Consider the following 144,179-nt stretch of genomic DNA (forward strand, 5'->3'; position numbering starts at 1 on the left):
AAATAAAGGCTTGAAATATCTCACTTTGCATGTAATGAGTCTATTAGTTTCACCGTTTAAGTTGAATTACTGAAATAAATGAACTTTTGCACCATATTCAAATTTTTCGAGTTTCACCTGTAAGCTCTACATTTGTTTTATAGCTGTATGTGTGCAGCCATATATATTTACTTGATGTCAAATGACTCTTTTGGCTATTTCTCTTGAGGATGTCACACCAAGAACGATAACTATAAAGACAACAATAACTATATTAGGGTCTGCCGTTCTGTTTATTATAAGCAGTTTTGTCGTCTGCCACTTTAAATGCTCAAGTTCGTTAAAGCAGGATGGATTCTGATTGGCTTTCGATGTTTTAATCAGTTCATAAGCTGGAAAAATGGTTCTGAAAAAGATTCCAAAGATATTGTTTCTCTGTGCTGTGGTGTGAACGATGCTATTCTTTTACTTCAGAGCGATTTTTAGAATTATATATTTATATATCGTTATAGGTACAGTTATTATGTGTGAACGGGCCTTAAATTGATCCACTACTTTATTTCTCGATATAATACAAAGTTTCCCAACATTTCAAAATAAAGTACTACATTTTACCTTATTTTAGTTGACTGTAGAAAGAAAGGAACAATTAAAAGCTAAAATTAAACAAGAAAAGATATTTATCCCCTATAGTTTGACAGAAAAGGAAACATAACATAAGCCTCACAGAACAGGAATCCTGACTGAAATCACTGTATATATGGTCTTTAATAACAGCACATCCAAAGACCAGTGCACCATTTCCATCTCAACCCACACAAAAGCAGGCACTGCGCTAATTTCTCTCTTCAACTCTCTCTCTTTCTCTCCGTACCTTTCTGACTCACTCATACAGTAGGTCTGCTGGGACTGAGGTCATATAGTGTTTAGGAGGAGCATGCAAGGTGGGAGTCCATCTGAAGACAATGAGAGAGAGAGAGAGAAAAGTGATAGAACAGACTCCAGCTCGGGAGAGAAAAGCACCAGCCAACGTTACATAAAGCATTGGAAGTGTTCTGCCAGGAACACGACATGGGCAAACAGGCACATGCCGTCAGGAGCAGTGGGATGTGTCTCAGCTCCATACACTAACTGCAGTTCGATGACAAATCACATGTGAGCATTTATTAATGAAAGCTTTCCTTCTCGTTCTCCGGCTCCCACACATTTATATGTCCTTCCCTCTCTATAATTTAACGAATCGCTCTCACTTTATTCTCTCGTTTCCTTTTCATGTCCTCTTCCTCCTCCTCCTCCTCCTCACGGACAGCATCACACGTCTGAAGCGCCACAGCAGGGTCAGAAATTAACCAGGGCTCCAGGCCAAAATGACAGTGAAATTGACAAAAATGCCCCAGATATTTAATGTGTGTGTGTGAGAGCGTCTTTGGGTATGAACTGTTCTTGTGCCTTGTTGCTGTCAAATGTTTCTGAAGTAAGTGCTATAGTAATACAATACTCCCAATTACTCCAAAACTTAAAGGGATAGTTCACCCAAAAATCATTAATTACTCTCCCTCGTGTCGTTCCAAACCCGTAAGACTTTCGTTCATCTTCAGAACACAAATGAAGATCTTTTTGATGAAATCTGAGAGTTTCTGTCCCTCCATTGACAGCTACGCAACTACCACTTTGACACTAAAAAATAATTCATATGAATTGAGCGGTTTAGTCCAAATTTTCTGAAGAGACTCGATCGCTTTATATGATGAACAGATTGAATTTAGGCTTTTATTCACATACATTTTATTCACGCAGTTGTGGTAAACAGAAGCTCAAGCATGTTCGCTTGACGTGTGAGAACCAATGAGGTTCGTTCTCGTGCTTAAAGCAGGTTCGGTTAAGCATCTGATTATGTTCGCTGATCAATGTTTATTTGTGAATACAATCTAAATTAAATCTGTTCGTCGTATAAAGCGATCGAGTCTTCAGAAAATTTTGGAGTAAATCGCTCAATTCATATGGATTAGTTTTACGATCTCTTTATAAACGTTTTGAAGCGTCAAAGTGGTAGTTGCTTAGCTGTCAATGGAGGGACAGAAAGCTTTCAGATTTCATCAAAAACATCTTCATTTGTGTTCTGAAGATGAACGAAAATCTACGGGTTTGGAAATAGGCCTACATGAGGTTGAGAAATTAATGACAGTATTTTCATTTTTGGCTGAACTATCCCTTTAAAACAGCGAGCCATTAAAATGTACAGTACAAGTAGGCAGTACACAGCACTTTTGCAGCTACTTTATTATTTGATGTTCATTTGAACCATCAGAAGTGTTCAGACTGAGAATTTATTTCATTTGTTTGATTCAACGGAACTAAATTAAGTGTTTGTATATGGTTAGACTAAGAATCAATGTCCAGATAAAAATTAAAGGGGGGAAATATATACATAGTTAATTTCTGACACTGCAGCACCACATTGAGCACGAGCTGCAGTTTCAAACTCCGTTCACACGAGACGCGTTCTTGGGTTCCGCTGCGCTATTGTTCAATTATTGTATACACACACACGCTTAGATGGACCTCTTTGACAGTTTAGTGGCGTCTTGCTGGGTTTTTCTTTTTTCTTTTCAGTGAGTCAGGTAAAAAGAAGTTGAACTTTTAAAAAACGCGTCTCCGTTGCGTTGCCTCCAGTTTTTTTGAACGCGTCCATGCGCGCGCAAAAAAAAAAAAAACGCGTAACGTTAGTGAGGCAAGAGAGGGAATGCAAATACACGATGCTCCTATTAGAAACAGGCAGGAATTTGATTTCAAAATACGAGCTCGGATGAGAGAGAAAGTGAGAGCGGAAGATTAGACAAAAGAACAAAGAAGTGCTGAATCCATGAATATCGCTGGGAACGGAACACTCCCATAGGAGAACCACCGAATAACGCTATAAACTTCGCGCGCGCTCACACCACATATCCCAGCTTCTGGTGTCGTGACGGAATGAATTGGCTTACCTTTGTGGTCACTATGCAGAGGCAGTCCATGGCAGAGAGAAGAAGACAGGTGGAGATGTATCCAAACCCCCGTTCCCCCCTCTCCCCTCTCTCCCTCCAGCTTCTCTCCTTCTCTCGTTCTCTCTCTCAGCGCCCGCCGTTCGCCCCGCTTTTCTTCAGCGTATCTCTTTTGACTGACTTCAGCATTGAGGAAAATAGAGTATGGAGGGAGGGGGGGAACGTAAAGAGGAAGGGGGTGGGACGGAGAGAGAGAGAAAGAGAGAGAGGCTTCAGGATTTAGCAAACGAGGAAAGGACGCGCGTTCGTATCGATGAGGGGTGAGAGACAAAAAAAAGACTAGATGGAAGAGAGGATACGAGCTGATGAAAGGAGGTGGGCAGGGGAGGATGAGTACAGATACGAGAGGTGACGAAGAGGGGGAGAAAAGAAAGAGGGAACGGAGTCGGACTGAAGCGGCAGAAGATGAAGATGTAGAGAGAGAGAGGGAGCGCGCGCGCACGGAGGGAGGGGACGTAAAAAGATGGAAGGGGAGGCGAAGATGTGTGTGTAGAGAGAAAGTAAGAGAGTTAGGGAAAACGAGAAAAGCAGCAAATGTAATTTAGTTCAGCTAAAAGATAACGAGGGTACTACCCTGGTTGTCATGGCGTTGCCTTGGCAACGCTGCAGAGTGGTTGCTGTGTAAATAGCCGGGTTGTTGTCACGTGGCCATTGCTTTTTAAGCGCAGTGAAATCAGTGAGCGTTCCAATGGAATACAAGCGTACTGCGTTCTTAAAAAGGTAGTATGCGAAACAGTATGCAACCGTAAACGTATACTGTGCACGCATGGAATCCGCATACACTGCAGATGCAACTTGATGTACTAAAATAATTCAAACTAAAATAAAAATTATTACATTTATATATATATATATATATGCATTTTTTAAGACAAAAAAACGGTAGGCCTAATATTAAAAACAAATACATGCATAATAAAAAGGGTGAAAATCCAAATATTAATATAAAAACTAGTATCTCAAAGGTACTAAAATAATATTGCTTAAAATTCAATGACTGGAACTTCCATTTCTAGTGTGATGACAATCGAAACTATCATTGAACAATATTTAACATTATTAGAAATTTGTTATGCAGAATTAAAATAAAAAGTTATTTTCATGTTTATAACAAATTTGCCTATTTTTTTATAAAAAAGTATATGCATATTTTAAAAACACAACATAATTACTTAAACTAACTTTTTAATTCAAATTAATTGAATAAACAGAAACTATAATAGCATCAGAAATATTTTTGTTTTATGAGGAATTGGAATAAATGTTAAGCAGGTATTTTCGTGTTCACACAACAAATTGGCCTATTTTCTTTTTACTGTATATAAAAACTATATGCAAATTTTAAAAACACAACAAAATTACTAAAAAATTAACTGACTAACTTTTTAACTAAGTAAGGAAAACAGAAAATATAAAAATAAAACTACTGTAAATCAAAATAAAAACTATAATAGTATCAAAATGATATTAGAACAAAAAGTTATTAAGCACGTATGCATGTTCACACAACAAATTGGCCTATTTTTTAACTATAACATCAGTATGCATTTTCCCGTCATGCATTAGCTTTCTTTTTCTTTTGTTAAATCCTCTTGGTTGGGGTTGATTAGTCAGTTTGTTTATTTTGAATAAATGAACTGTTTGCTGGTTTGCATCTTTTTCTCAGCTACAGTAAGCTTTCTGTCAATGAGCAGCATTATGTATTATCAATGGGCAGTTAATAGTTAAAAAGAACAGTGAAACTATCATATGATAACGCATTCTATATTAAAGAACATTTCTAAAGAAAGAATAGGAATTAAAGAAGAAGAAAAAGTTCATTGTTTTGCAGCTCATCAGCGCCCCCTGCTGATGTGGGTCAATGGGCAAAGACTCACATACTTCCCTACTATACTGGCGAAAAACAGTATGTGACTAGAGTAGTATATGTCCAAATTCACAGTACTCATAAAAAGAGACTAAAAGTACCTGGATGACCTACTACTCCCTGCATACGATGGACACTTTACTTTCCCATGATGCCACGGGAGAGGATTTGTGAATGACAGTGAACTGACTTCGGTATAGGTCACATGATAATGACAACTTGGCGAATGTAGTACATCGCCAAGTTGTCTGGCGATGAAGAATACTGTACATTCGTACTACATACACAGACTCATAGAACATGTAATTAGCTACTCATTCAAAATAAGTACCTACTCAAGAGAGTGTGCGATTTCGGATGCAGCCGTTTGCTTAATTAACCATGTAATGTGACTGTTCGTGTGACAAAAAGTCCATTGATTTATACATACTTTTTAAAAAACACTATTTAGGCTGCACTATGTGTGCTTTGGTTATATACAGCAAAGGAGTTTGGCAGTTTTGGCACTGCAGAAATGGATTAATATGACAGTGTGCTTTTCCTGAAAATACCCGATATGAATGGGAGACTGCGTGAAAGAGACAATGCATTTTTTTATTTTCTCTCAGAAATAAAAGACAGGAGAAAACCGAGAGAGAGGAGAGAATATGAGGCTATTTTTAGTGACACTGTCATCTTATTTGCTTGTTTATATGCCTTTGTGTTAACACTTCCGTCTTTTCTCTGTATAAATGCCAGTGCTGAACAGCAAAGGGGAAGAAGAGACCGATAATGTCCATTTTATCAAAAAGCACAGTGAGTGGGTTTTATGTGCACAATTTTGAAAGAAAAAAAAAGACATTTTAATGTATCACTTTACCTTTAAGACCATGGACTGTACCATTAAAGTGAGTGAACGGGCATGTCAGGCCGAGGGTTAATGGTGTCGCAATGAAGCTGTTGTCGATGATGCACACATTTACAACTATACAGATAACAACATTTGACAAAGAGAATCATTGTGTGAAGTGTTTGAACAGTGTGTAAACCAAACCATCTGTCTCTGCCAGGCATGCAGCACATGCCACTTGAGTTACAGAAGTGGAATAGTGTGTGTGCAGAGCTGCCATGCATGTTGCAGGAGCGCACACTGTAAAATGTGTGTATGGAAGAGAATACTGTAGAAAACTGGCACTGTGCAAGGAGAGAGAGTGTGCATGCTTTCATTGGATGTTGTTAAAACAGTAATAATTGCTTTTAATAAAACATGCTTTTATTGGTTGGTCTTTGAATGGATTGACCTGTTTACATCTTCACACCTTCACTGTTGCATAAGTGCATGTATGTGTCTGTTGAAATGCGTGGACGACGTGCACAGACGCTTTTGCTTTATTGTGCATTATGTGTGGTTGTAACTGCATGCATTGGTGTGTGTGTGTGTGTGTGAGAGAGAGAGAGAGAGAGAGAGAGAGAGAGAGAGAGAGAGAGAGAGAGAGAGAGAGAGAGAGAGAGAGAGAGAGAGAGAGAGAGAGAGAGAGAGAGAGAGAGAGAGAGAGAGAGAGAGAGAGAGAGAGAGAGAGAGAGAGAGAGAGAGGAACAGTGACATTAATTCTAAAATGAGTTTTAATATATTAGGTTTTCCATAAAAGGACAGTTGCCCATAGCAAGCTTGTCATCACAAAATTACATTCTCATACATACAAGCTCAAACACGTGTTGGGGGCATTAATATTTAGCACATAACATATCTGCAGTCAGAAATGTGTTCACACATTGCTGTAGACAAAAAGCTGATCAACAGATTCACACAAAAGCATTTTACTATAGGCTAAATGCATGCATCTTAAGCAATATGTTCAAATTGCTTACATTTGCAATTTAAATTTTAGACATTAATGTTACAATCATGAATGTGATACAATATTTGATATGTAAAATAGCCAGATAAAGGCATTTCCTCATCATCTTACACAAACACCTCGTTTTTTGTCAAAGTGCTCCCTCTTGTGGTCGTTTCAGTGGAACAGATTTGTAATTTGACTATTTTCAGCAATATTACGTACAGCAGCCGCAGCGCACACTATTGTGAAATGTCACTGCTCCGTATGCAATGCTTGAGTCATCGGGCAGCAAATTAAACTTTTACCTATGACACATATTCAAGAAAGTTCAAGATATTCTCCATCGAGCCGCATTCAGGACATTTTTGTCATTGCAGTGCACATTTGTATAATTTTTTATTAATCCTTTATTTTTTAATTCTAATGACTCGGATCTGATATACAAATGGTATCCTCCAAAGAATCTTTACAAAATGAATTGAAGAAAAATAAACCGCATCTCGTAATAATAAACGACTGTTGGTTCTGGTTGCTGAGCGCTGAGAAAAGTAGCAGGAACCACGTGACAAATCCATCGCTGCAGTGCTTCAACTGCCGATCATTTAATTACACCTGAATAATGACATTGATATGCTTTAATGAACATTGAATAACAAAAATACTACACAATAAACACTTCAAATTATTTTTGAGATAATAGAAGTTGGCCAATTACAGATAACATCAGGCCCACTAGTCGAAGTAGAGTCGTCTTCCACAAGTATATGTAGTTATTGGCATAATGCGCCATTTTATCTCGCACAATTTTGAACTTTTGAATTTTAAACGCAAATTTACAGAATAATCAACTAGGAAAACATGTTTAAGTCTTGAATACATAAAAAAAACACAGCCCAGCATTAATACATGTTATTTTGTAGTTTATTTTTCAATTTCGTCGAGTCCTTTGTATTAAAAGGACCCTTCTCAGAGATACACCAACTTTACATTTGCACATCAAAATACAAATGTGGGAGACAAATGTGTTCTCTCGTTTTAGTGCAAACTTTTAAATATGAATAAAACCAACAACAACAACAAGGTTACCTCAGTGGTGACAAGAACTCTGGACAAACAATTTACAAAATGTACATCAGTTTGTTAAACTTTTAACAGTTGGAGAATCAGAACAGAACTTTTTATTAGAGACATTGGATCAGTAAACACTTTGTCATAGCAAATCAGCTAACCTGCAGCTTCAAAACTTTCAAGGACTAAATATGATCCTGTTATAAAATTGAGCTATTGGCTTTTGTTACTAGAAGTGGCGGCCATGTCTGTCTGTAAAGCGGCTGATGGGAGACAGATGTCAAAAGCTTCCTATGATAATAACCATGTTTTGTGCAAAACTAAAAGAAAATATTAAGTACATGACAGCAACAACAAAAGAGAAAAATCTGAAAACTGAAAATTTGTAACATGCTTCTTTCCTTTTGAGAAAAAAAAAAAGCAAACTTAACCACCAAACATTTTAATTTTGCCAGTTGTGTGTAGACAAGAGTTGCTCAAGAATTTACACTTTCGGGAATTTCATTTCAAAAGAAAAACAAATGGTGTTTAACAGGATTTACTTGGGATTTGATTTAATTTAATTTAACTTTGTGCTTCTTCGCATTCATCGTCCTTTATGAGATATCATCTTGTTTGAATAGGGAAAAACTGATATGTGGCTAAAATTCAACAGTAGAGTCCCTGGATGGGGGGAAATGTGAGATTTAAGGAGAAAATAAAATCTTATTCAGCACCAATGAGTTCAAAATATTGAAAGTCTCATCTCAATTTCAAAAGAAAATGCTTAAAGTTCCATTGATTTCAAATGCTGGTTGTTTTCATAATCTTCAAATTTGTGGATTTCAAAGTTGGCGGTCAAACTGGTGGTGTCACTTTTGAGGCGAGGGTCCTTTGTGAAAAAGGTAGATTGGTCTCTGAAAGCCTAAGGGAAAGAAAATAAATAAATATTAGCATATACTGCACAATATCATAGGTAGGAATTGGTCACCACATTTCAAAGCTCTGACCTCTAGAGTAATTTTGTGGAGTTCCGATGAGCTCATAGCTGGAGAATCCCACATCAGCGGTCAGGAAGGAGGAGAAGTGGTCCGGTTTTAACCGGATGCCATGGTAATTCTTACAGATGTCCTCCTGAGAAAAATCGAACAACAATTTGACTAAACAACAACAACATGTGCCCAACTTTAAGATGTCTGACCATTTCAGCTTTAAATTCCATAAGTCATGTTCAGAACATGTCAGTTGAATTGTGTATTATTTTGCAACTTTCCTTACAAACCATTAACCTGCAATCAACAACACTGACTGAACACTGGTGTCTTATATTGCTGTTGCATTTGTTTCAGAAAAACAATGTTTTGTGGTAAATTTACTTCGCAACCATAATAATTTCCTGCTCAAGTGTGTCTTGGTGTGATATATTTGACTCAGCTGTAAAATTTGATAAATTCTGTGGGCATGGTTTTAGTTTAGCCGTGTCCCTGTCTGACCTGGAAAACCTATATTTGTCATTTAAAGATATGGAGACTGTTTTACACGCCTCATTTCCCAAACTGATTATTGCAACTCATTAAAGTTAATTGGAGATCATGGTCTACATTTAGTTGTTAATGTTGCTACAGGGCTTTTAAAGGAATAGTTCACACAAAAATGTACATTTTGTCATTATTTACACGTTGTGCCAAACCTGTATGAGTTTCTTTCTTCTGTTGAACTCATAAAAAGAAACTCATACAGGTTTGGAACAACTTGACAGTGAGTAATGACAAAATTTTCATTTTTGGGTGAACTATCCCTTTAAGAGTTTAGATGACTTTCCATATCCGATCTTCTCTCGGCCTCTCAGTTCATCAAATACTATTTTTATCTGTTCCAAGGTCAAGTTTAAAATGTTTTGGTCCATAAAAATACCTCAAAATTCAAGATAAAACGGCAAAAAAGTGCCTCTGTATGAATTACTTTTTTTTTTACATACATTATAGTTTAGCAATATCATCAAAGCAAGAGAGACGTTTCTCCTGAATATCGGCACGATTGCAAATATGATACTGATTTCATACATCAGATCAATAAACAAGTTAATACTATACAGAGTATATTGCCAGTTGTTGCTCAATTCACAATGAAATCAGTTCAGAGAACTCTCTCAGTGGGGTGTTGATAATGAATAAATAAGGCATTTTTAAATGAATCAGGCAAGTGAATGATTCAATGACCAATTCATAAATAAATCGATTAGCCGTTTTGAACGAATCTGTTGAGTGAATGATTTAGTGACTCATTAGGACACCAACTGGAAGTTTTATTATTATTATTTTTTCCTATTGTTTTATATTTCTTTATCCAAAACATCATATTTTAAAATGTTAATCTCATAACATTATTTATGCAACTGTAAATGCATCAGAGATCTGATCACACAAGTGGTCGTGGGACACACATTCGAGAACACCAGGTTAGAAAAACTGACGTTTTGACAAAAAAGCGGTCTTACAGTGAGCTTCTTTCTCTTGCTGTAGGAGCTCCAGGGTTGAGGCTCCAAAATGAAGAGTCCTCCTGGCCGCAAGTGATTGTATATCCTGTGGAAGAGCCGCTTGAGTCCAGCGTCACCCCAGTTCAAGTGGACCCATTTTGTCACACTCAAACATAGAATCACGTCATACTCTTCCTTTTGTATCTTCACCAACATATCACTTTCCAGCACATAGTTCCCCTGTGTAGGTTAGACGGACATAGACAGTATTATTTAACAGGATTTTAATACAAACATACATATTTTAAAAGTTACTGTGCCACACCTATTGAAAATTATTTTGGTCAGTAAGTTGTTCTGAGGGATTTTCACCTCCAAATCTCTATGATACTCTCTCATCTCTAGATGTGGCTCGGGTCACTCCATCATTGTAAGTCTACAAGGTTATTTTTTTTAACAAGGTAAAGGCTTAATGCACTTGGGATGAGTATGCATAAGCAAATACACACAGCCAAGCAGAACCTGGCGACAGACCAAAGACCTAGATCATAAGATGCCAGTTTATCTTTAGCTATGCTACACAACTAGTTCACGTGTGTCTACAGCACTTGAGCTTGAACCATTAAAATAAATTCTTGACACAATTGTGTGCTTTAAACAGGAGGCTTTGTAAAAATCAGGTAAACGGCTAAAACTAGTATGAATGACTAGTGAAATACACTGCATAACATTGCACTTTCACTACTCTACCATTTGTGTTTAAATGCGTTCTAGGTGAAGAGTGCATGTATAATGCATCAACAATTTTAAGTAATCAAATTTATTTATATGGAACTTTATACTGTAAAGATTGTTTCAAAGCAGCTTGATAGTGATAAACTGGGAAATAACACTGTTAATGTTGCAAAATCCCTCAATTATGAGGACAATAGTGTCGTTATTCAGCTCAATTTTACACTGTGTATATTGAAGGAGACATCAAACATACTCGATACAGCTTTAGAGCAAAACTTACCAGTCAAGTAAATATGAATTCTAACTAAAATGAAAATCAGCAAAAACAGAAATTGAGTTTTTCAGTCTTACCTTGACAAAGGTCACATTAGCAGGGAAATCTCCAGGAGGGAGACTGTTTGTGTTTGTCTCAGGCAAAGGGGGGCCAGCTATGGGTCCTCTTGAGATCCGGAGCGAGACAGGGAATGAATGCTTCGCATCAGGGAGACTTACCAATGCTCCATCTTCCATTTTCCCACTCTTTCCTCGCTGATCAGCCTCTGTGGATCGGCCTTTCTCTTCTCGACCAACTTCCATTCCTTCCCCGACCATGCATTTGTTCACTTTATCCGCATGCTTTGTTTTTTCCCCATCCTCATCCTCTTTCACAACAAAACTCTCTTTGTCTGTCTCCTTCCCCTGACTCTTTTCTTCCATCCTCTCCCTCCCTTCCCCTCGATCCCCCTCCCCATTTTCCCCAGAACGTCGGGCCTGCTGCGTGTGGACCTCAGAGAGATAGTGCCGTATATTCTGCCGAGCAGCGTGTATCAATGCTCCATCAATATCCAGGCCCACAATCCGTGCCGGACGCCAATTTTTGGCGATGGACAGCGTCAGGTGACCGGTGTTGCAGCCCAGATCCAACACAGCCTTCCCTCGGAACCACTCGGGATTAAAAACACGCATACGAGGATCCTCGCTCAGACCTGGGTTCCGATAACCATAGTATTTATTATAGTTGCCGAACTGGAACTTCTTTTTCGGCTGGTTGTTGCTGTTGTTGTACTGTGGCCTCCAATGGTTCGGATTTTGCTGTGGTCTTTCTGCTGCTCCGGTACGAGAGCCCGTTCCTGGCGTGTGAAAAGCCTGAGAAGGCCTTCCAGATCTCTGAGTCTGACCCCAACTTTTCACCTCATTTGCACTGTCTGGGTTCTCCAATCTGCCGCCGGCACGCCTGCGTTTGCGCTGCCTGTTTGATGGAGCATTGGTGGGGTTTGTAGATGGAGGTGCAGTTGAGGTGTCAATGGCTTTCTCCTTCACCTCACCGCCATTTGTGGTTAAACTGGGCTTATCTGAACACTGAGCCTCAAGAGTCGAGTCCGATAACGTCTGGTCCTCAGGAACAAGGGTGTTCACCACACTTGAACACGTTTGTTGAACCCCCGAGTGCAAATGTGTCAAGGGGAGCGTTGGTTTTCCATCATCTTGTACTGTTGCACAGCCGTTAGGCTCGAGTAAATCGATCTGTGCGACTCCTTCACCAAAACCTTTCCCACATCCTCCAGTGCTTGCTCCATGGTGCTTGTTTCGATGTCTTCGCCTGCCTCCGCTACCTTTTAAGGGAGACGTCAACTGACTTCTATGTCCTGCACTAAGGCAATTGAGATTGAGGGGGTCTGTGATATCTCTGGGTATCAGAATCTCTACAGGGTCTCTGTTTTTGGCAGGCAATGGCGAGGACTTGGGTGTCTCTGCATTAAGAGCCCGGTTCACCTCTTCATCCAGAAGGCTGTTAAGGTTGAGTGGGTCAAAAATGTTCCCGCCCATTAGGAAATTCGTTGGCAGGACTGACTCACTGTCTGAGTTGGCACGGCGTCGTCGTTTACCATAACCAGGGTGTTTGAATCCAGAACTCATAGTGTTGCGCCGCTTATTGACTTTCTGCTGTTGAGGTTTGGGCTGCTGGGTGCCATTTTGGGTTTGTGTAGACGATTCGATCCCAACATCCCCACTGTCACTCGCAGCGTTGTTATCTGTGGCATTGGTTTTCTCTCTGTGCTCCACTAATGCATCACTTCCTGCCTTTTCACCACCCTCTTTGCTGAGGTTTATAACTGTGGTCTTGTCAGATGGATGGAGATCGTCAATGCTGGAAACATTTCTAGTAAGTTCTGAGTGCTGTTGGGAAGTGGGGTCTGTTTGGCCCTCACAGGATAAAACAGTTCCTTTGTCAAATGACATCTCTATCATTTTTCAGGTTGAAGCTGGAGAAGACATGGATCTGAAATGAAAGCACAAAGCAATCATCCACAAGTCCATGTGAACATGCAATAACTACTAATAACTACCATACATACTCAAAAGAATTTCAATATTTGGCTATCCAATCCTAAAGGATTCTAATAAGTGACAGTCTAATAATTCAGTCAGACGATGTATACCAGTAGTACTGGTTTTTGCGATTTTGTGCAATTGGCAGATTTATTGAAATGATTCTGTCTAGTTCAGGTCCAATTTATTTAAAGGGATAGTTCACCCAAAAATGAAAATTCAGTCATTAATTACTCACCCTCGTTCCAAACCCCTAAGACTTTCGTTTATCAATCTGAGAGCTTTCTCTTCCTCCATTGACAGCTACGCAACTACCAAAAAGTTCATAAAAAGATCATAAAACTAATCAATATGAATTGAGCAGTTTAGTCCAAATTTTCTCGCAAATAAACATGGATCAGCTAAAATAAACAGAAGCTCACACGTCCTGTGTAATCAAGTTAACATGCTTGAGCTTCTGTTTACCACAACTGATGTGTGAGTTGATAAATGTTTATATCATAATAAAAGCCTAAATTCAATCTGTTCATCATACAGTATAAAGCAATCGTGTCTCTTCAGAAAATTTGGACTAAACCGCTCAATTCATATGGATTAGTTTTACGACCTCTTTATGAACGCTTTGAACCGTCAAAGTGGTAGTTGCATAGCTGTCAATGGAGGGCCAGAAAGCCCTTAGATTTCATAAAATATATCTTCATTTGTTTTCCGAAAATTAACTAAAGTCTTACGGGTTTGGAACGACATGAGGGTGAGTAATTAATGACAGAATTTTCGTTTTTGGGTGAACTAACCCTTTAATGATTTTGGTTTGTTGATGTTGGGCAAATTAAGCAGTTATCCAAATTCAGCATTTTTGTTTATCTATTTGCTATCATGTAATTTTACTTTTATATCAAAAGCAAATATAGAAAAAACAATAGGTCAACCACTAATCCTAATAAAAAGTATCTTTCAGGATTCCAAAAGAACTAAAAATATATATATTTTAAGAGTTTCTGACTATGATTCCCAATAAGATTTAAAAAAAAATCTGGATTTATTTCAAAACTCCCAAAGCTTTCTTTTAACTAACGTTACTCAGTAGCAACGTTATTTCAACACAAGTAAAGTTCTGATAAGGATGACAACAAAACCTTAAGAACGGGCTGATGGGTTATTAACAGAAGTTAAATAGAAGAATCCTTAATACACTCATACAACTTAAAATTATAAAACCTAAAAACTAATTATTATTTTTTTTTTTTGCATAAAATACGCATAAAGCTTAACGTTACCTGACGAAACACCTGTTAAACTGGTGTCAGCTCCTGACAACATCTGCCAAGTGTGCATAAAGAAAGTAAATGTTCAAGTTAGGTCGACGTTGGCAAAACGTCCACCCACCTTCAGTGTCAGCGAGTTCTCCTCCTCTCGTCTCGACACTGCTGTTATTACTGATACTGTGTCTAAACTCCGCCTCCAAGCGTCATTTATGAATAATACATAGCACAGTAAAAATCAACACGAAAAAACAGAAGAGAAAAAAGGAAAAGATACCTAAACAGGATCAGTACTGTGTTCAGCACACAGCCCCGGGGCTCTAACTCTCTCCGCCCTCTCTTAAAGGTACACAGCCCAATGCCTGCCTCCCTCTCCAGCGGACGAAAGAAAAACCCACAACAGCTTGGTCAGTGTTAGCGACAGCTGTCCTTGCACATCCCGCACTGAAAACACCAGTGCATTAATACACACAGCTGTCCGCTGACGTCAGATTCAGATTCAAAACAATACGTTCAGAGGACACACCCCTTAAAAATAAAGCTTATATACGAACGAACCCCATTTTAGAATATCAGCAAAGCTGTGTGGAGGTACTGATCACAATGATAGTTTTCTAAACCCTAACTGTTCGGCTAAATCACTCGGATGAACTAACTAATGAGCTGCAGAATCACACTGAGAGGACCGGGGCTTTCGGTGCTTTATATATTTCGAACGCCTGATGACGTCGCGAATAGGCAGCTAAAGCAGCCAATAGCACACCGGTTTTCCGGAAACCTTCGTTTCACTGTCCAATCATTGAATGTAGAGGGGCGGGATTAGCCTAGATTATTCTTTATAGGTGCCCTAGGTATGTGCCTGCGCATAAAAGTCAACTTTATTAAACGGACATCATGAATTGTGCAGCGACCTCGTTAAACTTCCCGTATATGACGCATGTTTCACTTTATTCCATTACAATGAGACGGCGGTTTTGTTCGTATGTGTTTTTGGCTGTTGTTTACACGTTTACACTCTGCACACTTCCTCACAGGCAAGCAACAAGACGCCCCATAGCTTTTCTATCCAGCATGCAAGTAAACGACATTTTGACAGACAGTATCCTAAAATGCACATTCTGCAACTGATGACTGATTATTTCTATAGCATTTACTTCCGTGTTTGCTTGCTTTTTTAAGATACAAACAGAAGCATTTGATTCCCGCCCCCGCGAGTGGTTGCTGTGCAGGGCATACCCGATCGAGCCACTGGGATTTGTAGTCCTCAGGATTTGTAGTCACAGCACATTTGCGTATTATTCAAAGGCACAGATATAAGTACAATACATATAGATTAAAAATACACTCCTATAACTGTTTTAACAACTCACGTCATAGTTCACAGACAGTTTGCCCTGTTAAAGTAAAAGCTGTGAGGGGGAAATGAACTTGGACATATGACGGTCAAGAATGGATTTCCAGAAATGCCATAAAGTCAGGGCCATTGGCAGGGTTTTATAATCACAGAGGTCCCAAATTTGAAGTGGGATCAGGGTCTCCCATGGAAAAGTTTTATTTCTCTGATATAGCCTACAGGCCTATGCATTTAAAGACGTTTGAAGGCCGAAAAATTGGTTAACAAAGCTTAAATGTGTGATTGGAACAAAATACTGAGGAGGACTTTTACTTTCTGAACCTGGACTTTACACCTCTGAAATTATGTTATAGGGAAGTCATCATTTCATATTCATTTCCCTTTTTATGCATCAGATGAGGTCGCGATTCTCGTGAAGCGGCAATTTTTTTCAAACCAGCTGTCCCAACCTTACAATACTGTTTGAAGCTTCAAAGCGAAAAGATATCGTCGTCTGAGACAGCAGAGAGTAGCCAGTTAAAGGTGCATTGTGTAATATTTAGGAGGATCTGTTGACAGAAATCCAATATCATATAGGCTAGGCCTCCATAACGATGTTTTCAGTGGTGTATAAAGACCTTAATGAACCGTTATGTTTTTATTACCAATGAGCCATTTCTATCTACACACACCACGGATCCCCTTACATGTTTCTACAGGAGCCCTAAACGGACAAACGTGTTTCGTCACTATGTTGTTCTTTGTGCAAAGAAGTTAGCTAAAGTCAGCGAATAAAACACTGACACAATGATGAACAAGTCACAATAATATTCACAATAAACACATCGTTTTACTGAATAATTGAGTAAATCTAATTTCTTAATTTATCTTTGTAAAGAAACCTCACTGCTTAACTGGCTACTCTCTGCTATCTCAGACGACGCCACTTTCCCTGTCGGCCACCGTAACTTCAAAATAACTAGTTTGATTTTTAACATTATTCTCTTAACAGACATTTACATCGATAGTCTGGCGTTACAATTTATTTGCTTTTGGTGAACTGTGGAGTGGGTAAAACTGTCTTTAATGGCAGGCTAGCAGTTACCGTTGACTCGCGCTAGCCTAGCACCGGCGAACTATGCAACTGGAAGGACTGGATGAATTTTTTTGAAAACTGTCTCCACTGATAAATAACACTAAGGCTAACTTGGAAATGAGGCCCGATGTCCAAAATTCTGAACCACCCCTTTAATTAGGGCCCGAGCACCGATAGTGTGAGGACCCTCTTGGATTTCTCTGTTTATTATTATTATTAAGAAATTGTGTTTACTCAATTATTCAGTAAAACGATATTGGGAATATTATTGTTACTTGTTGATCATTGTGTCAGTGTTTTATTCGCTGACTTTAGCTAGCTTATTTGCACGAAGAACCACATAGTGACGAAATGCATTTGTCCGTTTAGGGCTCCTGTAACATGTCGATGTAAGGGGATCCGTGCTGTGTGTAGATAGAAATGGCTCATTCTGAGGTATATAATAAAAACATAACGGTCCATTATGTAAGATCTTTATACACCACTGAAAACAATATGTTTATGATATGGCATTTCTGTCAACAGATCCTCCTAAATATTAGACAATGCACCTTTAAACTACAGTGCCATGCTCACTCCAAAGTCCACACTAGGGCTCTGTCCTTCGAAGGGAGTAGGGAATATCACTTCCGTTTGGAATTTGCCATTTATCTCCAAGCTACGAACATGCATAAGTAATACATCACGTGAGGCGTAAAACAAATCTAGTATGGTGTAATAATGTTACAATTGTTGCAGCATTTTTCGTTTTTCGGGGGTTAGATGTTAGACCAGAGGTCAAGGTCCCGGTTTTTGGAGTCCTGTCCCGAAATGTCCGCATTTTACAGCACCTTCAAACCAAACCGCAAAATACAGTGCAGAAAGCCAGACTTACATCAGACTGCTGGTTGTCAGAACAGTCGTGTAGTAATGATCATTTTTCACCAACAGAGGGGATGTGCGAGCTACAATGAAGTAGGCCTACGCGGGTTCAATTATAGTCAATAATTTGATCCCTTAAAACTCATCTTTGATCACCAAAATGAGATATTTCAACGTTTTTTTCCTGTGAAAAAAAATATTCATGCCTTAAAGCTCGAATGTAACTCTATCCTTGCTTCATATAGTATACACAGAATATTCAATGAATATTCAAATGAGCCCCGCCTCCACTCACTCATCGTACCAGAATGGTAATGCATTTTATGTATCGCTCTCTACAACGTCGGACACATAACGGTAATTAATATGATTAGCCTTTTGCTTGACTATTTTATCAAACAGCTAATAATGTTATTAATTGTAGGAGCCAAATGTAATTTGTTCAACCACTAGATGGCGGTGTGCACCAGTGGCGCAGGTGAAAGCCACACATGTTCAATCCGGTTCAATCTCAATTTATAAACGGGGTTGAATCAGGAAGGGAATATATGGTTCTTAGCATAGAACCAATGCCTTTTAAACTCTGTAACATACATCTCATTAAATGGACAACAAACTGTTCAAACGGATACCGCTGTGTGGACATTGTTTATGCGTTAAGAACACCGTACCACCTTTCCTGGGCTTATAGGAAAGCTGCTACATAAATGTTACACAAACCATGTCAGCTAAATGTAGGCTACCTGATTTTTTATATCAACTAAAAATACACCAGGATAACCTGACTTTCTCTTTACTCCACTGCTTCAGAGCGGTCGTATAGTTAATGATATAGTTAATGAAAGCCTGCCTGTCCGTTGACGTGATTGGTTACAAGGTAGTTGTACCAACGCAACGTAAACACCAGCGATGACGAACTTTCGACGAGACTTGAGCAAGCACTGTTATAATCAAATATCAAAGAGACAAATATAGTTTTCAATGTAATATTGTTTGCATGCACTATATAACAGGGCCTGGACAGGGTGTGGGATTGTTTTGCACAAAACAAAACAAAAAAAACTCAACCAATTAGACATTTGCAATTAGACTTAATTACATTTGCAAAAAACACATGCTTAGTGCTCAAAATGTGCCTAAGATGCAAAAGAAGCCTATTAGGGATGGTGGAGGTCCATTTACAAAAAGCACAAACATAAAATAACATTTGAAAAAAAAAAGGTGTAATTACTATAGGTCATATTTACAGTATATTCATAGAATATTCAGTTTGTGAAAATATTAAATCCAATTAGAAAATGTTTTTAAAATATATATTAAATACAGTATTATGTTCTCATATTTATTTTTACATTGTGTTTTTGCAAAGTTATAATTTTAGCTGTTTCAATATGTTTTCATAGTGATATTTGGTGAAACCAGTTGGACCAGCAAACATCATCATAAATATTACAATAACAGTAGCCTATATGGAACCCATAACATACAAATTAAAAGTCCCTGTTTTTAATTCATAGATAATAAATGATATTTCACTGAAAATGACCCCCAGAAATCAGGTCACCACATAAATGGGAACAGTGTTTTTGACCAGCAGATGGCAATTTGTCTTGGTTTATAAATTTATTGCTGACATTATGACCCAAGAAAAAAAAAATATTTTTTTGTAAATAGATAGTGTGTGTATAAAGAGTGTGTGTATAAAGAGGAGTCATACAAATTAACAAAATTATATAGATTTAATAAGTGAAAAAAGCACAATTAATTTATACAATGTACAATAGGGACAAAATAAATATATTTACACAATTTGTACACAATAAAGAATTTTAGATAGGAAAACAGTATGCAGAATAAAGGAATGTGACAGTGGGAATGCAGAAGCACATACATGAACACAGCCGAGATCATCACAGAGCTGTTTCTCACCTTCACCTTTCCATGTGCATTCCTGATGTCTTTTCCATGTGAAGCCCAGGGAACTCTGATGGGAAGATGTTGCTCACTGCTGAGCTTTAAGTCTCTAAGTATTTTGAGTTCTGCTCACCAGGGTCTCCACAGAGAGTGTGTCTGGTTGTGGAACAGAGCTCGTCTCAGAGTCCGGGGTTGGCTGGAGGGAACGGAGCCAGTGGGTCGCACTGGAGTTGGGGATCCCACAGAGACCTGGAGATGAGGACCTGGGACTACAGGGGTTGGGAGACTGAAAGAGGATGATGATGATGAAGAGTCGCTGGAGAGTGGTGAGATGGTGGGAGGGAAAGGGAAATGGCAGGGTATTGAGACGTATGTGGGAGAGCTGGAGAAAGGAGGAGAGCTGCTTGAATAACAAGGAGAAGGTGGAGGAGAGATGGAGTATGGAGGGGAAAGGTAGGGATGTGTTATGGGCTGTCCTGTGGGATGAGGGTGGTGGAGCATAAAAGATGTGGGATACAAACTATTGGTGTAGGAAAAGGGCTCAGTGTTGGCTCTCATTGGGACGTCTGATCTGCACGTCAACTCTGCATTGGGGATCCATGGATGATGATGATGATGATGATGATGGGAAGCTTGGCTGCTGGAAACTCTGCTTTGGGGAAGAGCGTTGCTGTAGGAGTCGAGGTGGTGACACAGGCCTTGAACGAAACCGTCCCGTTGTGAAGGATCCACACAGTCGATGAAGCTGGCCAGGCGGGAGACGCACTCCTTAAAGCCTGCTTTGTAGATTGGATTGGAAGGCATCGGTGTCTGGGCATTGATGGGCTCGGGGACTGAAGCGAAACGCACACGGGGTCTCGACGAGAGAGTCGGAGCGCTCCCATCGTGTGGGTCTGGGTCTTTGTTAGAGTCGCCTGAGGTGGGACGTGGAGTTAAAGGTGTACAAAAGAGGAGAAGAAAGGCAAGAAGCAAGAAGAGGAAGGGGTTAATAGAGTGTTTAGGTGAGATAGAATAAAATTAGATTTTGATTTATGGTCGTAATTGAAGGTTCATTCAAAAGGAACGTTTGAGAAATCGAGAATTTAAAGCAAAGTTAAAGGAACATTTAGGAGTAAGAAAAGGGTTTTGGTTTATTGATTCCCAGAATGGAAAGCCAGAGTGTGAGGTAAGTTATTTTGGGGTTAGATGATTGAGAAAGAGAAGATAAATAGGGAGGGGGAGGAGACAGAGACATACAATCTATTAGAATCATCACACAAATATAAAATCAGCACTTAAAGGAAAAGTTCACCCAAAAATGAAAATTCTGTCGTCATTTACTCACCCTAAAGTTGTTCCAAACTTGTGTGAATTTCTTTCTTCTGCTGAACACAGAAGATATTCTGAATAATGTTGGTGTAACAGTTGACTAGCCATTGACTTCCATAGTATTTTTTGTTCCTACTATGGGAGTCAATGCAGTCAACTGTTTGATTACCAACATTCTTCAAAATATCTTCTTTTGTGTTCAACACAAGAAAGAAATCCATACAGGTTTGGAACAACTTGAGGGTGCGTAAATGACGACAGAATTTTCATTTTTGGGTGAACTATCCCTTTAATCTAGAGCTAGCCTACACACAAATAAGGTCAATAATATCATTTTAAGATATAAAATATGGGTAAACGTTTACTCTTCAATTAATAAAGTATAGACAGAAATCTTACCTCGACTAATTCTCGCAGCTTTTGTCCTAATGTATTCAACGGTTAATTCCAGAATTTCAGCCTTCTCCAGTTTGGGGTTTTGAAGTCGCTGTAAAAGTGAATGTAAACGCATTATGTTGTTGAAACATTCTAGTGCTCATGTTAATATTAAAAACTGGATTTCCTTTCTTACCGTGTCGAGAGTGTTATCCAGGAGAAGCGTTCGCAGCTCATCTAAACGCTGGTTAATCCGGTCTCTCCGTTTCTTCTCGATAACCGGTTTCAAGATCTAGACGGAGCACAAAATATATATTTAATTTAGCCATATATTTAAAGCGTAAAACCATTTTTTTTTTTAAAAAGAAAGATAAACTTCCGAAATTCTAACACTCCTTTATGACATAAGAAAGAAATAGGCTACTCACTCTTTTGGTTGGTCGTCGACTTGCCATTTTTGGAGTAACCATGCTCTGTTGAAGATTATGAAATAAACCGGCAATCGTATATATTTCCGTTTTTCTGTGTTGCTTGAGAAAATTCTTCTACTGTGAAAAAAGTCCTCGCGAACCTTGGCCTTTATTGGGGATGCTGGCTTGTCATTGGTGGTGACGAGGTGTCAATGACGCGTGACCGTATGGTCGTGCCCCCCTTATGGCTTTCTCCTGTTATCAATTACCCTTTTAATATATTCCAAGATAAGAAACTATAAATCGATTAGGTTAAATCAAAGAACAATTGTAACAGTGGATATTAAGCGAGAAAAACTGAAGTTTCCCATCACTTGCACAGCTTTAGTTTTACGAATAGCCTATCTATCTGAATATAATAATATAATTTGAATATTAAACGCATGGTAATGAAAACTGCACATATCTTAAATGCCATTAGAAGTTTGCTTAGAAAAACCAATCATAATAGAACGCTTATGCTTTTATGGACTCGTTTGTAAATTTTATTGCGCCAATAAGTCAATACAGAGCCAAATGCAGTGCATTATTTTGAACACAATCTTCTTGACACTCAATTTACCAACACGCTCCTCCCGTTAAAGTTCACGACCTCTGACCAACCAAAACCAAACTTAGTTTTTTCCCCACCAAACAATTTAATGTTTAGCCTAATGTTCTAAAACAAAATTGTAGCCTATTTTATTATGAAAACTCGCGTAGGCCTATATGCTATTAATATAATTCACGATAAGCGGTCTATTTTCTAACTTCAAATGATATAATACAAATATTTTGTTCAGTATTGATAGCTAATGTTGGTCTTCGATTAATTTCTCACTAAAATGTTTTGTTTTCAAGCAGATTTTCGTAAAACCAAAGCCGTGTAAGTGCGATGGGAGACTTCAGTTTTTCTCGTGGGAACAGAATATTATGGCACTACACATGTGTAAAAACGAACACACTCACACTAACAGCGCCAGACTAGAATACTCAACGTTTCAGAGGCGATGCTCAACATCTCCGTGCATTAATGGCCTTCGCACCTGAAGCGGGTCAACTTTCGGCTCTGTCGGTCTGCAGAAACCAGTAAACACCAAATATAGGAAACATATTGTTGAGCTGAACTTGTAATGTGCGATTTAATATGCATAAAATAGAAATAGATGTTCGAGCACAACTTTTAAAGCTCACGCTAATAGGCCTACGTGAGTTTCTGCTTTTCCAGAGTGCGTGTCATTTAAAACAAAGAAACAATTCATAATTCGAAAGTCTACACAACGGTGCTGGCAAATAGGAGATTAGATGTTGCAAAACGCCACTTGGTTTTCATGCACATGCGCACCAATGAGGCTAACGTCAAAGGGATATTTGCTCTTCCTAAATTGACAATACTAAAATTATTTAACTGGCCATATGTGTTGCTTCACTTTTTGACCCCATGCAAGTCTAACCTTATGGAAAATCCCGTGGGAAAGTTTACTGTTTGGTCAAGTAAAGTGGTGGCATCATACACACCTCGCTCATAATTCCATTAGCATTATGATTCTTTTAACACGTCTTTTTAACAGTGAATATGGCGTGAGGTCTGTGGACAAACGGTCGCGCGCTTTTCATTGCAATCTAATCATAAAGATAAACTAACACCAATCGATAATTTAAGAGTTACAAAACTCATAATTGACCAAATAAATGTCTAAACTACAGGATTTCCACAAGTTATGAATGCCTAGGGTCCAAGATGAGGAAATCCTATGTGAAACTTTCTCAGGTCGCCTCGATTGTTCTTTTTACGGAAATCGGACGTTGAAGTTGCTTTGTATGCAGAAGATGCAAAGTGTTTGAGGAATCTTGTTCAGTGCAAAACCATTGGGATTCAACTGTTGGTTACTGATATGCATCCCTGCTGTCTGATGACGAACCGTCGAGCAATTAGTCAAATGTAGAAGTTCGCACCTGCTGGAGGACAGCAGGACAGGGCAGATGGGCACGTGGAAACATTCGCCACTTGAGCGCCTGTTGCACTGAGGTGTGATTTAGACACGCTTTCCAGCATGTGTGAGCACGCGCCCTCTGAATACACAGCAACGCGACTGAAAGGTCTGGAAAAAAAAAATATATATATATATATATCTTAACCGCCATATTTAGACTACATGTGTTGACCTTGGTCGAAATTTCGCCAGCATGCAAGAGTTGAGAAATTGGGTTCACCAAAATGCCCTAAACATGAAAATTAAACATTTCTGGATTTTATTAAATAAATGATTATGGCAATTGTTTATTGATACTAAACCTACCCTTGCGTATCATATGCACGTAAAAACTCATTTTCGCGTATAAATTGCACGATAAACACAATGCGTGCTATAGAGACGCATTTAGTGTGATCGGGTTGGCAGAAGTAGGCTTACAATTAAGGTATGTAAAGTAGGCTAGTCTAAATTCAGGATGTTTCCTATCATTTTAAATCTTCAGAATGCATCTATGACAAATTATTCTAAAAAAGGGGTTTCCTGTGGGTCAATTTGCCCCAGGTTATAGGGGTAAGTTGAGTCAGTGGGTAAGTTGCACCATCTAGTAAATTAATCTGATTCAAACCCATGTGAATTTTTAAAGATAATTTACCTCTTTTAAAAACTAATTTAATAAGTAAACTAATTTAATAATCAAATTTCCTTTTACAAATATGCATTTTTTTTCTTAAAGCTATAACAAATATAAAACTAACTAAATGAAGTTTAAATTTAAATATATTTCATTTATGCATTTCTAAAACAATATGTTGACCACCAAAGTTGCAACCTTTCCAAAAATAGACTAACAGCGAGTTTGTTAAAATAACATTAAAAATGTAGTTAGAATGAATATTTAAATGTTAATACACATTTTAGTCAAAAGATTCTTGGCATGGTTGCTTTTTGGCAATGTCGAACATGTTTGGCCATTAGGACAGGTGGAAAGATATATATGATTATGGTGAAAAGCATCTTCTGGTTCTCATCAGAGAAGGATTTGTACTTGTACACAGTCCCTATCAAATAAACTAGAAACAACAACAAACAAACAATCAATAAACTAAACCAGTTGCATAACATTGAAATTATACCAGCGTATACTTCAGAGATTTACTTTAACTTCAGTGCCTAATGGTGGGGTAAGTAAAAAAGATGGCTCAATTTACCCCACATCATTTGGTTCACTTTGCCCCATAGCTGCCAAGACCACCAATTCAGGCTAATGTTTAGCTAAATGATTTGCATGGTTTTATATGTTGCTTAATATTTTAGACCTGGATAAATTTGCTTTGATGTAACAGGCATTTCATCTGTTAGCTCACATTTGACTTTTTCATGTTTTTAAAGTAAATGAGTGCCTTCCACTCCTCCCATGTGCTTCTCCTGTTCACAGTCTGGCAGAAATGATGGGTGGGTTCAAAATACAAGGACACATGACAATACAAGTATACAGTTGCCGAGATACTTACCACTGGCTCATCTTACCCCACTCTCCACAAATGTGATTACACGTGATGTGGATGCTGTTAGTTACAACTTGACCTATGGTTGTGCTCACCAGGCTACGGCTGGACACCGAGCGGATGCACACACACCATCAGAGGGACTTTAGGCCTATCAGAAGAGATATTTCATGCATTTAGATCATCTGGCCAAGTGTGCTGCAAGATGTCTTCAGTGGTTTGTGCTAGCTAGGCGTCTTAATACACTTGCAAATAAGTAAAAGGTAAAAGCAAATTATATGTTGCTTTCTGAGTTCTTTCTAAATAACTTAAAACCTCTATAGCAGTTCTTGCTTTTTTATTTAGGCTATAAGTTACAGTACACACAAAGTAAAAAAGGCCTGGTTTCACAGACAGGGCTTAGATTAAGCAAGGTTTATGAGGTTTAAGTAGCTTTTATAAACGTACCTTAGAAAAAAAAAACATTACGTGCATCTTGAGACAAAACAATGGAACTGACATATTTTAAGATGTATCAGTGCAAGTTGCTTTAAAAAAAAAAAGCTCAAACATGCATTTTAGTCACTGAAACCTCTATGAAACCGGGGGGAATGAGGGGAAATATAGGCCTATTTTACTCGTAATGCCTGGGAATTGATCCTGCACTTTTCTTATTATGTTGAATGCAGTATGTAGTCTTTCACTTTTCCACCTATAGAGTCCGAGCCTGCTTAAAAATCATTTCAAATATAGTATAATAAAAAATTAAATAAAATGGTTTATAGTTTTTTTTAATAAAAATGGTTTGAAAAAGTTCCAGGTTAGGGTTCTATGGATTGTAATCACAGCAGAAACCTTTTTAATGATTTGAAAGTTTTAATAGTGCTTTAAAGAACATTATTACCGGAAAATAAGTAATAGCTGAATATTAATCTGATTAAATACGACCCCATTTCCAGAAAAGTTGGAACATATTATAGAATGCAATTTAATCAAGAATCTGTCATTTGTTAATTCTCTTTAACCTTTATTTAACTGACAAAAAACAAACTTTTGTGTAAAAGTACAAGTAGTTTTGTACTGACCAATTTAATTGCATTTTGTAAATATAAGAATATTTATATCACTATATCACTCCAAAAGAGTTGGGAAAGAGGCATGTTTCCCACTGTGTCACGTCACCTTTCCTTTTAATTACATTGTTTAATCGTTTAGGAGTTGAGGATATAATTGTTGCAGTTTTGCAAAGAGGAATTTTTGCTCAATCTTGTCTGATACACGACAGCTGCTCAACAGTCTGTGGTCGTCACCTTTTCATGATTGGCCATTCATTTTCAGTAAGAGACAGATCTAGACTGCAGTCAGGCACATCCACTGAACGGTGTACGAAACCAGTGCAGAATGCGGTCTGGTTAGTCCTCTTTTAGCTATTATACCAGCCGCACATCAGATGTGCTATCACATTCAAATCCAGACTCAAAACACTGTTTAGCTGTGCATTTACTGAATGAGTACTGTGCCATTGTGCGTCCCACTGATTACACTCTATTTTATTTCTGTATTCTTCCTTTTGATTCTTAACTAAACTCAAATGGCACTGATTGATATGATGAACCGGTGTTTTACACTAAATCCTGTGGTGGAGTTTGAGAGGGATTGACTCATGATGGTCAAGGGAACACTGTGGTGACTAGTGCAGATTACTAGTCTGGTACGGATTATCAAGAGAACACTGTGCTGACTAGTACAGATTACTAATCTGGTATGGATTATCAAGAGAACACTGTGGTGACTAGTACAGATTACTAGTCTGGTACAGATTATCAAGAGAACACTGTGGTGACTAGTACAGATTACTAATCTGGTACGGATTATCAAGGGAACACTGTGGTGGACTAGTGCAGATTACTAGTCTGGTACAGATTATCAAGAGAACACTGTGGTGACTAGTACAGATTACTAGTCTGGTACAGATTATCAAGAGAACACTGTGGTGACTAGTACAGATTACTAATCTGGTACGGATTATCAAGGGAACACTGTGGTGACTAGTACAGATTACTAATCTGGTATGGATTATCAAGAGAACACTGTGGTGACTAGTACAGATTACTAGTCTGGTACAGATTATCAAGAGAACACTGTGGTGACTAGTACAGATTACTAGTCTGGTACAGATTATCAAGAGAACACTGTGGTGACTAGTACAGATTACTAATCTGGTACGGATTATCAAGGGAACACTGTGGTGGACTAGTGCAGATTACTAGTCTGGTACAGATTATCAAGAGAACACTGTGGTGACTAGTACAGATTACTAGTCTGGTACAGATTATCAAGAGAACACTGTGGTGACTAGTGCAGATTACTAATCTGGTACGGATTATCAAGGGAACACTGTGGTGGACTAGTACAGATTACTAATCTGGTATGGATTATCAAGAGAACACTGTGGTGACTAGTACAGATTACTAATCTGGTACGGATTATCAAGGGAACACTGTGGTGGACTAGTGCAGATTACTAATCTGGTACGGATTATCAAGAGATTATCAAGAGAACACTGTGCTGACTAGTACAGATTACTAATCTGGTATGGATTATCAAGAGAACACTGTGGTGACTAGTACAGATTACTAGTCTGGTACAGATTATCAAGAGAACACTGTGGTGACTAGTACAGATTACTAGTCTGGTACAGATTATCAAGAGAACACTGTGGTGACTAGTACAGATTATTAATCTGGTACGGATTATCAAGGGAACACTGTGGTGGACTAGTGCAGATTACTAGTCTGGTACAGATTATCAAGAGAACACTGTGGTGACTAGTACAGATTACTAGTCTGGTACAGATTATCAAGAGAACACTGTGGTGACTAGTACAGATTACTAATCAGACCAACATTTCCACAGTGGGTCGTCTGAGATGAGCTCGGGCTCAGAGAACTGAACTGAACTGATGTAGTTTCTCCTTGAGTAACAGAGATTCGAGAAGCATTTCTCCATGCAGTGTTCAGTGTTTTCCAAAGTTCTCGTGTCTGTATTTAATACAGTAGCATGATGGTTTCTCATGCAGTGCCGTCTGAGGGGTCAAAGGTCACGCACATTCAACAGAGGTTTCCTGCCTTGCCTGAGATTTCCCTGGATTCCCTGAATCTTTACACAGTATTATGATAGATGTTGACAGACCTAAATACTTGGAGAGATGTGACAATTCTCTCATGATATTTGGCACAGAGTGAGCCATGATGACCTTTCCTTGCAAAGACTGAGAATGTCCTTTTACACATGATGCTCTCTCCTATTACCAGTTCACCTGCTTTGAACTGTTAAAAAAACATGTTAACTTGGATATTCTATAGTCTTTTCACTTTTATTTTGCCTCTGTCCCAACTCTTTTGGAGTGTGTTGCAGCCATCAAAATCAAAATGTGTTTATATTTACAAAATACAATGAAATTGGTCAGTGAAAATATTGGAAATCTTTTCTTTATGCGTTTGTCAGTTAATTCAAGAGAATTAACAAATTACAGATTCTTGATTTTATTTCATTTTACAAAATGTCCCAACCTTTCTGGCGATGGGGTTGTACTATGATATAGTCTATTATTATGAGTGTAATTTGATGTAATTGATTGGCAGTTTCTCTCTGCATGTGTAAAAGAACTTATGTTCACAAAAGATGCCATTTTAAATGGACAGTATATGAGCCCTTCACAATGTTAAAAGCAAAATGTGATATGAAGTCATGGGACATCATGTTTTGTGACTGGGCATGTAAGTAATATTTGAAAACTATGGATCAAATTGAATATCTCTTCTTGCTTAGTGGAGAAGAGGACAGAAATATCCTTAACTGGTCTCACTTTACGTGTTGAAAAAATTAAAAGGAAATGGGTAATAAGGGACCAGTTACCAGTTTAAAGGTTTATATTCAGCATATATTAAGATATATGAAAATTTTCATTTTTTTTGACAATTACAGATTAAAAACAACAAAAAAAGCTATAAATAACCCTAACTCAAACACACATACGCAAAAAAGCTGTGACTGTGTTTATTAACAGATCAAAGTATTTGAAAACCCCACCAGTTTGGTTCATATGTTTTATCTGAATAGTCTTGATGGAAAGGCACAAGAAACACTGATAGCAATTAAGCCTTCTTTATAATGTGTGTAGGCTATGTGTAAAGATACTTTTAAAAAAATAAAAAAATGATTTCGGCTACTAATGATGAATGGTTATTTACTTTCCCCCCTTCTATGTAATAATTTCAGGGCCGGTTTTACTGAGTGCTATGCAGCCGTTCCCGTGGGAAACTGTATAAACACAGGGCACATGTCCTTCTCTGCGTGCTTCTATTCTTATGGGTCCATTGACACATTTTGTTAACACCAAACGTGTGTCAATGAACCTGTTTTGGACAAACGACCCGTTGCCTTCGCCCCCTGCTGGCATAGAATTATACATATTTATAGATTTATAAATTGCTCCACCGATCTGTTTAGTATGGAAGCCCATTTAATTAAAAAAATATAATAATGCTTTGGAAAGTCGAAATTATGTCTTTTTATGGAGTTTTATTATAGAATTTTCTTCTCATAAGTATGAGCTTTTTATCTAATAGACATTATAGACATCTAATAGACATTATGTCGTCATTTCTAATTTTCTTCTCATAATTATTATTTACCAGAGCATGTTTTTTTGTTTGTTTTTTATGACGGAAATGGGCTTCCATAGAACTTTTGTACAGTGCAAACTTGCCATGCTTGCCTTGACTGTGATGAAGTGCACGGGCGAACCTGCTCCGGTGTGTTGTCAAACTTGTTGGTTTGATTTAATCTGGTTTGGTTTAATGAGTTTCATAAAATTATAAATGTGATTTTTTGGAATTTGGAACAACAACATAGGTTAACGCTATAATTTTTGTTGTAAAAGACAACATCAAGCTTTTCTTTTCATGGGATAGCCATATCACACAACGGTATTTTAAAAAAGTTTTATTTTGCGCGCTTGTGTAAACATGTAAATCTCGACAATACCCTACAGTCAGAGAATAGGAAGAGTGTTATGATGGGAACCAGCTATTAAGCACTCTCTCCGAGTAACACACTGCTTACACACCTCAGCTTTTTTTTATTACCTGTCAGAATTTGTACATTATTAGCCGAGCGCAGAGACGTTCCCACGCTTCTCTCCAATAAACACGAGAACACACAGCAGTCTGCGTTCACATACACTCTTCACTTTCTTCACCTTGGCAATGTTTGTGATCAGCCGTTTATAGTTTAAGTTAATATGATCTTGTCTAGCCTACAGAAGTTATTGGGATGATATTATTTTTTAAAGACTGTCTAGGGTTACTGTCGAGACTTTTTTTTTTTTTAAATGATCCTGTCTGCCTTTATTCTTATTTTACTTAACGACACCCATTCGACATTTGCACTCAAAAGGCCGAGATTAAAGCAACTGGCACGCGCAGGGCCATTAAAGCGCGCGAGGGTTGATGTGTTTGTGCGCATAAGAATGAGAAGAACCAGACGGTCTCTCTGGGGATATTAGCATACTATTGGTCAATACGCATGCCTACCTATATTATTTTAATAGATATTGAGCAAAAATAATAGAACGGTAAACAACAGTGCGAAATGATTCATTTTCACTCTGTAATAAAGGCAGAAAAGCCTATTACAGATACAGATTTCGTCATTTCGGGTCGGTTTGCTTGCGTCAATAGTGGCCACTCTTGAACCCCAACTTGTACAGTGAGATCATTATTTTCCAAAGGCCTACCAAAAACAGAAACTCACAATATGCAGGATGCAGTGCTGTGTCGCCTAAATTGAGAATAATAAACTTGCACAAAGGGCACAAATTGTGTAAATATTTAAAATTCGCCAACAGGCAATCGTTTGAGGAGTGTTATGATGGGAACGCGTTTTAGCCACGCTCTCGCAGTAACACGAACAACTTACACCTCACCTAGGAACACGGATCACACCTCAGTCCTGTTTTATTACCGGTCGGGATTTTAGCTATCACTGAACAGAGACGTTCCCACGCTACTCTTCGATAAACATTATAACACAGCCTGCGTTCACATATAGTCTCCATTTTTATCACTTCCATGCGTGTTTTGGCATTCACAATATGAACTGCGGTGCATCAGGTCAGGAACTTTCTGCTACCTTGATAGAAGGCGTGGAGACAAAGCACTCGTGTAGAAATGATCACATTGTCAAATTCCTCTCCATCTTTCCTTTACCTGGCTTTAGGCATATTTTAGCGACGCGTATCCAGTGAACAGACAGTCGTATTTCCACACGTGCTGTCCTCGTATTACAGATATATCATCTTTAAAGCTTTGATTACTTTTTGCGCTAAGAAAGGATGTATGCTATCTTCAGAACATTAATGAGCAAGAGAGTCTATTAACATAGTGATTTCAGTGAAATGAATAATGCACACGCACGCTTTCATATGCACACGTGGATGACTGCAGTCCACGCGCGCGCATTGTTCACAGGCGTGAAGTTGGCACGCGGCACGAGCCCTACAGAATTATAAAGAGGTGTGAACAACACACGTCACCTTGCTCCCCCCTGAAGATTTCTACATATTTGATTGTACCCAGATGTTTAGGCTACTGCACTTTGTGCCTTTTTTGAGCAAAACAAATCCACAAAGCGTGGATTGGCACGCGCTCATTTATTATTAGGCTACGCATTGCAGTCCTCCTGTTTCTTTAAGCTATTCTTGCTAAATTTAAGTTGTTTATTTTTTATAAAATGGATAATTGCGACTTTAAATTTAAACAAGGCGCGTTTGAAGCACATTACCAATAAACGCAATCCTCCCGAGTGTATAGGAACTAACATAACTGGACTGGACTCAGCCTCGGCAGCCGTATTATGATCATTCTGATAATGCATTTCATATTTAAGAATAGTTTATAATGTAGTTGTTTCTGCTGTTTTATGCAACTTTGGGGTCGCTTGTTCATAACATCACTGCAACAACGGATGCAGGCTTAAAGATTGTAGTTGTATTTTTTTGTTTTGGCTGCATTAATTCTAGCCTGTATGTGGTACAATTATGCGAAAACGTTCAAAATATGCAAAATTCCAACAGTGGAACTAAGACTCTTGACATTAAAAGAGAGCTCTTTTCCTTTTATTATTATAATGGCGTCTGTGTCACCAGCGGCGCGTGCTGGGCGATTGATATGCATATTTACTGAGGGTGTTTTCTCATGCGCGCACGTGCCCACGGAAGTCGAGGTGTCAGTGAGCGTGTGCCATCAGCGCTTTTCATCTAAAATCGGCCTGAATGTCTTCAACCAATTCAGTGGAGATTATATGTTAGCTAACTACAGTAATAGGTACAAAATAAGTAGCTATTTGTAATAAATATGTAAGACAACACACTGTACCCAGAACGCGATACAACACTTCAGCAATGTCCGTGGTCAATAAACGGCTACAGCATATAGGTATGATCTTCAACATTACAATAACTTTTAATATTGTAGCCTATCTACTTTCAGTGTTTTTAGCTGGGAACAAACTGCACGAGAGCATTGCGCGTTCAGGTTCAGCCTGTGACAGATAGTGGGCGTGGTTTGTGGCCACGCGCCTGGAAGCCTATAAATACCTGAGCTCAGTTTCAAACCTGCATCTCACTGTCTGCGCGCTCGAGAAGTGATCTTTACCCAGCACACCTCACAGAAGAAGACTACTCGGATCTTTACTGGATCATCACTGATATAAACCATTGTTTGGAGCATTCGTGCAATGAAAATCCTTGAAGAGACTGAGACCGTTAAAATGGACAGAAAGGTAAATATTTATTTCTGTGCATGAATCTCAAACTCTAACATTGCAGCCTGGCAAAAGCTTGTAAACCCCGACCTGTCCACTGACACTAGTCGTAATGTTTTCTGCAGCTGTTGAAGCCTGAGGTAGAAAGGCGGAGAAGAGAAAGAATGAATCGGAGTCTGGAGAACCTGAGAACTCTTCTTCTGCAAGGCCCTGAGCACAATGTAAGAACAGCATGCTTTTTCACTTCTCAAAATAATAAGCTTATATGCTCTTAATAATAAAGCTTCCAAAAAGGAGTTTTCACCGCAATGCTATATAGAAGAACCATTTGCAGTAAACAGTTCTTAAAATATAAAGAACCTTTTGTGCAATGCAAAGACTCCATGAATGTTAAAGGTTCTTTATGGAACCATCAATTACCCCTTTTCCACCAAAAAAGAACTGGTTCGGAACTAGTGCTGGTTCAAAGTTGGTTCGGAGTTGGTTCAACTTGCGAACCTTCTCAGAACCTGTTTGTTTTTCCACTGACTAGAGCGCCCAGCGAACGACGTTGTTACGTCACTGTGTACGTCGCCAAGCCATACGTCAAACGCTTGCAAGTACAACATTACTTTGGGATTATCTCTAACTCGTGTACCAAGAAGGCTTTAAAAACAATTGAAATATGTAAGTCTTTTAATCTTTTCCTTTGATATGTAATCTTTTATGATATGTTATGTACCCATGTCTTGTCTTTTTTTTTCTTTCCATTTATTTGTTCTATATTGTGACTGTTTTTTTCTTTGCTTACATAATGTTTTCAATAAAAAAAAAACTAAAAAAAAAACTAGAAACGCTTGCGCCAACTTCAAGCATAACAATTACAATGGCGGACTACATCGTGTTTCTGCAAATGTTTCTCCTGGCTTTGCGATCCTATATTATGGTCAGAAAAGATGTTTAGAACACATCTAAACCCGCGCCCAGCCCCCGACGTAAGCATGACGTGGTAAAAGAACGGTTCTAGTCCAGCAAAGAGTTGGTGCCGCTTGGGAACCAGTTTTCCTGGCCGAGAACCGGTTCTTTGGCTGTCGAAACACAAAGAACTGGTTCGCGCGCAGGCACCGGCTCCGAACCGGCTCTCAAAATGCTTCGGTGGAAAAGGGGCTTGAGTCAATATAAGAGTTCTCTATCAAGTCTGTGTTTGCTTGGTCTAAATCCTCCTCTTTCATTTTCAGAGTCCTTCTCAAAGAAGACTAGAGAAAGCAGAGATCCTGGAATACACCGTCCTGTTTCTGCAAAACTCTGTCGCTCAGGCCAAGAAAGCAAAGGATGTGGAAGGAGGAGAGAAACATCAGTTCGTGGACGGCTTTTCTTCATGTCTTCAGAAAGCGGCCCGTTTCCTGTCAGATGAAGGCGATTCCCATGGACTGGAAGCTTCTGTCTCCGAGACGATGTGTCACCGTCTGACTCGACCCTGCATGTCATCCAGCATCAGACTGCCGGTCAGAGTCCAGAACTCTGTTCCAGATTCACACGCACAGCAGGAGAACTCTGTTTGCAAACAAGGACTTCCATCCGCTTGCAGGAACATTGTGCCAGACTCTAACAGGTTTCCATCCAGAAACACAGACTCAAACACACAGCATTCGACGGCCCGGCCCGACTCTCAGCAACAAGCAGTGGTCAGTCAGACGGTCTGGAGACCCTGGCCTTGAGAGAGATCAAGGCTGAGACATGGACTCAAAAACAGCGGGCTTGTGTAATAATCAGACATGGTTCATCTCTTCTGAAATAGGCTGCAGAGAGACATGTTTATTTCCAAAAAATAAAATGTTGTGTAATGATTTTATCATCAAGACATCTCATTGGAAATGTGTAAATAGTGTATGATAAACATGGCAATATATTTTTTACACAGATTTTTCTTTTTTTTTTCTTTGCATGATCTGTACTGGGTGTATGATCATTTGTAATACATAACTGATGTATGTATTTATCTATTTTGCACATTTATTTATTCATGATGACATTCCATTTTATGCTCAGATTTATAGGTGTGTATTTTGGAGACTGAAGCAAATACATTCCATCATTAAAATTTTAAAATGAATCGGTTGTTTTTTCTTCTAAATAATATTAATTGTTGATGTCGTGAGCAACTTTAGTGATCGCTTTCTGCACGCGCCGGACATTTAAAGTCCGCTTTGATCATAGAAGCCTTTGAAATGCGCGCGACCAATGTGTCGCGCGAGTGTGTGAATGTTTGGGGCGAATATCTGGCACACTTCCACAAGACTTCTGTTCACACACCTCTGCTTCCTCTGCTCGTTTGTCTGCTCAGATAATGAAGAAACGGTGCGAAAGGGCGCCACGTGCCTTGGCACCTTGACGGAGACATCCGCATAAACAAAGATGTGCTATATAGCCTATTGACTTGCCGTATATAAATAGTGTGTGTGTGTGTGTGTGCACAGTCTGGCACACGACTTTGGATCATTTTTTACTCTAGTTATGGGCTATAGTTTGTCTCAAATCACACATGTATCAAATTGACTATTGTTGCCGCGCGCGTTTTAAAAAATATGCACGAACATAGTCTGAGAAGAACGAGCATGCGAAGAGGAATTGAGGATTAAAACTATTCTTTTCCGCTCTTGTGCTAGTTTATTCTACTAAACTGGTGTTTAAAAGCTGGGAAAGACTCCTAGACATCTGAGAGATGCTAATGACTGGACAAAAGGCTGAAGTGAACCATGGTTTAACACGTCTTGGGCTCTGGATTTTGTCTCGCAAGTGTGAAGCCCAGACGACTCAACGACTGGCACGCGCATTTCCATCCGTTTGAACCACAGTAGCGTGAATTTTTTTACACAATAAAATTTATTGTGGCCAGGGAATGAAGGTCAGATGTGTTTCCCACGCTTCACGTTTTTAGCTTATTAGGTTTTTTTTATTTCCCTCCAGTCATTAAACAGTTCAAACGGTTGTTTCGCAATAAATAAATAAATAACTGCTTGTTTCCCAAAAATAAATATATAAAAACCCCTCTGTTTTAATGTGCCCTTAATCTGCGATTAATTTAGAAAATGTTACAGTAAAGTTTAAAAGTTTGGAGTAGGCTAATAATTTTTTTTGTGTGTGAAAGAAGTCTCTTCTGCTCACCAATGATTAAAAATACAGTAACACAGTAATGTTTTGATTATAAATTAAAGAAGTATTTGAATGTAAAATTAAATGTAATCTAATTTTCAGCCTCATTAGTGTCTTCAGTGTCACATGATCCTTCAGAAATCATTCTATGATGATTTGAAACATTTATTATTATTATCAATGTTGAAATAGTTTGATGAATAGAAAGTTCAAAAGAACAGCATTTAATATAAATCTTTTGTAACATTTTTAATGTTTTTAGTGTCAATTTTGATCAATTTAATGCATCCTCATTTGCTGAATAAAAGTATTTTTTTTAATCTTACTACCCCAAACCTTTGAATGGTATTCTGGTTTTCACAAAAACATGAAGCAGGACAACTGTTTTCAACATTGATAATAATCAGAAATGTTTCTTGAGCGGCAAATAAGCATGTTAGAATTATTCAGCTTTACATAACAGCAATAAATTAGTTTTTTTTTAGTTTATTTGATCAAAAATAGAGTAAAAACTGAAAAAATGAGATATATTATTATAATTTAAAATCACAGTTTCCATTTGAATATGAATATATATATAGGCCTATATATATATAGTTGCAATCGAAATTATTCAACCCCCATTGCTAATCAGGTTTATTGGCAAAATTTACAGACTTTCAGCTGTTTGCAATGAACAAATCAAACAAAAGTAATTGAAATAGCTTAACACAACATGTTTCAAGTGGTTTTCCCAAATTCAACTGAAAATGCATCTTTTAATGACTTCTGCAGTCTCAAAATTATTCAACCCCTTCATGGCAAGCATCTTTAGTACTTAGTTGAACACCCTTTTGCTGTTATGACCGGCTGAAAATGAGATATATAATCAGACACCAGCTCCTGGCAGCGTTTCTGAGAAATCTTAGCTCATTCCTCATGAGCAATGGTCCAGTTCAGTAATATTCTTGGGTTTGCGTGCTGCAACCACCTTGGGGTTCAAGTCAGGTGACGATGATGCAACTGTAAAATCTTCCAGGACTTCTTCTCCAAGCCTTGGTGGGATTTGAGGTATGCTTGGGATCATTGTTCTGTTGGAAGGTCCATTGATGCCCAAGCTTCAGCTTCCTCACTGACGGCATGACATTTTCTCCTAGGATTTGCTGATATACAAAAATTAATCCATCTTGCCTTCCACACGCTGCAGGTTTCCAGTGTCAGAGGATTCAAGCCATGCTGAACTGTAGACAGTGTTCTTCACACCATATGCTTCATTCTTCTTTCTCCAGACAGAACGCTGATCCATAGGGCCGAAAAGTTCCAGTTTTGTTTCATCGCTCCACAGAACAGAATCCCAAACCTTTAGTGGTTTATTAATATGATCTTGACCACTTTTCTTGTGCTTTTGGGTCAGTAGTGGTGTACGTCATGGAGTAATAACATGGAAACCACATGCGTTTAGTACGGGCCTTACTGTGCAGCTGAAACCTCAGTGCCTCTTACCAAGTCTTGCTGCAGGTCTTTTGCAGTCACTCGAGTGTTTTTCTGAACCCGCCATCTCAGAAATCTGGTTGCAGCCGTAGATAGCATTCAATTTCTGCCCCGTCCAGTAGTGACCACTGTTCATTTAACTTTGAACTTGCGAACTATGCCTCCAACGGTGTCTCTCTAGGAACATTTAGTGCCTTTTTGTATCCTGACCCTTGTTTGTGACGGGCGATGAAATCTTCTCTTAACTTTTTGGACCATTCTTTTGACTTAGTGTTACGTCCCTTAGATTTTTTTTATGTTTGGCTACTAGGGGTTAATATGAAGGTCAGGGCAATAAAAGAAAAAGGATCAAATCAAAACTCTGATCAAAAGTGTTTATTGTACAGTGCCAAAAGTGAAAAGAGGAAGAGAAAATAATATTTACCCAAAAAAACACAAATAACAATAGCAAAAACAAGGTGGGAAGGCGAGCTCGAGAGATGCCAAATAAAATAAATAAATTCAACAAAACAAAGCTAACTGGGTTAATTCAGCTAAACTAACTTTAAAATAGACGGTTCTTTAAAGGTTCTTTACACGTAATAACCGTAATTAGTACCGTATCGTCCTGATGAACCCTTTATTGCAACCCTTGAATTATAGGCCTATATCTAAACTCCCTTTCATGGCAAAGATTCTAGAGAAAGTGGTAGCAGAGCAGCTTACTACCTTCTTAGAGATAAATTATATTTTTGACAAATATCAGTCAGGTTTTCGTAAAAGACATTCTACGGAAACTGCACTGGTGAAAGTTTCAAGTGATATTTTGATGTCAGCTGATTCTGGGAAGCAAACAGTGTTAGTTAGTTTTGTTGGACCTTACATCTCCCTTTGACACTATTGATCACAATATTATGCTTAATAAACTTCAGGATCTATTAGGGATATCTGGATCAGCTCTGAAATGGTTCTCATCTTACCTTACTGGTAGAAGCTTCAGTGTTTTATAAATCAGAACATGTCAGATACTGCAGGTTTATCGAGTGGTGTTCCTCAGGGTTCAGTCCTGGGACCGATTCTTTTTCTTCTGTATATACTCCCTCTAGGACAGATAATAAGCCAGTTTCAGGATGTCTCTTATCACTTGTATGCAGATGACATTCAGTTATACTGTTCTTTTAAGCCTACTGAGTTATATAAACTGTCATCTTTAATCAACTGTCTGAGCCGGATCAAGCAGTGGCTAAATGACAACTTTTTAATGCTGAACTCAGCCAAGACTGAAACTTTAATCATTGCCCCTGAGCAGAGCATCCCTCAGATAAAACAACATATCGGTGCCTTAGGTTCGTCTGTTCAGCCGAGTCTCAGGAGCTTAGGTGTTGTTTTTGATGCGGCCATGTCTCTGGAGAAACACTCGAAACAACTTATTAAAAACGGTTTCTTTCAATTAAGGAACATTTTCTAAGATAAGAGCCTCGGTCTCAAAAGCCGAGTTGGAGATGATCATTCACGCTTTTATCTCGTCTCGTTTAGACTATTGTAACAGTCTTTTTATTTGCCTTAATAAGAAAGATCTTTGTCGTCTCCAGACTGTCCAAAATTCTGCTGCTATAGGCTTTTAACCCACATGAGTAAAAGGGCACATATTACTCCAGTTTTAGCTTCACTTCATTGGTTACCAGTGAAATTTAGAATGCATCTCTGTATCTCTGACCTGATACAGCTGCGTACGTCCTCACGTAGTCTGAGATCAACAGGCCAGAGACTATTAGTTGCCCCTCTTACACATTTTAAAACTAGGGGGGACCGTTCATTTCAAGGTGTGGCACCCAGATTGTGGAACGCTTTGCCTCCTTCCATACGCTGCTTGGATTGTGTGGAAATTTTTAAAAACCCAGTTGAAAACTCTGTTTTTTAAAGAGGCTTTTAACTAGACTGTAGGGTGGTTATAATGTGTACGTGCAGTGTTTAATTTGATTATGTGCTGTAATGTATTTATAAGAGTTGTGATTTCTTTCTTTTGTTGTGAAGCACTTTGTGATTTTTATCTGAGAAATGTGCTATACAAATAAATTTTACTTACTTACTTATGTGCTGAAATGGTTCTTTGTGTTTGAGTTTAGGGTTCTCTGTTCCCGCCTTTATGTTTTTCAAATCTGTAACTGCCAAAGCCTCTACTGATTTTCTGGAGCTCAGCTACAACTACTGCAGGCTGTCAGGTGTCAACATACTCGCAACAGGTAAATAGTTTCTTTCTTAAAATGTCTATAAATTATTAATTAAATAATTAAACTTTAAAAATGGTAGTAATCATGTATTTTTCTTTTTTTAGTTTAACAGAACATGTAGGCTAAGTGTGAGCAGCTCTGTTCAGTTAAGGATACCCATCTTCTCTTCTCCACACAGTAACACAGATATGGAATTTAATTTATGATCCATATTGTTTTGATTTTTTTTTTAATTATGACATTAAAGCTATACCATGACTTTATATCACTTTTTCCTTTTAACATCGTAAAGGGCTCATTCTGTCTATTTTTGATAATTTTGGCCTTCATGAACATAATTGTTTTTACATAATCAAATGGAAGAGACACAATGTAACTCTAAACTCAATTGTGTATTTCAGATGCTGTCACGTATCATAACCTCATCGTCTGCAGAGAGAAACTGCCACTCAGAATACACACATAATGAAGGACGTAAAGACATCGGGGATTGTGAAGATATTCACTAACTCGGTCTTCATTACATCTATATCGTGTTCAATGTCAATTGTTATTTATTAATGTATTCAGCTATCAACTGTTGTTAGAGCGCTGTGATTTTTGCTACAATCTGCCATGTCAATAAAAAATAAAAGTACCTAATTGACACAACATGCTGTAAAAAAACAAACCGGGTGAACCGGGACGTCATCATCCTTCATGAAGACTGACAGGCTGTGGATCCAATGAACACACACACACACACACACACACACACAACAAAAGACTACCGACATATATCCATATGCAACACACTTAATACGTACAGCGTACGTAACACTTTGCCATATTTATTTCTAACATGCAGTCAAACGTGACGCTCAACAAACCTAGCCAGGTATTTTCATGTGTTCTAGCTCAAGCACACCTGGTGCAACTAATGAAGCCCTTGATTAGTTGCATCAGGTGTGCTTGAGACAACACTTTTTTTGCAGATTTGGGCTGTTGTGAGGGATCCTATTCAGGGGGTTGAATACTTTTGAAACTGCAGAAGCCATTAAAAGTTGTATTTTCAGTTAAATATGGGGAAACCATTTGACAGATTTGTTCTGTTCAGCTATTTAAATGACTTTTTTTTTTATTTGTTCATTGCAACCAGCTGAAAATTTTGCCAATAAACCTGATTTGCAATGGGGGTCACAACTATATATATATATTTATTATTTTTTTAAATAAAAAACAATCCACATGGAAACAGTGATTTTAAATTGTAATAATATTTGACATCATTTCTGTTTTTACTCTATTTTTGATCAAATAAATTTAGACTTTAAAAAAACTTATGGTCACACATATTTATGTTATTCCTGGTCAGTTAGATCATTTAGATGTGAAACAGTTAATGGCTATTGGCTAATAAGAAACAACAGATGTAAAACCACAGGTGAAAACTGTGCCTCCTAGTGGAATTACAAGAAAAACGACAATGTCTACATAGAATAGATATTCACAAATATCACCATCCTATCACCTTTTTTAATTTTGCATGGTCTGTATTAGGTGTATGGTCATTTGTAATATCTGATGAACATATTTATCCTTTTTGCACATTTATTCATGACATTCACTTGTGCTTATGCTCAGATTTAGTTGTAGGTATATTTTGGAGATTTAAATACATCCCATCATTAAAATTTTCAAATGAATTAGTATTGTATTTTTCTCTTCATTCCATCACAACAGAAATGCAACCGCTGCATGTCTTATCTATTAAATTGAACAAAGAACCCATCAGAAATGTAGGCCTACATCATTAATGCTTTTTGGCTAAGTAAGCACTCTTGGGATATTGGATCTTTTGGTCTCAGCGTAATATAAATCAGTTTAAATATATGGGACATCCTCATAGCTTTTGTAAACCTGGGACATTTTCCAAGTAGACGATAACAAAAGTTGTAATATGTAAATTGTTAAGGATTAAGGTTTAACTTAAGGCTTGAATATGAGTAGACAGAAAGTTTACAGTAGCCTTTTTTAGTCTTTATTAAAGATCCACAATTACTGAAATATAAATTAAACCATGCATGTAGAAAAATGGTGTACACTAACATAGACAAGAAACATGTGTTGTGAACCAAGATCATTGCAACAATTTTTTTTTACTCTTCATTCACTGTTATGGGGGCACAAATGTGCAATACAAAACTAATATCTACATTAGAAGAAAAAAAAAATAGTAAAAAGTTAGATTTAGTTGTTTCTGCTGCTTGTCTAAAAGATTAATTCCCAAGCACCAAAATAACTAATGATGTTGACAAACCATTGTAAACTTGCCCACAACTGAAGGTCCTGCACTATACATTCTTGATCTAATCACAATACCACAGCTATTAAAGAAAACGTGGAATGTTGAGAGATTTTAAAAGCATTTATGATTTTTTCATATTACTTTGAAATTTAATAAAGAATTAACTTAATTGCAACTACACAATACATGAAATCCCTCAAACTCTAAAGTGCAAGTTACTGCACAAATTGTGTTCATACCACGGAATACAAATATTAGCAACAGAGCCTAAAGGGATGTTCACCCAAGAATGGTCATTTCACACATGGCCTAAACCTGTATGAGTTTCTTCTGTTGAACACATGATATTTTGAAGGTTGGTAATCAAACAGTTGACTAGCCATTTTTTTCCCCTAATATGGAAGTCAATGGCTACAGTCAACCGTCTGGTTACCAACATTCTTCAAAATATCTTGTGTTCAACAGAAGAAAGAAACTCATACAGGTTTGGAACCACTTCAGAGCAAATAAAAATGATCATTTTAGGTGAACCATCCCTTTAACTGCAAATAAATGGACATATCCGGTCACTGAAAATGAATGAATCCCAATACACATTACGCAGTTGTACAAAACTAGTTTATTGAAAATATTAGTTATCAAATACAGAAAACAGGGCTGTTTGGTCTCACTGCAAATATAAACATAGCAGAAATGAGGTTTGTGCGCTAACAGACTTCAGAACTACTAACGTTAATTGAAATGTACTATAAAGACAATTTTCAACGTCTAAATACAGCAGATGCCATTTATCAAACCGTAGATATACTAAAGCGCAACTAATCTAATGCCTGTGGAAACCAAACACAAACCAAAGATTCTTGAGTAAGTTAACAGTTAGCTTCACTTCAAGCAGATCCGAGACTGGCACCACGAGGAGAAGCACAAGCCTGTGAAGAGTAAGAACTTACAATTAGAAGTTAAAGGACAATGTATATTCTAAAGATTAACATTTTGAATGTTAGCATTAAAGCAAAAGCGTGTTCCAGTGATTGAGGATAGAACCAGCCGATGGGAAACATGCTGGTACCGAAGACATTGCACTGGGTCTAGTCTCCCTCCATACATACACACAAGAGTATTACAAACGCGAGCATGCCAAGAATGGAGGTTTGTCATTCAAAATAACCGTCATAAACTTTAATCTCAGATACTACGCGTCAGGAAAACATTAAAAATAATCAATACGACATAAGAACTCGTTTCATGACTTCACATACCATTGGAACCGTTTCCCGAGAGCTGCTGCAGACAGAGAGAAAGAAACATGGCGACTCGTGTCGTTTTATACCAGCTGTGTGTGACGTCATCTCAGCGTTGAACGGAAACATCCAATCATCTGACGCCTCGAGTGGGAAACGGAGAAACGTCACAAGCTAATAACGCCTATGAACGCCGTCGTCGCATGACGTTTGCACTCAAATTTGTATGTCTCAAATTAAGTTACATTTAAAATAATAATAATATTTCAGTTATTCTCGCCACACAATTGTTTTCTTTGGACTAACTGTAATAATTATTCATAAGAGGAAATCCTTGTTTCTTGAAAACTGGTTCAGTAATGGAGTAATGTTAGTGAATGCAGATGTTTGACAATGATGGTAATTTATTTATCTATGATTTTATTTAAAGATAACAATTTCCAGTATCTAGGAAAGAATTTAATCTAGTTTTCAAGGCCATCTCTTTGGAAATTTGTATGCTTTTCAGAAACAATAATAGCGGCTCAATGATTTCTGTTTGTCCCCCTATAGACCAGAATCCACTGTGATATATTTGTTTCTGTTGTTACAAAATGAGGTCTTTATTTTTGTGTTCTGTGATTTTTCCTTATCTTAAAGACACATTCTTTTGGGGTTTTATATTAATGACAAGACTCTAAACAGAGTAGGTTTTTGTATTAACCTCCTTTTATTTATAGGAAAGTTTTATATCCATAAATGTAAATATACAAAGAGTAAACCCCGCTTTGACATCTTCAAACAAGAATTGAAGTTGTACTTAAATATAATTTCCACGTCTGTAAATAAGAAAGCTATAAAACATCTAGAATTTGTACCATGTTTAATATTCTTTCATAATATGTTTTTTTTGTGCTAATTAATATCTATCTTAAATAATAATAATTAATATCTAATTTTCAATAGATAAATCAGGCTTCTTTATATTATTTTTCTTGTTAACTATTGAACTATGACTTGTTTATTGTCTGAAAGTTTGTCTGTTTTTTGTATCTTTCATTTGTTAAAATTTGTAATTAAACAAATAGCCTACAAAAAGAAATTAAATATTTTTTATAATATTTTTTAAATGTCCTCATTTTTTAATGCTATTCGTTTATATTATTATTATTATTATTATTTATACTACTACTACTGCTGTTATTATTTCATTATGTCCTGTTTTTTTATTATGCACTATTATTATGAAATTATATATTTGTGAGGGAGACCCGATTTCACGACACTGTATCCTTGTTGTACTGCAAACATACAAGGGTATTTTATATACAAAAGGTATAATGTTTAAATGTACTATTAGAATCAAAACAAATATTAGTGATATACAAATGGAAATGATATTCAACCATCTAATACGATTAAATAAAAATGAACCACATGTAACCACAAACGGCTGTCAACCCTGAGCAGCGTAGAGAGAAAAAAGCAGAAAAATGTAACATGTATCACGCGACACAACGCAGGCGCAGTGTGTCTAAATAACCTTTGTTTGATTTCGGCCTGTAAGTTATCATTTCTTTCTATTCCTTGATCAAATAAAGTTTTTCAATGTTTTATTTTTTAAGTTTTAATATTATTCAGACAACTCTGACGAAATGTTGAAGCCATACCTATCTATAGATCTATACCGCCAAAATAATCTTGTATTGCGGTTGCACACTGTGTAAATTAGGGTAAAATAAAAAATCGTGATTGGTGCAGTCAAAATCCGAATGAACACAATCTTGCTGATAAAGTCCACGTGCACGACACAATTCAAACTGACTGGACGGACGCGCGCGGAGGGCAAAGTTCACACGGAGGCAAGATGGCGGCTTCCTGTGACAGGTATTGTATTGCTCTGGCCGGATAATAGGATTATGTGTATATAAAATCAAAGACGCAGCTATTTGAAATGCTCCTTTTACCTTTCGATTGATTTGAATACTTAAATCGCTTTACAGTCTTTGTGAGTTATTCCTCACTATGTCTAAAATCTTTCCTTACAAAAGACTAACGTTACTGTTGTGGTACCATGGTACAGCGATGAATCATCGTTTTATCTACAGTAAAGGGTTTGTCTGATTTTAATATAATATAAAAGCGTTAGCAACCGTGTCCGCACAGGTTACTGTTTTTTTATCCTTTGTGAACTCATGGTATTGTCTTTCAGTTTGTTGCTGATTCTGCTGTTGTGTCTGAGCGCTCAGGCTGTGGATCGCAGCAACTTTAAAACATGCGACCAGAGCACCTTCTGCAAGTGAGTATGACGAGTGAACTAAATATAAACTGAATATGCGGTATGAATAACATGAAACAGGATATCTGAAAAGATTTGTGCCGTGTTCTCATGTGATGCGTGTTACTTTTCTAAGCGCTGCTCAGGATAGACCAATCACAGCGGTTTGTCTGTGACGACAAAATCGTCTAGGACCTTTTCATTTGCTATCATATTTGTTTCCAATCTTTGAAATTAATACACGTGGATAGTTGTACTTCTTAGTTTGCACATCTCTCAAATTTTAAGAGAAATCAACGTCAGAGTAGTATGAAGCTGCAGACTCGGAGACCTGCATCTACAGTCCCCCTGCACCCAGAGTCCCGCATTCTCAGACCCCTCGTTTTTCGAGACAGCGCCTCCTATCAAATTGTATCGGATAAACATGTGAAGAACATGTGAAGAACTTAAGCCAAAACGTGAGTAGGCTATCTTCAATTTTATTTAGCGAATCGTAGTAGCCTACTCGTTTGATTTATTTTTTAATAAAACTAATTTAGCTCATTGATACAACATATGAATAGTCCATTTAATATTTGTAAAGATAGTTTGTAACAAGATTTGAGCCGTTAATGTATGTTTTTTCGCCCTCTTCCCCCCGAAAATATTTTGATAGCTAACGTTAGCCTTTAACCTTGGACTTTTTGTAGATATGTCATAAATGCTGCAGTGATTTTCACTGCCCATTTTGTGCCCCCATATATTTCAAACCCACAAAGTTGTCCAAAGTTCAAAAACATCTCAAGGGACACTTCAACAGAGCAGTGCAACATGAAGGTAACATTTGCAAACATCTTTTTTCTTTTTTTTTTCTTTCTTTCTTTTTGAAACATCATAAGACATGTGCTATCGGGCCTATAGGGATCTCCCAGTCACGTGACCCCTAGCCGCTTGTCAGCCATTTTGACGGAATACATCCGTCGGCTACTCATAGATCCATTGCCGTGGGTAATATATATTATTAGTATATTATACTAATAATATAATTATTAGTATATTAATATACTAATAATATAATTATTAGTATAATTAGCCTAAATATTGAAATACTTTGCGCTACAGTATTGATATAATTGAATGCGCAAAATCATGGTACAAAATATCTCGATACTGAACAGAATCGATTTTTTCCCCCACCACGTCATGTCATCACACTTATTATTAGCATCACAAAAATAAATATACAAGAGGAAGATAAAGGAATTAGGAATCATATATCCATATGAAGCACCACAAGTTCTTTTTACAGGCATTAAATGTGTAGAAAAACTTCCTGACATTGAGTTCGGTGACATTACAGCTACCTTGTTCACTTCCCATCACGCTACACCGGAGCTTCATTAAAAGAAAATTATTTTTCAATCATCACCGCAAAGGTTCGTCAATGTATTTTTTTCATCAAATTATAGTACCTACAATTTTTAAACTGCGTTTACAGGGGAAAACACAAAACAAAATCACCAACAAGATTAAGTGCATATTTTGATTACCAAAAAACAGGACACTCGGCCCGGCAAACAGATAGGCTACTCAAATGACACTCGAAATTTACTCAAAGATGCCTTATTAATTAATACATTTAAAGTAGCCTCCTCTGTATGGATAGAAAATTGTTATATTACAAGACACAAATTAAGATAGGCTTCTCAGAGGTTACTCAACATGTTTTATTATGACAGGTTTAAAAAATAATCAATGAAATAATGATAGAAATAATGTCTCTTCTGTATTAGAAAAATAAATATATAAATAACTAAAAGAAATACCTCCAAATTGAACAAAAATAGCTCTCACAAACTTACAAAAACGAACTAACAAAATGTATTTATATCTTTAGTTTTCTTCCTCTTTATCCTGTTTTTCTTCCTCGTCCTTGTTTGCCCATCTATATTTTGCTGTAGAGCTGATCTTTCCAAGCAATTTTTTAAAAACCAGGACATTTTCATCACTTTATAAAAAACAGCCAGGACAGGACGTAAAAACAGGACATGTCCTGGGAAAACAGGACTGTTGGTCACCCTAATTAAGTGTATCTTTAATGAATTTGTTTAATCTAGTTTGATCCAAGAAAAACGAAATAGCCTATATATAGGCTACTTTTTTATACAATCACTGACTGTCACTGTAGTATGATAAACTGTCATTGAGACTGTCTCAACCTGTGTTTCTAACGATTTATAAGAAGTGTCAAATAAAATACAAGATCAGCTTTTGGTATTTGAAAACGAAAGAATGTAATGTGATAATAGGCCTAACGAATTAACTGATCTAGGAATGTATGTATGCGTTTTGCCTGTTAATTGCCGCCAACCACTTTTCTCCGTTTTGTTTCTTTTGGGATACGGTATAAAGATATTCCTTTTGTATGATCACGTATCTGATCGCATCCAAATGCACAGCATCGCTCGGGCATGATAGGAATATTTCGCGACGAGCTGTATTATCACTGGCGGTTTAGCATTTTCTATACCGTCAAGATGGCTGCTCCAAATGGCGTGACGTCACGCGGGACGTCCCTATACTGTTGTAGGCTATTCCAGGGTACACCATACATCGATGGAGTCGCCCCTGCCGAACCCAGCAACATATCATTTTATGATTATGCAAAGCGACTTATAAATTAGTTTTTTAATGCAATTGAACACGAAAAGTAAAGTCACGAACACAGTTTTTTCTTCCTTTTTTCTTTACAGCAAGATGATGTTTAGGTGATCATTAAATAAAGTACAGAATTGTTTATTATTGGTGTTTTGTCTATTCTGATTTGTTTTGCTTTGCATAAAAAAAAAAAAAACAGATTTTGTAATGTTAGCATGGTAATGTTAATTAGACTATTATAGGTTGAACTGAAAGAAAAATTGGAATTTCAATAAAAATATATAAAAAAACATTGTAGCAATATAATATCACATACTATTTTTCAGAAGATAGTTCAATCTGTAATTGTATCCCTTCCATCGCAATGAGTTTTTTTTTGGCACATGCATTAAGCAGGGAACGCAAGTATTTATTGGATCATTTATTTGGAGACCGTAATATTGCAGGGAACACAAGTATTTATTGGATCATTTATTTGGAGACCGTAATATTGCAGGGAACGCAAATATTTATTGGATCATTTATTTGGAGACCGTAATATTGCATCCTATTGTTTTTAATTGCATTTGGATAAGCGTGCGCTGTACTCTGTGTGCGGGTGTTATACGGTCTTTCGAACAGCAGGAGGCGCTGTGATCGAAAAACGAGGGGTCTGAGAATGCGGGACTCTCGGTGGGGGACTGTAGATGCAGGCTCCGAGTCTGCAGCTTCATAATATTGCAACGTCACACAATAGAAGATTTCACTCACTGAGCCAGCATGCGCCCCCTGTAGGAAGACTGATTAATGAAACTTGACAACATTGCTTCCACACTATTATGAATTTTGATACAAATGAGTTCTATAATATCTGGTGTAAGCTATCCTTTATTCAATAGGGGTTCAAAAGTATGGAAGCTTGTTACCGCCACAGAATAAAACTTTTTGAAAGATAATTGCGACTTTTTGTCTCACAATTGCGAGTTTACATCTCGCAATTCTGACTTTATTGATCAGAATTGCGTGATATAAAGTCAGAAATAAACTCGCAATTCTGACTTTTTCTCGCAATTGTGAGTTTATATCTCGCAATTCTGACTTTATATCACGCAATTCTGAGAAATAAAGTCATAATTGGAAGATGTAAACTCGCAATTGTGAGACAAAAAGTCACCATTATCTTTTAAAATGTTTTCTCAGAATTGTGAGATATGAACTCGCAATTGCGAGTTATAAAGTCCAATTCTAAGGGAAAAAAATGCTAGTTTATATCTCACAATTCTGACTTTATAACTTGCAATTTCGACTTTATATCCGAGATGTAAACTCGCAGTTGTGAGAAAGTCAGAATTGTGAGATATAAAGTTGCAATTACCTTTTTGTGAGTCGTAGAGACTTGAAACTTTGAGGGATGGTAGTACCCTCACCGTCTACAACATCACCAAGGCTCACCCGAATCGGCCTGAAGGTGGCGCTACAGCGATCAAAAGTATGAAATCGCTCATAACTCCTAAACCTTTTGTCGCATGACGAACCAAACCAGTGCAGAAAGATTCTCTAGAGTCTGAATGTTAATAGTTATAGGTAAAGGTCTCAATTTCCATTCTTGTTTGCGACACCAAAGTGGGCGAGGCTACTTTTACTTAAACTGCTATAACTCTTGAACGTAATGAGATAATTTCACACAGCTTGGTACACCTATGTTGGCCTCTATCTGTGGTCACATGGAAAAGGACGCTGTGACTGGCCTCTTGGTGGCGCTATAAAAAAAAAAAAAAAATGGCTACGGCTATAGCTATGCTACAGTCGGCCCGATCGACTTAAAAAATGGCATAGTGTCTTTGCCAGAGGTGCCATGATTGGCTCTTAGGACATTCGCCTATCTCGAAAAACCCGGCAGCCGTCGGCTAATGAAGTTAGCTATGATAGATAGCTGAAAATGGCTTCCTTTTTTTTGCATAGAAATTTGATTTACGTAGAACTTAACGAAATTAGGTGAGCACATGCGACATGATTCTAAAGAAGCACGCAAACTTTTATGGAGATCAGGACATAGGTGGGGGTATAATTATTAAAAAGCTTTAAAAAAAAATCATATATTTCAATTTTCAATGGTAGTTGCTTGGTGCGGGACTCGCATGAAAGAGCATAATATAAAGCAGTCGATGCGGAGTCAGACCCTGAGGAAGAAATGGCATGTCTATAGCCCCTTTCACACAGCGCGTTGATACCGGAAATTGCCAGAATGCCTTCTGTGTGAACGCAAACACGACCCGGGATTGATGCCGGGGTCGATGCCGGGTTGGGGGCCTAGTAACATTGCCGTGTTCAGTCCCGGAACGCGCGCTGTGTGTGAACAAAAGCCGTAAACAATTCCGTTTCGTAATGATGACGCTGAAGCCGGGATCGTTCGCCAGTGTTTATGATCGAATCAGAGAACAAAATGCACAAGCGTGGTTTCGAAAAGCGCCACAAGCGCGGAGAAATCGCAGCTCATAAGCAAACTTAAGACGCTGCTGAGACATTACATGTCACATCGATGTCAGGTGTCTTTACAGGATTTTTACGGGTTGTGTGTGAACGCACTCTCTGATTCCGGAAAATCACTGGCAGTGTGAATGAACCAAAATCAAACGAACCCGGGTCAAATCCCGGGTCACTTTATCCGTGTATTTTCCGGAATCTCTGTGTGAAAGGGGCTTATTTGATTCTAACATGAAAATATTACTGCCAAAGCCTTTTCATCAGATACAATGTTTTGCCATTGCCTCATTTTGAATGTGGACACAATGTGGATCAGACATGTTTTTTCTGTGTGTGTGTTTGTAGGCGTCAGAGGGAGCTGAAGCCTGGTCAGTCTCCGTACAGAGCTCTGCTGGACACACTGGAGCTGAGCGACTCCAGAATCACCCTGCAGCTCATCAATGACAACAACAAGGTCACACAATATACCAAAGCAGAGTTGTTAACCGATAACTTCATCTCAAAGTTGGTTGTTTGGGTTAAAGTCTCAATTGACCATTTTTATTTTTTGATAAAATATTGCAGTTTGAATTCTTTATTCATGTACAAATCATTTATTTTTTTAAATGGTTTGTAATCTTTAATAAACTACATCGAAGTCTCCTGCCCGTTGCAGTGACTTGCGAGGGCGGGACAATAATCCCTCCAACAGCCTGTCACTCACATGAGATTGCAGAAATAAAAAATGACAATGCTCCAATAATTTTATGACGGACAAAATCCTGCCCTACATGTTTTTCCCGTTTGAGAAGCCATTTCACAGATATCGTTACGATATGGAAGAAAATGCCATTTGTAAGATGTATAACTTGGGGTGGGAAATTTTAGGCACTTCACTTCATCTTTTTAAGGATTCCCCTAAATTAAAAGGTAGCTACTCTGTGGAGTTTAATTGTGAACTAACAAGTTTACATGTTTACATTCATTCTCATGGTCTTAAAAATATGTGGAAAGCATTTCCTTCCCCATTAATGATAAATTAATATCATGATAGATATCGATATCGTATGAAATGGAAAAAAGTATTGTGATTAATATTTTGGGTTTTTGGCCATATCGCCCAGCCCTGTGTTGTGCTCCATTAGCCTGGGAAAACCCAGACAACTTCCGGCAAATTTAGATTTGCTCTGAAAGTTAGTCTGGCAAAGAGCTCATTCAAGCCCATTTCCAATCCGCCGAAATCGAGGCACCAATCAGAAACGTTGGGGCGGGCTTTACACGATGATGACAGCGCTGGGATTTTGAAGCAGATTTTGTAGCCTACATTACAAAGATGGATGCCGCCGTCGAACATCACTCGTTCCAATCAGCTATCGCGTCTGTTTTAAGCCATTTGAACGTTTCCTTTTTGTTAAAAACCGAGCAAAGAACAACACTCGGAGATGTTTCTCCGCCGCTCTGCATACGTCATCTCCTTCATCGCTCTGATTGGGTTTAGGTCTATCCGCGACGTCCGTTGGTGACGCCCCTCTGGAAATGATTTGTCTATGACGCTTTGCCACACCATAACTCAGTTACAACTGAGAATGGTCTGGTTTTAACCAGGCTAGTGCTCCATACTAAGTGTGAGAGAATTGAGACCGTTGTTTGTCTGTAGGTTCGCTTGTTGCTTGAGCTGTACAGACTGCAGGGCAACATGACTCGGGTGAAGATTAATGAACTCAAACCACTTAAGCCCCGTTACGAGGTTCCAGATGTGCTCATCTCTGATCCTCTTACTGAACCGTAAGTCAAATCTACTCACACCATCAGAACGGCTTTTACTGTATATACATTAGTGTTTCTCAATGGAGGCGCTCGGGGGACCTTGGGAGCTGTTGAAAGAGATCATTTTGAAAGGGGGGGGTGTTTATTTAAGGCAAGTTTACGTCAAAGATTTACAGGCTGAATCTTGTGACTTCTTGCAAAAGAAAATGGTATGCTTGATTTTTAGAATTTTTTTAAATCATATTTTAATGTGAAAATTCTTGTATAATATTAAATGCTGTATTTTTTCTGTTTACTTGGTATTTATTTTTATTATACTTATGCTGAATTACAAAAATACAAGAGATACATAATTACTCCAGTCTTCAGTGTCACGTGATCCTTCAGAAATCATTCTAATATGCTGATTTGCTGCTCATGAAACATTTATGATTATTATCAATGTTGAAAACCGTTGTGCTGCTTCAGATTTTTGTGGAACCTGTGATATATTCGATGAATAGAAAGTTCAAAAGAACGGCATTGAAAATGGAAATCTTTTATAAATGTCTTAACTGTCACTTGAAACAATTGAAAGCATCCTTGTTGAATAAAAATATGAATTTATTATTATACTATTTTTTATTTTTTTTATTATAAAGATCTTGCACATTTGACAGTTTACATTGGAGACATTTATCTGCGAAAGACACGCTTGCATAATGACTCAAAAACAGAAATAAAATGTGAATTATGCTTATTAATTATGCACTTTTCCAAACATAACATTTGGTCCGAGAACAGAAGAAGATTAGTAGTATTGCCTCACATACATGTCGATCTTTTTGTAGACAAAAACACAGAAATTAATATTTTTATCCACATGTATATAGTTTTTTCTTTTCCCTTTTTATTTATTATTTAAAAAAAAAAACGCTGAAAGTCAAACCCGTTTTTTTTTTTTTTTTTTTTTGATGGACAAAAGTTTCCGAGGCAGTGTGCAAGAGTGATTGACATAAAGTGAGGTTATTTTGACATAACGTATTTTATTTTTTAATAAATGAATTTCAGACTCCGTGTGCAAGGGCCTTAACACCACTAAAAGCTTCTTGTGTTTCCTGGTGTTTTATTATCTGACTAGAGAAGGATCCATTTTTGCGTATAATAATTTGTCAGTTTTCCCCCTTGTCGCCATTAAATGAATTCTCCTCATTGAGCTGTGTTGTTCTAGTCAGGATTAACAGCTGAGTGTCTGGTGTCTGTCTTCAGGCTGTCAGTGGTGTCTCAGGATGAGAATAGTCTGGTGTTGTGTCTGGGTGGGAAAGAGCGGCGGCTCATCGTAAGTGCTCAGCCGTTTCGCCTGGACATCGTTGAGGGTCCTCAAGTGCTCATGTCACTCAACTCCCGGGGCCTGCTGGCCTTCGAGCACCTACGAGCACGCAAGGACACGTGAGTACAGCAACACCAATCAGACAGAAAGGCCATCTCATTCAAGAAGTTTATTACAGATATTTATTAAAATAGACAATGCTGAACCAATAATACTTCATACTAAAAATATTTCACACTGCTTTCTTGGGCTGTATTTCTGATTAATTATATAATTTTTCGCTTTCTTTCTTCCCTTTGTATTGATAAGTCCTTACACTCATAAGGTGCACGGTTTTCACTTCAAGGCCCGTTCACACCAAGAAATATAACTGTAATGAAAACTATATTAGCATCCACACCAACGCACAATATTGTTTCACCTAAATCACCTGAATCAAAACTTCAATCAAATTCAAAACTTTCCCGAGTGGATTTAACACTGGCCCCGGGCCATCGGACAGTCATAATTATAGTTCTAGTTGTCTTCCTTGGTGTCAACGGGCATTTAACAGAGCAATACGGCACAGCATTAACAGTTTTTACATGAATTAAATATAAATATGACAAATTAGTATAAGGGTAATCTCATAAAAACTTGTCATTAAATGTATTGGTCATATTTCACCCCAAAATCAGGGAAAAACTAAGATTGTATTTACGCAATGTAAAAAAAAAATCTTAATTTTCTTTGTGACAATTTTCATGACAATTAGGATTTTTAAAACCGAGTCATTACAGAGAGTAATGATGTTTTTTAATTTATTTTTGAGAATATGGGGAGAATAATGAGCTTAATTTATCATCCATTAATACTTATTGTAAAATAAAAACATTATTTTCCTGGGGTGCACCAGGGGCTGGTTGCAACAATTTTCTTAATTACCACTTAAGGCTGGAATACAAATGCGAAGATTTGCCTCAATTTGCAGTCTGGACGAATCACAGTGTATGATGGGCGTGGAAGCGTTTTTTGTGTGTGTTTTTTTTAGCTTCAAACTGATTCCATTCAGTCAGAGGATATTAAAGTGCCCCTATTATGCTTTTTCTGATATTATCTTTCATGTAGTCTGTAATATCGCTGTTTGTGAATTTAAAAGGTCTGCAAAGTTCAGATAAATGGAGTTATTGTCTCCTAAAAGAAAGACTTGATTCTGAACCGCCTGAAACGAGTCGTTAGTAATTCTAGACAGTCTTACTTCCTGCATGAACGTAGGTTTGTAACAAATTTGCATAATGCCAGTCTATGCTCTTTATTGGTTGCCTGCAAATGTCGTCTTTGACCCTCAAACACTGTAGTTGTTGCAGAGACTGGAAGAGTTCTGTTCGCGATGTCAAGAAGACTCTGTTTTCTGTGCTAGCAGCACTGAGACTCGCACTGGGATTGATATGATATACAAGTGCTAAGGAAGATCTGCTGAATATTTTTAAGATATGGAAATGGACATTCAGTTTCTAACGAGCGCTGTAAGCAATCGACCAATCACAAGAGACTTGGCAGTCTGACCAATCAAAGCAGAACAGGCTCTCGGAAAGGCGGGGTTTAGAGACCAAATCCTTAATCGAACCATTTCAGACACTGTGAGAAAAGTAGTGATGCTCTAATGTATATTATGAGAAAATTAAAGTTTTTTTTTTTTACTTTCGACGCATATAAACCTATTGTAGGAGCCTTCCGAAACAAAATTAGGAGCCTTTAAAATAGCATAATAGGGGCACTTTAAACATGTTTGTTATTTTGATCTGATTTTAGAACACTGTTTTTATTTGTCCTGCATCTCCTAGTGTGTTTCTGTGTGAGGTTTTGTGTTCAGAATGACTCTGGTAGTGTGTGATCCTGAGTGATTTAGTGTGATGCCCAGTTTTTCTAAGTGTATGATGTTCATATTTTAAAAGTCATGTAGTGTATTCCAGCCTTTAGTTACAAGGATTTTCTTAATGAATAGGGAAAATTCTGTCATTTACTCACCCTCATATCCATACAGCCTCCTATGGCTTATTTCTTAAGAAATATTTTTTTTTAAACGTTTTCTTTATTTTGAAAATTATCTTTGTTTTTTGTCCTTCTTCCGCAGAACACAATGTTTCAACAGTTTTTGTCCATACAAAGTAAGTCAGACACTTTTATTGTATGGGCAAAAACTGTTGAAATCTTGTTTTCTGCGTAAGAAAGAAATCCTTCGGGCCTGGAACGACATGAGGTTGAGTAAATGTTTTTTGGGTGAACTATCCTTGTAAGGGGTTTCCTGCTGCTGGCATGCAATGAAAATAATATTTCTCTAGCTTCTTCTGTGTTCACTGTTTCACTGTTTTTAAGATCCGAGGGTTAAGATCTCTCACAACTTCTCCACACGCTCTACTTTGATTCTTGCTGTTGCTTCTCGTTTCATTTCTGTCTTTCTCTCGCCGCACTAACTCTTGTTGAAGCAGGACTGCTGTTATCTAAGCCCAATAGAGCACCACAATGATTGTCCACTTTTTCAGTGACCATTCATTTTCTTCATGGGAATTTGCAAAAAAATCTTCAGTACAGAGTTCAATAAAGTATTGAGCCAAATCAAATTCTGTGATCAACAACCATTGATGTGAATTAAACGACAATGACAATAAGGTGTGAAATTGCTAAATAGAAGCCGTCATTGATTTATAATTATAAAGAATACAGTATATATGCACGGGAAGTCGGGAACATTTTGAAATGGCTGCATAAATATATTCCAACAACCTTGGATCCATGGTAGGTTTGTCTTGAAAGATTTATACATTATTAAAAGTCATTATGGAATTTTTTTAACCATACTGTTGCAGTCCATACGGTCACTATTTGGCTTGGTATTGTACTGTGGTGTGTTATGATCGTGATCTTATTTAATTTTTTTCACAGCGAAATTGACATCAGTTTAAAATTACACATTCATTTTAAAAATGATGTTCTGGGATTGGTGTCTTTTAGATAAAAACTGCTCATTTAAATGTGTCAGATATTTCTTTCAGAAATACGTTTGTAAATGTTTTTACTGAAATTCTCATCACATTCTATTTTCCTTCCCCTCTTTTTCTCAACTTTCCTCTCTTCTGTCACGCTCAGCAGTATCTCTCATAAAATAAGTAGCACAGTTGGTAGCATGTGGGACTCGCTCAAGAGCATTTTCTCTAGGTAACATCCATTTGTCCAGTTCTTGACTGTAAAAAATCTTAGATTTACTTCATAGTTTCTTTTACTTCATTAAACGTATTGTTTGATTACCATCTATCAATGTTTTTTATTTTTATTTTTTTAGGAATGTACCGATATGAAAATTTTGGCCGATAATGATAACCGATAATTCTTTATATTTGAACGCCGATTACCGATATATTTTGAGAGCCTGATTACAAAAACGCTCACCATTAAAAGCAATGTCCCAAGCACACAATTATAATGTTCTAATTATATTTTTATATAGCCTATAACTGTATTTTCCTTTTTGAAGCGATTTCAATCATATTTCAAGCAATTCAAAACCATCATGGTGAACAGTGCGCATCTGAAGTGTTTCGGCTGAAGGAAATAATCCAATATTTATCGGCTTTAATATATCAGCCTGATTTTCTTATCGGGCCGATAACAATAACATTTTAAATTATCATATATTGGCCGATACCGATATGGTGGCCGATATATCATGCATCCCTTTTTTTTTTTTAAATCAACAGTAGTGTAAATTTCTGTAGTTCTCTAAATTAATCATGCCTGTACAATTTAATCAAATAGTACGGTATTTGCTTTTGATTTAGTATTAAAAAAGATGTTCTATATTGAAATCGTAATTGTGCTACCTAAAATAGTGTTATCTTTAGTGTACCAGTCATCAATGGTTCCATTGATTTTGGTTTTATGGGCATTCATTTTGTATACTTTTCATCTACAAGCATAAACTGCTGGGTTCAAAATGTACTTTTTGTCACACCTGTCAGTTGTTTGTGGATCATGAAAATGTACCTTAAACATTGACTGACCATGGAAATGTATTTGGTTAAACAAAAAAAGTTGAATGTCTTTTGCATTTTAAATGTTTTATTTATTTGCCAAAGTAAATTTTTATTTGCTTCTGACAAATGTTAATCTCAAACCTTATATATAACATGTTATTTATGTTTCTCACTTAAGCACCACTACATGCATCTCAACAAAAACATGTCCTCCTTTGTTATAATGGATGAAAGAAATGTTTTGTGAAGAAATTAGTTATCAATTTCTTTATTAAGATTTAAAGATGCACTATATAATGCCAAAATATAATCTTTTTAATTAGGCAGTGTCTGTTTACATTGTGCAAATTAGCCAACCCACTAGCCTCTTTCACACAGTAATCCCAGTAAATTACCAGAATGGCTTTACCGTTAAATACACAAATACGCTGGTCACACAAGCAACGGTGTTTCTGGCTTTTTACAATTAAGATTCTATTCACACATCAGCACCAAAATACAGCTAAATCGGAAATTAACTTCTCGTGCTGGTAATTTGCCAAAACCAATTTGGTCCCGTTCACACATGATCTCTTAACGGTAAAGGTACCGGTAATTTACCAGTAAAGACTGTATAGCCCCTTTCACACAGCGCGTTGATCCTGGGAAATTGACATAAAATTGCTAGAGTGCCTTCTGTGTGAGCGCAAACACGTCCTGGGATTGATGTGGACCTAGGAACATTTCCGGGATCAGTCCCGGTGTTGTGCCGAATTTCGACCCCTGCCAAATTATTACCCCCCCTAGCATTGGTAGGTTTCGGATTAGTTGTGGGGGAGGGGTTGGGATTAGGCAATCAGGTACTGACTTCAACGAGGGGGGTAATAATTTGGCAGGTGGTCAAAATTAGGCACAACACTGGAACGCGCCCTGTGTGAACAAAAGCAAGGACCAATGTCGTATGGGGTGTGTCGTAGTGATGACGCACGGGCCTTTCTACAACCTATGCTACAGCATATGGGGAACGAGCCAGTGGCGCTACTGGGGAGTATGGACTCGTCTTCGTGTAGAAATGGCGAAGAGTTATCAGCAGAACTGACATCTGACAGGAGTTATCACATCCTGACGTCACGTGTCTTACGGGATGTGTGTGAACGCACTCACAGATCCCGGAAAATCACCGGCGGTGTGAATGAGCCAGAATCAAACGACCCCGGGACACATTATCCGTGTATTTTCTGTCTGAAAGGGGCTACTAACTCCTCCCACCATTGCTCAGATAGTTTATTACAACCATTGTTACATAGTGTCGTCACCTACACAATTACATTTTTCCGATTGAACCAGATTATTATTTGACACATGCTCTGTTTAACATGCATTTTAAGGGTTGGTTCAACCAAAAATGAATATTCTGTCATAAATTACTCGCCCTCATGTCGTTCCAAACTTCTGGGAGATTTCTGTCCTTCCATTGACTGCTACGCAACTTCCACTTTGATGCTTCAGGAAGTTCATAAAGAGATTGTAAAACTAATCCATATGAATTGAGCAGTTTAGTCAAATTTTCTGAAGAGAGACGATCACTTTATATGATGAACAGATTAAATTTAGGCTTTTATTCACACACAAACATTGACCAGTGAACATGAACAGAAGCTCAACCGAACCTGCTTGAGGCGCGATAACAAACCTCTCGCTGAAGCTCAAACGTGCTGCATAACAATTGAATGAAGCTCTTTGGTTCTCGCTTGTGTGAGCTGTTGAATGTTTATATATAAAGGTGAGTAATTAATGACATTTCCATTTTTGAGAGAACTCCCTTTAAAAGCAATGGCCAGTCAAAGAAAAATCAACAAATGCTTGTTTTGTTGTAGAATCACCATATATTTGTGCTTAAAAAAATCAAAATGCACAGGTACTGCACTGGTCTGATTATCAATTAGTCGTATTGATGCGTCTCTTATTCAAGAACTTATTAAAGTTCACCCTCCTTTATAAGATTTACGTTTGTATAGTTGTACTAAGTATTTCTATTAAGAGAATCTTTGTCTACTTTCCAGTAAAAGTGAGTCGGAGGAAATGACAGGACAGGAGAGTGTGGAGAAGCAATCTGACGAGGTGTGTGTTTTCAATAACTGAACTGTTTAACATGCAGATTTATTGGACATAGATAATTTAAAGTGTTAATTTTTGAGTGTTGAGAGTGAGACCTGATTAGTTCACTTCAGAATTAAAATTTCCTGATAATTTACTCACCCTCATTGTCATCCAAGATGTTCACGTCTTTCTTTCTTCAGTCGAAAAGAAAATAAGGATTTTGAGGAAAACAATCCAGGATGTTTAGTGACTTCAATGGGGTCCAACGGGTTGAAGGTCCAAATTGCAGCTTCAGTCACGACACGATCCCAGCCGAGGAATAAGGGGATTATCTAGACAAACCATCGCTCATTTTCTAGAAAGAAATAAGCATTTATATACTATGCTTCGTTTATCGCAAATGCTCACCTTGCACTAGCTGTGATGCGCCTCACGTTGAAAAGATCACGCGTGTTCTGGTTAAAAAAAGGTAGGGTAGGGTAAAGCTCCATCTTATTTTCTCCTCCAACTTCAAAATCGTCCGACATCGTTTTACCTGTTGTTGTTTTTTCGTAAATAATGTTTCACTAGTCTTTGCACGTTCGCTTTGTAAACACATGGTCGGTTCTTCCGCCTACGTCACGCTTGACCTTTCAACGTGATTACGTAATGTGTGGCGCATCGCAGAGCTAGTGCAAGCCAATTATTTGTGATTTTAAAAAGTATATATTATTTTTTTTATAAAATGAGCGACTGTCTAGATAATCCCCTTATTCCTCGGCTGGGATCGTGTCGAGACTTTGAAGCTGCACTGAAACTGACATTTGGACCTTCAACCTGTTGGACCCCATTGAAGTCACTATATGGAGAAACATCCTGGAATGTTTTCCTCAAAAACCTTATTTTCTTTTCGACTGAAGAAAGGAAGACATGAACATCTTGGATGACGTGAGGGTGAGTAAATTATCTGGAAATTTTAATTCTGGAGTGAACAAATCCTTAAAGAGACTCCTTATATTAGTGTTAAAATATAATATAAACCTAGCAGTTTTAGTTTTAACTCTTGTTTATTTTCTTTTATTCATTTAGGATGGACCGATCAAAGAAGAAGAGGATAAACCGGGCATGTGGGAGGAAACATTTAAATCTCATAGTGATTCAAAGCCCAATGGTACATTGAAATCTGGTTAAATCTTTCCCATTTTATTCTATAACATGATCAGTAGAATATCGATAAGATAAACTCAGTCAAGTTTGTTAACCTTTTTTATTTGTGTTTTTTTTAATCTCCATTTGAATTCAGGTCCATCATCTATTAGTTTAGATTTCTCTCTGCCTGGTGTGGAACACGTCTATGGCATTCCCGAACACGCCGACACGCTCAAACTGAAAAACACAGAGTGAGTTCTGATATGCAGGACACACAAGCAGCTTAACCAGCAAAGGAGGGTTTTTAATGTGAATTCATACATAGGATGAATTTTGTTGCATGTCCGGGGTGATTATTACTTGTTTTGCGCATAGCCATGCTGTTCACCAGCCAAATCTAGCAAGCTGGTGAGGCTGACTGATAAAAGAAGTTATGCTGGTTAAGCTTGTAAAGAAACCTGATCTGAACAATACTAGTCTAGTTGAACAAAGTTGGTTTAAAACCAGATAAATCCAGCCTGGACGTTTAATTCACTTCTCATCAGAGAGTCGGAACAATTCCCTTCTCTGCTGAAAATAATGGTATCGTCATGAAAATATCATCGCTGCGTCCGGTCTGTATGAATACATTTTGATTTAAATTAACTTTGCGGCTGTTAAAACAGTATGCGCTATATAGTATGAATATGGGTAGTATGAATGAAATTCGAAATTACTACATCCGCCATGTTACTGTCACGTGACCTACCAGCGGCAGTTGTGTATATTCATAAATCCTCTCCCGTGACTTCATGGGATAGTAAAGTAGTAAAATCTCACCGGAAGTAGTAGGTCATCCGAGGACTTTTCTTCTACTGTTTTTCGAATACTATATACTAGGGAATTATTCGATTTTGGATGCAGTGCATGAATTTTAACTAAATTTCCAAGGCAGGACGAAACGCTGCTGATGCCATGAATATATATATAAAATATCTGACTATATTAATGCAAGTGAATCAACTGAATTTATTCATTTATATAGATTCTCAATTTTAAAAGATTTAAAGTCTCCATGTAGTCAATCATTTTATCCCTTAAAACTCGCCTTTGATTACCAAAATTACATATTTAAACATCTTTTGCTTTGTGGTTTGCCTGTTTGTCTAAGCATATTAAAAACACATAGACAAATAAACAACATTAAAACCTTGATTTTCACCACAGGGGGACTTTAAAAGTTCATTTAAAAGTGGAATATTGGCAAACTATAATTGCTTATGTGTAAAGCATTACCAATATAATGTATATAATTCACATACAACTATATAATAAATAATAAGCAGTAAAATCTGGATAATCTATGCTTGCTTTTATTGAGAACTAATTTATTTTGGAGCAAGAGATACAGGGTAAGTAACTTGATAAATGTCTAATGTCAGCTAATTGGTCCAGTTTTGGCTTACCCAGAATAAAACCTGCTCTGGAGTCGGTTAGTGTTGTATGTGTAAACCAATCTATTTTCTTGAACCCGACTTTGCTCAAACTAAACTCAAGCTAACATCCTTCAAGAAATGGGCCACAGCATAACACATTCTGACCAACCATTCTTATACTTAATTTAGGAACAAGACAAACTAGCCTGAATATTGAACATTTGTTAAATAAAGAACCATTTGAAACATGTATCATTCATTTTCAGCACTAAACCAGTGACAATGTTTCATTGGTTGTGGTGTTTTTTTCCTTTTCTTAGTGGGTCAGACCCGTATCGGCTGTACAACTTGGATGTTTTTCAGTATGAGCTACACAACCCAATGGCCCTTTACGGGGCAGTTCCCGTCCTCATATCTCATAGTACTGAGCGCACCATGGGCATCTTCTGGCTCAATGCAGCAGAGACATGGGTGGACATCAGCTCAAACACTGCAGGAAAGGTGAGTGTGAGAAACTGCTATTTGCTAATGCTTTTGGTTGACATGGTTCAAATAAAGAACGTTAATGTTCAAATTAGGGAAGCATAATATATCGGAGAGCATTGCAGTATTTTCTGATTTTAACATTAGTTTGGTATTAAAAGCAGATTTTCTGTGTCAGTGCATTTTGAAGTTGTTTTAGCACAATCCCCTTAAAGGGATAATTCACCCAAATATGAATATTATGTCATTGAACATGAACATTATGACTCCCCGTAATGTCGTTCCAAGCCGGTAAGACCTCCGTTCATCTTCGGGACACAGTTTAAGATATTTTAGATTTAGTCCGAGAGCTTTCTGTCCCTCCATTGAAAATGTATGTACGGTATACTGTCCTTGTCCAGAAAGGAAATAAAGACATCATCAAAGTAGTCCATGTGACATCAGTGGGTTAGTTAGAATGTGTTGAAGCATCGAAAATACATTTTGGTCCAAAAATAACAAAAACTAGGACTTTATTCAGCATTGTATTGTCTTCTGGTTCTGTTGTGGATCCGCGTTCAGTGCCGCCGCTGACGTAAGACGCTGCTGACGTGTGTCTGGTGCGCCCGAGCTTCGTTTACAGTCTGAGGGAGACGCACGCTGGAAACAAAACAATCTTCGCAAACATGTCTAAGGATTTCCACACAGAGGAAGACTTGCATTTTTTTGCCCACCCATATTTATTTGAACCCGAATACACGGACGCACCAGACACACGTCAGCAGCGTCTTACGTCACACACACACACACACACCAGACACACGTCAGCAGCGTCTTACGTCAGCGGCGGCACTGAACGCGGATCCACAACAGAACCAGAATACACACACACACACACACACACACCAGACACACGTCAGCAGCGTCTTACGTCAGCGGCGGCACTGAACGCGGATCCACAACAGAACCGGAATACACACACACACACACACACACACACACCAGACACACGTCAGCAGCGTCTTACGTCAGCGGCGGCACTGAACGCGGATCCACAACAGAACCAGAATACACACACACACACCAGACACACGTCAGCAGCGTCTTACGTCAGCGGCGGCACTGAACGCGGATCCACAACAGAACCAGAACACACACACACACACACACACACACACACACACACACACCAGACACACGTCAGCAGCGTCTTACGTCAGCGGCGGCACTGAACGCGGATCCACAACAGAACCGGAAGACAATACAATGCTGAATAAAGTCGCAGTTTTTGTTATTTTTGAACCAAAATGTATTTTCGATGCTTCAAACCCACTGATGTCACATGGACTACTTTGATGTCTTTATTTCCTTTCTGGACAAGGACAGTATACCGTACATACATTTTCAATGGAGGGACAGAAAGCTCTCGGACTAAATCTAAAATATCTTAAACTGTGTTCTGAAGATGAACGGAGGTCTTACGGGCTTGGGACGACATGAGGGCGAGTCATTAATGACATATTTTGCATTTTTAGGTGAACTAACCCTTTTTAAACGTGTGTCCATTTTTCAGACACTGTTTGGAAAAATGCTTGACTTCGTACAAGTTTCTAGTGAAGCTCCTCAGACGGATGTACGCTGGATATCTGAGAGTGGTATTATCGATGTCTTTATCATGTTGGGACCAAAACCTACCGATGTCTTCACTCAGTACGCCTCACTTACAGGTACTAAAACACACGGTGAAAGGAAGTACCACCGCACATTTCTCTTCATACTCAGTCAGCGCTAAACATGAAAATAACATATTTCATGCTATTTTTGTTGTTGTTTATGCGCAGTAATATTTTTCAAAACTATGAAATTTTAGAAAGAAGAAAGTCTTCAGCTCTCAAATCTCATTCATGCTTTTTCTTACTCATTTAGGAGACAAAAAAATAGGGATTCTCCAAAATGAAAATTCAGTTCACTAAAATTACATATTCACACAGAATTTATCATGAATATTGATAAATGTGTATATATTTGTCTTGGATTGTGCTGTCATTGTCAATTTAAAGTAAAAATTTTTTTTTTTATTAACCCCAAAAAAGGGGTAAATGTATTAGTTCTCATTTACTTATTAATGAGCAGTTATTAATCAGATATAATATGGTTTTAGATGAAAAAATTAAGTTGCCTTTTTTTATTTAGATTAAATTTCACAGGACTTTAACGGATTCAGGAATGCAAAAATCATTATGCAGATTTTGAATTCATTATGAGTCGTATAATGTCCTTTATTCTTTGTTTTTAAGGCATTTTAAAAGCTTTTCATTCCTCCTAAACGTAACATTTCTCTTCCTTAGGGACTCAGTCATTTCCTCCTCTCTCAACGCTGGCGTACCATCAGTGCCGCTGGAACTATAATGATCAGGAGGATGTAAAGGCTGTTGATCAGGGCTTCGATGAGCACGACATCCCGTATGACTTTATTTGGCTGGACATTGAGCATGCAGATGGAAAGCGCTACTTCACCTGGGACCCTAGCAAGTTCCCCCAACCTAAAGACATGCTGCAGGGCTTGAGGGACAAAAAACGCAAGGTGTGACACAAAATTATGCCCTGCGTAATATAGTTCAAATAAAAACCGGTCAAGGTCTTCTTTTTTTTTAAATGTTTTTGAAAGAAGTCGCTTCTGCTTACCAAGGCTGTATTTATTAGATCAAAAATACAGTAAAAACAGTAGTATTGTGAAATATGAAAATGTGTATTTTATATATATATATATAATATATATTTCAGCCTTTTGATGATATATATTTGATATATATCTCTATATATTATTGTCCTAAACCTCTGCAATGTTTTCACAATCCAATCAACAACCACATATAAAGATAAAAGCAAGACTCGCCCTACAAATTGTTTTTATTTTATTTTTTAAAGTTGCGAGACATGGAAAAAAAATCCAAGTAATGCAAAGGCACTTTATTTGATCATTTACGTTTTCCAAAGTGTACTAAAATCATCCAGATATTAAGGAAAATCATCCTGATATTTAATGTTGCTTATGAATTATATCGGCAGCAAAATCATTGTGTATATATTAGGGCTGCACGATATTGGAAATAACTGACATTGCGATATTTTGTTTTCCTGCGATATATATTGCGATATGAAAACCATTTCACCAGATGATTTGAATAGCTCTATTTGTAAAGAATGAATCATTCTAGTTTGATTGGGGTGATTTTGCAATACATCTGCATTGAAAATAATAAACAAATTACAAGCATAGATGAATAAAATAGAACAAAGGTACAAAAGAAATGAGTGTTTTGTTTTTCAGGTAAATCTAACTGTATTCAGTTACAAATGGACACATCGTGATATCGATGCTAAAACGATACATCGAGCATTCTTAGTATATATACATATATTATTACCCAGCTCAAACTGAAATAGCCGTTGTTGCCCTGGCTTTAACAAAAGTCATGTGACATTTTGTCTCCTCAGCTGGTGGCCATCGTAGATCCTCACATTAGGGTGGACAGTGGCTACAAGATTCACAATGAGATTCGCTCGAGAAGCTTTTACGTCAAGAACAAAGATGGAGGAGACTATGAAGGCTGGTGCTGGCCAGGTGTGTAGCTACTTGTCCAGCTGTCTGTTAAAATCAAGCTCTTCAGAGTGCTGAAACACACTTTTTTTTTTCTCTGCTGAAGGGAATTCTGGCTATCCTGACTTCACTAACCCTGAGATGAGAGCCTGGTGGGCCAGCATGTTTGCCTATGACCAGTATGAGGTAAGGGGTTTCTGAACAGCTGATACCCCTGACTGTTTATTAAATTCTCTCTTACTATTAAAGTCCCCCTGAAAATCAAGTTTTTAATGTTGCTTATATGTCTATGTGGTGTTTTTAATTTGCTTTAAGACAAACCATGTGCAAATTCATAAGTCGACAGCATTGCTGAGTATTTTCTCCTTAAAACTGCAGTGAACCAAAGACACGGTTTGAAATCGCTGGTGTTTCTGACGTCACAAACGACCTTGTAACCAATCAGATCAACGAGTGGATCTCTGAGTTGGTGTGAGTGAGTGGAGGCGGGGCTCATTTGCATATTCATAGAACCGCATATACTAAATGAGGCAAGGGTGTAGAGTTACATTCAAGCTATTTTAAGGCATGAAGGATTTTTTTTTCAAGGAAATAAATGTTTATATGTAATTTTGGTGATCAGAGATGAGTTTAAAGGTATAAAATTGTCTACAGGGGGACTTTAAAATGTTGAGATTGATAACTTAGGTCATTTTAGTATTGTAAATTTGTTGAATCCCAATTGCCTTTGTCCAGGGATCCATGGAGAACCAGTACATCTGGAATGACATGAATGAGCCGTCTGTGTTTAATGGGCCTGAGGTGACCATGCACAAAGATGCTCTTCATGGTGTCTGGGAGCACAGAGATGTTCACAACATTTATGGCCTCTATGTGGTGAGAGACCAGTGTGTTTTAATTTTTTCTTCCATAGGCACATAAAGGCCCTGATATACTCCCTGTAAAGGTCTATTTTATTCTTTGGTTGGGGGTAAAAAGTTAAATACTTTTGCGGCGGTACACTGTTAGCAAACATCCCGACGCCTCCCGACCCACACTGTTGAGAGCGACAGTTAGATGAATGTGTAAATATGTTCTGCGCGCGCTTTCCTCTCAATAACAAAAGCACACAGTAAAAATAACAGTGGTGAGAACCACAGTTACGAAAGCATCTGATCATAGTGATGTGGATGTTTGCATCAGCTCTCCAGTCATGTCACATAATATCTTTATATTGCATGTTGTACAATCGATTTGCTTAAAGTCAAGCAGCTTTATAGTATTAAACATGTCTGTGTCCGCATCTCTTTCAATTAAAATGACTTCAGTTTCTACTATAAAGCCACTTTCCAGTGTGTTCATGTTTTAACTTGCATCTGACCTCGACTGACTGAACAGAAGAAATTAACCAATGAAGATTTACACATCAAAGAAGGCGGAGCCTCAGAGCCACACCCACCTATTACATCATCACCACTAAGTCCAATGGTTTTTTTGCAGAAAGTTAGCTTTGGCAAGCTGTCTTGAACTCCTGAAACAAACTTCGTTTTGGACTGATTTTGTTCGAAATGATGTCACGGTTCGTTCTTCTATTTTGAAGTGAATCGGGGCATTAAGGTGGTGTTTCCAAAAAAAAACAAAAAAACATTTATAACATTATTTTCTGGGTGAGTTTCGCATAAACCTGTCCAGGCCCCATTTAAACCCAGAATTAAAATAAATAAATTTTGATTTACTTTTTGCTCCTTGGGGATTTTCATTAGAGTCTCTAAAAGTGATTAAAGATTCACCCACCTACAAAAAAAAAAAAAAAAAAAAAAGAGTACAGATTAAGGTACTAATTGATGAGTATATCATATGAAATACTGTTTGATTTGAAAAAGCCAACAAATCTGCAAAGATGTGTAGAACAGGCATTAGATGAAGTCAACACTTAAATGTTTTCTTAGGACACCAATTATTTTTTATACGAATAAAACGTTAAAAGGAGACAACCCGTGACATTCTACTCGATATGAATCTGCAGCGGTCCGATGGTACAAGTCGGAGCTCTCAGAAAATTCCCAGTTTACAAGTTGTAATTAACAGTTCTAGGAGGACGTGAACGCACCTATAATACTGAAAGGCATGTGTGATATAGTGAAGGAAAATGAAGAGCCAAAAAAGAGAGTTGTGTTGAAAAGTGGTGCTTTCTTTCTCTCTTAACAATACATCTGTATTACCAGCAAAAGGCGACTGCAGACGGCCTGATTCAGCGCTCGGGAGGAGTGGAGAGACCGTTCGTTCTGACCCGAGCATTTTTTGCAGGATCTCAGCGTTACGGTGAGAGACACCTTCACTTCGGACACGATCCTCACGTGTTCGTAACGACGTGTTTGGTGATGACTTCCTCTTCCTCTGTGGCTCAGGTGCGGTGTGGACAGGAGATAACGCAGCTGAATGGGGTCATCTGAAGATCTCCATCCCGATGTGCTTGAGTCTGGGCTTAGTGGGCATCTCTTTCTGTGGAGGTGAGCAGTTACTCTAGTGATGAGAGGTGCTGACCTTCTGTCTACACTGATGCAAATGAGAAGTGATGTACAGTGCTTGCAATGGGTAAACAAAACAACTGCACACATATTTAGGTAACGGCCCGATATTGATTTTTCTCTGCCATTGATAACATTTTCCGGCTATCCATGTTTTCACTGTTATACGGTTGGGGGTGCTATTACGCATCTTCTGAGATAGAGTACAGAGTGTCTGGATCCAAAAAACAAGTGGAAATATTCATACAACAAAATATTCTGGGGGCCATGAAAATTGTGAACATGAACAAAAATGCTGGCAAATAAAAAAGCGGGGAAAGAGTTGAATACTTAACGTAAAAAAAAGTTTTGCTCCACATGAAATTTCTTAAATAAAATTTTCACTCAAATTGTTTTGCAGTACAAATGCAAATACATTTGTTTTAAATTAGAAAAGTGTAAATGATTTTTGCCTGTTTTTTAAGGTTTCTTTGATGAATAGAACGGTTTTTGAATCGCATTTATTTGAAATAGACCTATCCGTTTTATAAATCATTTTAATGCATCCTTGTTGATTAAAAGTAAAAAAAAATTTCTTAAGCCCAAACTATTGAGTGGTAGTGTATCCCCTTTTACATAAAAATATGAAGCAGCACAACTGTTTTCAACATTGATTATAATCAGAAATGTTTTGTAAGCATTAAATCATTATATTAAAATGATTTCTGAAGGATCATGTGACACTGAAGACTGGAAGAATGATGCAGAAAATTCAGCTTTGCATCACAGGATTTAATATATTCAAATACAAAAAACAGCTGTTTTGATAATATTTCACTATTTAAATTTTTACTGTATTTGATCACATAATTACAGCTTTAGTGAGCAGAGGAGACTATTTTAAAGACATTAGCAAAAGTTTGGAATAGTTAAATTTTTTGTGTACATTACATTTATGAAGCAGCACTTTAAGGTTACCGGCAGAAAATCATTGCAAATGATTAAAATAAAGTAAGTGGGGAGTTTTTTTCTTTTTGTCTCACATGCTGTACCTTTGTCTTTCTGTTCCTCAGCCGACGTTGGCGGTTTCTTTAAACATCCCAGCACTGAGCTTTTGGTGCGATGGTATCAGGCAGGAGCTTACCAGCCGTTTTTCCGTGCACATGCTCACATAGACACGCCCCGCAGAGAACCCTGGCTGTTCGGCCCAGAGAACACCGGCCTCATCCGGGAGGCGGTACGCCAGCGATACGCTCTCCTGCCCTACTGGTACCAGCTCTTCTACAACGCTCACCACACTGGACAGCCTGTTATGAGGTGAGTCAGCAGTGACACTCAGGGGCAAAAATGCCCACCAAATTCGAGATAAGGTGGCAAAAATGCCCTGCACAATTAAACTAAACATATTATGGCTCTTGCGGATAAAGCAGTGGTTCTCAAAGTGTGGGTTGCTGGAGATCAGCAGAAAAACCCCAGAAAACAGCCGTTGCAACAGCATTCAGGCCTGTTCACACCGGGACGAATTTCGTGCCTGATATTTGCCGACGTTTAACGCCTCGTGACTAAACAAAGGGCGCCAATGTGAGTGTGCACACCGACGCAAAAAACGGCACGCGTTAAAGCGTTTTTTTTTTTAAACGCCTCGGGTTCGTTTTTTTGGTTTGCCGCGTCAACTATCCGACCAATGAGATTGGTGCTTTTGCTCACGTGTCTGGAGCTTCTGAAGTTACAGTAAAACACAACTTGGGAGCGCTCAAACCCAAAACGGTCTTGCCGAGCACACGCACGTAACGGCGAAGAAGATATACGCCAAGTAGCGTCTACACTGCCGGGAAGAAATAAGACGAGGAAGATGCAAGGCCAGATGAATGCAGTGTTTCCCCTACCATTGTTTTGGGGGGGTGGCCCGCCCCCCCAAAACGACCCCCCGCCCCCCCTAAATTGCTGACGAAATCCAGTCATAAAAAAGAAATTTACTGTATATCGCGGAATTTCATGGAATTTGTCAATCTTTTGAGGAATAAATAGAAAGCAGTTCAGTATACACTTGAAATCAAATCGGGATGTAGACAAGTGTGTGTGGATATTAAACCACAAAGACAATTTAAATACGAATCCTGCTTGTTCTGTGTGAATGAATGGTGCAGCCGACGCGCAGTTTAATTTAACACACACACACACTGAAGGACGTGTGACGCTTGCGCTGTTTTTTTGGCCTATATGAAGACACAAATGCATAAACTTCCTCTCCAGGCTCTAGATCCACTCCGAAAGTCACTTCGTGATCATTTAACCGCTTCATTATGACAAACACACAAACTCAAAAGGTCTTCACGGCAACCCGTCAAAATAAAAGTTCGGTTTAACTTGACAGAGATATATTACCGTTGTACAGTAGAATTTAGATATGTCCCAATGTAATAATACTAACACTAATCCAAATAAATTATCATCAAAACTGAATTTAAGGAATAATCCATGTTTTAATTTTAACAGTAAAGCTCATTGTGCAGCACGTTATTTGACAAAAAGTTTATTTAATTTCATATGATTAAAATTGATGATAAATGATAAAATTTGTGTTTTATGTCTTCATTTTATTACCAGAAAAAACAACACAGAATTAGTGTGAAATTTTTCATTTTTTTTTAAAATCTTGTATACGTTTAATAATTCATAATACACTATTTCAATTAATTAGACATGCTTTTTGATTGCTAAAAAATGTACACCACGTATCCGTAACACGCCCGCTCCGCAACACTAGCAGTCCCCCGAACCCCCCCCCCCCCCCTCTGAAAAAAAATCCTAGGGGAAACACTGGAATGTAGAGCTGCTGGTGTCGGAACATAAAGAACTATATGACAAACGCGACAGCGACTACAAAATAGGACTATTTCTGTTTTACATTAAGCGCCATCTAATGTCAGGGAATGAATTTGCATGTTCACTCGGCTCATCGTCAGCGAAAATCGCTTGGGTGTGAACACAAACGCGTTGAAAAACGTTGAATAACGTGCGCCGATATTCGTCCCGGTGTGTACGGGGCCTTCAAGTGTGTGAATAGCAGTTGGCGCTCTGCCTTTATGAAGCCGCACTGAACACCAATTCCATTGAATCGTTGTTCTTCAGATCATTGACTTGTCACCGTGTGAACAAGCCTGACAGAAGTTCCTCGCCATAGAAAAGCACCTCTTCAGTGGATTGGATCACAAGCAGCCAGTGTGAATGCACCAGATAAAAAAAAAAAAAAAATGTTTTAAAGGGGGCCGTGACCAAAAAAGTTTGAGAACCTCTGGGTTAAAGGAGTTGTTCTCCCAAAAATGAAAATCATCCCATAATTGACTCACCCTCAAGCCATCCTAGGTGAATATGACTGTCTTTCAGCCGAACACATCATCCATCATAAAAGTAATCTATATGGCTCCAGGGGGTTAATAAGGGGGTTAATAAAGGCCTTCTGAAGTGCAGCGATGCACTTTTGTAAGAAAAATATCCACATTTAAAACTTAAACTAAAATCATTAGCTTCCGGCATTATGAGTGCAATGGCCAATCAGAGGCGTTTAGATTAGTAAACACTTAAAACACCAAATGTAGTATTAGGTTTAAAAAACAAACTGCAATTTGCAAGCAATGTTATTTAAGGGATCATATCATTGATTGACTCAATCTTTTCATAGACCTTTATGGGTAGAGTATCCTGATGACGTAGCCACTTTCTCAATTGAGGATGAGTACTTGATTGGTGAGTTTTTAAACATGAATTATGATTATCCCAAATAACTGTTGTGGCAGAGAAGGCTAACACAGATTTATTTCTTTTCATAGGGAAGGATTTACTGGTACACCCCGTTACCGATGAGGGCGCTAATGGTGTTACTGCCTTTCTGCCTGGGAAAGGCGAGGTAATGTATTTCTCAACAATGAATGGCACACCCTGAATGGATTTTTATTTCCTCAGAGGGTGTGTTCACACTTCTTGGCATCAATTGCTCTGTTAGTGCGGTTTGTTTGAATAAAACGTGTTTAGGTTCGATGTTAAAATGCCATTGTTAAATGGACCAGGACTAAATGGTTCGGGTTTTTTTGGTCCGGACCAAGCAAACCGAACAATAAGTGTGAACACAACCTAAGTCTCTCTAAAGTCTCAAACACTTCCTCTGGGTTTCTTTTGTAGGTCTGGTACGATGTTCACACTTTCCAGAAGCATGATGGGGATCAGAGCCTCTACATTCCTGTCACTATGAGCTCAGTAAGCCCTGACCTTTTCTGTTATTGACTTTCATTTGTTTGTAAAGATTGCATAAATTAGCAGCCAAAACAGTGTTCTTGTTTTTTTTTTTACATTGCTCAATCAAGTTTGGTTCAAATCAGGGTTATTATAGTTAACTGAAGCCATAAAAAAACATTGTTGTTGCTTTAAATAAAATAAAATATTTATTTCAGTTAGAATTTAATTTTCCTTGAATTCAACTTAGTGTACTAAAATAACAAACTAAAATAAAAGCTATATTGACTTTTTTTTTTTACTACATAAAAATGACAACAAAAATTACTAACTTATAACTATACTAGTATCTGAATAATACTAAATACACACTGGTTCAGATTATTTTTAGACATTTCCATGACGGGTCCAATGGATTTTTATATTCCAAACAGTTTTCCTATAGACTTATTTCAGGAATAGTTTCTATAATTGTTTCCTGCAACTATACTGTGTGCTTCAGTCTTTATCAAACAACTAAATCCTACCTTTCTATTTGTTGCTTCTGCACTTCCTCGGTCTCGTGTTCCAGATCCCAGTTTTCCAGCGAGGAGGGTCCATTATCTGCAGGAAAGACCGTGTTAGGAGGTCTTCCTCCTGTATGGAGAATGATCCATACAGTCTCTATGTTGCTCTCAGTTCTCAGGTAATTCATCCTATCCTGGTGTGTATGTGAAGCAGTAAAATCCAAACAGAATGTGACGGTATACATGGATATTGTTTTCATCTTTCAACCTGTTTACAGCTGGTATTAAGATGCGTTTTGGTCGATCGGATCACAATTAGATGAGGGAGACACATTTCCTTTTACACCTGGTGTTTTAACCCGCCTCTTTTGTCCACTTTCAACCACTTCTGTCCTGATGTCTTCGAGGCGAGGGTCTATGGGCGGGTAAATGTATGGGTTTTTTAAGATCTTTCGGTCTATTGGACAAAATAAGCTCTCACAATGTACATATGAACATGACTGGAGACGACGGAAGAACATACGGAGAGCATCAGCTTTAGTTTCTGCTCTGACAGCCGCAAGATCACGCCGTACACTGTGAGTGTGTGTTAGAAATCAGGAATGACGAGAGAACATTGTGCTTGGTACGTTTTTCCTCTTCAGTCCAAAATTGAGTCCTCAGGCGACAAAGTTTAAATCCCGTCTGGCTAGAGCTCTTCTCATAATGTTTACACATTAGGCCAGTAACGTTTCTTCTGTGGCTGTTTGAACACATTCGATCACATGAGCGTTTACACTACGACAGCAATCCGGTCGAATGTGTTTTCCACTACCTCTGAAAGTGTTCGAAAGTGGACAAGCTCAAAGCGTATTAGGCCTCGTTTACACTGCAGGTCTTGATGCCCAATTCTGATTTGTTGCCCATATCCGATTTTTTTTTTTTGACCGTCCGTTTACACGTTCTTTAAATTGTGACCCATATCCGAGTCATGTGTTTACACTTGACTGAAACATCGTGCATGTTTAAAGGGGTCTTCTTGCTCAGATGGACGAACGCACAGCGAGATCTCAGGACTGGTGGGAACATACAACACGATCTCATGAAAGTGAATATAGCACGAATTTTATTTCTTTTGCCATTTATAGGCTACGCCAAAAATAGTTTTTGCTTGCATATGACACGCACTGTAAACGTGCGTATTGAACGCCATAAAGTGCGTATCATGCACAGAAAAAATATTTTTGGCGTAAATGGCACGTAAAAAAAAAAAAAGTTCAATATACGCACTTTCATGAGATCGTGGCGCAGGCGCAGATCTTTAACGAGGCGCAGTGGGTCCGAAATTTTAGGATGAGCAAGCCAACCTTTGATATGTTGTCAACGTGTGTCCACATTCCTCTCCTACGACGACACAATGTTTCGTCGGGCCATCCGTCCATCCGCAGATGCGCGTCGGGGTTTCTCTCGTCATTAAACTGTGGAGACGTAGCCTAATGCCTCCAGAAAATCCGATCAGCCTGTTTACATGAGTCGCATTGGCACATATCTGATTTATATCTGATTTATTTCCACATATGAACGAGGCCTGAAACCGATCTCGAAATATCCGAATGCATGCGTTTTTTTTAGAACACATCCGATCTGTGTCGCATACGAGTAAAAAATCGGAATTGGGTCACATTTCACTGACAGTGTAAACGAGGCCTTAGACCCCGTTTACACCTGTATTTAGTGTCGTCCACTTGTGATCCGATCCACCAAAACGCATCTTAATAGCAGCTGTAAACAGGCCATCAGTGCTGCACGTTCACTGCTGTCTTCTGCTCCAGGGCTCTGCTGAAGGAGAGCTGTACATCGATGACTTCCATACCTTCAACTTTGAAACGTCAAAGCAGTTTGTCCACAGACGTCTGTCTTTCTCTGCCAACATGTTGTCCTCCAGGTTAGTCTGCTGTTTTCTTTAAGGCTGTGACACCAAACCGACATCAAAGAGCTAGTGATGAAAGCCGTGCGTGTTGTTTTAATTACATTGTGAGGACCAAATGTCCCCACAAGAATAGTAAAACGTGAAATCACCCACATTGTGCGGACTAGCCAATGGTCCACACAAGGGAAATTGATTAATGAACATACTTAATAATGTTTTTTAGAAAATGTAAAAGAGCAGAAAGTTTTGTGTGATAGGTAGGTTTAGGGGTCGGGTTAGTGTAAGGGGACAGAATATACAGTTTGTACAGTATAAAAATCATTACGTCTATGGAGAGTCCCCACAAAGATAGTGGACCAGATGTGTGTGAGAGAAAAAAAGAAGCTGCGCTTGAACACACAGCGCAGACTACAGCCAACGGCAAACTAGCATTTGTTTTGTGTCCGCATGAGAATAAATAACGGTCTATATCAGCAGGTTTCGATGTTTTATATTCGTCATTTAAAATGGGAAACCCAAACTAGGACTGTGGATGTACAACCAGAAAAGCAAAGCAGTTATTGCTTACCATTTTGAATATGAATCATGTTGATCACTTTCTTCACTCCAGACGGCCATCGTTCTGAAAATATTCACGTATTGAAATGCTCGGGTAAGATGACAGAACAGCCAGAGTTCTCTCGCTCACCGACGGCGGAAAACAAACCGGTTAAACGTGATTAATCGCTCAAAGTATCCACTCTTGGGTCTGACTTGTGCCGACGCTGCAGAAGAACACACCGCAAAAACTGTCGGCTTGGTGCGTCACAGCCTTCGCAGAGTTTCTTGGTGTTTGAGAAATGTATAAACAGAAGTAAAAGTGATCTGTGGACAGAAAAGTGCAGTCACGCATCACTGCCATGCTGTTTCTCATCTCTTGTGTTGTCAGAAATCTGTCCCCAGACTCCCAGTTCTCCACTGGCTCCTGGATAGAAAAGATTGTGATCATCGGAGGCAGTCAGCCGTCCTCCGTTACTCTGAGAAATGCAGGTCGGTGTCACTGTTGCTAGTCTAATATATGACGGTGATGATGTTTGTTTTTGTATCATAAATTGCTCGTTTTGTTCTTTAAGTTGCCTTTTGCCATATCCTTTTGTTTTTAATATCCAGTGCCTTGCAATCAATAAAATTAGATCTCAAACAATGTTTTTAAATGGCATACGTCATTTTGTAGAAGTTAGCCAACTTAACTACAACTACAAAACATGACTTTTTAAATACCGATTCACTATAAATACCTATAATGATAATGGTTCAGTCAACAATTATTAGCCCTTTGACAGCATTTAGAAACCAAACATTTATACAGTCGTACTTCTGTTGTTTATGCATGGACAAATGGACACATGTTGTTGGGTTTATCCAGCTCATGTTGATACAAATTAATTCAAACTAAAATTTTGGACATTTTTGTTCAATTTTGGTGTTGTCCAAAGTAAATTTGGGTCCAGAAGTAAAACCAGTTAAGATTTTGCACAACATATGGAATGATTGATTTATTTATTTATTTTTTCAGATGGTACCGAGTCGACGTTAGAGTTTGAGTTCGACTCTACACATGCAGTTTTGACTCTACGCAAGCCAGCGGTCAACGCGGCGGCAGATTGGACTGTGCTTCTGCGGTAACACTAGGATGACATGCAAACATCAGAAGAAAGTACGGCACTTAATGTCACATGACCATACACAAGCATTACAAAATGAGACCAAACAGAGAATGGGAACATGTAGAGGGAAATTAAGAAATCAAATGTTTTTAAGATGATATTTGTATGTGTTGAGATCAAAATGAATGCAAACTAATTTAGTTTGTTTGAATGAACAGGACCAGGAAATTAAGAGAAGTGTTCGACACTCTCTTAAACTTTATTGTGTGATTTCAGGGTGAACTTTTTCATTTAGATATATGTCAATTAGCAATTTAATATTTGGTTGATTGTTTAAGGAATAACATAGAGGTTGATTTACTGTTTGTACAAATTTAGAATTCTTTTTTCATCTCAGGTCATGAAGTATTTTGGCATCAAAAAATAAATTTTAACATCCAGAAAAGCTGTTTGCACTAAGATATGGTATTGTGTTTTCATTAAGTTTTCACTGGGCAGGTTAAATCTGTGCATTAGAGAAAACAATAGCTTAAACAAAATTATGAATGGTAGAAGAAAAATCATATTTGTGAGATGCAAGAACGGCACTTCTTTCTCTTACAAATTTTTATTTTAAGCCACAAGTCCTCTGTACCTAGATCTTGTAGGACATTTTATTAGGCTTTGTGCTGATCGACAAGGACAAAGTGTATAAATTAGGGAGGAAGGAAATATGACATGTTTTTCTGAAACCGACCCTATCGGTTGTATATTAATAAATAATTTGAAAAAATGAAATAACCAAGTGACCAACTTTTTAGTTGGTAATATTTCAAAATGTATTAATAGATATGTTATGTATATCTTTGTTTCCTAGAGCACAAATGCCATCAATGAAGTATTTAGTAGCAAGGTTTTGTTTTTAATATGGTAAGACTGAATAATAGTTATAAATGGCCCCTTGTAAGTGGCTTTTTTGCTTGCTGGTCTCTGAAATTGCCTGATTTGTTCAGCATTGAGCAAGCTTAGGTTTTTCTTTGTTTTTTTTTGTTGAAGAATTGAGACGGGTGTGAATTAATGAAAAACGGCTCAGAAAACGAAGGACAAGGAAATGTGAACAGAAACAGGATTTGCAAGACTAAATATCTTGTAATAAACGTTGAAATAAACGTCTCTGGCTTAGGAAGCAAAGACCCGATGAAATGAGCGTAATCTTTGTTTCAGAGTAAGAGTGTTCTTGTATGTACAAACAGGTCAAAAATATCCAGCAAACACCTGATGTACAAACCGTACATACAGGATCTTGACCAAATGTTGTTTCCATCAAGAGGCGCATCAGTTTTAGGACCAGATCTTGTATTGATAATGCAAGAGTCCAACTCTGTAACGTCTCTTCCAGCACATCACAAACACTTTAAATGAGTTTAAGATCAGGGGCCTATACCATGAAGCCGGTTTAGGTGGCTAGCCAGCTATGTTTCAGCTTAGTTTCCACCAACCCTGGGTTTTAGGTACTATGAAAGTAGCTCGGCTTTAATCGGTGTTCGTTGCCATGGTACCTTACGCTGCACGGCTAACCTGCTCCGGGGCAGGTTAAGTTCTGGATTCGAGATCTCAGACTGAAGTTTGACCAATCAGCTGTGAGCAAAGAAACATATAGGTGACGTAACTAATTCCCAGTGCTTGTTGCAATGGCTTTACATTTTCTTTCAAATCCTGTGGACATCTCAGCGCAAATTGTTAGACGAGCACATCGTAGAGAAAGAGTTTTTAGCCGGACAAAATCCCCTTGCCTTTTCTGAACTTCAAGTTTTTTCGAACTTCTTGAGCCGCACATAAATAATTTAACACATCGAATTCATGCACTTACTGTACCATAAATGGTATTGCGTTGCGTTTTTTTTGCAAGTGGGTAGCCTACATACTTGCACGATCGGTGATGCACAGAATCTAGGGGAAAACACGGTTTGTCGAACCATTCGCAAGGTGGTCCTCGCTCTGCAGGAGTACATTAATAGTTTAATAGTGTTCCCCAGACATTTATTGACCATGTCCATAAGAGGGTTTTTATAAAATTGCCGGTAAGATATATTGATAGGGTGACATCACGTTTTTTTTTTTTTTCAAAAAGCAAATTTCACAAATGTACTGTACAATACAGTACATGTTAAGCATTATTTTGAATCTTTTTTTTTTTTTTTTTGGTTAATCTTATGATAGGATTCCCTATAGAGTCATTGGAGCAATAGCCTGCACACATGTTGCAATCTCCACTTCTCTAGGAGAACATGAGGCAGATTATGTTAATAGAAAGTCCTTTCACAGCCTTAATGTTCAGATAGAGATTATGTGAACATGTGAAATTATTATTTTCTGTGAGATGAATCTTTAAATGAATAGTAAAATTAACAGATAACAATCTACTTTCCGTGAGTATGTTGTGTCATCGCTTTGAGGAAAGCTAGTTAAATTTGGTACAGTACAAAACACTGTTAATTTGAATTGGGACAGCAAAACCTACACAATAATTCCCTATCATGACCCTCATGTGTCAGTAAAATCATAGTAAAAGTTAGAGATGATCTTTGGCATCCTAAAGGGGGGGGGGGGGAGTAAGAGAGCAATAGAAAGTTGCATTAATAAATATTCATGCTATGCTAAAGTGTTACTTGGTTAAATAAGTTCACATACTGAGATCAGTTTAATCCAGCTGTTGCATTTATTTTTTAAATGTGGAGCCTCCTCAGCTCACAGTCAGGCTCCTTTAGTGTGCAGTCTAGCTCTATAGGCTCCTTTAGTGTGCAGTCTAGCTCTATAGGCTCCTTTAGTGTGCAGTCTAGCTCTATAGGCTCCTTTAGTGTGCAGTCTAGCTCCATAGGCTCCTTTAGTGTGCAGTCTAGCTCTATAGGCTCCTTTAGTGTGCAGTCTAGCTCCATAGGCTCCTTTAGTGTGCAGTCTAGCTCTATAGGCTCCTTTAGTGTGCAGTCTAGCTCTATAGGCTCCTTTAGTGTGCAGTCTAGCTCTATAGGCTCCTTTAGTGTGCAGTCTAGCTCTATAGGCTCCTTTAGTGTGCAGTCTAGCTCTATAGGCTCCTTTAGTGTGCAGTCTAGCTCCATAGGCTCCTTTAGTGTGCAGTCTAGCTCTATAGGCTCCTTTAGTGTGCAGTCTAGCTCTATAGGCTCCTTTAGTGTGCAGTCTAGCTCTATAGGCTCCTTTAGTGTGCAGTCTAGCTCCATAGGCTCCTTTAGTGTGCAGTCTAGCTCTATAGGCTCCTTTAGTGTGCAGTCTAGCTCTATAGGCTCCTTTAGTGTGCAGTCTAGCTCTATAGGCTCCTTTAGTGTGCAGTCTAGCTCCATAGGCTCCTTTAGTGTGCAGTCTAGCTCTATAGGCTCCTTTAGTGTGCAGTCTAGCTCCATAGGGTCCTTTAGTGTGCAGTCTAGCTCCATAGGCTCCTTTAGTGTGCAGTCTAGCTCTATAGGCTCCTTTAGTGTGCAGTCTAGCTCCATAGGCTCCTTTAGTGTGCAGTCTAGCTCCATAGGCTCCTTTAGTGTGCAGTCTAGCTCTATAGGCTCCTTTAGTGTGCAGTCTAGCTCCATAGGCTCCTTTAGTGTGCAGTCTAGCTCTATAGGCTCCTTTAGTGTGCAGTCTAGCTCCATAGACTCCTTTAGTGTGCAGTCTAGCTCTATAGGCTCCTTTAGTGTGCAGTCTAGCTCTATAGGCTCCTTTAGTGTGTAGTCTAGCTCTATAGGCTCCTTTAGTGTGCAGTCTAGCTCTATAGGCTCCTTTAGTGTGCAGTCTAGCTCTATAGGCTCCTTTAGTGTGCAGTCTAGCTCTATAGGCTCCTTTAGTGTGCAGTCTAGCTCCATAGGCTCCTTTAGTGTGCAGTCTAGCTCCATAGGCTCCTTTAGTGTGCAGTCTAGCTCTATAGGCTCCTTTAGTGTGCAGTCTAGCTCCATACGCTCCTTTAGTGTGCAGTCTAGCTCTATAGGCTCCTTTAGTGTGCAGTCTAGCTCTATAGGCTCCTTTAGTGTGCAGTCTAGCTCTATAGGCTCCTTTAGTGTGTAGTCTAGCTCCATAGGCTCCTTTAGTGTGCAGTCTAGCTCTATAGGCTCCTTTAGTGTGCAGTCTAGCTCTATAGGCTCCTTTAGTGTGCAGTCTAGCTCTATAGGCTCCTTTAGTGTGTAGTCTAGCTCTATAGGCTCCTTTAGTGTGCAGTCTAGCTCTATAGGCTCCTTTAGTGTGCAGTCTAGCTCTATAGGCTCCTTTTGTAAAGGGCCCTGACTGAGTCTGTTTCCACCTGAAAAATAATTCCACCACGAACATGATCATTACAAGTTTTTGGGAGGCTAATCAACTTACAAAAAGTTCCTTGACAAACACCTGTAATATATGTCAAGGGTTTTAAATCCTTACCTTGTTCACATTTCTTTTGAAGCCTGTAGAGGTTGAGGCTTCAGTTTCTGGGACAGGTTGTGAAAAATCCTACAATAAAAGAGATGTGTAACTTGGGCCAGTCCCTGTTTTATGCCACACATTCAAATGTTTGCCTTAATAAAAAGCCCAGTGCATTCACCTCAGCCACTGTCCCAGAACACAGACAGAGTGTCTTCATCATTTCCTCCTCCCTGATAAATAAAAGTAGGCCTATATGTTTCTGGTGTTCTGTCTGCTGCATACTGACCTCTGTGTGGGAGACTGTGTGTGTGTGTGTGTGCTGGCTTCAACAGGGACACTGCATTTCCCTCTACTGCAGAACATACAGTCAGCCATATTTAAAACTTAAAATAGTAATGTATCGCACACGTACCCAGTGTTACTTGCTTCGAGGAGCCGGCACCAGGGTCAGACTGTACAGCACCTGTAATCTCATCCAAAATCGGCCGTCCCTTATTCCTATCAGAGCCAACTCAGTGTATTCTGGAGGAGTGGCCCTCCACTGGTTTTCTGAATTTCACTCTTTTTTTCGGTTTGCCTCAAACAAGTGTTAATAATAAAATAATAAAAGGTTGTGTGTAAATACTTACTAGGCTACTTTGAATTTTATTTTTATATTTTGTCTTTATCAGCTGCCAAGAACGTTTGGAGTTGCATCTAAAAATCAATGAATATTAATCTTTATTAGTATATGCAATTTTTTTTATATATTATAAAAATATAGGCTATATTTCACACACACATACATTCATAGCCGATATATACATCATTTGACATGAATAAAGAACACATTTATTTAGCTTACACATTAACACAATCAGCAATCTTTCTCCAACAGTCTTCTCTTGCTTTGGCAGCAGAGACCGTATTGTTTCAAGCTTGTAATACATATTTAAATTCATCGTAATTATGAATGATTATCTATTGCTCCTCCGCGGAAAGAAAATATCGCTCTCGCTCTATCCATTTCGAACGCGATTGGTTGTTCGGTGCCAACGTCACTTTGGTATGTGCACGCGCTCGTGGAGTAATCATAGCTTAAGATCAAAGCCTGAGTTGACAGAGAAAGTTGATGAGCTGCGTCATGGTACCAATAAAGCCTGATTGCATCGGTTTGGTTTTGTCAACTCAAAACTAATCCTGTAACTCCGAGTTTGTTCAGCTACCTTCATGGTACAGGCCCCTGGACTCAGAGGAGCAGATTCATGTGTGTAAATGATTCTTAATGCTCCTCAATCTGAGCCTGATGAATCTTGACATTGTCATCCTGGAATATGACCATGTGTTTCCTATGGTTGTTTAAAAGATGAAAAGCTACACACTCCATCGATTAGGGTTAGAAGAACTGTTGCCAAACATGCTAGAAACAACATAATCACAGCAATAATGATCCAGTCATTGACTCTTAAGCACATGCTTTTAGGGCTGTCAAACGATTAATCACGATTAATCGCATCCAAAATGTATAATTATTTTGTATATAAATGCACACAAGTATATATTTAAGAAAAATGTTATTTATATATAAAATGTTTATATTTATATAAAATATACATTATATATAGGCTACATTCAGTCTATATACAGTATATATATGCAAATATTTCTTAAATACACATGCATGTGTGGGTATTTATAGTACTTCGGGACAAAAATGTCCCGAAGCGTTTTTAAAATAAATGTTAAAAATTGTAGCTTCATCGGAATTGTCCGAAACTTGGTGACTTTTTTGGTACTTGGTATATGAACACCCAAAACAATTGGGGACAGGATTTGAAAAGTCTTAAGTGGTCGTAAAAAAAAACATAGTCACACTCAGGACCTTCGGGTCAAAAATGACCCCCATAGGAAATGAATGGGAAATTGGCAAAAATGTGAAAATACAGAGTTTTTTTGTGCATACAATCTGCAAAACAGCCAGGATGCAGAAAAAAAAGCACACAACAGTGAAGGGGTGAATCTCTTAAAACAATGGGTGACTAAATGTTTTCCATTTGTTCTCTTTATAATGCAATGTTCAGGTTTGACTGTATTATAAAGTAAAACTGCCACTTCAAATTACCATTTAAACCAACCACAAAAAAAAAAAAAAAAAAAATTTAATAAAAAAAAATGACAAAAATAGTCTTTGAGAATCTGTTATTATATATTCAAATCAACAACCTGAAAAAAATTAAACAATATATGAAAAAAATCACTAGAGTGTTTCTACCATAGGTTTCTACAGAGAGCTGTAAATCCACTAGTGGTAAAAATGTGCTATTGCGTGATAAAAATGCTTAGTGTGTCCACCAGATGGCTCCGATCTCATTTCCAAAATTGCTTTCATGAGGCCTAGACTTGACTCTAAAATGAAATACAGCTTTAATAAAACATTTTTTTTAATTATATATATATATATATATAAATTTTCTATTATATTCAATGGGAAAAAATGGGTCTTAATTATTGCATAAATATTAATTATAAATCATAAAATTATCTCAAAACACCAAAAAAGAAAAGAAAAAATATTATTGAACAAAAATATATTTCATTGATTTTACTCAAATAAAATGTATCTTAATGCCGCCCTCCGGGTCATTTTTGACCCGAAAGTCCTGAGTGTGAGTCTAAAATGAAGTACCCCAGAGGGTTAAAAATAATTATACACAGTACACACACATATATTATGTAAACACAAACTTTTATTTTGGATGCGATTAATCGCGATTAATCGTTTGACAGCCCTACTTGCTTTTTTTTTTTTTTTTTTTTTTTTTTTTTGCCGGGCCGGGCAGTGTATACACAAATTGAGGTACAAGTCAGATTTATTTTCTGTGCTTAATAAAAGCATTTCATTCAGTGAAACGGGTCAGAGAGTCGCTTTATTCGTATGTAAATTTAATGAGATCATCCTATCCTAACATCGCGTTTTTGTTGATCGATCAGCTTGTTGAAATTAAAGGTACATCTTCGTGTCTGAGAACAGTGTGTACAAGCTTGATGACTGCTGGAAATAAGTTGACCATTAAAAAGAAAAGCTGAACATTAGTTTACAAATAATATATATAGTTTAAATTGTTATTGCCTTTATTATTTTGGAGTGTGAAATGTGTAAAAACTTTATGCAATGTTCTATTTACTAAACCAAGTATAAATTTCATCGTGTAAAAATACAAAATAGAATTGTATGGTCTCTCTTTTTATGTTGTTCATTTAACCAAGAAAATTAAATGTAACCGGGACATAAATTTACATTTGATATACATATAAAAAAGTGAGTACTTTGTCTCCGCATTTTAAATTACCACTAATGAACAATATCCAAATATTCGAGTCGCTGGGAAACGCCAAGATCAGCACCACTATGATGTCATCAGCTGTAAAGGCACTAAACGAGGGCTGAAGTGATGATGTATTTTTGTATCGGTTTCCCTCGACTAAAACCCAATGGGATTTTTCCATTGGCTTTTGGATTATTGCAGAAAATAAGCACTGTGACCAACAAAAGGTTATGATACTTACACATTTTGTCCATCATGATAATAATTCATAAATGACCATAACTTTTTTTTAATTTTGAAGCTTAAACACAATCACCAGAAGTAAGTGGAAATGAACCACGGTCACATGACTTGAACGTCATCACCATTGAGATTTAGTCAGTCAGATAGTGACAAGTGAGTAGATGAGTTTGATGGGATGATGTTTAATGTCTACAACCTCTGTAGTGACATTTAGACGCTTGTTAGCAACACAAATAAGGGCTTTAATAAATAAATATCGTGAGCTTGTCATTTAACCAAAAACCCATTGACTTCAGGAACCAGTGCTAAAATGCTAACAGGTATCAGGTTTGGGCCTATAACTCCACCATCCCTGCAGAACTCAGTGTGAGGAGTCGTCAGTCATGGCTCTCATTAGCATCTCAAAGCTGAGGAAGGTCACAGCATTCACAGGGAACGCTCTGACGCTGTTCAGGAGAAGGCCTTTGAACAGCACTCGCACGCCCTCTTCACACACACTCACAGTGATGCAGTGCAGAACACCAGCATACACTCGACCGCCACCTCCACACATCTGCAGGCGAGCCTTCACCACGTCCATGGGTGTAGCGCAGGCCCATGTGACCACACCAGCAACACCACCGGCCAATAGCACTGCATCCTTACCTGAAGCACACATGATGGTTATATTACTCAACTGATCATGTTTGGGCTTCTGAACTGCCTTTTGTAAGCCGCTTTAATCATTTAGCCAAGTAGTCGTTTCAACCGGTCTTCACAAATCACAGAACAGAATAAACTTACAAATATAATATACTATATGTATATAAATATCAATTAATATCTCATAAAATGTTATATTTTTATATATAAAATATTTTATAGTAATATTTATATTTCATAAATTGGTAACGCTTTAAAATAAGATTTAATTTGTTACGGAATAACGATAAAAAAACATTTATTAATCTCAGTTAATGTTAATCTCAACATTTACTAATACATGATTAAAATCAAAAGTTGTATCTGTTAACATTAGTTAATGAACCTAACATGAACAGTTGTATTTTTGTTAATTGATGTTAGCAAAGATTAATATGTACTGTAATGAATGTATTGCTCATTGTTAGTTAATAATATGAATGCATTGATTAACCTTGACTAATGGAACCTTATTGTGAAGTGTTACCCTTAACTTACAAATATACTTACATAAATTATAATATTACATAAATTCTATTATTATGTAATATTATACCATATAATATATTTTATTACATTTTATTAAACTTCCCAAAAGTTTAAAAGACTAAATAATTTGTATATAATTTGAATGTATATTATCTATATCTATCTCTCTCTATATATACACACATATATACATATACTATATAATATATAGAACACACAGCCATTAATAACAAAAATATGTATATAATATACTGTATTTATAATACATATAAACTTAACCTAACATAAATTATATCACATACATTATATGTATATGAATATACCATAAACATAAATTAATATTTGATTACATTTGAATAAACTTCCCAAAAATGTAAATATCTATATATTTACACACTGTAAATAAAGCCATAAATACAAACTTATGAATATACTAATATATATTATATCTATATATATATATATATATATATATATTATAATATAGTACACACAGCCATTAATATATACAATATGAATATAATATACTGTATGCATATTAATATGCTATAAATATAAATATTAGATTTTTTATTTTTTACAATTCTTCATAAATGTAAACTTAAAAATATAAAATACTAATGTATAGTATAATATACAATGTAATATACAGCCATAAAAATATTTATTTAATGTATGAATATTTATTTCTTAATTTATTTATTCATTCCCAATCACCTGGCTGCTTTCCTTCCTCAGTCATCATCCTGCACATGAGCTCGTACGGCAGAAAGTAAAGTCCGTAACAAGGCACGTCTCGTAGGGCCAGAGCCCACGCTCCTCTGAAAAGCCCTCTCACCCCGTCCTCCCGTAAGATCACAGCTACACAATGCATGGGGCCTCTGTATTTACTCCCACCTGGCCTGCCCTCCGTCTGGTTCTGCAGACGCACTTTGACCAGGTCTATCGGAGCTGTAACAAACAACTGTCGGAGGAGAGGATCAAAACAGCACAAATTAGTGACATGCAATGTGCTCTTTTAGATTGTTTTGGTGTTTTGCAGGCTTGATCCCCCGACGTGCCTGTGCTAGACCTGAGAAGCATCCAGCAATGAACACCGCTGTGAGCGGCGAGCGCTTGTTTTGGTCAGAGCCGCTGCGGTTGGACCGGGTCAGGTAATCCAGGGCATTACAGTAGGAACCAAAGGCCACAGCATTGCTAAGGGCAACAGAGAGGACAGGAAATGACATGCCCTTAAAAAATCCATGGAACTGGAGAATAAAGCAAAAAGAAGATGTGTCATTAAAGTGATTACCTTTTATAAACGCAAAGGTAACTTATTAATTATTGCTACCATACATGAGCCTGAGAGTTTATCCATACACAACCATTACCTTTTTTGATATCTATTCTGCTCACCAAGGCTGCATTTATTTGATCAAAAATACAGTAAACAGTAACATTATATTATAACTGTCAGCAAACAAGAATACAGCACAAAGGTAACTTCCACAAAGGGTGTTTATTTGCAGGTAAGTGCAGGAAACAAATGATGCAAGTAGGCGAGTGACCTTCATTAATAGCAGCAAACACTTAGCTGTGAATAACTGTTCTTGTCGTTAAAGGTGCAAACTGGAGGGCTGGAGACTGAAGATGACCGAAGGCTGAAGATAATGAAACACGGGTAAATGTCACTGGAAGGTAGTCGGGTAAGTAGCTCGGTATGGATCAAAAGGTAAGTTAACATATGCTAGCGTCCAACGAGACCAGACCATGAGGTGAGTGCTTATGTGTTGATGAGGTGATAACCAGTGGCAGGTGTGGTGATGGCTGACTGAGTGCAGGTGGGAACCAGGAGGGATGCTGGGAAATGTAGTTCTGTGGTGACAGGGCCGGTGACTGAGGATTGTGGCAGTACTCCCCCCTCCCTAAAGGTGCAACTTCGCACCAAAATAAATCCAACTGGGGAGGAAGAAGCCAGGACAGGATGAGCAAGGGTAGAATCCAGAGCAGAAGGTCCATGATGCTGGGCGGAGTTGAAGACTCCCAAGGTGGAGCTGGCAGAACAGTAGATCTCAACAGTGGACCTGAAGACCTCCAAGGCGGAGCCGAAGACCACCACATCCGAACAGACGAACTTAACCTCAGGCAGATCAGATTGGCTAGAGAACATAGATCGTCTGGAAAGGCAGCTGGCTTGAGACTCTTGGCTGAACTCTCGAGCAGACTCTTGGTCTGGGGGGAATTCTCGTATAGACTCTGGGGCTGGAGCCGACACTGGAATGGACTCAGGGACTGGAGCAGACACTGGAGGGGCTGGAGCCGACACTGGAGCGGACTCAGGGACTGGAGTAGACACTGGATGGGCTGGAGCCGACACTGGAGTGGACTCAGGGACTGGAGCCGACACTGGAGCGGACTCAGGGGCTGGAGCCGACACTGGATGGGCTGGAGCCGACACTGGAGTGGGCTCAGGGACTGGAGCCGACACTGGAGGGGCTGGAGCCGACACTGGAGCTGACTCAGGGACTGGAGCCGACACTGGAGCTGACTCAGGGGCTGGAGCCGACTCAGGGACTGGAGCAGACACTGGAGCTGACTCGCGGTCCGGGGACTGGAGCCGACACTGGAGCTGACTCAGGGGCTGGAGCCGACACTGGAGTGGATTCAGGGACTGGAGCCGATACTGGAGCTGACTCGGGGGCTGGAGCCGACACTGGAGCTGACTCGGGGACTGGAGCCGACACTGGAGCTGACTCAGGGGGTGGAGCCGACACTGGAGTGGATTCAGGGACTGGAGCCGATACTGGAGCTGACTCAGGGGCTGGAGCCGACACTGGAGTAAACTCAGGGACTGGAGCTGACACTGAAGCTGACTCGGGGACTGGAGCCGACACTGGAGTGGACTCGGGCTGGAGCCGACACTGGAGTGGACTCAGGGGCTGGAGCCAACACTAGAGCGGATTCAGGGACTGGAGCCGACACTGGAGCAGACTCAGGGACTGGAGCCAACACTAGAGCGGATTCAGGGACTGGAGCCGACACTGGAGCAGACTCAGGGACTGGAGCCAACACTAGAGCGGATTCAGGGACTGGAGCCGACACTGGAGCAGACTCAGGGACTGGAGCAGACTCAGGGACTGGAGCCAACACTAGAGCGGATTCAGGGACTGGAGCCGACACTGGAGCAGACTCAGGGACTGGACCCGACACTGGAGCAGACTCAGGGACTGGAGCCGACACTGGAGCAGACTCAGGGACTGGAGCTGACACTGGAGCAGACTCAGGGACTGGAGCCGACACTGGAGCAGACTCAGGGACTGGAGCCGACACTGGAGCAGACTCAGGGACTGGAGCCGACACTGGAGCAGACTCAGGGACTGGAGCCGACACTGGAGCAGACTCAGGGACTGGAGCTGACACTGGAGCAGACTCAGGGACTGGAGCCGACACTGGAGCAGACTCAGGGACTGGACCCGACACTGGAGCAGACTCAGGGACTGGAGCCGACACTGGAGCAGACTCAGGGACTGGAGCTGACACTGGAGCAGACTCAGGGACTGGAGCCGACACTGGAGCAGACTCGGACTGGAGCCGACACTGGAGCTGACTCAGGGGCTGGAGCCGACAATGGAGCAGACTCCGGGACTGGAGCCGACACTGGAGCAGACTCGGACTGGAGCCGACACTAGAGCGGATTCAGGGACTGGAGCCGACACTGGAGGGGCTGGAGCCGACACTGGAGCTGACTCAGGGACTGGAGCCGACACTGGAGCAGACTCAGGGACTGGAGCTGACACTGGAGCTGACTCAGGGGCTGGAGCCGACACTGGAGCTGACTCAGGGACTGGAGCCGACACTGGAGCGGACTCAGGAGCTGGAGCCGACACTGGAGCGGACTCAGAGGCTGGAGCCGACACTTGAGTGGATTCAGGGACTGGAGCCGACACTGGAGTGGACTCAGGAGCTGGAGCCGACACTGGAGTGGACCATCTTGTCATAGTTAACCCTATCCTCCACATTCAATTTAATTTTCCTAGTTCATGTTAGTTAATAATTTAACTAATGTTAACAAACCTTATTGTAGTGTTACCTAGAAATCGTATTACATTATATCTAATCTTATTACTTATAACATTATAAATGCCTTTACTGTCACTTTTGATCAATGTAATGCTTCCTTGGATAAAAGTATTAAATCATTTCAACAACAAAACGCAAAATATTACTAACCAAACTTTTGAACAACAGTGTATGTAGCATTAAGAAACATTAAAATGTGTGTCAAACTTCACACTTAATGTTCATGTACAGAATTATTATAGTGCTGCTAAGTAATAACAATGAACATAATTTTGAGTTAATGTTGCTGTTCTTGTACTTATTTAACATAATGTGAAACATGCAAACTAATGCAATACAGGTGAGAGCAGAAGTTTGCAGAATCTGCACAATGTTTATAATTTTTTTTAAATTACACGATCATAAGGATCACAAAAATTGCATTTTGTTGTTATTTAGTACTGCCCTGGTTTCACATAACAGATATTTACATATATGCCACAGGATAAAATAATAAATGAAAGTACACAAAATATTGCGTTCACAAATTTACATTCCCTTGGGTTTTACTATGGTGCGTTGCTTCCTATATTAATGTTTGCATGGTTTGTGATAGTTATTCATGAGTTCCTTGTTTGTAGTGTTCTTCAGAAACATCTCCAGGCCCTGTACATTATTTGGTTTTCCAGCATCTTCTGACCATTTGAGCTTTTCCCAAATGCTGTTGAAATCCATGTTTTCACAATGAAGATAACTGAGGTATTCATACACATCTAAACATTTGCTGTGTCCGAAATCGGCCCCCAAACCCTTATTCACTCTTCCTTACATCACTCAAATAATATAGTTGACTTAAAGAAGTGAATGAAAACGAGTGAATTCGGACACTGAGAGCACCGGAAGGGCTGCCGCTTTTGCATTGTTTGTGCTTGCTGTTTAATAATCATTTGACTGGCAAACTGGCAGCTCCTGTACAAAGATGAAAAGATTCATAGCTCTGTCATGGAAACTATGTATAAACCTTAATTTATACTGTACTACTGTATGATATTATGCTGAAGCCACATTGGACCCAACGAGCCTCCCCAAATCCCTCCTCACTGACTTTGGGACTGTCATCAACCTTCATCATCCGTTCTCCATAGTCTGCTCGACTGTGTTTGCATCCTCCATCTGGTTTCCTCATATACTCGTCTCCCCTGCCAACTAAGGACCGTCTTTATAAATGTTTTATCCATCATCAATAAGTTGAGTTCATCTTCTGTCTGCCTCTGAGTCCTGTGACACGCAATATTTATAACCAAAGGGATGTAAACTTTTAATGGGGTAACTTGATATTTTGTCTTGTGGTAAATATGTAAATATATTATGATAAATTAACTGACAAATTCTTGCTACAATATATAAGCCTGAGAGTTTATCTCTATGTAGCATAAAGAAGTATTCAAATTTGTGTTACGAATTTACATAAATGCTGAGTAATAACAATAACTAATCCGACTACTCTTAATCCCAATACTAATCCTAACCCTACTGTCACAGATTTCAGTGGGTCACAGAATTCGGCATTACAAACAAGACTTTGAAACACACACACACACTATATACTATATGTATATGAATTTTCCTTCTTATTGCACAATGTAGTGAAGACTTACTCCTTCATGTGTGTAAGTTTTGACCACACAATCAAATATCCCTTTATACACAGACTGGGTCTGCAAGCGCACCTATGACCAAAACAAAGGAATAAACTAATAATCTCAGTAATGTCAGTTATTGAAAATCACCAAATCATCATCCTTTTTTGTTGTTGTTTTACTGTCAAGGAAACTCACCTTTACTGTGTCCAAAGGGTGTCCGACAACTAAACCAACAGCACCTAACACCACATATGATTAACCCTTTGTGAATCATTTACACGTTTGCAATCTGGAACTGTGAATCATATATAATAGTATGGGGCAATTCATATATTTATTTTTACCATGCAAAAAAAATACTGTGGCAGTATCACAGTAAAGAGATAGTATTAGATATACTATGGTATTCTTTCTGATACAGTAGGCTACTTAATGATACCATGGTATATGTTATAGGTATGGAGTAAGAAAAGATGTTAAGAATATGATACTAACAGGCTTTTTTTTTTTTTTTTTTTTAACTTTTTTGTCTTTTCTTTTTTCGCTTATAAACCGAGCAGATTCAAAGTCAAAGCAAATAAAATATATATTTTTCACGTTATTGTAACCAGACAGTTGGTAAGTTTTGTTCCAAAGCCAAAGTTAAGTAATAGCCTAACTTACCTGAAATCCATCCCGCGATGAACTCCTCAAACGGCATGGCACATTTACCTGTAGGCTACAATATATCAATAATGAATAATAGAAAAGAAGAACACTTTCACCATGTACATTAATCCCAGGTGAAATTTGTGTTCTATATGCGCGTGAAAAGCGTAAGGGAAACTATAGGGTCCTGTCAAAGTTCAGCCAGCGAGATGATATATGATCTTCAGTATAGCCTACATTCAGAAATATCACTTAATTCTCCAGCACAAACGCGGATATCTTCAAGCTTCTGCCAACTTTCACGGCACAACATTCTTGTGTCCATTTTATCCCACAGAGCAAGCATTTTGTGCAGAACTCTTCTTGCTTCAGTAAACGCTACTGTAAACTGTATTTTAACGCGCGACTGTCTGCAATGACACTGACCTTTCCTGAACTCAACGAGTCCACATTATTTGAAGAAACTTACCTTATTGATGTCGCTAAACAGAAAAAGATATAAGAGTTTGTGTTTTTTTTAAAGAGTTTCTCTACTGCCGTCTGGTGGTGATAATGTACCTTAACTGTTAACTGTTTATAGTGCTAAACTCGACTATATTCTTGTCAACCATTACCAGGAAGAAAATGAATTAATCTATAAACACACAAACACACACACACACACGTGAAGATGAGACGCTTGATCACAATCGTTTTTTTTTTTTTTTTTTTTTTACTTCACATTTTAATTTCCGGGGAATAAACTGGATAGCCTGACTTCGTCATACTCATATTCTAGTCAGGTCTAGTCTTCCCGACCAAAAAATGTTGTGGGTTCGGGCTGGCATCCAGGCTAGGTTCTTACATCAATTGGAACAACATCATATTTACATTTGCACTGTAATTAGCATTTAGCATTCTAAGCATGAAATAAAATAAAAAAGATCACAATATTGACGGCATGAATAAGTCCTTATGCATAGATATTTAATACAGAAATGTACAAGCCTTCATCACTATTTCCATCAAAAGGAAGGGTCAACAGTGTAATTAGAAATGTAATTAAATTAATTACAGCTGTAATTACATGCAGGTATTTTTCAAATATAAGTACAATGTAGAACCATGTATTTACACAATAAGTCCATTGTATCAAATTATTAATTTCAATGTTAGTACATAGTAGTTAAAACCACTTAATATAAAGTGGGACCAAAAAAATCTATGAACAGAATCAAATTAATTCTAATGCATAGATAGATTACCTGACACTGTGGCTACTGCATGTTGACTGCATTTTACTGCATGAATTAGCATAAAATCTATTAATAGAACTCAGTTAGTACAGGTCCAGTTGTAATTCCTATTGTTCCTATCAACGTAATGACACACAGATCTGGAAGGGTTTAGGGGGCGTCTTGACCCTTTCCTGGGATTCGATGAAAGGTTCTGGTCCTTCGGGAGCTGAGAATGAGAACCTTTGGAGGAGTGAAGTGAAGAACAGGAACAGTGTATTCCGTGCCAGCTGCTCACCAAGACATGACCTTTTCCCTGGAGAAATGCAAAGCCAGGATACACGTATGCACAAATCGTCTTACATTAAACATTATCTTGTAAGTGTGAGCGAAAATACAATAAAACACTACCTGCAGAAAATGGATAAAATACTTCCCGTTTCCTGAAATTCCTTTGGTCATCTAGGAAGTGCTCAGGATAAAACTGATCTGTTTTTTTCCATTGTGATGAATCCTTCAGCACAGAGCAGAGATTACAAATCACCATTGTGCCCTTGAGTGAAAGGAAACAGAGAAACATACTCATATAATTACAATTAATAACAGCAAAACTTTCATATCTGTAAATACAGTCCATTGTGGAAAAAAGTCAACTTAAGCGTACATTTAAAAAGTATTTATTACGGAAATAACATGCTTTAAATGAATATACTTAAGTGCTAAATTAATTTCGGACACTTAACTGCATGTTATTTGCAATTAAATAAAAATGTATTATAATTTAAATTCATAATAAATGTAGTAACTGAACTTTAGAGTGCTTTTTTGGCTTACTTAAGTACATTTTTATATGTAATTTCATAATTATTTCTATTTTCTTTGAAATGGTTAAAGTCAATGTACTGACAAATGTACTGACCAGAAATTATGGTAAACTAAAATATACTTTAAAGTCATTTCTATTGAAAATTGTATGTATTTAAATAATTTGTACTTTACATTTACTTAAGTATGTTGGTCACACAAGTGTACTTCTTTAAAACATGACAAAAGATTACTAAAACATGATTTAGAAAGTGTAAAATGTAAATGTAGACTTTTTTAAAAGTGTACTTAAGTGTTTTGAGGAACAGTCATGTACTTATAAGATTTGAAAAACACTACAAACATTCAATACAATTAAGCAAACTTCATTTGGTTACACTTTATTTTAAGGTGACGTAGTTACATTGTACTTAATTAACTACATATACTTACTATAGAGTTACAGTTAGGGTTAGGGTTTTGAATAGAGTTAGTTACTTGTAATTATGCATCATTTACTGTTATTACTATAGTAAGTACATGTAGTAACGTGAAACTATGTCACCTTAAAATAAAGTGTTACCCTTCTTTTTTACAAAGAGCATTAACCTATATCAGGGGTTTTCAAACTACAGATTTAATTTAATCAGGCTCTTTAAGAACATTTGAACACTTTTCCTTACAAACCTTGTTCAAATATGCAGTATGTTCCCAATGCAATTTACAAATTACCCAAAGCAAAAAATATAAGCAAAAGCAATTAATCCAAAGGAAAAAACTATCCAAGAAGTGTAACCATACCAAATTTCATTACAACAATAGTACAAAACTAGAGCAGAAGTACTTTAGGAATGAAGTATCCAGCCAGCACAGAGTCTCGACTTGTCAGACGGGGAGCAATCAGAGGTAAAATGTTGCTCACTCTCTGAGTTTCATGAATAACTGCGTTTGTGTAAGGCATACTGGCTCGGTCTACCAAACATGGCTGCCGAGACTTCCCAATTACGCAGTCGATCTCATCTTGAACTTTCTCTAAGAAGAATTACAACAATCATACAGCTGCATACAGTGGCTATTTCAACAACCACAGACAATATACTGTGATTAATTCACATCATGAAATATATTAAGTAAGTCTATTAATATAAATTTCCATAGAGATATCACAAAATAGATGTTTTCAAGTTCACTTACCTTGGACTTTGGGGTACTTGATCATAAGAAGTAAAGCCTGTCGTAGGGTGTCACTCATGGTCTGTGTCCCAGCCTTCAACAGGTCCACAGTGATACAGGCAAGATTATCCACAGTGAAAGCAGCCTCTGTATCCTTCCTTCTCTAAAACAAAGCCATGATTCAGACAACACTGGACCAGATTTAATATTCAGTACCAAGAATTCTATCAAAGCATAAAACAGTAGTAGTAGTAGTCCTAAAAAAAAACTTTTTATGACCCTACAAGTTTGATTAAACCATCAAAATATGAGGAAAGTAATATAGATTTTTTAAACTGAACTTGGTTAAGGTAATTCTCTGACAAAAGGGTTGGCAAAAACCCTGGCAAAAAACAGGCAAACTTGTCAGGTTTGTGTGAAGGGAAGAGGCGAGGACTCGGGCGCAGGGTAAATGATAATGGGCTTTATTTAGGTGCCAAAAACAAACAAAAAGAAAAACCAAAACTACCCCGTGGGAACATGTGTTCAAATTTGTTTATTATTTGGATAAACCCCTTGAGATGTATCATCTCGTTTTCGAGGGGGTCCCAAAAAAAAAAACATCCACAATGGGAAACAACCATAATGAACTGGCACAGGACACAGGACAGAGAACACAGAAATATTAAATAGGGAAGGAAATGAGAAAGGTAACGAAAGAGAGCAGGTGAGGCAAATTAACTAATAAAAAGGTAACAAGGGGGCAGGGCCCAGATGAGAGACATGAGAAGGACACATGGCACACAGAAACAAACAAAAGTCCATGTGTAAAAGGCACATAGCAAAGAAACATGACAGAAGCCATGTGCTCACTAGGGCTGTCAACGAATATTCTAAATTCGAATATATATTCGAATAGTTTTAAAAAACAGAAATTCGAAGGTGAAAATTAATATTCGAATCATGTGGAAAAACACGCCCGCGGTAGCAGAGGCGCGGCTGTCTACTTTGCGAGTGGCAAAATTCTGAAGCTTAAAATGTAAAACGCATTTTCCAGCTGCACAGCTAGCACAGTGAGTGTCTGGCTCACTCATTGGCTGTGCTGCGGCAACTGCACATCCAATGGCACGGGCGCCTCCAACGTGTGCGCCAATGAGCTAGCATTACATCAGACACGTCAGAGCCCGCCAAGGGGGCGTGGCCAGACGCCCCTCGAAATAGCCATAGTAGCTAGCAGCAGTTTACCACAGCACAGCTCGCTCGGAGTGTTCAATGTCGGTTCTATATACTGTAAAACTTAAATTAATGTTAATAATATTTGTTTCAATCACCGAATGAAGCGTGCTATATTTAGGACAAGAGTCGCGACCTTAAATTGCTTGCACAAAACTCTTGATCAGCACTCAACATTTGTTTATTGTTGTTCATTTATGCGCAGAGAGCGTGAGGTGAGGGGCGAGAGAGAGAGAGAGAGAGAGAGAGTGCCTGCGAGTGAGAGTAAGGTCTGCGGTCTTGGCCATTAGTTGATTTACTTGGTTTTGTGTAAGTTAATACGTTGTCAAATATGTTTAAACTTAAATAAACTACCTATACAAGTAGTTGTGTCTCTTTGTATTAATTTGTCCTGTTATTGACGTAATGCGCGTCATTGACAAAATGCGCAACCAGATATTCGAATAGTTCGAATTTATGTGTTTTTTTTTAGAGGGAATATTCGAACGTCATTTTTGAGCAATTTTGACAGCCCTAGTGCTCACACAAATACAGAAGACAAGACAGACAAAAGTGCAGAGGAGAGACAGTTATCCCAGGGCAGACAACCTCACAGGAAGTGTAATCCCACAAAGATGACTGCCCCAAGGGTGGCAGGGCCGATGTAGTAGGTATAGGGCAGGATGGAAAGGATGGACCCCTTGGCCGTGACTGGGAGAGCAGGCGGCTTTGGTACAGCTGGATGAGCAGGGACCACTGGACTTGAGTCCACTGAAGACAGGTCCTCCAGGACCACTGGACTTGAGACCACTGAAGACAGGTCCTCCAGGACCACTGGACTTGAGACCACTGAAGACAGGTCCTCCAAGACCACTGGACTTGAGACCACTGAAGACAGGTCCTCCAGGTCCACTGGACTTGAGACCACTGAAGACAGGTCCTCCAGGTCCACTGGACTTGAGACCACTGAAGACAGGTCCTCCAGGTCCACTGGACTTGAGACCACTGAAGACAGGTCCTCCAGGACCACTGGACTTGAGACCACTGAAGACAGGTCCTCCAGGACCACTGGACGTAAGACCACTGAAGACAGGTCCTCCAGGACCACTGGACGTAAGACCACTGAAGACAGGTCCTCCAGGTCCACTGGACTTGAGACCACTGAAGACAGGTCCTCCAGGACCACTGGACTTGAGACCACTGAAGACAGGTCCTCCAGGACCACTGGACTTGAGACCACTGAAGACAGGTCCTCCAGGTCCACTGGACTTGAGACCACTGAAGACAGGTCCTCCAGGTCCACTGGACTTGAGACCACTGAAGACAGGTCCTCCAGGTCCACTGGACTTGAGACCACTGAAGACAGGTCCTCCAGGTCCACTGGACTTGAGACCACTGAAGACAGGTCCTCCAGGACCACTGGACTTGAGACCACTGAAGACAGGTCCTCCAGGACCACTGGACGTAAGACCACTGAAGACAGGTCCTCCAGGTCCACTGGACTTGAGACCACTGAAGACAGGTCCTCCAGGTCCACTGGACTTAAGACCACTGAAGACAGCTCATCCAGGTCCACTGGACTTGAGACCACTGAAGACAGGTCCTCCAGGTCCACTGGACTTGAGACCACTGAAGACAGGTCCTCCAGGTCCACTGGACTTAAGACCACTGAAGACAGGTCCTCCAGGTCCACTGGACTTGAGACCACTGAAGACAGGTCCTCCAGGTCCACTGGACTTGAGACCAATGAAGACAGGTCCTCCAGGTCCACTGGACTTGAGACCACTGAAGACAGGTCCTCCAGGTCCACTGGACTTGAGAGCAATGAAGACAGCTCATCCAGGTCCACTGGACTTGAGACCACTGAAGACAGGTCCTCCAGGTCCACTGGACTTGAGACCACTGAAGACAGGTCCTCCAGGTCCACTGGACTTAAGACCACTGAAGACAGGTCCTCCAGGTCCACTGGACTTGAGACCAATGAAGACAGATCCTCCAGGTCCACTGGACTTGAGACCAATGAAGACAGGTCCTCCAGGTCCACTGGACTTGAGACCACTGAAGACAGGTCCTCCAAGTCCACTGGACTTAAGACCAATGAAGACGGGTCCTCCTGGACCAACGGACTGGACCACCAGAGTCGGGTCCTTTAGGACCACTGGATTTGGGACCACAAGAGTCGGGTCCTCCAGGACTATCGGACTTGAGATCACCGGAGTCGGGTCCACCGGGACCAAGAGACTTAGGATCTCTGAGACCACCGGACTTGCAAGCGCCAGTACTTGGGAATCGAGAGGAACCCTCCTCCTTCTCCTCAGTTTGCTGGGTTGAGGCAGAATCTGGTGGCTCTGGGGCTGGAGTGGAAGGAGCCAGGAGGGAAGTGTGTGTGGCCCAAACACACTGGAGTGCAGTGCTATAGTGGGAAAGGATGGCCTCCTTGTCCGTGACTGGGAAAGCGGGCGACTCTGGTACAGCTGGATGAGCAAGGACCACCAGACTTGGGACAACCAAATTTAGGTCCTCCAGATCCACTGGATTTCGGACCACCAGACTCAAGTCCTCTAGGATCACCGGACTTTGGACCACTGGAGATGTGTCCTCTGGGACCACCGGACTTAGGAGCTCTGGGACCACCGGAGTCAGGTCCTCTAGGACCACTGGGTTTGGGACTACCAGAGTCGGGTCCTCCAGGACCATGGGACTTAGGAGCTCTGGGACCACTGGAGTTGGGAGTACCAGGATTTGGGGAAACGAGAGGAACTCTCCTTCTCCTCCGCTTGCTGGGTTGAGGCAAATTCTGGCAGCATAGGGGCTGGAGTGGACGGAGCCAGGAGGGCAGTGGTATAGAGGGAAAGGATGGCCGCCTTGGCCGTGACTGGGAAAGCGGGCGGCTCTGGTACGGCTGGATGAGCAGGGACCACTGGACTTGGGACCACAGGAGACGGGTCCTCCGAGACCACCGGAGTTGGGTCCTCTAGGACAACCGGACTTCAGACCACCGGAGTCGGGTCCTCCAGGACCACAAAACTTGAGAGCTCTGGGACCACCGGACTTGGGAGCACCAGGATTTGGGAAGCGAGAGGAACCCTCCTTTTCCTCCGGTTGCTGGGTTGAGGCAGTGTAAGGTTTTATTTTACTATGCAAATAAAAAAATGAATAGAACTCACAGGAAAAAGCATACATTTACTACAAAATAATGAGTTATTAATATTTAGCTGGTTCTCTCTTGTTTTTTTATAAATCTTTTGCACATTTTTAATAATACTTGAATAAAGGGTGAAGAAGTCAATTTTCCTAGGCCGGACATCACTTTTTTGGCCGCTACTGTAGTTGAGCTCATGGTTGATATTCAAACTAATGAAAATCAATCATGAAATCAATATTATTTTCTTTATGCATGTTCCTGTTTTTAGTGTACACAATTCAAGCATGTCCATAACAAAAGAAAATGTTTGTCTGACTAACAACATATAACTTTGTTTTACATTTACAGTGACTTTCCTTTCTCTACATTTTCAACCCCTAACATGGGTTGTGAACGCCATTTCATGTTGACTTTGAATGAAAAAATATGAAGTTATGATGCTAGCTTGCTAGTGAAAGAGTGAAAAGTCTTCATTATCTTACCTTATCGATCTCTCCAATGTAGGCATCTATGAAATCACGATGATCAAAAGGATCCCAATCCTTCTTTTGTTTCTCAATTTGTTTCTTAATAAAGGCTGTTAGCTTTGTGTAGTTGGATTGAATAGTTTTATGTGATCCATAGAAACGTTCAGCAAGCCCAGGAAATGCTTTATAAAACTACAAATATATAAAAATAGAAAATTTGCATTAACATCAACTTATTTCACATAATCTGATTCAAGCTAAAAGCTAGTAAGCACCGGTGAACAATATACCGTCTAATAATTCATGAATAGATCAAATAAGTGTATTTGGAAAAAAATGAAACCTCCATATTTCAGAGAAGAAACGGTGAAAAAGTACCTGAATTTGTGGAATATTTTCTATGAACATGGAGTCTGAATTTAGAAGTAGGTTCTGGAAGTCAGTGAAGCTGTGGTCAAAACGCTTCCCAAACACAAAACATCCAATTACATTAGCAGCGGCATTGTTTAGGGTGTCATGAGGATTGAAAGGGCATCCTGTCAAGGATAATATTGTTATAAGCAAAGAATGGGTAATGTCTCAAATCTCTCAAATCTTAATTGCATTCATCATTGACACAAAAATGCCATTGGTTGTAGTTTGTGTAATAACCAACATGACATGCTTGTCCGAAAACAAAGCGGAGAATATGTATCATATACAGTATTAGTTCTTTTTGTAGCTTGAGAAACACTATGAATCACTATGCATGGAAAAGAACTGCATGAAAATGCTACAGAAAATACCCTTTTGTGTTCGACTTGAAAAGAGCAGCATACTGATTGGAACAATATAAGAGTGAGTAAAATGGCCGTATTTTAAGTTGTGTGAATTGTACCTTTAAAGGTGCTCTATGTAACTTTTAGCGGCCTCTAGTGGTGATGTTTCAGATTGCAACCAAATTTTACAAGAGCGCTCGTGCTCGAACTCATAGACAATATCGTCTATTACGCAGATATCTCGGCGAATACTAGACGGATTCGGCGAGCAGCGAGCTCGTTGGGACCATCTAGTCGAGCTGAAAAGAACCATACAAGTTCCATAGTTTTTGGTGGTGTTTTCGCGGAGATATTAGCAGAAAACCATCGGGCGCGCTGCAAAATTGCGGACGCCGGTGACGTCACGCTCTCAGAAGAAAATCGTTTGTATCTCTGGAACGCAAAGACCTAGAGAGCTCAAATTCGGGGGAGGAGGTCCCAGGAGAACCCTTGCCCGAACGCTAGAGTGGCGGGCCTCGGGGATGCCCCCTACCGGATCGCCGTTCGCTGGGAGTTGGACCTCGGGGGTGGGCTCGTTCGAAAGGCCCCGTCCAGCACTACGAACGATTAGAGTCTTGGGAATATTGATCACAGATTGACTGAGATATAAGCCGAAAAACGTGCGCCTTTAACCGGACGTAACTCCCTGACCGTCTACAATAGACTGTATATAAGGGGAGAGGCTCGGGAGCGCGCATGCACGTCACATCCGTTGGATTTCGCGGTAAATCCGACCCGGAGACTTCACATAGAAATAGGAATACTGGCCTTCAGAGGTAATAGCAAAACTCGACAAGTGGATCATTTTAATGTGTGATTACAACCCCTTCACACACAGGCAATAAAAAAAGGATTCATTTTAATAGAAAAGTTACATAGAGCACCTTTAAGACTTGTTACAGAGCTTTGTGAGTGTGTTGTTAACAAACAAAGTTGCCGATTGATATTTTATACAAACTTTTTCTCACTTGGACTCAACTCTTTGGGAAATTTTCTTTAATTATGGCATGGGATATGTGTTGTAAACTAGAAATAATTAAAAATTTGAATCTAATGTTTCAATTCACAGCACCAGCAACTAACTAAGCAGTGGATTTGGCAAACAGTCCCAGAAACAGGGGTAAATATAGCATCACACCTTGTTCTTCTTCAAAGGTCTGACACAGAGCGATGCATTCTTGTTGAATGTGAAGTTCCAAAGCAGTTTTGCCTTCAGCAAAGGCCTTCAGGTGAGAGGCGATAAAATGCCGCTGCTTTCTCCACTTGTGTCCACTGCTCATAGAAATACCTGGAAAGTTCATAAAAATCAAGGCTATTTTAAACAATTTGCCAGCTTAATGGCTTGCAGCCTCATAGTTCACTGGATTTGAAAAGCAAAAACTTTTACCAGAGTACCTTATTGTTGAGTGACTGGGTGTTGATGTTTAGATTCAGGTAAACTGGTTGTGGCTCTTATCTATAATTCTGACACAAGAAACACTAGACTCACCATTTCCTTGAAATACTTCTTGAAAAAGAGGAGATATGGCCCGGTCCAGAAAGTTGTCTCCTTGTGTCACCAAAACCTCCTTTACCCATTCATACCCAGATACCACCACAATCTTGTCATAACCCATTCTGAGGCTGAAAATGTTGCCAAATTTGGCAGCCACCTGCATGATAAACAAATTAAATTAAAATGTATATAGTATGAATTTATTTAAATGCAATTAGCTGAACTTAAGAGTACTTTTTTTGGTAGGATCTTTATTTGTTTGTTTTTTTTATTTTCCATGGACTCTTATTTTGACGTGATTTTGTCCCATACTGTCTCTTTTCATTTCCTGTTTTTCCATGGTTTTTGATTATCTTCATACCTATCTAGTTTAGTTATTATTATCACTTTGCATATATGTTTCATGTTTAGCATCTGGTTTTAAGTTAACTTTTATGTTACTGCTTTGTAGTTTTTCTCATGTTTTGATATAATTTCTTCTAGTTTCAGTAAACTGCATTCAATGAGATCCACGATCCAATAATTGATTCCAACAAAACATTACACATATCAAATAAAACTTGTATGTCATGTGTTTAAATATATTTGCAATTACACATTTTTAATGATAACATTGCAATTTAGCACTGTAGATTAAGATTAAAAGATTAAGACAATGATTTTAAATGTACTCAAAGTAAACCTTTGTAACACTATTTTACAGTGTCATTGTTACACGTTACATGTGGTGACTATAGTAACTATAAATTGTGCATAATTACATGCAACTAACATTAACCATGCCCTAACCCTATAAGTGCATGTTGTTAATTATGATTACTCAGTACTTAAATGTATAATTACACTGTAACACAGACACCTTAAAATAAAATGTAACCTAAAACTTTTAATTGAAATAATTACAAAATGCACTTAAGAAGTAAGAAGCAATCATGAAACTGTAATCTTTTTAAGTGGCCTTTTATTTAATTCAAGTATGTGTATATATTATTTTATCTGCAAGTACAGTTTTTACAGTACAAGTACAGTACTTCATGATTTGATGGGAACACAATTAAGGGCGCTTGTTTTTCCACGAGGGTCACTTACCACAATGACAGAATTAATTCAACTTTAAAATAAATGAATTGCAATAGCGTCCAGCTGCAAAGAGTTACATTAGGTTCAATTTGCGGTTCCTCTGTTATATAACAATTCGCTCTTTGTATGAGTTTTCAGATCGTGAAATTGTTTAGGCCTATACTGTCAGTGTCAAGGGAATCCTTGTGCTAATATTGCACAAAACAACGTGTGTAAACACACAAGGGCGTGTGTGACTTTAGAAACACTTCAACCCCAACAAACTAACACAAAGATAAAACATCAGGGTTTTCATGGTTGTTTTCAGCGCAACTGCTCTAGAACTGCTCTTTAACGTGTCGTGTGTGAAAGAAATAAGATTGAAACTTAGCCTAACGTTACCTCATCCATCGCACGATAGTTGAACCCGATGAAAACGTTGCCAAGAAACGGAAAACCCCATGGTCCTGGTGGAAAGTTAGGCGCATTCTTACTCTTCCAAAAATCAAAAACGAGTAACGATACGAGAAGAAGTCCCAAAAAACTCTTGACATCCAAAACATTCAGTAGTGACATCAAAAGCATGGTGGTGCTTTGGGCAGAGTTTGCTTCCAAAGTCCATTCAAGTTCACGCGTCAATCTTACCAGACTGCATCACTGCGAGGAAGACTACAATGAAGCCTGTGAAACAACACGAATGAATCATGAAACACGACCATAAGGCGAAAACTGTTGAAAACATGAGGCGAAAACTGTTGACTCACAGCAAAGCCAGTGACAATGGTAAAAATTTAAGCTTACCAAGTTACCAAACCAGTAATATTAATATTTTTATATATATACAATTATGATAGGCTATTATATTAACTGTAAGGAGTTTTACAATTTAGATATATTGATATATTTAAAATTGTTAGATATAGGCCTATTGATATCATATTCTGGTATATATTTGAGGTCGATTGTTTTTTAAACCTGTTATCTGCCAGGTGAATTTAATATAGGCTTGTTGTAAATCTTACTTGCCATGACATTTCAGTGGTCACTATCCAGTGTTGGGTAAGTTAATCTAAAAAATTAATTAATTACTAGGCCTACTAATGACATCTCCAACTGTGTGATTAGATGACTAATTACTCTCTCTAAAATGTATTACATTTATTAATAATTAATTTCTAAACCCCATATCAACCTCAACCAGTTGAACAAAAACAAGGATAGGCTGCACTTTTGATTCTTTCAAACAAACAATTGCATAAATAATTCTTGACCTGACCAAAGTGTGTAAAGGCAGAACGCTACATTAAAAACATACATTTTAACATATATTTTGATGTTAAATCCACTATTGTTTTATATAGAATTGTTGTCTATGGTAGGCCTATTGAATGCAATTTCATCAGAAGTAACTGTAATTACTGTAATTGCAGAAAATGTTAAAGTAACCCCTTATTTAACTTTTTCAAGGGAAAAGTAATTAAATTACAGTAATTAGATTACTTAGTAATTAATTACACCTAACACTGTTTACAATTTAGATATCAATATATTTACAATGGTTAGATATATTGATATTCTGGTCTTCTTGGGGTCTATTGTGTGTGTGTGTGTGTGTGTGTGTGTGTGTGTGTGTGTGTGTGTGTGTGTGTGTGTGTGTGTGTGTGTGTGTGTGTGTGTGTGTGTGTGTGTGTGTGTGTGTGTGTGTGTGTGTGTGTGTGTGTGTGTGCGTGTGTGTGTGCGTGCGTGTGTGTGCGTGTGTGACTGCTCCGAGACACGAAGGTTGAGGATCCAAATGCAGTTTTATTGAAAGGATAATCCACAATTGTAGTCGAAAACAGGCAAAGGTCATAAACACCGGGTAATCAGTCCAAACAATATCAGGGTCATAGGGACACAGGCAATAACAGAGGAAACCAAGAAAACCGGACAGAAGATTGAAAACCAAGATAAAGAATAGGAGAATGCTGGAATTGCAGTGTGACACTAAACAAGACTTCGCAAAGAATAAGCAAACTGCTGTTTTTAAAACGTTTTAGAAGTTCAGCATGTCACATTATACGTGCCGTATTATATATGTCAATTGCATATTTATGCACGAGGGGAAAAAACGGGGTAAGTAATGTACCTGATTTTGCTAAGACATGTTCCTGGATCAACAAACTTTTAGCAAAATTAAGTCCTAACCCCTAAAAGTTATCCCTAAAGTCAGAGAGAAATGATATGTGAATAAACACCAAACCCTAAAATTGACAGAAACTGTAAACTTGTCCCTCAAATCTGATTGGTTGATTGGAATTTTGTTATAGAATCAACAAAGATGTCGATCCAGGAACACGTACTGAAATCACGTTCACCTCCTCTGGTGTGGTGTGTCTATATGAAATTTGGTTTATTTAAGAGCTTTGAACATTTGGAAGTGGGTGTCCTGTGTCATTAAAGCCTGTTTTTGCTTGCGTCAGCAAGATTGCAGTAGGATTGGAGGGAGATGTAGAGCTATTTTATGGGAGAGAGAGGGAGAAAAGAAAGAACAGGTGCACGCTTTCCAGGATACACACTGCAGATGCTGTCTGAAATCGAAAAACAAAAGAAGCTCCCTCCCCCCGCTCGACTATCCCAACGGAAACCTTTCCACTGGCTAACAGCTCTGTGTCCCGGTCCTACACGGTTTTGTTCCATTTCTGTACAAAATGTCCCTGTTTGCACACACATACACAAATCCTGTAACCATGTCCACAGTCTCCACATGGTTCCTTCTCACTGCATTATTGGATAAAGGGAGGGGGGCTGAGGAATGAGGGAGCGTTCTTTTAAATGAGCGTTTTAAACATGCTTTTATTTTGAGAGACTGTGGTGTTAAGAAGAGCACAGGGCGGCTGTATTAATCATGTCTGGTCCGTTTTACTATTCACAATACTTATTGTTTCAGAACGACTTTACAGAAAACAATGACACTAAAGAAACCGACACCGTGGAGACTGACAAGAAAAGATATTTAAGTAAATGAAGAAGAAACCAGAATCAGCCGGAGAAGCCTATCCTCCTCTGACATAATAAAATAAATCTCACATATGTCACAAATTGATTTAGTTACGTAATATGCAGCAAACTGGTTAAAAAAGGGTCCTTTATTGTTTCCATGAAGAACCATTAACATCCATGGAAACTTTCTATTGCACAAAAGGTTCTTTTATAGTGGAAAAGCTCCTTTAGATTAATAGATGATCTTCACATGGTTGTTTTAGGAAATGTTCACTGAAAGGTTCTTTGGGGAACCAAAAATGGTTCTTTTATCTATCGCATTCCTGCGAACCTGAACCTCCAGACAGTGTATGAAACAAATTCGTAAATGATGCTAGATTGAAGTATTCAGTTCAATTGTAAAAGTCCATACCAAACCCACTAGTGTGTCCCGTAATGCCATATGGGTTTTCTGCTGTCAGAATTGATTTATGAAGGTCCCAAAAATGGATGCATCCCACCAAATAGCTTCCATGTGTTTGTCATTATATATATATATATATTTAATCGCTTCAGATAGGACACCAGGCAGAGAGAAGGTGCATGTATGAGGTGTGCAGGTTGAATTCCACAAGAGGAGTGGCGAGAGAGTGAGAGATCGACATAGAAAAGACTCAAGAGAATACTGGCGAGAGAGAGAGAGAGAGAGAGAGAGAGAGAGAGAGAGAGAGAGAGAGAGAGAGAGAGAGAGAGGTGCGCAGTGCTGCAGCAGTATCCCTCTCAATGAAGTCTTCTCAGGTCTGTCTGCCTGACTAACTAGTGCTGCAGCGGAGGAGAGAGGGAGACGGGACACACACACACACACTCACTCCAGTGCTGCAGGACTGCATGAGAGGAACACAGATCATATCCACACCAGCATCAGCATCAGCTTCACCCATCAGCGGAGCTACAGAGACATCCAGAGCCTGTCAACGCCACTATGGCACAAGCCGCCAAACATCTGCGCAAGAATAAGGATTTAGAGGCTCTCGCCGAAGCAGAGAGGAAGGAGAAAGAGGAGGAGAAGGCGAAGAAAAGGAGCCGCTCGCGGGATAAAAAGCGCAAGGTAGGGAAGAGAGATAAGTTGACAGCAGAAGGAAGGGAACGGGTTTAATGCTGGGATAGAAGCATAACACACACATCTGCTGTTAACACGTGCATGCACAGGTGAGGAGAAGCACACCGAGGTCAACTAAACAAGAGTCTGTCGTGATGAGAATCACATGGTATTTTGTATATTGTCACAGAAAGAAATATTGCAGTTCAATTACAATGAATTTAAAATACATTTAGGCTATATTAAATAATTGAAACTGCATTTATTCTGGTAGGTGCAGATATGCCATTGATCAATAGAACCTCACTGCTGAGTAAAGCATCACTTCAGTCTCGCAAGAGTTTGACAATAGCCTACATTTATTACTGTAACACTGTTTCACTCAAACAAGAGAGTGAAATAACTCTAAAAGTCAGCTGTTAAAATTTTATTTTTTAAAAGTAGGCTATTTTGTGCATGTAGTATGAACACAAACATTTTATTGAAATTAATATCATTCATTTAACTGCATTTAAATACATCGCATCGTTCAAATCTGTAATGGGCTGAAAAAAGCAAAAAAGATGCAATAATGTTTCAGTTTTGTGCCATAACTACAAATGACTAAAAGTATGTACAGAAAAAGCAGAGGTGCTGATAAGTAAGTTTTAAGCTTTCGTACATACACATACAGTCTTGTTCACTTAAAGAAGAGCAAAACCAGTCCATTGTGACAATCACATGCGTATAGAAACAAAGGATTGCAAGTTTTCTCTCCTAAAATCAAACAGAGATGCATTTTAGACTGGTGTGGTTGTAAAAGACGTGTATGTCAGTAGGGTTTGTTGCACTTTCTTTCTGCTCGTGTGCATGAGGCTCTAACACTTATAAACCATTTTCACTGCAGAGTTTCATATTACAGCACCTTGCTGAGAAGGGTGCTTATGTGCAGTGGATATCCGTGATCTCTCTTTCTCCTGTTTGTTTTCTCCATGTGTTCAATGTAGAAAGCACTTCTTCGGCTGTCGGCTTGATTGTCCGTTTCAAAATGAGCTGCAAGTATAAAAGAATCCTATAGGCCAAGTGATTTGTTCCTGATGAAGGAATGCTTCCTCCTCGTTTAATACATCATCTCTTAATAACTGATTGTTGTTTTAGGTTTTTATGAATTTCAGCCACATATAATCTGTATAGGACGCAGTGTCGAGTGTTTGAATACCTGCAGTGGATAGTTTTGTTTCTGCCACACTGCATCATTTCAATATTTATTAGGTGTATCTCGTATCAGCTCTGAGCCTTAAAAGTCATTTCGAATAGCAGAAATCACTTTAAAACGGCTGTTAGTGGGTCATCTCCTTCAAAATGAAGTTTTAACAGCAACTCACGAGGATTGTGCTGTGGGCAGTGCTTGAACATGTACAGTTTTTAGGACATCTTATGTTACGTACAGCAAATTCTTCTTAAATATAAGGCTATTGAAAACACTGCACTGTTCGTTCTCACACTCACTGGATTGCTCACACTTCCATTGTGGATAAAGTCACAATTCTTGCTTAAAGTTGTGATTGATTAGAGAATCTATTTGTGGAGGCTTGATGCAGCGACGACGACGAGAAACGGCTTCAAAGGGTTTTATAATGTCAGTTTTCATGCTGTTATCTCTTAATCTGAGCATATTCAGCCAAACCCCTCAGTTACAGGAGATATATAGTTGTCGAAATGCAATTTAAGTCAAAGTTGCGGCCTTTTACCTTTGCAAGGTTTTGTGCATTTGCTAAAATTGTGATTTGAAAACAAACATTCACTCATAAACTCTCTTTTTCTGACCCAAATACACATATATGCATCACTTGTGTTTAAAGCTGGCCTTGTTCTTTTGTGCAGAGACAGCATTTTTTTTCATTCCTTAAGAAGGATTTATATGCTAAAGGAGAATTATTGCCTTGTGCTTCCCTTGGGCAAGACATTTTCACCATCTATTAGTCTTGTCTATCACTGTATACACTACCGCTTTAATTCTTCCAGCAATGGTGCATATTTTATTGCAACATGTACAATACACACACACAAAAATTGAAATGTAATGCGGTATTATTGTGAAAATTTCCAAAACATTTCACATCTAATGCAAACATGCATGTTTTTTTTTACATTATCTTCATGTTTTTCTTTGTGGTTTAGAGAGACAAATGTGTAAGTGTTGAAATCAAAATGCTGACAGTGTTATTTATTACGATTGCATTTGTTGATGCAACTTCTTTATGAACTAGGCTGTGGTTAAGTCCAGGTTCTCACATATTGTGGATCACATTTCATTTTTGACAGTTGCCAGCTAACAATTAACTTTATAGAGCTTTAGGATTGTAAATGATGGATGAAGTCGGATGTCGCAACGGGCTTTGCATTGGTGCACATTGCTGTATGTGCAATGTTCAGTGGGTTTTTGCTGCCGTTATCAATGTAACAAACATGTTTCTGTTTCACCAAACTCTTGTTGTAAACTTGTAGTGAACATTGAACATGAACATTTTCCAATAGAAACAAGCTTTTTGGTAAACCGTTTGCAGCAGAGTTGCCTCAAATGTAGCATATGTTTGCAATCGTGCTGTAAAATCAAAAGTGTGTGTATATATATATACACTCACCGGCCACTTTATTAGGTACCCCATGCTAGTAACGGGTTGGACCCCCTTTTGCCTTCAGAACTGCCTCAATTCTTCGTGGCATAGATTCAACAAGGTGCTGGAAGCATTCCTCAGGGAGTTTGGTCCATATTGACATGATGGCATCACACAGTTGCCGCAGATTTGTCGGCTGCACATCCATGATGCGAATCTCCCGTTCCACCACATCCCAAAGATGCTCTATTGGGTTGAGATCTGGTGACTGTGGAGGCCATTTTAGTACAGTGAACTCATTGTCATGTTCAAGAAACCAATTTGAAATGATTAGAGCTTTGTGACATGGTGGAAGTAGCCATCAGAGGATGGGTACATGGTGGCCATAAAGGGATGGACATGGTCAGAAACAATGCTCAGGTAGGCCGTGGCATTTAAACGATGCCCAATTGGCACTAAGGGGCCTAAAGTGTGCCAGGAAAACATCCCCCACACCATTACACCACCACCACCAGCCTGCACAGTGGTAACAAGGCATGATGGTTCCATGTTCTCATTCTGTTTACGCCAAATTCTGACTCTAACATCTGAATGTCTCAACAGAAATCGAGACTCATCAGACCAGGCAACATTTTTCCAGTCTTCAACTGTTCAATTTTGGTGAGCTCTTGCAAATTGTAGCCTCTTTTTCCTATTTGTAGTGGAGATGAGTGGTACCCGGTGGAGTCTTCTGCTGTTGTAGCCCATCCGCCTCAAGGTTGTGCGTGTTGTGGCTTCACAAATCCTTTGCTGCATACCTCGGTTGTAACGAGTGGTTATTTCAGTCACTGTTGCCCTTCTATCAGCTCGAACCAGTCTGGCCATTCTCCTCTGACCTCTGGCATCAACAAGGCATTTCCGCCCACAGAACTGCCGCTCACTGGATGTTTTTTCTTTTTCGGACCATTCTCTGTAAACCCTAGAGATGGTTGTGCGTGAAAATCCCAGTAGATTAGCAGTTTCTGAAATACTCAGACCAGCCCTTCTGGCACCAACAATCATGCCACGTTCAAAGTCACTCAAATCAACTTTCTTCCCCATACTGATGCTTGGTTTGAACTGCAGGAGATTGTCTTGACCATGTCTACATGCCTAAATGCACTGAGTTGCCGCCATGTGATTGGCTGCTTAGAAATTAAGTGTTAACGAGCAGTTGGACAGGTGTACCTAATAAAGTGGCCGGTGAGTGTATATATATTTATGTGTGTGTGTGTGTGTGTGTGTGTATATATATATATGTCTGTGTGTATACAATATATATATATATATACATATTTATATATATTTATACATATATATACACACACACACACACACACACACACTGTAAACAAAAACTTTTATGTTAGATGTGATTAATTGCAATTAATCGATTTGACAGCACTTTTAAATTTAAAGCAATTGTTTTTGGAACAGATCCAGCTTGAATAACCTGTTAAATAAACTGTTGTTTTCATGGTTACATTCTTGTACACTTACAGTAGTTAATGCTTGCTGACACATGATGTGTGTATACATTTCTGTGCACCTAAAACAATGACTTTCAATATATTTCTCAATCTGATAAGGCAAGTCAAAATTATTTGTATAGTGCCTTTCATAATACACACAATTTCAAGGCAGATTTATAGAAAGTCACTGTTATGTCTATAATGGTCTATGTAGAATTCAGAAACCGTTGTTATTAGCGACACCTGTGGCCGTTAGGTGAATTGCAGCCAGCCCAGTAGTGCTCGTGCACATGTAACGTGAGGAGAGACTCGACGTGATTCAAGGCCCCGATAAATTCACAAATTCACAATTTTTTTTCTTTCTTCGATTATTAGAAGGAGTAAAAATACGGTGTAAATAACTTTGCAGTGATATACTTTTAAAGATGTGGATATGTTTGCACCAGCTCTGGGATTCACTGGCTTTATGTCGACAGATGAGGTAATTCATTAAAATTACACTGATAGTTTGATAAGGCCTATTTCACAACCTATGAAGTAGGGAAAAGTCTCGTTTTCGTTACAAGTTTCGTTACAAGCTATAAAAAGGAGATTAATAGGCCCTACATGAAAATTATTACAAAAATACTTTTCCCCTTTAAAGTCCCCATGAAATCAAAATGTACGTTTTTTGGCTTTTATGAATATATTCACAAAAGCCATAAAATATGTTGCCCTTGCCGTTATCTGTAAGCTTCAAAACAATGACAAAATTTGCATTTAGAAGATATGCATTCAAAACTTACAGTCTCTCACTTTCACCAATTTGGATCAATGATTTTGATGACATCACTCTGCACTTCAGCTTTTCATCATCATTTTTTCTGTCCAATCAAATGCTCTAGAATCTGAAGCCCCGCCTCCCTGTGCAGCAAAAATCAGTCACTTCCACATTCGCTATTTTCTACATGGTGAATGGCGCATAATGCACTATATAGGAGAAAAATTCAGACAGTGTAAAAATGCTTTCCATTGGGAAAGCATTTCCAGATCCAGAAAACCTATCGGATTCATTTGAGATCTGCACAGAAAGCTGTATTTTAAAGCGATATGGGGGAGATTAGGAGGAGAAACGGTTCGAGATTAGGAGTAAACTGCGGCTTTACCGAGCGCAACGGCTCTGGCTGAGCTGTGATATAAACCAAACGCTATTGGCTATTTAAAAAGGGGGAGGAGCCTATCAATATGTCCCGCCCTGTCTTCCTGTTTCAGTGGAAATTACGTCAACATATTGAATAATGCTGCGCGTTTCAAAGCACTTCAGTGGGCCTTTAACATGAAGCAAATTTTAGCAAGTAGTGAAAATGACATCCAACTCCACCTCTCTGGACATCTAATGGGTGGAGGGATAGAGTTATGTGTACATTTCTGTGCACCTAAAACAATGACTTTTAGAGATTTCTCAATCTGATTGACTCAAAAATCAAGTCAAAATTATTTGTATAGTGCCTTTCATAATATCTTGTGTAGCAGATATACCAGTGCCACAGTGCTTCGGGCACACCTGAGCGTTTGAATGTAATTAGAAGATGTAAAATAGAGTTAAAATATATAAAAACACTCCCAAACAGGTAGCCTCACCCTAAACTTACACGGTAAAAGGGGACATTTGGACAGTTTAAATAAAGTTTTGAAGGGCGTTAGGACCCAGTCAAGCTATAAATGGCATACTTATAGTTGTCTTTGCACAATAACGATATCAGTAATTTATTTTTGCTTTTAAATAAAATACACCCTTTATCTAATCACACTAACAAATTAACCGTAATGAAATTAAGTGGGCGTAATGAAAATGTCCATGAAAAAAATTGCAACTCAAGTCATCAGCTCAAGTTTAAGTGTAGTGTTCAAGTCACCTTTTACATCTTAAAAGATTTTGAACTTTTTTTAACTGATTATTTACATTGCACTTAGCCTCGTTTCAGTTTTCTCAGCCCTTTTATGGAGATTTGGTGTGCATTTGATCATGAACTGAAACATATGTTTTATCAACACATAAATAAATGAACGAAACTTGATATTTCCTATAGCACTTCCTAGTGTGCAGTGCTCTCATGCCACTGAAAAAGACAGTTCCAGGAGTCCTCAGTGCTGAGCTAAGCATCCCGATCATCAATTCCCGAGCAGATAATGCTTACTGCAGCTGATGGGCTTGTCAATAATATGTAGCTTAAATCCTACATCATGTGCTGCTTATCATGGTATCTGGATAGATGGATGGATGCATGGACAGATAATAATTAATGAATTCACCTGACTTCTTCATTGGAATAGATCACTTACTGTCAGTGCTGACAGTATTGATGGGTGAAGGTATGGGATTTAACAATATATGCAATATATATATATATATCATAGAATTTTTGTTCCATCAATATTTATTAAAAAAAAAAAAACATTAAAAAACATAAAGATATCCCATAATAGTTTAATGTGACTTTAGTTGTAACAATAAATACGATATTTTATTATTTTTAAATATGAAGGTTTCACTACAAATATAGTGATTAATTATCTCAAAGTTGCACAGCCAACTTAATACAGTTTTTCTCAATCGCTTTGGCTCAATTCTCAAATTAGACTTTTTTTTCTCAAAACAATTAGTTTCTTGTTCACAGCAGATTTGAATTTCTTATTGATTTAAGCAAATTGCATGTGCTTTGGCACAAGAGTAAGTACAATTGTCTACAATTTGCACAATGACTAAATGCACATGGCTTGTTGATCAAAATGTGTTGATTCTCAGTGAAATTGTCAATCTCTTCACAACTTCTAAACATTCTTTCATCGTGTGAGCCATCACATGCAAAATGATCAAAATGCAAAATCTGTTATATTCCATAAATATTTAATACATGGAATGTTTGTAATGTTTGCTAAATTGGGAAATGGCCTGCCGTTGTAAAGAAATAGGAATCACAATCTTATGTTCAGTGGTAATTGTGCTGTCAGCAAACCACATATAGTTTCCCAACTTGATTGGTTGGTTGATAAGATTGTGATTCCTATTTCATTACAACGGCAGGCCATTTCCCAATTTAGCAAACATTACAAACATTCCATGTATTAAATATTTATGGAATATAACAGATTTAGCATTTTAGATAGATAGACAGATAGATAGACAGATAGATAGATAGATAGATAGATAGATAGATAGATAGATAGATAGATAGATAGATAGATAGATAGATAGATAGATAGATAGATAGACAGACAGACAGACAGACAGACAGATAGATAGATATAGATAAATAGGTGATATATAGATAGACAGACAGACAGACAGACAGACAGATAGACAGACAGATAGATAGATAGATAGATAGATAGATAGATAGATATAGATAGATAGCGATAGATAGATAGATAGATAGATAGATGATAGATAGATAAATAGATGATAGATAGATAGACAGATAGATAGATAAATAGATAGATAGATAGATAGATAGATAGATAGACAGACAGATAGATAGATATAGATAAATAGATGATATATAGATAGATAGATAGATAGATAGATAGATGATGGATAGATAAATAGATGATAGATAGATAAATAGATAGATAGACAGACAAACAGACAGACAGACAGACAGATAGATAGATAGATAGACAGACAGACAGACAGACAGACAGACAGACAGATAGATAGATAGATAGATAGATAGATAGATAGATAGATAGATAGATAGATAGATATAGATAGATAGATAGATAGATAGATAGATAGATAGACAGACAGACAGACAGACAGATAGATAGATAGATAGATAGATAGACAGATAGATAGATAGATAGATAGATAGATAGATAGATAGATAGATAGATAGATAGATAGATAGATAGATAGATAGATAGATAGATAGATAGATAGACAGTGGTGGAATGTAACGAAGTACAAATACTTCGTTACTTTACTTTAAGTAAATTTTTCACGTATCTGTACTTTACTTAAGTAGAATAAATAGTGCATACTTATTACTTTTACTTCGTTACATTTCGCAGCAATTATTATACTTTCTACTCCACTACATTTCTACAAAGTTCTGTTACATTTTCGTTCAATTTTCTGATCAGTTTTTCCCTGCCAAAACGTCTTCCTGACCGTCCGTTCATCGCACGTTTCTGTCTCACCAGTGAAGTTTGGTTGCCATAGATATATCAACCCGGTCACACTAAATGCGTCTCTATAGCACGCAGTGTGTTTATCGTGCAATTTATACGCGAAAATTAGTTTTTACTTGCATAGGAAACGCATTGGTAGGTTTAGTAGTGGTGTGGGGTGCGTGTGTATTATATGTTTGGTTAGGATTAGTATGGCAAGCCAAGAAGTTCAGAATTACGCCATAAATGAATTGCGTTTACAGCAAACGCCGTCATATACAGCGTTTTAACATAATATGTGTTTATATATATATACCGTATATAGTAAGGGTATAGTAAGCTTGATGTGTAGGCTATATTGCCTAATTGCAAGCTTGTTCAGAAATGGTGACAAAAGTATTAGGTTGAATGAGTTAGAATTAACTGTTTTATTAATCATTAGAATATAGACATTAAGAGAATAAATTGTTATGCAAGTACTTTTACTTTTAATACTTAAAGTACATTTAAAATCAGGTACTTTTTACTTTTTACTTAAGTAGGGTTGTCATTGTGGTACTTCTACTTTTACTAAAGTAAATGTCTCTGGTTATTTGTACTTTTACTTAAGTCCTGAGATTCAGTACTTCCTCCACCACTGCAGATAGATAGATAGATAGATAGATAGATAGATAGATAGATAGATAGATAGATAGATAGATAGATAGATAGATAGATAGATGATAGATAGATAGACAGACAGACAGACAGACAGACAGACAGACAGACAGACAGACAGACAGATAGATAGATAGATAGATAGATAGATAGATAGATAGATAGATAGATAGATAGATAGATAGATAGATATAGATGATAGATAGATAGAGTCATGTTTTCTCAATGGTGCGCAGCTTCTATATATCTGTGTTCCACTGCAGTTTTCTGTCAGTGTTCCTGTGGGAGCTCGGCCTGCAGACACATGACTCAGCACTCTCTGAGAATCACTCATTCATATTTACAGCGGAGTGTAGGCCTCTTTTACACCCCGCCTTTGTGTGTGTGTGTACGTGCGTGCGTGCATGTGTGTGTGTGTAGGTTGTTTAATTTGTAAATGAATAATTGCCGGATCCAAAACAACAATTAAAACGCCATCCAACTTCAGTTTTTCCGGAACATACAATGGCGTCACTAAACGATGGTGGCACAACTAAATAAGAGCATCATTTATAAGTTTCTGCATTGGCCCTAACTACAGCGTAGTGTATCATTCTGTCACGTCGAGACCACATATCACTCAGTTGATCAGTGATATTCTCTCTCACCGACGATCACTGACTGATCGCTCTCCCGTTGCTCGTGTCTCCTGTTAGATCAGCAGAATTGTCCAGGGGTGCAGCTCCATCCTCTCTGGATCTCTTTTGATCAGAAACACCATCAGCTTTACTCACGGATATGAAAAATGAAAATATGTTTGACTGTCTTTTTGGCAATATTAACTGATACAAACAATACGAAATTGTAATACACTTGTTAAAGGGATAGTTTACTCAAATGTTTTACTTCTGTCATCATTTATTTATCCTCAAGTTGTTCCAAACCTGTGTGAATTTCTTTCGTCTGTTGAACACAAAAAATGATATTTAATAACCAAACGGTTGATAGGCCCCATTGACTTCTATAGTATTTTTTACCCAAAATTATCTTCTTTTGTGTAAGTCCAAGGCATTTGAGAATTAAAATATATATATATAACAAGTCTTTATTTATTTAGTCATTATTTATTCATGGCTATAACATTTTAAAAGCAATCTCATTTATCCGCACACCGATGTGTTGTGACTAATAAGCCTTATTTAGTATTAACAAGATTTGAATATAAATTCAAGGAAATATTGTCAGTGAAAAACAACTTTGATCTACGTATTCCTCAGGTTTTGACAGGTTTTCATGTAGGTGAACTATGCCTTTAAGAAAAGTAGCTCCCTTGTCCAAAACACACACACCATCATACTAAGTCAATTAAAAATCCGAGTGTAATCAAAGCTCAGTATGACAGCTGTCAGGGGAAAATGGTTTCTCTGATTACTTGGATCAGATCTTTTCTGTTTCAATACTTTCTCTGGAAGGTCTTAATGCACTTCAGAATTGATCTGAGAATATATGATTCAGCTTTAATGCTAATTCACTTTTTTTTTATCGATATTATTACTGCACTATATTCCCCAGATGTCAGTTCCAGCTCAATCTTTACATTACTAACCCTATGAAATATATTGTGCCTTTATATTGTCAGATGGGGGAGTATCCTGTGAAACTAATTTGCAACAGTCATTATGTTTTGCTTTATTATACTATTTTGTGATAGCTATAAAAGAATTACCTCACCTTTAAATGGATGAAGTTTTTAAAACTTCCCCCAAAAATGAAAATTATGTCATCAATTATTTACCCTCATAACACCCTCATGAACTTTCGTTCATATTTGAAATGCAAATTCAAATATTTAACGTTTCCGTTACACCAAATCTTGTTCATTAAACGTTTGTGAAAGTATGTATCGAATGCTTTAATGCAAGTCTTCTGAAGAGACACAATCACTTTATATGATGAACAGAATTAATTTAGGCTTTAATTCACTTATAAATATTGATAAGCTGCGCACATACAAGTAAATGGCAGCTCAACTGTATATTTGAGCTTTCGATTTCCATATTCAGAAGACAGATTAAACCACTCGGTTCATGGATTACTTTAACAATGTTTTTATTAACTACTTGAAGCATGAACGTTTTTATTAATGATTATTTTAATAATGATTTTTATTACATTTCAATTATATAATACATAGATTTAAGATAAGATAGCCTCAGTGTAGTGAGCTTCTTGTAGCTTGTAGAATAAAAGTTTTTGGAAGAGTAGCCACATTACAATTATGAGTAGCTTGGCAAGGCCCATTTGGTTGGATTCACCAACATTGTCTGAATCCACTTTTATATTGTACATTATGATAATTTCACCCATGTCGTCTTGTACCCCCCCCCTTAACCCCTCTGACTCCATCTGCCAGGGGATCATAATCCCTCTTTAGAAAGGGTATTCTTTCATGAAGCTCTGCCGTAAGAACACAGAGATTAGACTGACCAAAACAGATCGTCATGGATCTGACGCTAACGGGAGACTCGCGCGGTGGAGGAGGGGAGCAAAGAATAAAGCTACGACTAGTGGGAAGAATTCATCTTTCAGTGTTTTTTCAACATCTTTTTTAGTCTGACCATGTTTGTTCAAGGTCACAATAGCTGAGACATTTGTGTTAATGTAAGGTAACATTGGAACTGGTGGCTAAAATAGTTGCTTTACTGAAAAGCCCAAAGAATATTTCAGTTTTGAGCCGAACGTTTACTACAAGCATGCAGCCGAATGCACTGCCATTCACAGTATACTCTGTCTATTTGATATAACATGCAAACACACATGCATACTAGAATGTTTCAACCTTGTTCAGTGTCTGTGCTATTTCTCTCCAGAAGATATTACAGTAACAATGAAAAAATCTCTTTGTTCTCGTCTATCTCTTAATAATGGGATGTCCCGGTCAGTCCTTCCTTGTGTGTATGTGCGTTGCGTTTGTATGTCTGTATTGTCTGCAGGTGACTGGCTGATTGCGGCGTGATTGGGAGCACCGGTGCGCGGGTTCTTCGTTCCTTACAAAAGCTGTCGGGTTCTTGTTGGTGGTGTGCTTTTGCTCCGATTCGGGATGGCGGTTCCGGAGGTGTCGCGTTGATTCAGTTAGCCGTGAACGGCTGAACTTCGGCTTAATTCAAAGAACAATGTGGAATAAAGAGCTGTTTTCATCAATGTAAATGTATTCGTTCTCTCCTTATTTGTGGTGATTCTGTTGAATCGCAACAAATGGGGGCTCGTCCGGGATAATGCGTCCGCCAAAACATTTTCAGTTCCCTTTATATGGCGGATCTCCAAATCTGTTGAATCGCAACAATAATCCCCTCACACAAGAGCTTGTCAACGTGACTGTCTATTGTGGTTGCAACTCCCGTAGTTTGATGTTGTGTGTAGTTATGTGAATAGGTGTATATATCGTGAGGTTTTTTTTACTGAGAAGCCCACCTTAAAAATACGTTCTAAGAACGTTTAGCTAACGGTCCCATTAAGTTATGAAAACGTTATTTCTGAATGTTCTCTGAACATTCAAAACATCCATTTTTTTAAAAATGTTTTAAAACTATTTTTTTTCTTGATTATTCTAATGTTAAAGGGTTAGTTCACCTATTTAAAAATTTAAATACTGTCATTAATTACTCGCCCTCATGTCATTCTAAACTTTCATTCATCTTCGGAACGAACACAAATGAAGATGTTTTTGAGGAAATCTGAGAGATTTTCTGTCCCTCCATTGACAGCTACGCAACTACCACTTTGACGCTTCAAAACGTTCATAAAGAGATCGTAAAACTAATCCAAATGAATCGAGCGATTTAGTCCACTGAACAATGAACAGATTGAATTTAGGCTTTTATTCACAAAACTTTATAAACATTCATCGACTCGGTAAACGTAAGCTCAAGCATGTTCGCTTGACGTGTGAGAACCAATGAGGTTCGTTCTCGTGTTACGCATCACGTTTGAGCTTCTGTTAATGTTCGCTGATCAATGTTTATATTTGAATAAAAGTCTAAATTCAAGCTGTTTGTCAAATAAAGTGATCGAGTCTCTTCAGAAAATTTGGACTAAACCGCTCAATTCATATGGATTCGTTTTACGATCTCTTTATGAACTTTTTGAAGTGTTAAAGTGGTAGTTGCTTAGCTGTCAATGGAGGGACAGAAAGTCTCAGATTTCATCAAAAACATCTTCATTTGTGTTCCGATGATGAACGAAAGTCTTACGGGGTTGGAATGACGTGAAGGTGAGTTATTAATGACAGAATTTGTATTTTTGGGTGCTATCCCTTTAAAGGAACATTCCATTTTGCAAACCTTGTGGTTTGGTTTGTTCTCTGAACATTCTGAAATAAGTAACATTTAAAAATAATAAATGAACGTCCAACTAAATCATTTCAGAAAAAAAGCTCCACAAACGATGTGTTATAATGTTTTTGTACCAACGTTATTATTAAAGACCAGATAATTTGTCTCTTGGGAGACATTTATTCTTGTCTGAAATAGAGACACATTTTCTGACGCAACATTTCTGAATTCAACCGAATTTTATTTAACTGTAATTAATGCAAATTTTAACTTTTTAAACGCAGAATTTAAATTTTTTATCTTCTGTTCATCTTCAGTGTCTTACCTGCAATGTCCTAACGTTTAATAGTAGAGTATCAGTTATTACTTGGGTTTTATTAATAGGAATGAGCGGGAACATTTTAACTCTTTTCTAAAAAAAAAAAGCTGCCTGCCAGCACCAACATTCTCGATCAGCCCACTTATTTCATTACTGAATGAATCAGCATTTTTGAATGAATCTATTGAATGATTGATTCGATGACAAATACATTTTTAACAGTCAATGTAATCGAGACAATCGGTATTTGATGTGTCATGTTACTTTCAAAAGTGGGTTTTGCTCTATTTTGATATCGTAGACATCAGTGTTTATATCTGAACTATACACTTTTATCCCAGTGTGCATCTCTAGTTCACATACATTTTCTATTTTGTTAAAGTGGCAGTAGTGAATGTATTATTATGAATGTGTATTGTAATGAGATGAGATGGTGAGGATTAATCTGAACAATTTACGATCCTAACCTTCTTCAGTAGCATGTGTTGTTGCATCACTATGTTCTCGTCATCTCTGTCAAGAAGGCAGTATCTAACGAAATCTTTTTTATTTCAAAAGAAAAAAATTTGGTTCATGCAATAGTGCTTTGATTTTTCCACTCACACCCCAGCCTGCCTTATCCTAACATGGTGCAAGATAATGGATTCCCTCAAGGCAAACAGTGCTTCCTCTACAGCTGCTGCGTCTGCAGTGAAATTGATCTGCTGCTTGTACATGAGGTTGAGACTTAACAAATCTGCCTCCTGCTGTGCGTTAAAATATGAGCTGAACTGTCCATGTATCTTCCATATGGAAGATGCCTATGAATCTGTGGCTGATAGAAATACAGTGGTGTGAATAAGTTATTACCCCCATGCTAAAGTTGCCTAAAAAGAGGAATCTGTGTTCACTGTAAATGAACATAGAAAACTAGGTTTTTGTGTGTTCTGACAAAAATGCTTGCCTGTGCACAATGCTGAAGTGTTCTAGGGGGTTGCCAGGGTGTTACTGTACAGTTGCTAAGGTGTTCTGAGCATTTCTTTTTACATGTCTGATCACTTAAAAAAGAAAGGCAACAGTATGGCAAAACTAAGTACATAGCAATAGATGTCATTACACTAAGTGCAAATAGAGATAGATGCTATTTAGACTAAGTGCAATTATCAATAGATTCTATTTACACTACAGTTGTATTTGAAATTATTCAACCGCCATTGCAAATCAGGTTTATTGGCAAAATGTACAGCCTTTCAGCTGTTTGCAATGAACAAATTAAACAAAAGTTATTGAAATAGCTCAACACAACAAATGTTTCTAAAAATGCAACTTTAAATGGCTTCTGCAGTCTCAAAATTATTCAACCCCATGAATAGGATCCCTCACAACAGCACAAATCTGCAAAACAGGTGTTGTCTTAAGCACACCTGATGCAACTAATCAAGGGCTTCATTAGTTGCACCAGGTGTGCTTGAGCTAGAACACATGAAATATCTGAACTGGCTAGGTTTTTTGAGTGTCACGTTTGACTGCATGTTAGAAATGGTCAAATGAATGGTCCAAAAAGTTAAGAGAAGATATCATCGCCCGTCACAAACAAGGGTCAGGATACAAAAAGATAGCGAAGGCACTAAATGTTCCTAGAGACACCGTTGGAAGCATAGTTCGCAAGTTCAAAGTTAAAGGAACAGTGGTTACACTACCTGGACGGGGCAGAAATTGAATGCTATCTACGGCTGCAACCAGATTTCTGAGATGGCGGGTTCAGAAAAACACTCGAGTGACTGCAAAAGACCTGCAGCAAGACTTGGCAACAGGCACTGAGGTTTCAGCTGCACAGTAAGGCCCGTAATAAACGCATGTGGTTTCCATGTTATAACTCCATGACGTACACCACTACTGACCCAAAAGCACGAGAAAAGTGGTAAAAATCATATAAATAAACCACTGAAGTTTTGGGATTCTGTTCTGTGGAGCGATGAAACAAAACTGGAACTTTTCGGCCCTATGGATCAGCGTTATGTCTAGAGAAAGAAGAATGAAGCATATGCTGTGAAGAACACTGTCTACAGTTCAGCATGGTGGTGCTTGGTGATGCTCTGGGGCTGCTTTGCATCCTCTGGCACTGGAAACCTGCAGCGTGTGGAAGGCAAGATGGATTCATTTTTGTATATCAGCAAATCCTAGGAGAAAACGTCATCCCGTCAGTGAGGAAGCTGAAGCTTGGGCATCAATGGACCTTCCAACAGAACAATGATCCCAAGCATGCCTCAAATTCCACCAAGGCTTGGTTTCAGAAGAAGTCCTGGAAGATTTTACAGTTGCATCATCGTCACCTGACGTGAACCCCAAGGTGGTTGCAGCACGCAAACCCAAGAATATTACTGAACCGGAGGCCTTTGCTCATGAGGAATGAGCTAAGATTTCTCAGAAACGCTGCCAGGAGCTGGTCTCTGATTATATATCTCATTTTCAGCCGGTCATAACAGCAAAAGGGTGTTCAACTAAGTACTAAAGATGCTTGCCATGAAGGCGTTGAATAATTTTGAGACTGCAGAAGTCATTAAAAGATGCATTTTTTGTTGAATTTGGGGAAACCACTTGGAACATGTTGTGTTGAGCTATTTCAATTACTTTTGTTTGATTTGTTCTTTAAAGTTTGTAAAAGTTGCCAATAAACCTGATTTGCAATGGGGGTTGAATCATTTTGATTACAACTGTATATGAATATAGCAGTATTTTCTTAGTGATATGCCATTTACACTAAGTGCAAATAGAGATAGATTCTATTTACACTATGTAAAAATAGCAGTATTTTCTTTGCAATAAGTGTAAATACTGTAGTTAGATACTATTTGCACCTCAGTATTTTAGTACAATATAAAACAGTATGCAATAATAACATATTGAGTGTAAATGATTATATTTATTAAATATTTTTCAAATTTACCCTAGATGGTTCGTCTGAATTTCACAAAAATTGGCTTACATCATCTTCAGACCATGATGGCAAAAAGATATTAAAATCTTTTTGATAAACCAAACCGTTCATGATTAACTCCCAAACGAATTTGGCGAAGAGCACATCAAAATGGATGTGAGCCTATATCTCCACAAAGCTTTAGCGTATTGAGATAAATCTTGGTAAACGTCATCACAAGCATGACCTTACTTGCCTGAAGTTACTTGCAGCATACTGGTCAGAAGGGAATCTTTTGATTCAGTGGAGTAAAAAAATTTGTTGTAAAATGCTGTATTTTACGAATGCATTAGCATCATTGCGAAACTTGGTCAAGTCAAGTCAAATCACATTTATTTATATAGTACTTTTTACAATACAGATTGTTTCAAAGCAGCTTTACAGAGATAACAGGAAAATAATGGAAAAAAGTTTGTTTCCAGAAGAAAATAGCATCACAGTCCAGCTTAAGTAAATTCAGGGATGTTTCATATTTGTTTTAAAAAAGTTATTAATTTAGTTAATTTATATACATATAGCCGCTCTGGAGTAAACCGTGATGTCATCGTCCAGCTCAGTTAAGTTCTTGTATAATAGTGTCAATGCAGGCAGATCAATATTATTGTTGAATATTAAATTAAATGTTACATTTAATGTCCCCAACTAAGCAAGCCAAGCCAATGGCAACAAAGGTGGAAAAAGGCAACAATGGCAAGGAACCAAAACTCCATCGCAGAATGGAGAAAAAACCTTGGGAGAACCCAGGCTCAGTCTCTCCTCTGGGGGGCCAGTTCTCCTCTGGCCAATGAAAGAACAGTGTATGATTATGATTCAGACAGCATTATAGGTTCCATCTGGTTGAAGTTAGGAGTCACACCGGTATGGAAATGGGTTTGTTGAGGATCAGTGGCGATGGCTGTCGTGTCGATGAGGCCTTCACAGGGGAGAGTCTAGTTGACATAACCTCTGCTGACACTTCAAGGATGCGTTGTGGTCGTGTCTAGGCGCAGGTCCACCATCTGATCTGGATACGGCCTGGATCTGACTGACTACATCATGCGTTGTGGTTGTGGCTAGGCGCAGGTCCACCATCTGATCTGGATACGGCCCGGATCTGACTGACTACATCATGCGTTGTAGTCGTGTCTAGGCGCAGGTCCACCATCTGGTCTGGATACGGCCTGGATCTGACTGACTACATCATGCGTTGTGGTTGTGGCTAGGCGCAGGTCCACCATCTGATCTGGATACGGCCCGGATCTGACTGACTACATCATGCGTTGTAGTCGTGTCTAGGCGCAGGTCCACCATCTGGTCTGGATACGGCCTGGATCTGACTGACTACATCATGCGTTGTGGTTGTGTCTAGGCGCAGGTCCACCATCTGATCTGGATACGGCCCGGATCTGACTGACTACATCATGCGTTGTAGTCGTGTCTAGGTGCAGGTCCACCATCTGGTCTGGATACGGCCTGGATCTGACTGACTACATCATGCGTTGTGGTTGTGTCTAGGCGCAGGTCCACCATCTGATCTGGATACGGCCCGGATCTGACTGACTACATCATGCGTTGTAGTCGTGTCTAGGCCCAGGTCCTCCATCTGATCTGGATACGGCCCGGATCTGACTGACTACATCATGCGTTGTAGTCGTGTCTAGGTGCAGGTCCTCCATCTGGTCTGGATACGGCCTGGATCTGACTGACTACATCATGCGCTATGGTCGTGTCTAGGCGCAGGTCCTCCATCTGATCTGGATACGGCCCGGATCTGACTGACTACATCATGCATTGTGGTTGTGTCTAGGCCCAGGTCCACCATCTGATCTGGATACGGCCCGGATCTGACTGACTACATCATGCGTTGTGGTTGTGTCTAGGCCCAGGTCCACCATCTGATCTGGATACGGCCCGGATCTGACTGACTACATCATGCGCTATGGTCGTGTCTAGGCGCAGGTCCTCCATCTGATCTGGATACGGCCCGGATCTGACTGACTACATCATGCGTTGTGGTTGTGTCTAGGCCCAGGTCCACCATCTGATCTGGATACGGCCCGGATCTGACTGACTACATCATGCGTTGTGGTTGTGTCTAGGCCCAGGTCCACCATCTGATCTGGATACGGCCCGGATCTGACTGACTACATCATGCGCTATGGTCGTGTCTAGGCGCAGGTCCTCCATCTGATCTGGATACGGCCCGGATCTGACTGACTACATCATGCGTTGTGGTCGTGTCTAGGCGCAGGTCCACCATCTGATCTGGATACGGCCTGGATCCAGCTGATTACAGTAGACCTCGGAATAAGCAGAAAGACTAACATTAGCGTAGATGCCATTCTTTTTACGAGTACATCAGTGTTGTAGGAAGTGTTCCCGGTTCCGGATGACCTAATTTATGCAGCCTAATAATCATTTAACTGATTTGAATAATAGGAATGTATATTTTTCTATGTGTATGCCAGGATAAAGAGATGTGTTTTTAGTCTAGATTTAAACTGACAGAGTGTGTCTGCTTCCCCGACAATGTTAGGAAGACTTTTCCAGAGTTCAGGTGCTAAATAGGTTTGTTTTCTTTCAGCTCTATTTTTCTGGCTGCTCTCTTAAGGGCCCTAGTGTGCTCGTTGTACCACAGCGTTGGACTATTTCCTTTAATCCTCTTTAAGCGCAAAGGAGCAACTGTGTCTAAAGTGCTGGAAAAGAGAGAGTCAAACGTTTCTGTCGCAATATCGAGTTCTTCTAAACTATCTGGGATGCTGAGGAGATGAAACTCATCAGGAATATTATTTATAAAGCAATCTTTAGTGGCAGAAGTGATAGTTCTAACATATTTGTAACACAGAGTCTGCTTTGCAACCTTGGCTAAATGGAGTATACACGAGACTAGATAATGATCTGAGATGTCATCACTCTGCTGTAGAATTTCAACGGCATTAACATTGATTCCATGTGACAATATTAGATCTAAGTTATGATTATGACAATGAGTGGGTCCTGACACTTGTCGTCTAACTCCAATAGAGTTCAGAATGTCTCTAAATGCCAATCCCAATATTTTTTTTCGTTATCTACATGTATATTAAAATCACCAACAATTAGTACTTTATCTGCAGCCAGTACTAACTGATAAAAAATCAGCAAATTCTTCGATAACGTCTGTATGGTGCCCTGGTGGCCTGTATACAGTAGCTAGCACAAATGTCAAGCGCGATTTATCATTTATACTAGATAGTGTTACATTAAGCACCAACACTTCAAAAGAATTATATTTGAAACTGGACTTCTTAGTAATTCTGAAGATATTACTATAGATTACAGCAACACCACCACCCCTTTTCCTTTCAGACTCGTTTTTATAACAGTAATCTTGGGGGGGTGGACTTGTCTGGTTTTAGCCAGGTTTCGGTCAGACACAACACGTCTAGGTTATAATCTGTAATCATATCATTAACAATAAGTTAATGAAGGGATCGAATATTCAGCAATCCGAGCTTTATCATTTGTTCATCTGTATTATATCTATTTTTCATTTGTTGAACATCGATTATATTTTTACCCTTAAATGGGTTTGGGAGTTTTTTGTATTTCCTAATTCGGAGAACAGACACAGTCTCTATATGATGATATCTAGGTGAAATAGTCTCTATGTGATGGGATTTATCTGACCTCAGTGATGTAAGACAGCTGGCAGACGCTCGGTTTAGCCAGTCTCTCTGCTTCCTGACCTGACCTGGTATGTGTCATCAGCCTAAAGGTACGCAAAAAGTGCCATCTTGTGGTTTTATTAATTTAAAATGAAATTTCAAAACATTTGCTTTTGATTAATTTGGCCTATTCTAATGAAACTTGAAAATGGTCTTAATAGATTCCTTGAGTCATAGAGAGAACAATTATTTGAAATTGCAATTCGCCATTTTGAGTGTCTTTGAAAACCTACTTTTTCAAACTCCTCCTTGATGTTGGTCTGATTTCACCAAAATTGGCACAGATCATCTTCAGACCATGTCGGCAAAAAGTTATTAAAAGCTTACCAAACCGTTCTCGAATAATGCATCAACAAACTTGATGACATGATGCCAAGTTGATTCTGAGGCTAACTCTGCAACACTTTGGCATATTAACACCAAACTTTATGTGTCATTGTCAATTGGCTAATTGATCAAACATGATAAGCTATTAAATCGGTTACACTTTAGTTTAGGGTCCAATCCTCACTATTAACTTGTATCAAAATCCTTGAACTTAAACATTTTGGACAGATTGGTGATTTGGATTAAACCCATGAGCATTAACAATAGTAATGGTTGCATTAGCAAACACTGTTAATAAGCAACATTGTGTGCTAATAATAAATCAACAATCAAAACGGTCAGTTCATTCCCTGTGACAATTCCAGCTTCTCTTTTGTATCGGCTCTAGCCACATTCCTTGATTTCCTTCTTGCTTATTTCTGGACACCTTGCCTTGGTAAATGAACCAGATCCATCCCTACAAATCTTCTGTGTCCATTTATAGGAGTAGTAGGTCTGTCTCCAGATGGTCCTGGTGATTTCTCTATGCCTCACACTGCTTTTGATCGGTGCGAGGCGCTCTCTTACGTCAGGCACGCTGCTGCCTCACAGGTGGGTTCATGCTGGAGCCGGAGAGTGTATCTGTTTGTGGTTGCATGCTTGTCCGTGTACCAACATTTATTCTATTGACTTGATACAAGATGTGTTTGATATGCTAGATCTACATCGTGGCTCTTAAAGCTAATATCTTTATGCATTTGGATCTGTAAATGTCATCCTGTGCCCTTGTACCATGACAAGTTGGCATGATGGTGTCAGTCACATGCTTAGCCTGAGCATCTGGCTCAGCAGGAACATTAACCTGCATGAAGGTTACAGTTTGAGTATTTTTGGGATGGATTGTGTGTTGGTGCATTTCATATTTATTCATTTTATTACATAGTGAGAAAGAAATGGGGGGGGGGGGGGGGGTCATTGATCTTCACAACATTCTGATGTTGCTTGCTGAATATAAACAAGGCTTTTCTGTTGCCAGAATTAATTTGTTCTCTGCAGGACCACAGCTGTCCAATATTCAGTCACTTTTTATGTGAAATATTGGGAAATACAACAGTGTAATATATATGGGTTGATATGTATATGTACCGTATATATATACAGACATATATGGCTGCTATTTGGTAATGTAAACTTGCTACTTCAGTATTCATCTTTCTTTTTAGTACCAATTTAGTGGAGAACAACTGTACCAAATATTTCAAATAATTTTCTACAATTACAGCTAAAAGCTGACATTGTCCTGGGCAATATATTTCCTACATAGCAGTGTTAGTTAAAGGTAAAAGCTAGGTTAGGCTACTAGTTTAGGCTACTAGCTGCTTGATTTTGTCTCTCACTCTATGGTTTCTTCTTTAGCTACATTTTACCCAGAAATTCTAGTACTACATTTTGATGTACCGGTAATTGAAATTGATGTAAATAATAAAAAAGTAATTGTAAATAAAACAAAGATTACTGGAGTACAAGAAAATACTACTTCAAATTATCATGTTTAATTCACTGTGTTACTTGCCGATTCTTTGTTATTATTTGTGAAATTTGAGCAATTTGAGAGTGAAAATTGTTTCTACACCAACCTTATTTCAGTGTATTATGCTGTTGTGATCATTTTAAGCTATTGTGTCATTATAAACACGCATATCTATCTACAGATATTGAGCATTAAATTCGATTCTACCTACAAGCTGAACTTAGTGTCTATATTTGGGTTGTTTTTCTTCCTTTTCCTTCTTTCTCTCCCTTCCCTCCCCTCCCTACATCTTCATTTTTGCTGCCTCTGTGTGATTTCATTTTCTGCTGAGTTGATGAAATGTGAGCAAGTTTATCTCTGTCCTTATCCCTCTTTTTCTGCCCTTCTCTCTGAGTAACTTGTTTTTATTACAGGTTTAACTTCTCAGTGCATACAGTAGTTACCATTTGATTTCACTAATCGAAAAATTATTGTATTATTCTTCAATCCTTAGTAAACATATCTACACTGAAAGTGATCGGCTCGAAGCAACAAAACTAAATCACTGCCATTAGGGGTGAATTTTCACACTAAAATGAAAATTCTGTCATTATTACTCACCCTCATGTGGTAATAAAATGATTAATTTCAGAACATCTTGCCCTCTGTTTACTGGAGTGTAGATACTTCAGTAAGCTTTCCTGTAGCTCAAACAGTAGAGTGTTGGCGCTTGCAACGCCAAGGTCATGGGTTCGATTCCCAGGGAAAGCAAGAACCGATAAGAATGTAAAATGCGTACCTTGAAATGCAACATAAGTCGCTTTGGATAAAAGCGCCTGCCAAATGCATACATGTAAATTTGCAGCAGCAAAGTGACTGGAAGTCATAAACCAAGTTTCCATCCACTTGTCAATCGAATTATCTAAAGTTCGGTAAAAAAAACTCATGCGAATAAAGCTGGTGAAAGTGTGTTTCCATCCAACGGCTTTAAAGCGAATAAAAACCTGTGCGTAATGACGTCACATGCTGTTTTGCGATCGAATTGATTTGAGACATTTTAAGGTGTTTCCATTCATTTTCGCACTGAATCGCACAACATTCAAGCAAACATTTGCGAACAAAGTTTTGCTAGACAAAATGGATCTCGCCATCTACCAACAAATGATCAATATTGCACAAGTTGTAGCCTAATACTATTAGTAATAGTGCTTATGTGCCAGCTGATAGCGACATGTGTAAGGGATAAGTTAAAGTTATAGCGAGGCGGTTGTTAGCCTGAAGGGGTGGTATTCGCTATAACAACCGCCTCGCTATACATTATCCGCTTATTACATGGCTACCTACCAAATAAATCAATAATTTGACACAACATATTGATTTAAAAAGGAGTTTATTGATTTAAAAACGATTGTATACGCTGATTTCACGCAGCCGCCATTTTGTAATCGAAAGCGAGGCTCCGGTTGGAAGAACCCCGGAAGTACAGATAGACAACAGCGCCTTGGACTACCAACCTGAAGCTGCTGCCGCGATTTACACTATTGGATGTTAATATCCAATATAGGATATGTATATAGTATATTTCACTGTAGGCTATAGTCTAAAGTATGAAAGAAATGTATGTAGATTTTTAGAATAACTAATTTCTACATTAAACACAACAATACGCCATCGCATTCGCGACTCTCCTATGATTAAAGGTGACACTTCCGGTTTTCTTCCCACCGTGACCGGAGCCATTTCAAAATGGCGGCTGCGTGAAATCAGCGTATTGCTTCCACTAAAGAAAATAGTCCATTCCGTCTCTGAACTGCGTCCATTGCAACGCTCTGTTTTTCATGGCATTGGTGTGTTACACTTAGCAATGGTGTGTTATCAAGAAATAACAGACCGCATTCTACATTAGAATTCAACCAAGCCACGTGATAACAAGCTATAATAAGAAAACAACGACGCTATCAACACATTGCTATGATAATGCAGATGCGCGTAAATGCCCGACGACAACGGAGGCGGCCTGTGATGTGGGAACGACAGCGCTCCATCAGTTCTGGGAGATCGTGGTTCAGAGACACCTCACGGAAACCCTTTGGTTGAAGCATTTTTTTGCTTTGTCCACTTACATCTATCTTTGTTGACACCCGCCATGTGTGCGCAAACAGCGGAAATACTGGGCGGAAATGAACTAAAACTTCTTCTTCTATGTTTTGTGGCGTGTTGCAACCATAAAATGGCCTAAAACTTAATCGCAATTCATTATTTATTCGGCAAATAACGTTTCCATCAGCGTTTATCGCATAGGCCGTATATCGATCAAGATAAAATCCGATGAGACCGAACGTATTTCATTTGAGTCGATATTCATGAAATTCAATCGAATTTTACTGTTTCCATAAGGCATTTTTCATTCCATATCACTTAATTCGGATAAAAACGTGTGAATGGAAACATAGCTATAGTTGGCAATGTGAACGTTGAGCAGTTGGGCCTGGTTTCACAGACAGGGCTTAGATTAAGCCAGGATTTGGCCTTAGCTCAATTGGGATATTTAAGGCTGCGTTCACACTGCAGGGGCTTAATGCTCAATTCCGATTTGAAAAAATTAGATTTTTTTGCAAGGCCGTTCACATTTCCAATTAAATGCGACCTTTTGTGATCTCCTGTGTGAACGTGAAATGACCCAGAAGTGACCCGCATGCGTAGAAGAGTACTCAACGGTCAACGACGTCACTTGTTGTTTGCGGAAGTAGCTAAACATGGATGTCAACAGTGGAGCTCGTTTAGCAATATTAAAGTTATTTTCACAGAGCCAGCACAATTACAATCTTCTCATTCTCGCCTACTTCAACGCAGAATTATGACGTTTGTCGCATATCAATGACGTGCGGGTCGGATACATGTGACCTGGCCGTTCAGATTGAAGTCGCATTTCATAAGATCGGATACATATCGGATTTGGACCACACACCCAAGTGGCCTGGGTCGCATTTGAAAAGATCGGATCTGTGTCGTTCGCATAGGAGCAAAAAAATCGAATTGGGTCGTTTCAGCCTGCAGTGTGAACGTAGCCTAAGTAGCTTTTATAGACGTGCCTTAGAATATAAAACATTACTGGTGTGCATCTTGAGGCAAAACAATAGCACTGACCTATTTTAAGATTTATCAGTGCAAGTTGCTTTCAGTTAAAACAGCTCAAACATGCATTTCTGTCTGCGACTAGGATTAAGCTTTGTCTGTGAAACCGGGGGTTGATGTCAGGTTTAATTGTTGTTTTACTGTGATCTTGGCAATCGATTTTAGAGATATCAGTCTTCTCCCATTCAAGTAGATTTTTAGTAGATTGAAATGTTTTTTACACGTATTTGTGGAGAGATGTCTTTATTAGTAAAAATGCATTACTACTAGTGACTTGTTTCTAGTGAGAACTTAAGAACGGCTCGCAAATTCGCAATCAGAGAAATAACCTTTGCTTTCTTTCAGTGCATATTGTGAATGATAAACTGAGGGAGAGGAACACCTCAGATGATTGGGGATATCTGAAGTTTGCAGAGCACTCAATGTGTACAATGACTCACAGATGAGGAGGAATATCATAAAAAGATTCAAAACCCCTTCTTATAGCATTCAGTCCTGCCTACACCACCAGTGTGAAGAGTGCACTGAAAGTATTTGGACATCCATCTATTGGCCGGATTTACATTATATGGTTCAAGTGACCCAATTCAGATTTTTTTCCTCCCATGTGGCTCAGATCGGATATGACCCACGAACGTATAAGCAGGAAAAAAGCACATGGATTTCAGGCCTCATATTCCATATGTGGAAATAAATCTATATAAATTGGATATGTGCATTTACGTCTGCCATGTAAGTGGACAGATCGGTCATTCCTGTAAGACGTACATCATTGAAAAAGAAACTGTGGCGAATGACATCGACTCAGGTGGACACCAACTGCGATCACATGACTCTTTTCAATATCTCAATAGAAGACGAAGGCTTTCATATTGTGACGTCATGTTTCTACCGTAGCCGAAAGCAAACACACAGCGCTACAGAGCGCGTTTCGCCACTACCTTGAAAGAGAAGCCGCAGGAAGCTAGCTATAGACGCCGTGAGTAGTGACTTTTCCCTTGTCAGTGGTGTAAAATATGTAGTTGGATTGTTTCATGTAACTTGGTTCTTCTCCCTCGCTGTGTTATGGCTTTGACAATCAGCTGATTAGTACTATTGACCGTAAAACAGTAACGTTACAGGAGTCACCAACCCAAAGTCGATCTCGGAAGCATTTTAAGTCGATCGCGAAGAGTTTTCAAAACCAGAGAAAAAAAACAACAATATTTTTATTCATTATTATTTATTAATTTGTGTGTAGTAAATGGTGTCTAGGGGATGCGGAGGCGCGCGCGCTGTTATAATCACGTCATTTTTGGCGCGCGCACCTTTTTTATAGTAAGTAAACTAACAGTAAACTAAATTAAACATTGACTATCAAAATGTTTTTAGTTTTCATAATTTTCTGCTGTTCCAGAGTAATTAGACACATGGCATTTACGCCACTAGTGATTGGCTGAAATAGATCTGGATTCCAATGAGCAAATAGCAGAGATTTCAAATTGCTCTCGCTGGTGTTTTATATATAGACCAACTTGCGACTACAGATATTACTGAAATTGGTGTCCTGAGAAATCACACCTGGAGAGTGGATGTGAGGTTGAACTTAGCAAAATGCCTCAAAGAGCTTACATAAAAGAGATGTTTGCTGTATTTTCAGGTTGTACTTTTTTATCTTGATGAATTAATGCCATTTATATTTCACTGACAAATGTTTGCATTGTGGCCAGTGAATTTTGGCACATGAGCAAAAAATGAAAGAGTTGATTTCTTAAAATACACTAAACTAATTACTCAATGGGCACGTAGCCACTTTTCCCCTCGATTTCGGAGATCAAAACTGCAATCGTCTTATGCAGTGCCATAAATTATGTATAGCTTTATGGATTTCTCTATTCATTTGAAGTGAAAAAAGAGGAGGAGGATGGAAGGAAATGAGTTATATATTTTTTCAGTTGCTTTTCTTCTCTCATTTCACATTTCACTACAACCAATGATTTACAACATAATAACATAATGGCATTTGTAATCACAACAAAGCATAAAGTGGACACAAATGGGAAGATTGTGTGTTACATGCTGGTCTCATTTGTTAACATTAGTTAATGCATTAACTGACATGAACTAGCAATAAGCAATATATTTTTACAGCATGTATTAACCTTTGTTAATGTTACTTAATAAAAATGATCATGTTCGTGTAAGTTCACAGTGTATTAACTAACGGATACGACGTTTGATCTTAAAAAAATGTATTAGTTAATGTTAAGATTAACAGAAATAAAGATTAATAAGCGCTGGAGAAGTATTGTTCATTGTTAGTTCATGCTAACTATTGTTGTTAACAAGTGATACCTTTTTGTAAAGTGTAACCAGCAACACTTTAGAAAACTGTTCCGTCATTAATGAATAACTACAAAGGAAAACATATGTAACGCAATATTAACATTCTAGTAATTGCTGTTAACTAACAAGAAACCCGGATCAACGAATTGGTAACGACACTCAGTTGAATGTAGTAGTTGACGATTAGCTAATCAGTAACTATTTTTTATACCTCAAAGAGGACAAGTAAAGCACTTTTTAAACATTGTTTTTAAAGTTGCTAGAAAAAAGTTATATTTCTCTATGTATATCATATGCATAAAGTGTGTTCAGGTGATTTTACTCAGAAAAAAATGGACTTACTGACAAACACAGGAAGCTTATTAGCGTATAAAGCAAAATATTAGCAAAATAAAGAAATATGAATGATGTGTTTTAGGTGTGTAATCAGCAGGGACGTGCCTATCAGGTAGTGGACTAGAGGAGAACTATGCTTCATAATTAATCTTACCGCAATCACAATTTCTGCCTTTCACGGTTAAATAAACATCTGTTGTATTGGTGTCTAGCAAGCAAAAAATATTGATAAATATATTGGTGTTTATTCTCATTATGGGCTGTTAATGATAGATCGACACAAGCTTTTTAAGCCTTATTAATGCCTGACTTGCCCTCACTCCGGCCAGGCTGAGTTTACAATACAATACATTCATTTATGAATCAGCAAAAAATACTTAAAGTCCCCCTGTGGTGAAAATCAAGTTTTTAATGTTGTTAATATGTCTATGTGGTCTTTTTAATATGCTTTAAGACAAGCCATGTGTAAATTCATAAGTCGACAGCATTGCTGAGTATTTTCTCTTTAAAACTGCAGTGAACCAAAGACAGTCTCAAAAACACAGTTTGAAATCGCTGGTGTTTCTGACGTCACAAACGACCTTGTAACCAATCAGATCAACGTGTGATCGTCAACCAGTGGATCTCTGAGCTGAGGGAGTGAGTGGAGGCGGGGCTCATTTGCATATTCATAGAACCGCGTATACTAAATGAGGCGAGGGTGTCGAGTTACATGAAAGCAATTTTTTTTTAAATATGTAATTTTGGTGATCAAAGATGAGTTTTAAGGGATACAGGGGGACTTTGAGTGAACTAATCACATAGTGAATTACAGTTGGCTAAATCTGACTCAATTTCTGTCTGCTTTTAGGATGTACACATTTCAATTAAGACAAATTTCCATCAAATTGAATGATGATGTCAGGTCTCAGTAGTCTATTAGTCTAGTAGTCGATTTCTAAGCGAAAAGATTTAGAGATTTGATTAAGACCAGGGTCGGAGTTGAACAGGAGCAAACGTGGGGCAAATTTGCAAAACAAATGCCTCAAATTGAAGATATGGAAGCAAAAATTCCTCTCTAATGAGTTGAAGTTCAAAAGTGCATTTAAAATCTAGATTCAAGAGAAAAATGTCAATTTAAAATGAAGGAAAGTAGTTAACAATACTAAAATACAATAGTTAAATAAATTCAAGATAAAAATGGTTAATACATACATTAGCATAACAATACAATAAATAAAGAAAGGCAATTTAAATGCTAAGAAAACAGAATCATCATACAAAATATTAAAAGTTGCTCAAAATGTTGGCAAAATTCCATATACAGTGTTAATGCACTAATAACCAACACAACTATGATTGCACAAGTGTATAGGAGCATGAATTATTACTGCACGTATTGTTGACCAATGAGTCACACATTGCCAACATACAGTATGGTCAGACAGGGAGATATCAGAGTTTAACATAGTTATTGATGTTGGAAAATAACTATTTTTAGTCTGTTTGTGTGTAAACGGATTGATCTAAAGCGCCTGCCTGATGGGAGGAGCTTAAACAAGTTATGACATTTGAGTTATGACATGAGTGAGTGATATCCTCGATGATGTTTTGGCCCTTTTCAAACAGCGAGTCTTACGAAGGTGTTCAAGTGATGGCAGATCAATGTCCTGTGCTGTTTTACCACCTGCTGCATGGCTTTGGTACAGTTGCTATTCCAGGCTTTCACAACGTTAGTCAAGATGCTCTCTATAGAAGTCGACCAACAGTTTGGGAGAGGTAATATATAGTGAAATATTACACGAGAAAAAGAGCTGTTTATCTCAAATAGCCTATCAGCACGATTGCTAATGTGATATCGATTTTATACAACAGTAAATTTTTCCAGTTATTTTCTAGATTTTAGACATACTATTGTCAATACAGTATGTTTTTGTTAAATGATTTAAATGATTGAATGATTCAATGATCATCTTTAATGACTTCCCACTGAGAAATATTGACCCTTAATGGAAAAAGGTTATTTCTGACACTGTATAGGACCTAAAATAATGTGGATTAATCACATGATTTTGCAATATAAAATTTATTTTCATATAACCATTATTGTTTTGAGGATAATATTGTATAATGTATATTATGTTTTTTAATGTTACAATTATTTGTATTTCGTACATATCTTGTTTGTTTATTATTCTCCTAAATCTTGAAGGCAATATTGGCATTATAGTCATCAAATGCAAGGAGATAGTAGATCTAAAGAGGTTTATCCTTGCCTTGATCTCAAATATACAGTATATTGTGTTGTAATGTTGAGGTGAGCCCTCAAAAACAGATGGACAGTATTCTGCATGTGTCACAGATTATTGGCATGATCCCTCCATTATTCATCCATAAAGATCCATCGCCCATTCTTAGCTACCTAGCCAGATTAAATATAAAATCTCATATTGAGTAAATAATTCCATGTTTCCTAGCAAAGTTTCCAGGGCCTTAAAAACTACACTGCATTTTGACATGTATAAACCCAACTAACTACACTAGCAAAGTGCATCTAGCAGAATTGGTAACTCCTAGGATGCAACAATCACTGACACCAATGGACCTTGAAACGGATGTAATGACTTTAAAGGTTTTAGTCCCCAAAGGCATAAGTGTGTGCGTTATTAATTAGAAAAGGCAGCAATGCATATGGAAGAACAGAAGGAGAACTGAGGCAGATCTAGCTGGCATAGGCGCAGTGGATCCTTTAGATATTGGCAGCCATTCAATACACCATTAACAGCCCTGAAAATCGGCAAATGAGTGAGATGTTGACAGCACAAAAATTCCCAGGCACTTTTTAGTCAATCTCTGTGACATCAGATAGGCAGTGTACTTGCGTGACTGTTTACTAGTCCAGTGGGTCGTCATGTAGCAGGTCAATTGGAGATTGTCCAACCTGATCTCACGGCAATTCGTACGAGGTGGCTAATTCGTACGAATGCATACGACCTCACTCGTACAAATTGGTACGATTTTTTGCTAATTCGTATATATTTTACGAGTTACCAAATTCTTATGAATTCGTACGAATGACCTACCCCTGACCCCGCCCCTAAACCTACCCATCACGTGGGTTTAGACGAATCGTACGAATTCGTACAAGTGAGGTCGTGCTAATTCTTACGAATTAGCCACCTTTTAATCGCTCGTACAAATTCGTACGAATTGGTCGTGGGATAGCGTTGGATTGTCATGATTATTATTGTCAATAGAACCCAAAATGGGTCACACTGTAGATTAAGGTCCAATTCTGACTATTAACTAACTATTAACTATCACTTTTGCCTCAATAAACTCTTAATTACTGCTTATTAATAGTTAGTAAGGTAGTTGTTAAGTTTAGGTATTGGTAGGGATCAGGATTAAGGGATGTAGAATATGGCCATGCAGAATAAGGCATTAATATGTACTAATAAACAGCCAATATCCTTATAATATGCATGCTACCAAGCAACTAGTTAATAGTGAGAATTGGACCCTAAACTTTAGTGCTACCAAAAAAAATTTCTTGCAACCATGCATTTAATCAGGTTGAGTAATAGGTCCAATGTATGGAAGCTTGTTTCCGCCACTGAATGAAAAAATAATAATAATAATTGCGACTTTTTATCTCACAATTGCGAGATATGAAGTCAGAATTGTGAGAAATAAAATCGCAATTGCGAGATATAAAGTCGCAATTTTAAGAAATAAAGTCGCAATTGCGAGATATAAAGTCACAATTCTGAGAGATAAAGTCGCAATTGCGAGATTTACAGTCGCAATTGCGAGAAAAAAAGACAGACTTTTTATCTCACAATTCTGACTTTTTTCTTACAATTGCGAGTTTACATCTCGCACTTCTGACTTTAAATCACATAATTGCGAGTTTATATCGAGATTCTGAAATCTTTTCTCAGAATTGTGAGATATAAACTCGCAATTGCGAGTTATCAGGCCAATTCTAAGGGAAAAAAATACTTTTTTCCCCTCAGAATAGTTTATATCTCACAATTCTGACTTTACAACACGCAATTGCGACTTTATACCATGCATTTCTGACTTTATAACACACAATTGCGACTTTATATCAATCAATTCTGACTTTATAACACGCAATTGCGACTTTATATCAATCAATTCTGACTTTATAACACGCAATTGCGATTTTATATCACGCAATTCTGACTTTATATCTCTCAATTCTGAGAAATAAAGTCAGAATTCCGAGATGTAAACTCGCAATTGTGAGATAAAAGGTCGCAATTACCTTTTTTATTTTTCATTCTGTGGCGGAAACAAGCTTCCATACCAATGAATGTCTTTTAGAGTGATAACTGGTAACTAAATAAAACAGATGAGGGACAATTAGGAAGGATTACTGCTAAAGGTAGTTAGGCATGCAAATGAAAGAGACTTCAACATTTAAAATATACACCTAAATAATTTGAATAACACTTAATAGGCTGTCTCTTATTAATCTTCAACTAAATATAATATAGTTTTAATTTGATGTTGCATTTGAGAAATAACTGACAGGGGTGACGAATGATGATCTCACATAAGTGCTGATTTATTATTAATTCACAGCTGATCTCACTCACTTCACTGGACTTTAACACTGTCAGCAGTTCCTCCTTAAAAGCTGACAGCGCCGGTCATCTGAACACAGCACTGTCGTGAACACTGTCATCTTTAAAGATCTCTGTAATATCTAAAACAGTTTCTCCATAACAAGATAAACTTAATCCATCGGATTAGACGAAGAGCGTATTGGGACTTTTTCTTTTCTCTTTAATCTCACGTGTGTCGACAATTGTTTCAGAGGACAGCTCAATTATGTCTCAAATCGTGCCCTTCTGGAAAGGAAGTGCACTTAGTTGTATTGAACGTGGACTTGTAGTGTACTTCAAATTTGAAATCTGTTCATAAATAAAGTTAAAATATTTTAAATGTAATAAATTGAAACTTTGTCATTACAAATGTGTAATTACAAATATATTTAAAGACATTACATACAAGTTTGACTAAATTTTCTGAGCTACTGAATGCTATTCACTGTAAAAAAAATTTAAACTATGTGCTTATTTCTTCTATTTAATGGTTTCTTGGTTCCCAAAGTTCACATTGCAAACTGGCAAAGTCACGTGATTTCAGTTTCGAAACGCTTCGAAATTTCATTAATGACATTTTTTTAGAAAATTAAGTTTGATAAATTTGTAGACATTTTGAATGAAACTTTTATATTATAAAAAGGAAGAGTTTTAGTTCTCTTACTGGCCTGATTAACCAGCTCTTCATAAAGTGAGCCTGAAAATTAAATAATGGGATTATTTGTTAATTGTATTTAACAGAATCAACGTTAATATTTTACATTTTCAAAACATTTGCAATTAGTTTGTAAAAAGTGTTTTATGCATGTTTTGGGTGAGTTTTCGCTGCATTTACACTGATTTGACCAGCGTGTGGCGTGTCGAGTGCTTCGAAAGCAATTGGTTCAATTGATTCCAAGTTTCAAAAAGCTTTGTTTTTTTCCCATTACTAATGGTGCTATGGAAAATATGATATTTTCTACTTGTGAACTGGTATTTACCACCAGTGTGTTGCGTTCAAGTGCTTTTGTTGTCGTAATGTGGTAAAAAGATGGAGATCCAGACCTGTTATTTAGCTAAAACTATTTTAGATTGCTTAAGTCATCTGCTACAGCAATTAAAAAGATTTATCAAAACTCAAACGGTAAATAATACGCTGTATATTTTCTAGATCATGAATAGTACATATTTTTACCATTCACGACTCTCGCGTTGCTCTCCGCCATTTTGAAAAGGTCAAAGGTTTTCTCATCTCGGCAACTCGTGCATCAAAATATTCTACGAGTTGCCCAGTGGAAAATACCACATGAGGGGGTGTTCATGTGCATTTTCCACCTCGGCTTTTGGTATTTACCATAATTACCATAGCACGTGCACGCACCATGATATCAAGCAGCACATCGAGCAGTTTAGTACAGTTAAAAATACATCGAAGATGACATCAGATGACATGAGACGGAGAAGTTGACTGCAGATTGTTTTGCAAACGAGGCACAGTGTAATGGAGACTTCACAAAGAAACTTATGTTCAATGATTAAGCAACCAACTGTATTGGGTCTGACTCTATCTAAATATATATTTGTTTTTTCTTTTGTGTGCAAAAAAACTTTATTAACATAAATGAACCTCAAGGAAAATGGTTAAATGATAAAAAAAAATCCATGTAATGTCCCCTTAAAGGCACACTATGCAGGAATTCCTTTTTTGTCAAACAGCGACCCCTAGAGTCGCTGTGGAGTACTTGTATTTAATGTTACTGTCGTAAATGCCACTCACGCAGATCGTCTCAGCCATAGACTGGTCTCTGCACTCACGGCCTGATACCCCTTCGAAGCTGTTATATTAAGGTACAAATCTTGCATAGTGTGCATTTTTTGCATTAAATAAGAGATCTAGCGCTAAAATGTGTTTTTGAACTCAAGCTGAGCGCTCGTGTCCGCTGCTATCAGTGTCATGGATACATAGGCCTCGTTTACACTGCAGGTCTTGATGCCCAATTCTGATTTGTTGCCTATATCCGATTTTTTTTACCGTCCGTTTACACGTTCTTTAAATTGTGACCCATATCCGAGTCATGTGTTTACACTTGACTGAAACATCGCGCATGTTTAAAGGGGTCTTCTTGCTCAGATGGACGAACGCGCAGCGAGATCTCAGGACTGGTGGGAACATACAACACGATCTCATAAAAGTGAGTATCTATAGCACAAATTTTATTTCTCATGCCATTTATACGCCAAAAATAGTTTTTGCTTGCATATGATACGCACTGTAAACGTGCGTATTAAACGCCATAAAGTGCGTATCATGCACGCAAAAAATATTTTTGCCGTAAATGCCATGTGAAAAAAAAAATCGTGCAATAAACGCACTTTCATGAGATCGTGGCGGGCTTTACGAGGAGCAGTGGGTCCGAAATTTTAGGATGAGCAAGCCAACCTTTGATATGTTGTGTCAACGTGTGTCCACATTCCTCTCCTACGACGACACAATGTTTCGTCGGGCCATCCGTCCATCCGCAGATGCGCGTCGGGGTTTCTCTCGTCATTAAACTGTGGAGACGTAGCCTAATGCCTCGGAAAATCCGATCTGCCTGTTTACATGACAGTCGCATTGGCACATATCCGATTTACATCTGATTTATTTCCACATATGAACGAGGCCTGAAACCGATCTCGAAATATCCGAATGCATGCGTTTTTTCCTGTTTACACTGTCATAGAACACATCCGATCTGTGTCGCATACGAGTAAAAAATCGGAATTGGGTCACATTTCACTGACAGTGTAAACGAGGCCATAGTGTTCTCTGTGGCGCGCGCTTCAATCTATCGCAGTTGCAGAGACTCTCTATTCATTCCGGTGAAATCCGGTGTCCCTGCTTGATTTAGACTGTAACCACTGATGAAGATATTCAGTTTTGATGAGAGAGAAAAAACATAGAACCTGTAACCTCTGACACGCTTGGCAAAAGATCTACCACTAGACCATTAAAGAACTCAAACAAAACTTGCGGATCGATGCATTTATTTACGGGTTGAGAGGCTCATTCTCTTTTCCTTTCCCTAGTCTCTTCCGACCGCGTTTTCTTTGCTTTTTCCATCGTCGAGTATCACGTCTGAAATGCGCGCAACTTGCGCAAGTGTCTTCGTGCTTCATGTTGTTGTTGATGTGTGTGACGTCGTTGCCGTAAAGCATGTCGTGATTCTCGCGAGATTTGTCGGGGGCGCTCCTCTCAAACTTGCATTGCTGTTTTTTTCCAGCGGCGTCCGTCCCAAGCTTTACTACCAGGATAATTCGCCCTACTATGAGTTTGTTTACCACCGAAATGACTTTGAAGCTGTTATATTAAGGTACAATTCTTGCATAGTGTGCCTTTAAGCTTTATCCATATACAAAGGTGTGCATCACAGATCACAAATAGAGAATCATTGATCACATTGCAGAAACAAATTCAAAACTTGTTTGAATATGATTCTCCAGCAGTTAAAATAATTTAAGTTAGATTAAAGGTGTTTGTCCAATCAGGATTGCCTACTAAAAGAACCAGGTTGGTTACTACAAGATCTACAGATCTAAAGTCACATTCTCGGGCAGA

General features: G+C 38.3%; 7 protein-coding genes and 1 non-coding gene across 14 annotated transcripts in view; 2 read left to right on the forward strand and 6 right to left on the reverse strand.

The window, feature by feature from the left end:
• Nucleotides 1–3,439, reverse strand: part of LOC130082541 (disks large homolog 4) — a 204,925-nt gene extending 201,486 nt beyond the window's left edge. The window contains exon 1 of the mRNA XM_056247413.1: nt 2,964–3,439. Within this exon, the coding sequence (XP_056103388.1) occupies nt 2,964–2,993 (30 nt within the window). The 5' untranslated portion in view covers nt 2,994–3,439. The remainder of the gene's footprint in view (nt 1–2,963) is intronic.
• A 5,010-nt stretch (nt 3,440–8,449) lies between these two features.
• mepcea (methylphosphate capping enzyme a) lies at nt 8,450–15,221 on the reverse strand. Of its 3 annotated transcripts, none has more exons than XM_056247422.1 (5): nt 14,815–15,221; nt 11,317–13,225; nt 10,252–10,470; nt 8,765–8,888; nt 8,450–8,679 (listed from the first exon to the last, which is right to left on the reverse strand). In XM_056247422.1, the coding sequence occupies exons 2-5, from the start codon at nt 13,192–13,194 to the stop codon at nt 8,627–8,629; spliced, it is 2,274 nt and encodes a 757-aa protein (XP_056103397.1). In that variant the 5' UTR covers nt 13,195–13,225; nt 14,815–15,221; the 3' UTR covers nt 8,450–8,626. The 3 variants fall into 3 exon arrangements, with proteins under 3 accessions (XP_056103397.1, XP_056103396.1, XP_056103398.1); XM_056247421.1 differs by having other exon boundaries at nt 14,662–15,221; XM_056247423.1 differs by lacking the exon at nt 14,815–15,221 and adding an exon at nt 14,553–14,653.
• Nucleotides 15,222–19,751: 4,530 nt separating this feature from the next.
• On the reverse strand, nt 19,752–22,019 carry her1 (hairy-related 1). The gene is made up of 4 exons (XM_056247292.1): nt 21,853–22,019; nt 21,621–21,716; nt 21,449–21,536; nt 19,752–20,655 (listed from the first exon to the last, which is right to left on the reverse strand). Exons 1-4 carry the CDS (start codon nt 21,892–21,894, stop codon nt 19,871–19,873), a joined length of 1,011 nt encoding a protein of 336 aa, XP_056103267.1. The 5' UTR covers nt 21,895–22,019; the 3' UTR covers nt 19,752–19,870.
• An 11,055-nt stretch (nt 22,020–33,074) lies between these two features.
• On the forward strand, nt 33,075–34,919 carry her7 (hairy and enhancer of split related-7). Its single transcript, XM_056247293.1, has 3 exons — nt 33,075–33,178; nt 33,286–33,381; nt 34,378–34,919. The coding sequence occupies exons 1-3, from the start codon at nt 33,134–33,136 to the stop codon at nt 34,855–34,857; spliced, it is 621 nt and encodes a 206-aa protein (XP_056103268.1). The 5' UTR covers nt 33,075–33,133; the 3' UTR covers nt 34,858–34,919.
• An 8,357-nt stretch (nt 34,920–43,276) lies between these two features.
• Nucleotides 43,277–43,409, reverse strand: LOC130082554 (small nucleolar RNA SNORA57). Its single transcript, XR_008806783.1, has one exon. It is a non-coding gene; the product is annotated as a small nucleolar RNA SNORA57 (small nucleolar RNA).
• A 1,894-nt stretch (nt 43,410–45,303) lies between these two features.
• ganaba (glucosidase II alpha subunit a) lies at nt 45,304–77,634 on the forward strand. Of its 5 annotated transcripts, none has more exons than XM_056247425.1 (25): nt 45,304–45,366; nt 45,692–45,778; nt 51,203–51,311; nt 52,494–52,621; nt 53,852–54,031; nt 57,039–57,107; nt 59,965–60,022; nt 61,070–61,151; nt 61,284–61,380; nt 62,865–63,045; nt 64,580–64,733; nt 65,355–65,590; nt 66,505–66,631; nt 66,714–66,793; nt 67,343–67,483; nt 68,812–68,908; nt 68,995–69,096; nt 70,167–70,410; nt 72,776–72,840; nt 72,924–73,000; nt 73,273–73,347; nt 73,895–74,008; nt 75,641–75,753; nt 76,667–76,767; nt 77,294–77,634. In XM_056247425.1, the coding sequence occupies exons 1-25, from the start codon at nt 45,347–45,349 to the stop codon at nt 77,401–77,403; spliced, it is 2,847 nt and encodes a 948-aa protein (XP_056103400.1). In that variant the 5' UTR covers nt 45,304–45,346; the 3' UTR covers nt 77,404–77,634. The 5 variants fall into 5 exon arrangements, with proteins under 5 accessions (XP_056103400.1, XP_056103402.1, XP_056103403.1 ...); XM_056247427.1 differs by having other exon boundaries at nt 57,042–57,107; XM_056247424.1 differs by lacking the exon at nt 45,304–45,366 and adding an exon at nt 45,392–45,593 and having other exon boundaries at nt 57,042–57,107.
• Nucleotides 77,635–85,581: 7,947 nt separating this feature from the next.
• Nucleotides 85,582–93,132, reverse strand: LOC130082549 (solute carrier family 25 member 45). The gene is made up of 6 exons (XM_056247430.1): nt 92,824–93,132; nt 92,356–92,399; nt 92,176–92,247; nt 87,538–87,726; nt 87,194–87,440; nt 85,582–85,951 (listed from the first exon to the last, which is right to left on the reverse strand). The coding sequence occupies exons 1-6, from the start codon at nt 92,858–92,860 to the stop codon at nt 85,668–85,670; spliced, it is 873 nt and encodes a 290-aa protein (XP_056103405.1). The 5' UTR covers nt 92,861–93,132; the 3' UTR covers nt 85,582–85,667.
• A 594-nt stretch (nt 93,133–93,726) lies between these two features.
• On the reverse strand, nt 93,727–104,799 carry LOC130082548 (cytochrome P450 2J2-like). Its single transcript, XM_056247429.1, has 9 exons — nt 104,556–104,799; nt 103,089–103,251; nt 102,738–102,887; nt 101,181–101,338; nt 100,818–100,994; nt 96,021–96,162; nt 95,671–95,858; nt 94,434–94,575; nt 93,727–94,338 (listed from the first exon to the last, which is right to left on the reverse strand). Exons 1-9 carry the CDS (start codon nt 104,736–104,738, stop codon nt 94,163–94,165), a joined length of 1,479 nt encoding a protein of 492 aa, XP_056103404.1. The 5' UTR covers nt 104,739–104,799; the 3' UTR covers nt 93,727–94,162.
• Between the last annotated feature and the right edge of the window lie 39,380 nt (nt 104,800–144,179).

Source organism: Rhinichthys klamathensis, unplaced genomic scaffold (genome assembly GCF_029890125.1).
Source record: "Rhinichthys klamathensis goyatoka isolate OS25496 unplaced genomic scaffold, OSU_Roscu_1.1 h1tg000046l_1, whole genome shotgun sequence".
Classification (NCBI taxonomy): domain Eukaryota; kingdom Metazoa; phylum Chordata; class Actinopteri; order Cypriniformes; family Leuciscidae; genus Rhinichthys; species Rhinichthys klamathensis.

Coding starts and splice junctions, on each gene's coding strand:
- her7 (XM_056247293.1), top strand. CDS start 33,134: ATGAAAATCCTTGAAGAGACTGAGACCGTTAAAATGGACAGAAAG. Junction 33,179..33,285: donor CCGTTAAAATGGACAGAAAG/GTAAATATTTAT, acceptor TGTTTTCTGCAG/CTGTTGAAGCCTGAGGTAGA. Junction 33,382..34,377: donor TGCAAGGCCCTGAGCACAAT/GTAAGAACAGCA, acceptor TTTCATTTTCAG/AGTCCTTCTCAAAGAAGACT.
- LOC130082549 (XM_056247430.1), bottom strand. CDS start 92,860: ATGCCGTTTGAGGAGTTCATCGCGGGATGGATTTCAG. Junction 92,248..92,355: donor ACCCTTTGGACACAGTAAAG/GTGAGTTTCCTT, acceptor TTTTGGTCATAG/GTGCGCTTGCAGACCCAGTC. Junction 87,727..92,175: donor AAACTTACACACATGAAGGA/GTAAGTCTTCAC, acceptor TTTATTCTCCAG/TTCCATGGATTTTTTAAGGG.
- ganaba (XM_056247424.1), top strand. CDS start 45,505: ATGTCTAAAATCTTTCCTTACAAAAGACTAACGTTACTGTTGTGGTAC. Junction 65,591..66,504: donor TGAGGGACAAAAAACGCAAG/GTGTGACACAAA, acceptor TTGTCTCCTCAG/CTGGTGGCCATCGTAGATCC. Junction 73,001..73,272: donor TTCTGCCTGGGAAAGGCGAG/GTAATGTATTTC, acceptor TTTCTTTTGTAG/GTCTGGTACGATGTTCACAC.
- her1 (XM_056247292.1), bottom strand. CDS start 21,894: ATGGTTACTCCAAAAATGGCAAGTCGACGACCAACCAAAAGA. Junction 21,717..21,852: donor GTCGACGACCAACCAAAAGA/GTGAGTAGCCTA, acceptor TGCTCCGTCTAG/ATCTTGAAACCGGTTATCGA. Junction 21,537..21,620: donor TGGATAACACTCTCGACACG/GTAAGAAAGGAA, acceptor TCACTTTTACAG/CGACTTCAAAACCCCAAACT.
- mepcea (XM_056247422.1), bottom strand. CDS start 13,194: ATGATAGAGATGTCATTTGACAAAGGAACTGTTTTATCCTGTGAGGGC. Junction 8,889..10,251: donor GCAAGAGAAAGAAGCTCACT/GTAAGACCGCTT, acceptor GATTTTTCTCAG/GAGGACATCTGTAAGAATTA. Junction 8,680..8,764: donor TCCACAAAATTACTCTAGAG/GTCAGAGCTTTG, acceptor TCTTTCCCTTAG/GCTTTCAGAGACCAATCTAC.
- LOC130082548 (XM_056247429.1), bottom strand. CDS start 104,738: ATGCTTTTGATGTCACTACTGAATGTTTTGGATGTCAAGAGTTTTTTG. Junction 102,888..103,088: donor AGAAGTATTTCAAGGAAATG/GTGAGTCTAGTG, acceptor TGAACTTTCCAG/GTATTTCTATGAGCAGTGGA. Junction 94,576..95,670: donor CTGGATACTTCATTCCTAAA/GTACTTCTGCTC, acceptor CTTTCACTCAAG/GGCACAATGGTGATTTGTAA.